The 134,191-nt window shown below is 40.4% G+C and overlaps 1 protein-coding gene across 6 annotated transcripts; it reads right to left on the bottom strand.

Annotated features, from left to right (window-relative positions):
* Positions 1–59,387: 59,387 nt before the first annotated feature.
* ENC1 (ectodermal-neural cortex 1) lies at positions 59,388–113,241 on the bottom strand. Of its 6 annotated transcripts, none has more exons than XR_009961175.1 (4): positions 113,125–113,241; positions 106,441–108,253; positions 104,422–104,669; positions 99,423–102,657 (listed from the first exon to the last, which is right to left on the bottom strand). XR_009961175.1 is itself a non-coding variant. In XM_062599881.1 (3 exons), the coding sequence occupies exon 2, from the start codon at positions 108,239–108,241 to the stop codon at positions 106,472–106,474; it is 1,770 nt and encodes a 589-aa protein (XP_062455865.1). In that variant the 5' UTR covers positions 108,242–108,253; positions 113,125–113,241; the 3' UTR covers positions 59,388–59,445; positions 106,441–106,471. The 6 variants fall into 6 exon arrangements, 4 of the variants coding, with proteins under 4 accessions (XP_062455865.1, XP_062455864.1, XP_062455862.1 ...); XR_009961174.1 differs by having other exon boundaries at positions 103,683–104,669; XM_062599881.1 differs by lacking the exons at positions 99,423–102,657; positions 104,422–104,669 and adding an exon at positions 59,388–59,445.
* Positions 113,242–134,191: the final 20,950 nt, after the last annotated feature.

The raw sequence follows: 134,191 nt of genomic DNA on the forward strand, positions 1-134,191 counted from the left end.
GGCATGCTACACTACTCCCAAGGAGAGCTTGTTGTTCTTGAGCTGCAGTCAAGAAAGGTGAAAAGAAGAGTGGGAAAACCAGGGTGCCCAGTTCATCCTTGGCCCCACAGAGTCACTGGCGAGTGTAAACATGGAAACTGTATTCTTTTCACTGGTTGGGTGATTCTCCCTGTGCTTCTGATAATATACATTAGAAATAAATCAGTGATTTCAAACGAGTTATACCAATGGGAGAGGGGAGTCAGAGTCAGGCCTTCTGCTTTGTCTTTATATTCTTTAGATTATTCATGCACTGAAGAAATAAGGAAAGCATACAATCTATTTCTAACCCCCTTTAAATTAGACCCACTAAGTCAACCACAGCTGGAAGATAAGTATCAGATCCTCAACAGGCCGGTATTACTCAGTGATAAATTAAAACACAAAGAACTGTGACACAAATCTTTTCTTAAGAGCCTGGAAACTTAAGTCTATAATGGTTGTGGACTATGGCTTTTAATAAACTCCTGTGGTATTCAGAGTGCCACTGATATCCAGATAAAGAATTAGCTGTCTTCAGCAAGCTCTGTAAGTGCCTATTGCTATGCAGATTTGCAATCACTTGTAGAATTAGTACCTATTTTGCCTGCTGAAGTGGTAGTCAAGTTTGGTTTGCATGCATAAAAAGACTGATTCTCAAAGCCAGCCTTTGTTCCCTGCAGCTTTGCTATGGCCAGGGATGCCAGGCTCGTCACCAAGAGACCAGGTCCCCGCCACAGCAGCCTCTCAGGGACAGGACCTCTTTGTGCTCATGCCTCCAGTGCCACATCCATTGAGATGTGATTGCCCAACGTAGATTGTGAACTCTTCTTGTCATTGCCAGGGGGCACTCAACATCTGCAGCACCCTGCAAGGAGTGACAATGTACTTAGTTACTCTATCAGGAAAGTATGGTGCAGGTGTCTAATTTCCCATCATTGCAATAGTTCGGCACGATCTAACAACCTGAAGAAAATTGACAAAATCTGAGCTTTGGGCTCTACTGACCTTCCAAGCGGAACAAATGACAAAAACAGAAACTCTCTCTGAGAACATCCTGTCATCAATCTACAGGAATTCAGATTTGGGGATGGACATTGTGAGTCTCTTATTGTTGTTCAAGTATCTGACAGCAAGGGGATATAAGCTTAAATCCTGTCTCTTAACAGTGGGATCTTAGTCATCTGAACATTTTATCGCCTTACAGCTTATCTGGTAATTGCTAGTGCAGGCATATGCTCTTCAGAGATACAATGATTTTGGTGCTTTTACCTGCAAGTTAGTATTTTGAAAAAACTGAACGAAGGCAATGCTTTTAAAGCATATGGACTGAACAAAGCTTGCAACAGCCACAAGAAAGCAGAGGCACTAGTTTCATCAGTGTTCAGGTAAGTCGTGCGGATAAGCACGTTCCAGGAGCCTGACTCTCTGCAATACAACAAGCTGCTCTGGAAAGCAAAGAGGAAGTCCGTATAGAAATCTGGATTAAGGTACAAAATGCACCCAGTAGCCCCTCAGAAGGCTGGCAGCACGTTGTGCTGGAGCTGCTCAGGGGACTTTTCTAGAGAAGGCAGCAGCACTGCTGCTACTGGCAAAGTGACAAGACCTTGAAAAACTACAGAAGTGATGCCCTAAAGAGAAATGACTGCAACCTCTGGGCCAGGTGCATACACTAAGTAAGAGTCTGGCAGCAGCTGTGGATGCAGCAAGATCCCAGGGGTGTAACCCATTCTGGCAACTGGCAATGTATAGTGGTGTAAAAAGAGTTATGCCAAATAAAGACCTGTGAATACACATACATAAGGCTGCTTGGATTGAAGGAAATGGGTTAACTTCACTCCTTGGAGGAGGGGAGAATGGCAGGAAAAGGTAGCCAACTTATAGCAGGGAAAATCATTAGCATGCAAATAGATTTTAGTGCAACACAGACATCTTCTGAGAGGTATTAAATAATGTTGAACACAGCAGAGCTATGCATAGCTTCCATTTACTGGGCTGAACAGACTCATCTGAACTACTGCCTATCAGTTGAAATGGAATGAAAAATCAAGAAAAGCTGAACTTTGTTAAATGGGTAAAATGGCAAATTATACAGGAAGTGACACTGACTGAGAAACTTATTGCACGATGGTATGGGTGGTTATTTTATATTATCAGAGACTGGTGCAAATAAGCAGACACAGAGACTAATGTCTCAGTTCCATACAGGCATAAATCAAGAGTGGCCTAAATTAACAGCTGAGATTTTAGTTTGGCAATCAAATTACAAAAAGAATTTACAGATCAGTCTGGGTGAAAATTAAATGTTTCAAGTTTTATCTCAACACAACAACAGAACTAGAACAACAAAAGAAAGAGATCCTATTCAAGGCATTCAACAAAAAGCAGTGAAAAAGAAGGGCTAGTCTTAGGCCCCATTTACTAAAGCAGTGAGGTAGAACAAGTCTCTCTAATTAATCAATAACTGAGAAGGCAGGGAATTCACTCCTGACTTCCATCTCCCTGAATAACGTTTCAAGTGGTATTCAGTGGGGGGGGGGGGGGCGGGAGAATGACATATATAGGGTTGCTCCCAATTTATCCTACTGATGTTCCTTTTTGCTACAAAATACTTAAATCCTCAGAAACCAAGGAGAAAGAAAATGAGTTCTATAATTTCACGATAAGTTGGATGCCCCCTGAGAAGCAGGATATACTCTTCCATCTTAATTTCAAGGAACATTTTCTATAGAGTGAAAAAACATGCACAGTGGAGACTTAGAGTGAAACAAGAAGATAAAGAGCAAGCCTGTGGCTCCAGGGGAGAGGACATCCTCCTAAGGGCAAGATAATGTCTGGGTTTGAATTCCAAGTTCCCTTATGACAGAGAAACACTCTGAATAGTATCTGTTGAATAAAAAAAGAGGTTCCAACACCTATCCTAGCTCACGAATGCATTCGAAAAAAAAAATAAAAAAAAAGAATTAACTTGAATCCATCAATAGAGGTTCTAGTGAAGCAACGGCACAAAATTGATTAGTCACACTGGAAAATGAGGCCTTCCATCCACTAAAGAGATTTTACAGCGGAGGTCGACACGCTCTTGGAGCCATACTGTTTCTCTATTCTCTCCTGACTGCGTTTCCTGGGTTATACATGGAGACGATTTGCCCTTCTACTATTCTTTCTGATGTTCCCTGACTCTCTGGTTCAATAGTATTTGGTCACTTTTGAGGCCTGGAATACCAGTCTGGAAACACAATTTTAGGAACTCTCATACTTCACTGTGGAAGAGAATCCAGCCACAAGATGCAAGTTAGTGATGTGAATCTTGGGGCAGGCATCAATGTGGAATTAAATAACCAGTAGTAGGAAGATGAGTGTCACGGGTAACATCTTAAAGACTAACAAATAGGCATATTAAATGCATCCTTTTCCCTCACATTAAAACAAAAAAATAATAGGAGGTCTGCAATGATTCCTTTCCATGTTATATATCTTGGTTAGTAGGAGGACTAGTACCTATTAACTCCACTTTTAGCATGTAATATCTGGATTCCATTTGGTAACCAGGTGTCAGCTGAACTCCTTGGAAAATTGGGACCCTCACTGATTTTATTTGGTTTTTAGAACTGTGTTCAAACTCTGAGAGCATCAGACTAGGTTTGGACATGGGGTTAATATAATAAGATTTTGAACAGCATCATTCTGAGTTAACTGGTGAATTAGTAAGATGCTCCAGGGTGTATCTGAAGGGAGCTCTGCCAAGAGGGTAACCTTATCCCGCCTCCAGGGTACTTCAGAACTGATCAGTCTCTGATCAGTTAAATCACCAGTCTGGGGCTCCAACCTGGAACAGTTTCCTCATTCTTTTCATTGTAGTCAGTTCCTGTTCTCTGTAAGGTCAGTGAGATCTGGGACCTAAGAGCATCAGGATACCCAGAAGCAACCACGAGACTATTTAGCACCATGTATTATCTCTGACAAAAGCCACTGTTTTATAGAATTAGCAAGACAAATACAGTTCACATTATGCCCTGTATTAACCCAGCATACCATCAGCATATGCTTGGGACTTCCTAAGCCAGATGCTCTCATTTCAAACCCTTCTTCCTTTAATTTGTCCAGTCACTATTTTAACCTATTTACACCTTTGGCATCCACAGAAGCTGTTAGCAACAAATTCCATAATTGTTTATGCATGATGTGAGGAAAAAAAAAACAAAACAACAACAACAACAAAAAAACTTTAGTTTGTTTTAAACCAGCTGCCTGGGAGTTGTTTTCCATATTGGCTGTACTTCATATTTTTGGACACTGGATTCCTTCTGTCACTTCACTGTCCACTCTTTCACCTCAGACCCTCAGGACCACATAATAATTTTGTATCATCTGCTATTTTGTCACCTCACCATTCACCCTCCTTTCAGATCATGATGAACAGCACAGATCTCATCACAGACCACAGGTGACCTCCATTTCCACTGGGAAAGCAGCCTTTTATTCCTCCTGCATTTTAATCAACCATTTATTCCTGAAAGGACCATATCTTTTCTGCCATGTCAGCTCAGTAACCTTGAACTGTTGAAAATCCAGTTTTCTTGAAAATCCACATGAACCATCTTATATGCTCACTGACTCCTTCAAAGAACCCTAGTGGCTCACAAGGCAAGACTTTCCCTTTTAAAAGTGATACTGACTTCTCAGGCACATCCATATTCTCTAACTGTATTCTCTATTACAGGATCTGCTTTGTTCAGAATGGAAGACAGAGTTATGGGTTTATAGCTGCCTAGATTCCCCCCAGAAGCCCTGTTTAAAAGCTTGTATCGTACTCAGTTAACCTCTAATCATCTGGTAGAAAGCTAGCGTAAGGCTAAAAGCTCCAAGTAGACGTTCATTAATTTCATATCCAAACGCTTACAAAACTCTTTGGTCAATACACTCTAATCTTGGTGGCTTGTCAATATTCATCACATATGTTTTTCATTCTAATTTCTATTATCACTTCTAACATGAGAATTTTGATCAAGGTAAAGGGACCCAGGCTTTCCAACATAGAGGTCCACAAATTCAGTACTGGGGTTGACAAGTGGCAGAAACACACGCTTCTAATCTAACTATAGGCAACTCACTCTATGCACAAGTCTCTTATTTATTAAAAATAATAACAACAGTCCCTTGTTCCCACTTCTTGTCATCTTAGATTGTTCAGAGTAAACGTGCCTGCAAAAATGTTTTGTACACAATGAGGTTCTACCCTCAGTGAGGGTATCTAAGCTGTTCAGTAATACCAGCCATAAATAATTCCAGTAATGCAACACCGTTACATTAGTCAAAGGTGAACTGACATCCCTTTTTGGCTGGAACAGGCCAGGACTATTGGGACTGTCCTAGTCTCCTGTCAAAAATCTATTTGGATGTTATTTTGTCCTGGATTTTTGCCTGACGGGGGAATTTTTCCTGTCTCCATCCCAAGCCAGAGCTTTGGAAAAAAGCCTGAAGTAATTAAACTGAAATCTTTTCATCCTGTTCACAACCTAGTCTGCAGTTAGCAAAAAGCTTGTATCTATTTAGAAAGTTTGGCTTTACCATGGAACATAGGAACCTGCTACCTTTGGCTCAGGAAGGAGCCTCTGAATGACGCAGATGATATCTCACAAGATCCACTATAGTCCACATTCCCCTGCACCCCAGTTTTCTCTTAACACAAAGTTGGTGACTAAAGAATCCCAGATGACTTCCTTGAGTGCGTTTCCTGAGCACCGTAGATACCCACACAGAGCTCACTGCCCAGATGCTCACGACGGCAAAGAAAAGGAAGAAGAGGAAATCCAGATGGCAGCTAAAACAGAAAATAATCAAATATATGCCAGCCTGAACTCTGTGTCTTTCTTGTATCTAATGGGTCAGCAGGGTCTTCCCCAGCACACCGGTGCTTTTCCTGCTAGGAGGAATGCAGCAAAAAGAATAACTGTTTTGTTTGTTGAGGAAACCCAGAGGCCAAGAATACTCATGCAATTAGAGGTGTGCTGGGACCACTGTTTACTAGAGATGGTAGGAAAGCAATTTAAGGAATTTTCAAGCGACATAAACAGGCAGGGTCAGTTCCAGGCCTCTTTCAGGGTGAGATCCAACACCAGTGACAAAGGCTTGAAGGAGCTGCATAGGAAATAAGCCCATTTTCCTCCACTGACTAAATCAGGAGCAATTCCACCAAATTCTGTCACGCCTCCTAGGGTGATGGGTAAATTAGAGAACAAGATGAGAGACCATTTGTGTTTGAAATTTCTAAATAAATCTATGTTTCTTTGTGGCAAGGGAAAACTAGTAAGAGGTGGTCCCCCTTCCCACAATGTAAATTAAGCAAGAAGTGCAACTATGTCTATTTTCTTACACCTGAGAATCATTCTGGAGGCACCAATTTGTGCTTCCACTCGGCATAGTGCTACAGTTATCTTTATATGTCTAAAAGACATCAGTTCTGCTCATATGCTAAGCCAACATTCATAGGAACAATTTTCTGCTGAGCAACACTGAATTTTTATGGCCCAGAAATAAGTGCAAGTTGCTAAAGCAGGGGCACATGATTAGTGCTGTAACTATGGTTATTTATTAACAGTCTTGAGAGCTGAAACATGCCATTTTTAAAGTACTTTCATGCTTAGAGGAATAAAGGTCTCCACACAGCAATTCTCTTTTCACTAATGCTTTTCTTGCTTTAATTTATGTACTTCCTTACTGAAAGCTCATTTCTTTATCTAGCCTCTCCTGTGCTCTCCCTGCTCTCTGTGCACTCCTTAACCCTGACGTTTCACGTTCTCCTCTTGGTAGACCCTCTCAGTGTTCTACAAAAGCAGCAAAATGTGAGCATCCTCCAGAGCAGATGTCAGCACAGACACCAGAGGAGGAGGATACCTACTCTGCCGTGCCCTGAAGGACAGTCTCAGTGGTAGAACAGCCCCTAACAGCATTTTATGCTTTGATGGCCTTGTGAAGTTGCCCTTGGGCAGACCACAGAGCTCAGAGCACAGCCCCTGCTGCCGCCACATGTGGCGAGTGGTGCTCGCAAGCCAACTCAGTGGCAGGGCCGTGCCGCGCAGGCAGCTCTTTTGGTGGTGCAGGGATCCGAGCACGAGTACGGGGAGGGCAGCGCCAGACTCTGTTAGAGAACATGCTATTCCCTCCTTGGGGGGAGTGGGAAGAGAGGGAGAACTATGTGCTGATCACAAGGCTCAGGAATTTCTTCAGGCTTTTATGAAATATCTGGAATTTTTCAAAAACCTCCTCAGGATCTCCCTTTCCTACTGCCTGCCCACACGGATGCTCTCGTGCGACTGTGTTTACTGTCAAGTGCCAACCCGCAGGGTACTGGAAGCACGGCATCGTGGCAGAGCGCCCGAGGAGGCGGCTGGCAGCACTGCGCCCGTCCTCAGCTCCCCAGCCCTGAGCTCGGCTGGGAAAAACACCCTGCGGGGGAACAGGCCCCCTCTCGCGTCACCCTACCCAACGGTGAGTTTATTCTGCACTCAGAGGACTAGGCACAAAGAGGAAGGTGGGCGAAAAGAAATTTTGAGCCTAGCTCTCTTCTCAACTTTCCTCATCGGAAATAGATAACAGCAGAAGCCGAGGTGCTAATAGCTAGGACTCCCACTGCTCGCACAGCGGCATAGCTCCTTCCAGGGCTGCCTCTCCTACGGTACTTAGTTACATATCAAGCTCTTGCAGCTCATCAAGGTCTTTCTCCTTCTCTTTATAGCCCCATAGCTGCTAAAGTTATAAATGATAACAAACTGCAATTTTGCATGCTGTATCAGCAACTCTACTCTGTGCTTTGCAAAGCCTTCTCTTACTCTGTCGAACACACTGTACTACATTTCTCCCCCTCAGGAAAGGTGTTTTTCTCTTCTGCAACAAGAGGAGCCTCATTTTAAAACCTCAGCTTTTAAAGGAACTGTCTACACTATACCCGCACCTATTTAATTAAAACAGTGCAAATAGGGGGATTTTTCTTCTCTGTTAGGATATGTGACAAAAGAGAATATATTGTCAGGAAAAGCAGTGACTTTTTTTTCTTTTTTCTTTTTTTAAAAAAAAGTAAGCACCGTTTTCCATGTTCAGGTAAAAGTCAAAAAGTGTGGGTGGTTCTTCAACAACTACACACTCTTCCACAATAAAGGATACTTTTAGCGAAATCTCTTTTCAGTGGAGAACCAATTTGGATAAAAAGCTTTCTTCTTTTCTTTCTCTCTCTCTCTTAAAAAAAAATATATATTTTTCAGCCCTGAGCAGAATCCCTGATAAATTTAATAATATCTAAATTTTCGTATGCATAGGTCCTCAAAAACATGGAATGATACTAACCACATTTGCAAACGCAAATACTTACATATAGAAATGAACATTTAAAGTCCTATACTGCCTGCAAAGAGGTTTCTTACCCCAGGAGGTGAATTGGTTTGGGTAACAATGAATTCCTGTACCAAAGCTGTTTCTGCTGGAAGAGAGCAATTTTAAGATTCTGAGATGATACTGGACCAGATAGATAAAATTGTTGAGACGAAGGTTTTGAAACCTTTGTTTATATTCAAGCTGTTTCCTCCCACGACCTACAAGAAAGCTTCGTATTGACCTGTATTGAATCTGGGGACAAAGTTAGCCTGTTTTCCGGCAGTGCGATTTGTGCAATTCCATTGTCCGTGTGCTCTGTCCTGCGTGAGCCGCTTTTGACCAACTTCAACTAAGTTTGACAAATCAGCAGAGTTCTCAAAAAATACCGAGTCTCCAAGTTTCGTGAAAATTGGTGGCTTACTCTCCACACAGTAGAGCTGTCGCAGGACGCCAGTTTGCTTCTGCTCCTGTTACATTTGCTCACTCACCTGCCGCTGCTCTTTTGGGAAGGGCTGGAAAGGGAGGAGGGGAGCGCAAGCAAACCGGAGGCAGGGCACCAGAAAGGACAGACTACGGCTCGCAATGGGACGCCCGCCCGCGCGCTGCTCGGTCCGCGGTTTCCACCCGCGCTCCAACCGCGATCGCCCACAGCAGAGCTGCCGTTGCGCTCGGGGCAACCACCGGCACCGGAGGCCGACAGACAGATGCAGCAGCGTGTTAACAAAGCGACTGCTGGAGGAACAACAGATGAAAAAACACGTACTTGATGCCACAAAAACATATTTCTCCCAGGAAATTCAGCGGCTTTATGTATTATAAGTTTGGCTAGATGCGCACAGCTCACTTAACAGTTGAACTAGACTTAAACACTTTTGCCTTATACCACTCAGAACTAGCCATTTACTGCAGTCTTCCAGCTGTATAATGAAACCATATTTTATTATTCTGTGTGACATTTTGGCTTCCCTGAATTGGGATTCCACACAAATACCCACTGTGCAAACATAGATGCTTTTTCATTGCTGAAGTAAGAGATCATCTAGCTTTGTAGCTTCTGGAAAAGAGGGGTAATTCATACACATATTTTAAAATACTAGACTCCATCACACTTGTGCCAGCCAAAACCACAGCCATACATCGGGGTACTGCCACACTCACGCAGAACAAATGGTAGATTTTACAAGAGTCACTTTCGTCTCGTTGCATCATCAAATTTTCTTTCCTTTAAATACAGGCATCAAAGTTGCACTTGGAAAATGATGATCCTAGATGACTGCATTAACATAAGTAAATGATACTGTCCAGACTTACATTGCTCTTTTTCACTGTATTGAAATGCTGGTTCTGAGGTTGATACAATACTAACAGCCTTGTGTAAGCAGCCATGACTTAGATGTGAAAAAAACCATTGCACCACAATTTCTGAGGCAAGGTGCAGAAAGGCAGATCAAGAAATAATAATCTGTCTATCCTGCAAGGAAAACTGTGATGGCTTGGACTGCATTTAAATAGACACTGTCACGGTTCTTGCATGTCTTCTAACCCTGTATTCCCAAAGAAATTGTCTGGGTCACTATTATCCCAAGTGTCTGGAGGGAAATAAATGTACATAAAAACACACTACACAGCTCACACTACAATGTCAGGACCAAATATTTCTAGATTGTAATCTTTTTAATTGGAGTTGCAAATCATACTTGCTGTGGCACAACTGACAGTACCTAAATTTTAGATATTTAGTTGTTAATATGCTTATTAAGAATAGACATGCATGCAGAGGGCAATTGGAATGTGACTTTTAGATGCCAAATATAAGGCAGAATAGATACTCTACTGCAGCTCTCTGAACATCCTGCTTCTGATAAAGCAGTAAACATTTTGTAAAATGCCCAGTGTGCTCAATTTCCATTTACCTCAAGGGGTGCTCAGCACCTGGCAGGATGTAACCCCCAAGCTCATTTCTGTCAGCCCGGGAAAGCTTGCATCTAAGCTCTGCAACCAGTGCCTAGATACATATGAAACAAATGTTCCTTCTTGCTTGGGATAAGCTTCAAGTAAAACTCAAGTTGAGAAAGTCCTTACAGCAGAACGAATTTCGATCAGTTTATGCTTAAAAGAACAGAGAAGCACATTTTGAAATTACTGCTTATGTAATGAGAGCCTGAGAACTGCACTAATATTTAATTGAGGGAAATGTAACTGAAGGGGAATTGCTTGGAGAGCTGCCAGAAGGATTTTAACAGCTGGAAGTTGAAAAGTGATTAATTTTGACAGCAATAAACGCTCTGTGTTCATAAGTAATTATGTTTAGATTTCTGAGCTGTTAGAATTCTTTTCTATGTACTATTAACATTTTATTATCCAGATAGAAATGATCCAAATTCTTATTTAGAGTATTTATGAAAACCCACCTTTTTTCCGAACAGGTTCCCACTTATCCTGGGAAGAGTAATGTGAATGCAGCTTGGAAGGAATAACTAGTCTCGTGGTGAAAAGCAACCACATTTTCCCCCATTTCTCAAGGGAAGACAAGAGACATCAAGAGAGAGGGCAAAGGCGGGAAGTGTAACTAAAAGCCACTGCTCTGGAGTACTACAGAGTCAAACACTAGCGTTTCAAGGGTCAAAGGCAAGTACAGCGGCTGGGCTTCATGGCATTAGGCGGGATCTTGAAGATGTAATAGGAGCAGGTTATGGAGAAGGAAAGCTCTAAAGAGATAGTCTTGGGAGTTACTATACAAGTGCAACTGAGGGCAGGTGTCCTCAAAAATGAAAGTCGTATACAGACGCCAGTGTGGGGGAGATCTGATATGGTCCAGGTCACTTAACCAGAAAGCAAAGCCTCCCTGGACACTCTCTGCCTTATACAGTCCTCAGGCCAGAAGGGCAGGATGATCTGTCTCCTTTATTTGTGCCTATGGATATGCAAGCATTCAGTTCTCCAGCTGCTGGTGACCTTTTGGACAAAAATTCTCTGAAGCCCAGCCTTGACAAACGTCAAGGAGCCATTGACACACAGCAGGAAATCATAACCAAAGGCAACTCCTGACACTCTCAGTATGTCTGAAAGAACTTGTCCAGGTGGCTGAAGAGCCCAGAGGAAACACATGAAACAATCTCCCTTAGGAAAGGGTATGGCTGGGAACATTTCTCTCGTAAGGGTTATGCTTACCATCTTAAGAAAACTGATTCATTAACAGAGAGGGCGTTTTGCTGTGATGGTCAGCTCTGAGGGACTGGCAGTTCTGGCACAGAAACCTCAGAGAAGCTTGTGATGAAATACTAGCTTTTGAACATGCACATACGGTCTTGGCAGAACAAAAGCAGCGAGCTCAGTTTGCAGCGATTTTATGAGGCACACCCTGTGCTGATAAGGAGAACGGCAACCTGCACATCTGCTTTCAGGGGAGATCCACCTCCCCTCCTGCACGAGAGCGAGGAGCAAGCAGCAGGGCAGCTGTGGTGCCGCACAGCGCCTCCAGCAGCCGGGGCAGCACCCATGCGGGGCGTGGGAGGTGCAGGGTGCACCGCCGCCGTAGCAAAACCACTGCTCAGCTCATACCAACCTGCAGGTAAACACACACATGTTTTCACTGCGGACAGAGAGAATGTCCCTCCTCTGTCTGCCACAGATCACCCAGCGTGTACAGGGCTGAATAGAGGTTGGTTTGTTGTTAGTGCATTAGACCTAGTATGGGAGATTCCCCAGGCTCGTATCTAATCTCTTGGCTTTCTTACTCATTATAAGAAGTATTTGAAATGTTTGCTTAGCCCTTGGCATAGCTGTTAAAACAAAGAACTGGTAAAACAATGAAAAATATGTCAGTGCAGGAGGGCCGCTATATAAGGAACGTGACACGTGGGAATTCTCCTGTCCTCCTTTGATCTATACATTTGATTTTTATGTAAACAGGTCAGGTTTTTAAGCCAGCAATTAACTTAGGCTAGATACTCAGCTTCTAAATGGCTTCAGTTCAGGCAGTTAGATCACAGGCTCTTTCGTAGACTGGGGAGTAACCGAGTATTTCCTACTCCAGTGATGTGAGAGAAAGGTCATACCCATGCTTCTCCTCTTACCAAATCCCAGACTCGGAGATAACCATACCAAAAAAGGAGGACAGAGTGAAGCAAAGGAGGAAAGGGCAGGTAAAGCATAGGATTTGTTGAGCTATACTTTATATTCCATGCAGGCCTGTTGAAATTAGGCAGAAAGCTAACACTGCCCTGTCCATTAGATTTTCCCTTCCTAGGAAAACTATAATGCCCCTGCCAGCTGTTAGAGACTTTTCACAGCATCAGGAAGTGAAAACAAGAGTATCAGGCCCATACACGGGTAGCCCAGCTCTCCAATGACCTCTGTGCTGACCCAGAAGAGTTGTGGGTGAACTTCCAGCCTGCTCTACTGTCAAAATCAAACTTTGCTCAAATGAGGCACTTGAGAAGCTGCCAAGAGGAAATGGACAATTCCTCCTCTCTGTAACCTCCTAGGGGGTTATTTCAGGAAGGGCTGAGCATTTATCCCCAGGAAGCATCATACTTACGCAGTCCATTCTTACTCACCACATCCCTGATGGTAAGCAGCTTCACTGCAAAATAAAGCAGTATGACTGCTAGTATTTGTGTCACTTCCGCTCATCCATGCACTTAGCTGCTTGCTTTATATGCATGTGGCATCTCATTTAAAGTTGCTCTAAGATATTTCAAACTTAAAAAAAGAGAGAGCAGGATGGAGCATTATGTTGTTTTTGATGTTTAACATTGTGGCATGTATAATAGCACCGTGCAAATTGGATTAGTTTCAAAACCATTCTTCTTTAGATTGAACTAGTGCATACTTATAAAGCCTCCAACTAGCTGGTGTAAAACGGAAAGCTCCTTCAAAGACTTTCCTTACCCTTGTTTTGCTCCCTTTTCCCCATCAGATGAAAGAGTGGAGGGAGGGTAGTTAAGGAAAGAAAGATTTGTAGGAAGAATGAACAACTGTTAAACTAGTTGATACTCTGGAAAAATCTGGCAAACTTTTTGGGCGAGGACCCAAAAAAAACTTTTAAAAACCTTGCTTTCCCTGTATCTTCAGGTGATCACAGCCACAACAAGAGTCTTACTTTGCAAAGGGGGAAGATTGTGGGTCTCCTTCTGAAGCAAAATGGATTGGGGAATGATTTGGGTACATTCCAGCCTGCTCAGAGAAGTGCTATAAACCAGCAACAGTTTACCATGGCTCCAGGAACAAAATTAAACGATTCCTAAAGAAGGAAGAGCAAGAAAAGAGGATCACGGTCCTGCCATTTTTGTTGTGCATTGATAAAGTGTGTAGAATGTGCACCCCTTCTCCAGCAGCATTTCCTCTCTTCCTCCTTATCACACCAAGCTTCATTATTGCAATCTGCCCCTCCACAGTCATCTGTCAGACTACTTCCTACAGCCACTCCAAAATGCAGCTGCACATTTGCTCTGCAGAGAGTACTGAGGGGTGGGATTTGTTAGCACATTGCATAGAATTGCACTGTTTTCATCTCTGGCTGTTAGTAGGCTAAAATGCTAGTTAGGCTTGTTGAAATCAGTGGGAATTTTGACACAAACTTCAAAACAGACCCAAAATCTCATCCCAGGACAATTGTAAACATAGATCCAGCTACGTATTAAATATCTTCTCTTCTCACTTGAAGTCTGAGAACATTTCATACCTTATCGGAGCAAAACACCTCTCATGCATCCTACTAACAGGACCCATGTATCTGAAAAACCTGCGGTCAGTTTGGTGCTCATTCTTGTCCCATCTCCACAAAGGAAACTTCAGTTCACATTAGCTTAACACCTGTTGGCATCTGTAGTGCACCCCAAAAACACATGTAGCAGGCTACCGCTGGAGAGCCCCTCTCCTTCTTTCTAATGTTGTCTTTCAGGATGCAGCAGAGTCTCCAGTACCACTCTTGGGCTCTGCAACTCCATTTTGTCTTTATTACTTTGGAGCTATTTTGTTTTTCTCCGTGGAGGCAGTTAATAAAATGTATTGTAGCTACAACCTCTCTGCAAATCCAGTCTCTGGAATATAAGCCAATGCAATATGCTGGTTTCAAAGCTGGCAAGATCAAACTGAGCAGGATCATTTGGTGGGATTTCTGCCCAAAAGGGAGCTGAATGCCAGGTCATGTAAGGCTACCAAAGGCAAGATATTTGTTTTGTATTGCAGAGTAAATGCAAATTTGACTAAAATCCCCTTTAGCCTTTGGATCCCCCAAAGTGAGGATGGGGTTAAAAGAAAGGATTTTCTAAATCCATCTCTGTTCCAAAAAGGTTAGGGGTAAAACTAGCAGCAATTATGTACTGTTATTAAAATAGCACCTAGAGATGCATGCCAAGAACTTCACTAAACACACAGAGATGATTCTCGCACCAAAGAATTTTCAATATGAGCAGACAAGACAAAGACAGTACTGTTATTCTCATTTTGCAAATGTTGAACCAAGACACAGAGACAAAGTCACCAAGGCACAGAGATTAGGTCATTTGCCAAGGTCATATGAGGGATCCGTGTAAGAGCCAGGACCTGAGTCTATTTGTATGACTGAATCACTGTTGTGTGATTCATACTCATCCTGACTTTCCAGAACTGTGTGAATCCAGTTTTGATTATCAGAACCAAAAGTTAGAGATACTTCATCTTGGAAACCTGCTTTACCTAACTCTGCCAGGAGGAGGGAAAAAAAAAAAAAAAAGTTTGAAGGAAAGAAGACCCTTCTTCTTTTGAGAAGAACGTGTTCCCATAAACCAAGGCACATTCTTCATAGGCCCACACGCTGAAGGGTCATTTGGTCAGTCTGATGTTGCCACCCTGCCCACTCACATGTGAGCACAATCTCAGCAACTGCCCACCTAACTGCTTGCTTGCTGCGTGATAGTGCCAATTGGTTCCCACTTGCAAAATAGTGGGAATCCTCCCTAATCCCAGCTTTGAACATCTGGCCTGGCTAAAATTTTTTGAAGTGATTTATTCCACCCACTTTCTACGGATCGTTTTCATAAGTGTCTTTGGAGAGAGAGAAAAAAAAAAAAAAAGCAGTCCTTTGTACTCAACACTTCTACTCCAACATCCAAAGAAAGGAAGGAGAGATTTCAAAGGCCAAAATGATAGGTGTCCAGTTCCCCTCCCCTCCCCCCTTTTTTTTTAAGGATAGTGGATGCCTGATTATTATTTGTGCCCCTGTAAAAATTAAGTTTGATAGGTTTTACATCTAGATTCTTTTACTTGGACTATCTGTAATTACTGAGAAGCCTTTCATTTCCTAAATTCAAAAAGTGGTTTTTGATGGGGATGCTGCATTAATAATTTGTGTTGTTCTGAAAGAGATGGCTTATCTCTTCTGCCGGATAGCCTTCTCCCCTAACCATTTCACAGTTAATAAATGGGGGAAGAAAGGTAATGTTGCTCTTTTTCCCCATCTACACTGCTTTTTTAAAAAGTAAAACAAGTCTAAGTTATTTTATCTGTAATAGGTTTGACAATTCACAAAAATAATTTCTTGTAAGAGTCATATGACTTGTTGGCATGTCATTTCCAACTATAAATAGGGAAAAACAATTCATTTCACATGAATTTTTGATCTCTCCCCACCTCCTTCACCAGCACTGCTTTATTTTGAGAATAAACTGATTGGTTTGGTTATTTCTCTTTAAACCTATTAAAAATGGCTAGTTCTTTTATTATTCAAGCTAGCTGGAGTAGCAGGATTCCTGCTTTTCTTCTGGCACTCACCCCTGCCTCTAGATAAAGTTGCACTACCCTTGTCAGGGAGAATATGCCTCTAGTTCACAAAAATATTCCCTGAAAAAACACTTAATTTTGCCAGAGGCTCTGCCTATTGAGTGCAAAGGTGAGACTTCCACTGACTCTAATGATGTAGGAGCTGAGTCCCTTTTGCCCCTACTTCTGGGTCTCAGCACTAAATTCACCTCTGAAATTCTGCAGAAAGACATGAAAATAAGAAAGAGGAAATTGTTTCTGGAAGTATCCTGTTGCTGTAACAGATATATATACACACACACACATATATATATATAACCCTATATATATAGATATAGATAGGTTTAGGTTCACATCTCACTTTTAAGAATAACAAAACTAAATAACCATATATTTCTCATTTTTCAACCTACAGGTCAGTAAGTACACCAGTGATTTCCACCACTGCCTGAGAAAGAGTCAGTGAGGAAGTCCAAGTTATAAGCAAGAACCCTTAAGCCCAGCTCACCAACATAGTAAGTATCTTTGAGGGTGCCAGAACCTCCTATCTCACACAAAACAGAGACCACTTGTTTTCTCACTAGGAAATTCTGACTTTACAGATACTAATGCATGGTTAATACTACTTTAAAAAATACGTATTTTCTTCAGTAATTCACAAAAGATTTCTATAAAAACAGAAGGCTTCTGTTCACTTTGAGGCATGCTAACAAAATATTCAGCTCTGAATCTATCTTATCTGAGAATCAGATAAGATATTCTTTACTGATAAATTAATTATTTCTATCATTCATTAGGCTTTTTTTAATCAAAAACTCATTAAGTCAGTGGGTGAGCTGTTCTAAGGAAGAATTATCAAAAGATAATCACAACAGATTTGAATAATTTTATCACAGCTCATCTGCTGTATGCTTCTACAGTGATCTAAATGATGAGATTTGAACTTCATTACAAACTGATTATAAATATAATTCAGATGGATGGGAAAATAATTTGAAGAATTTTTAGCCTGGCAATGAGCTCCCTTTTAAGACTGTGAGCTGAGCGTTGGACAAATTTGTAAACAGTTATTGCATGTCTATATGGAACTAGGATGCTGACGAAGTTCTTGGATTTTATTAAATAAATTTCTCAGCTGAGAACGAAGGACTTCTATGGCATACTGCCATATAACTTATGCACATGACTTGTGTCATATAACTTACAGCACCTTTCAAGAAGGTGAACTGATAGAACAAGAAGTGTAAACTTCACAGACTGGAGAGTCTCAGTACCAGCTCCTATACCACAAGTCAGAGGTATTTCATATGCTTGTTGGTTTTCCTTGATTTTTCTTTAGAGTACAGTTCCTGAGAGATCTGGCAGGTCAGACAAATTGTTTAGGCTTGGAATTGGAAACATACAGGGGACTCATTTCAGATCTTATTTATAAATTTAAATCCTACCTCAAAAGCAGCTTAGTTTTTTGCCTCTAGTTCACTTGAAAGGCCGTCAAAGGCCTTCACTTTCTTGCTAGCTAGAAAGCTAGCTCTTCATTTCTGGCCATAAGGCTTTTAAGCCAGGACAGCTGCACTTCAGCCAACATGAAATTTTGCATCCAGAGAAACTAATGACAAAATTCCCCCTGACTGCAGTAGAACATATATTCTCCTTCAGACTTGTAGCACATTAATATTAGTTTGACTATATACTAAGCCAGAAACATTTTATATCAGACTGTACAACACTGCTCCCAAAATGTACTTTAAATGTTAGTTGAACTTATATCATCAAGTTTTTGACGAAATGTATAGCAAAATCACATATTGTACAGATTTATTGCTCACTCATACTGGGAAGAATTATTATTCATTGTTACAAATTCCTCATTTTTAAAAGCACTATATTCATTGACTACATGTAAAATAATCTGTGCTTTCTAAAATATTTATTACCTCCCGAGACCAAAGAGAGCTATAAATAAAAAAAAAGTTAGAGGAAATTTCTAAAGACTGATGAAAAATGTTGAAAACATTTTTTTTTTTTGTTGCAATTTTTAAATGTTGAACAAAAGGGATATGCTTTGTATAAGATGTAGGCATTGCAAAGATGAAGGCAGATTTTTGTGCTCAGGTCTGAGTATGCTGTACAATTAACAAGATCACCAAATACAGACCAGATCTTGAGCCTATGAGATGCTGAGCACTTTCACCATTCCCTCCCCACTATTTGCCAAGATCACTAACCTTTTACACAATCATCTTTGTTTAAAAGAATTCCATAAATCTTTGCCTAGCCTCACGCCCGAGTTGTTCTATGTCCTTTCTGTGGAGCACTCTGTGCCTTGAGATTGCACATCGGTCATGCAAGGCAAAGCGAGTTGTTTCTCCTAATGGAATTGCCCAGATTTCTAGTGGCCTTTATAATACTGCTAACTTTAGTTCTTTGAATAGGCCTGTTCATTTTGTTGCTCTGAAAACATGCTGAAGAAACAGCCCTGACATCCAAAATCCCTTATTTATAGTAATACTTAATTTTCTGCAGTCACAGGAGCAACGCCATGTAACCAGGGCTGCAACAAGACCCCCATTACTTTACCAGGACTCTCCTGGCGTATGTCTGCAGAGTCCGGTAAACAGCTAGGTGCATGCTTCATGCTCTCCCCCACCCAGATCAGACAGGCAGGAGTCCAGCCAGCTCAAGGTATAATTTGAACAAGAACGGTGTTTACCTACCTACATGCAAGCGCACAGGCAAACCTTTCATCTTATCCTGGTGCCAACACTTGGTCGATAGTGCCCATTCCCAGGCAGGTCAGATTTTGATGAGACACCATGTGTCATACATTCAAATAAGAAAATTTCACACTGAATCATTGGGGAAAAACATACTTTTGCTCATTTGCAATATATACCTTTCCAGAGGAAAGCATGTAATGAAATGAAGATACAGAACAGAAGCATATGCTAGAAGCATATGCTAGTAACCATTAACATACACATTTCAACCCTTAAATTTTTAGTTGGGGTGTTCACATTAACTTTTCACTTTTATTCTTATCGCATATGTGTGGTTCACTTTATATCTAGCAACAATTTTACCCTCTGCTTCCTCTGTAGAGATTTAGAACATTTTAAAGAAGTCAATGTTTGCCCATTTCAGGTTCTCCAGAAACTGGTCCCACTTTCACTGCTCCTTGATTCTCTGAGGTGCCTCTAGTGCCTCTGGCAACAAGAGAATAAAAGTCTGGATCTTCAAAAATGTTTTGATGTAGACGGTGAGATTTTTAAAAGCCCCTGTGAAACTTTTCTGTTCGTACTTCATCCATCACTACCAAAATTCAGCTTAGACTGCAGTTCTTGGGCTCTGCCATCTAAATGCTAAATTTGTCAAGATTCATGTAGTTAAACTTTTAGAAGTAGCTTTGAAAACTGGGCCCAGTACGGTGCTGCTTTGAAGATTTGAGGTCAGAGCAGGGAGGCCCTAACAGCATGAACAGTACTGGCCACTTCCTAGCGACATCACTCAGAAAACCAGCCAGCGGCTGCACAATTAGCCTCCAATCCTGTAGCTACGGAAGTGCTGATGTGTGAGGAGCAGGATGTGAATCTCTTAATTAATCGGCCTTGGCACAGGTTCAGATGTTGTCATGCCTGTGACTTGATAGCTTTAGAGGAAATATATATCTGAAAGGAAGATCTGTCCAGAATGATTGAGTTATACTGCAGTTAAAAGCAGAACAGATGTATAAGCAGAAGTGATGGTGTCACTGAGAATCAGTTACATATCCTATGGGAAAACCCTTCATTTATTGGATAAGGACAATATGCTACACTGCACACATATCCTCCTATAAATGTAATCCATTTTTACTGCTCTGAAAGCATGTGTGACAGCTGTTCTGCCCAGAAGCAAAATGACATTTTATATCAAAAGCATTATTGTTTTTTCTCCTTAACTGATGCTGGTAAAGCATTAAAAGGAAAAGTTAATATAAAATACAGATCTACAGAAATTATCATTCTGCTTCAGAAGTCGGACTACCAAACTGTGGTACCTTTACTTCTGTAACTGAATTTGAATTAAAAACAGGTTAACAACATCAGCTCCACAAAAAAACTATGATCTGCTCCCTGCAGGAGAGTGTCCACTTCCTGATCCCTTGGCTCTTTGCCTACAATCAAAAAATGGCTCTGTTGCCTCCTCTGCAGACTTCTGTGCCGGCGTCCTTTCCTGCTCCCCAGGGGGTGGTAGTCCCAGGCCATCTGCCTGCAAGCAAAGGGCCATCGTGGCAAAGGGCAATCCGCTCCTCTTTGTGCCCTGCTCCCGAACTCTGGCAGCCCCTGCATCTCGTCAGCCCCAGCTTTGTGTCTCAGCGTTCCACCACACGGTTCCAGGACATGCTCTGTCCAGCTGGGAGGATACCCCACATCGTAGGCAGAGCACAGGTGATTTTTGCAAGCAAAAAGAGATGGTACCTCATTAGCTTCTCAGCAAAATCCTGCCTATGTGCTGTGGGTTCCTGCTAGGAACTGCTGAAAGGCATGTCATCAGGCTAGCTCAGCCACCAACTTAGTGCTCTATGGTTAGATTTTGAATGCCTGTGAAATGTTTCTCATGTCCTATGGAAGAGAGTCAGAGATTGAACTCTGGAAAAGTCCAAATTTTCTGTTCCATCTGGAATGAAGCCAAGCTCTTTGAAAACATTTTGTTTTTTAAAAATAAAAAAGGAGAAAGCATTTACTGGAGCAGGGAAAAATGACATAAGAGCAGTCATATGGATTGAGAGAGATCAAATCTCTGATCCAGAAGAATTGTATTTATACAAAATTGAACACCTCTAGAAGGGGCAATAGAAAGATCTGCAGCACCAAATACATTATAGCCAGGTAATAAAGCCCCTCACATATGGCACATGGGAGAATGAAGCTCATGTGCCTGATGGACATGGAAAAAAAAATCAACTTCTTTTACAGCAACTTTGCCTGTCAATAGAGGAATGCAACTTCACACAAAGTTTTGATCTCAACAGAACAACATTTTTTGATTAAAAAAAAACTTATAGGAATATTTCTATAGAAAGCTCAATTTCTAATTTTATCTTCTGGGAGTCCATTTACCAGGTGCACACAAAAGTTGGGAACATTTCCTTCTTGGCCAGCTCTCCTCACTTGTGCTGGCTGCAAGCCACGCAGGTGAGCCTCAGCTGCTGTTATCTAAGCAAGCTATGAAACACTTCAGAAAAAGAGAGAAAGATAAAGAATGATATCGCTACCACCAACGAACCAAAGTCAGAAATTTCAGCTGTCAGTATCAGCATGCAAAATATAAGGATTTTTTAAAAGACTTTTAAAATGTGTAAGTGTTGTTTATCACAGAGAAGTTTTCCTCATATACAGATGGAACTTGCTGTGTTTCAGTTTGTGCCCGTTGCCTCTTGTCCTGTCGCTGGGCACCACTGAAAAGACTCTGGCCCCAATTTTAGATAGTCTAGCCCCAAGTTTAGATACTAAAACCTTTGTTGAAGAGTAGTTTTGCAGTAGTAATTACATTTGTCATAATGACACTTCCCTTCTGCTGAGAAATACTTTTTTGTATTATATCACATACATTTTTTCTGTTTATTGATCAAAGAGAGATTCTTAATGCAAATAAGAACAAAGCGTTACATTTGCTGTTTAAAGTTACCATAAAGAATCCAATATTTTTCCTTATGAAAACAGTAAAATATGCTGCAAGATGTTCCTAAAACCACTAAATGGAGGTTTCTAAAATCATCAGAGTTCCTATCCTTCCTTGCTGATCTTCAGAGGAAAAGACTTCCCTTTATCACCAATATTTTGGTCAATATAAATTTGTACACATCTGAGAAGCGGAGCCCATTTCTCATGCATCTCAATTCAATAGATCTGGCAGAAGTGGGCAAAACTGCCCTTTGTAGAATCCAAGCTTTCACTGATCTGTTCAACTGAAGAGCAACTAAATTCTCCTTGGCAACAGTCATCCCGTAACAACTAGCAGGGCCCAGCACAGTAGGTTCACATTGCAAGGACTGTCGCTAAATTGTGGGGGAGTAGTTTGCACATGTTGCATACTGAAACAGAAAAATTTGCAGGATAAAAGTTTTTGAAATCATTTTGATCTTCTTACACAACAATAATACCAATAATGGATTTTATTCATCTGACTGCAGTTTTAGGGATAAAAAGATGTCATGTGAATTCCTGCAATTCCTAAAAAGAGCTAATAAAAGTGCCCCTGTATGTCACATCCTAAAAAAAGTTGTGGGTTAATCAATATTCTATATGCATTGAATGAAACAGAGCATGCCATGATATGTCAGCCCAATTTTCTGATACACTGGGAATGACAGGTAGATTTGTACCTATCATTTGAGATACAGTCTTCACAAAAACACCACCACATTAGCCTCTTTATAAAATTACTTGAGAAGTCTGATGTCCCCATTGCTGTCTTTGGTTAGCCTGAAGCAGAGGGACTTGTGCATGACAGAGGAAAGTCATGTAGTCAGTGTAGGTGCACGTGCACAGTAAGAGCCAGCTCCTTTCTGCAAGCTCTGCTAATATCTTGGTAGCACCATGCATTCTTGGGGCCAGACTCCTTTCACCAACAACAGAAACAGAAACTCTGGGAGGGCTGCTTTCAGCAGGGTTGACATCCTGCACTCTAAAGGCTTCTTCCTTGTTTGATTTTCACAGCAGTCTGTCCTGCGCGTCAGTATAGAAAATTTGAGTCTAGCAGTCATGCCAGTAGCTCTGCAACACCTAGATCTCTGCTCTGGACAACGATGAACTGTTTTGCTGCTTTCTGTTCTAACTCTAGGAGTAGACTTTCTATATGAAGTTTTCCCATCACCAAATTGGTTTTACGTGAGAAGCTTGCCCTCAGCATCATGAAAGATGCGTAATGGTCTCCAAAACTCAATTCCTATTTTACCACAGAGGCTCCTTGCTCAGAACTTATTGGGGACTTCTGTGCAATCTCACAAGTACTACCAGTCTTGTTTTGAAATTGGTCATCACTAACATCTTCAGATTAAACATGTTAAACCTGTTAAACCTAATGAAGATGAATGGTTCTTGGCATGCATTCATTTCTTAGCATGTTCAAATTCTGGATCATCACTCCCATAGCCTCTTTTACCTATTTTGTCACTTTTAGGTGAATTCAGTAAGAATTTTGGCCGTAAGGAGCTCTGGTAGCCTTAATATCTCCATTGATATTAGAGGGGATTCTGAATAATGATCTAAAATTAAATATAGTCTGTCCCATCAAAAATAATGAAATGGTGGGATGGCTACATTGAAAATATACGGAATTGAAGAAATATAATTTCAGGCAAAATTTATTCAGGCTTTATCCTCCTCTTCAGCCTGTTAAATCTGACATTTTTAGTGCTTAATATGGATTTCAGACCTATGTGCGTAAACACCTAAACAAAAACTAGACTGATTTTCAAAGAGCTTTAGCACTGAAATCTTTCACAAAAACTCTAAGGAATTGACACTTAATCTTTCCAATAGAGTTAAGTGTGGGTGCCTCTCATGTGCTAGCCAAGCCAAACATCCATATTTTGGGGTCTCCAGGGAAGCTCAGGGAGCTTCCAATCTTTAGATACAGTGAGCAGGATTGAGTTGCCTAAAGGCACCTAAAGCTGCTTGAGATATCTGAAAGATCTGCATGATCTTGGTGAAGATGATACAGGAAACCTAAGGGAAACCCAAGTAAAATTCACCTTCTTCTAGAGCAGTATTCAACAACTAGACAGGATACTCTTGTGTGTCTGTAATGGCATTGGGTACACAACACATGGCTGACTGCACCCTAGCACATCAACACTATTTCTGCTGTTGGATATGAACTGTTTCCATCATCTTACTCACCTGGAATCAAGGGAAGTCTCTCTCCTTCCACCTGCCCTTTTAGTCAGCATCGAGGAGATGTGCCAGGATTTTATAGAAATAACTCCGTGTCCAGAGGCATACCATCTCAGTATGCTGTGCCTACATGTTCCTACAGACGTGTGAGCATCAGATTCTCCATTATTTAGAGCCCTCTACAAGAGGGAGGAGAATATTGGCTAGAGAGGAGGGGCAGAGATGGCAGAAAATAAGCTCCGACTGCATTTCTTCCTCTTTCCTGTCCTTACATATAGACAGCTTTTCATCCAAAATAAAAGTAAATTGGTAGTGGCCACATTTGCTTTCAAGAGAAGCCAACTATTTTAGAAACAAGTCTATACGAGCAAATCCTTAACTGATTCCTTGAAATAAGCTTCGAGAAAACTCTGACATGACCAGGGACCAAAAGGGACCAGACAGCGCAGGAGTCTGGTAGTCAGTGGAAAATAGGTCCCTCCTTATAGAAGCAGACAGTAAACACTGGAGGTTTTGTTCCTGAGATGGTAGTTAAATCACATACTGAGGACACTGTTTCAGAAAAGAAACCCTACAGAGTCTTCACTTCCCCATGGTATAAGTGAGCTTTTGTCATGCCTCTCTCTGTATGAAATCTCTCAGTAATCCCACCTGATCATAAAGGCTTTCCCACCGCTTTAAAAAAAAAAAAAAAAAAAAAAAAAAAGGAAAAAAGAAAAGGTAATACTGAAGATTAGATTCACACAGCCAGTGACAGCCACTCTGTTGCTCTGATGCCTTTAGAAATTGCAAACAAATGTGTTTCCGGTGTTTAAAAAAGAAAAAAAAAAGCCCCTAAATAAGCAAAAAATCTCCCCACCAGAGCATCTGTCCTAGTCAGTGACTTGTATCTCTTCTCTGCAGTCAGTTTTTCTAAACAATAACCCAAGTGTCCTTGTTTTATAGGAAACTCTTGTCAGGAACTCCCTTCTGCAAATCCAGACATGTTCGAGGCTCAGCTCAGGAAGTCAGGCTGTCATAGCTCCAGGCATTGTTAATCATTTTAAAATGATCATTAAAGAGCAGCAGCAGCAAAAGGATGTAGCTCTGGTGAGGTCAGATAACAAAAATGCCTTTTTTGTGGTAAAACAAAAACACATTTTGCAGACTGAGTTTTAAAACACTCTATTCAACATATTGGAGCTTAGTACAAGAAAAGAGAAATACGGTACTAGGCTGACAGCTCCTGAGGCAATTTCCAGCCTGCTTCCTGTGGCCCCCTTTCCCAACACAGGTGTCCGTACTCCCCATTTCTCTCTGTGCACAGCCTCGTGGACAGTGCAGCACCCAGTGCTACCTGGCTAATATTCACCAGCACTAGGTTTCCCAACTCAAAGACCGTCAGTGCTCAAGATGGGATACGCTGTAATAAAATTGCTCTCTCCGTAGTTTCCAGGAGTTGTGTCCTGCCTTGAAAATGTCTTGCCCTTTAAAGCTCAAATCTGTTTTGAATCTTGTGCTGCAGCCCAATTTTTGCAGTCTGTGTGTGAACTGTACTCACAGTTTGTCTTCATTAATTATGCCAACTCATGACTTTGGTGTCATTTGTGCCATCAACTACTGCTGACATAAGTGTCATTGACCCTATTGTCATGAGAAACCAACAGCGCAATGTATCACTTCTCCCCTTCCAAACCTTTCCCATACACTACCATATGGAAGTGTCTGTACCAATGGCACTCTGCCATCTGGAGCGTGGAGGCAAACGCCCAGAGGAAGGCATCAACGTGAACTAATTGATATCAAGACTGGACCCTAGACACACACTGTAAGCGTGGTCTACAGCTGGCCCCAGCTGAAGAGGGTGGATTACCGAATCCCTGATACTTCTTCGCCTCTTCCTCTGTGCATCACAGGCTGCTGCAGACCTGGCAGATGCTGCCCAGGAGCCTCGCAATGCCCTGGAAGGTCCCTGTCCCCACTGTGCAACCAGGGACCAAGGCATCACCTCGTTCCCTTGCCATAGAGACCTGCCTGAAAAATCACCTCTAATTCTCTGAGAGCGAGTTAAGCGTATCTTAAGGAAAGCTGAAAGAAGCTAATGGTTGATGACTTACACAAAGAGCAAATATTTGCTTATTAGCTTGCACTTCACAATTCAGTCTGGCTGGGTTTTGTTTCACTCATTTTTTTTTCCCTCCTTGTTTCATTGCAAAGCATCCAACTAGGGTGCTTGGCAACTAATTCACAGTTGTTGCTAAGAAACAATCAAAGGAAGCAGATTAGTCTCCTATAAACCGTTTTATTGTTAGAGATGTTTATTTTGTGTAAAAGCAATAACTGTATACAAAGGAGTTTATTGAACTTGGATGAGCAAGCAAATTATGCAGCATTATTTTTCCTTCTAATAGCTTTCTCTACTGTCACAAAGCTTCACACAAAGATTTGCACTTTTCCTCGGGGAAAAGGATTTATTTATTCAAATTTGTGCGCTGTAACAAGGTCCAAAGCGGAGGATGTAGCTTCACAGGCTGCGCTGTAGTTTCCCTGAGGAAACACATGGGAGCGTGAGCTGTGTCCTCTGCCCTTCCTCCCCAGGCGTGCTCACCTGCAGCCACATCGCCAGCCCCCAGCCTGCCCCAGACCCGACATCCGGAGAGGTCACAGCATGCTGCTGACCTACACAAGCCCAAAATAGCTCAGCTGCCGGCAGCGTGGGTCATTTTGAGGAGCTTGTTATTTCCTATTCACCAGCTGACTGCCCCGTGCTGACAGCAAGGGAGCACAGGCTGCCCTCCGAGGCAGGCAGCCAAGCTGCCCCTATACCTCCCGCGTCCTGCCCTTAGTGCCCCCCTGCCATCGGGCTCGGTGGCACCACGGCCGACCTCCCCGCATCTCTGCCAGCCACTGCTGCCGGAGCAGCACTAGGACCTATTCCAAACACTCAGCCTTCAGGTGGGAACAAATCCCTTAAAAATATCATGCAATTGCCTCCAAACACAGGAGTGGGATGATCTCTATTTTTCCTTAAGACTCAGTTCCTCTAGTGGTCTTGTTCCAGCTTTCTCCCTACAGGCACATGGAGCAGCGTGAAAGAGAAGACACCAGAGCAGAAGTGCCTTGCCTGTTGGTGAAGCTTCTGACATTTGTTCAAGCACTATTTGGATATCAGTAGGTAAACAGGAAGGGATGTGGTGTTTGGGCATTACAGTAACTTGGGATTTGGAGAGAAAGAGAGCAAAAACAAATGCAATAGATAGTAAACCTGAGCGAATCACTGTGGTCTTCTGCAGAACTCCTAGGTAACACAGGCCACACAATCTAGTAACCCTGCTGCAGTGCCCTAACGCTCACTGCTGACATAGGCACAGACATGTAGCCTCTAGTGCACAGACCTCAGGAGGTCCATGAACCACTTCCAAGAGTCCTACAAAGCTAATTAATAAAAACAAAGCTATCATCAGTAAGTTTAACCTATGCACTGGAAAAACGTTCGGGGATCTGCAGATCAAAAAGGCTGAAAGCCAGAAACCTAAGGGCTGTATCTTTTACACAGGTACTCAGATCTTCAGTTAGATTTGAAGCGATGAATAACCAGCCCAGTTCCACTGATACGCCATCCTAGTAACTGCTGTCACTTTTCTTGTGTGTGTTTTTTTTTAAGGCAAGTCTTAAGATGTCAAAGGGAGAAGAGTTTCCAACCATGAAAGTTATTTGAGATTAACACCCTGACTAGTTCTAAAACAAAAATTGCAGAAACTTCCTACAGTGAGTGAATTTAAGTGCCAAAGGCAGTAACTGTATTGATGTTAGAAATGAAACATGAAATAAAAAGAGCACATTCTTTGGTGAACAGCAGAATAAATAAGTCAGATTTCCTACAGCGTCCCTTTATGTTCTCCCAACACAGGAACTTCGGTTACGCTCCTCCTTCACATCACCAATGTGCCATGACTAGTCTGCATCTCCATTCATGAAGATTGGCTGGCTGCTACCAAACAGATTGTCAAACAGCTGAATTATACCCTCCGAGGCAATAATTCATGTCTCTTTCCTCTATTCAGCTAATAATTTTTAAAAACCCCTTTGGGACATATTTCATGTTAAAAGTTTTATCATCTCCCTCAAATTCAGTTAAGCTTGCATAGCATGTTGTAGAGCTACCAGGGGAGAGAACGGATATGCAATTGGAGAGTCAGTGTTACCACAGAAACCTCAGTTCCTTAGGAAACCAGGCTAAAAGTTGATATACTAGCATTATAGCTATCAAAAACAACAACAAAAAATTTTTTAGGAAATTAAGCAATCCATAGTTAAAGCTTAAGAAAAAAAAAGATAAACCAAAGTTATTGCACAATTTTTATAGCGATTTTATGTAGGCATGCCTGCAGAAATTTCTAGGAAAGGGCTCCTAGACAATCTGTTTGAAATACTTATTGTAAGCAGGAAGGCAGTCATTGTAGTTTACAGGATAGAATCGTGAACTTTCATTTTTCAAAAACTGTTGAGAGAGATGTCATCTCACAGTGTCTTTTGTGGAGTTGGATTTTTATCACTCTAGTACACAAAGCTAGAGCCTTTCCACCAGTACAAGATGTCGTCGTCAACACAGTACAGCTTCTCGGGTGCCAGCATGGGAATTAAATTCACAGCCATCTAGCCATAAATTAGACTGTTACCATGCAAACTCCTTATGGACAACATTCAACTAAACAGAGTCATCAATCTCTTCTCCATTCCCTTTTGCTCCCCAGGAGATCCCTAATTGGAGATATCTGTGTTATACTACCTTATATTGTGGTGTCTGGAGGCTGATGTAACTTTTTCTATATACTGCAAAATCCCAATGATAACCAGTCATAGGTCATTTTCTTAATTTACCACTGGTTAATGAGCAATCCAGCTGTTGCTAAATTTTCCCAATAGAGTAGTTTGTTAGGTCAAGGAGAAAGAAAAGAACAAATCTTAAGCTAAAACTATTTTGTAGAAGCTTATACAAAACAAGCATTACAAACCCTAAATTCTGCAAGACCAAGTTGTGAAACAATGGCTTGTTTACGTTCCCGTAACCACTTTCTTTAACAAAGAGAGTATTGTAATTCTCTTTTCTGTTTTTAAAATTTGACCTTATTTTCTATGTCTTGTCGATAATAAACAGGACATCCCTACAGCACTCTTTTCAATATTCTCTGAAAGAATTTTCGTACCAGTCTACACAGTAACTTGATGTACTGATCCAAAGCAAATGTCTGACCACTGTCACGTAGAAATATGTGTAAGAAATTCTCAAAAAAAAAAAATGCAATAAAACGTATGGATTATGTAACCAAAATCCGTCACTGTCTTCCTCTGTCTGTTTGGAAAAAATCATACTCCATGAATCATACTCAATTTCATAGAACTATATAGAGCATTTGAATGAAACCATGGCATTCGTTGCCAGGGACATATTTATGTATGAAAAAAAAAGTTATTTCTGGTTTAAAAAACATGTAAAAGGGTTACTAGTTTCAGTTAACACTAGAAAAAATTCTAGAACTATAACCAATTATTTTAAAAATTGCCTTAAAAAAAAAAAAAGCCTGTTTGAAACATGCTGAATTTCAAATATGCCAAAGGTTTCAAAACAATCCTCTACAAATCAAAACACACATTTATGTATTTTAAAAGTTTCAGAGTTGTTCTCATGAGATTTCTAGTAGAATCATAGTAGTTTATTCTCAAGCCTTTCTGTAAAAATTTAGGAAATTAAGACAGTGACTTATTTGATTTCAGACCTAACTTTATGTTCCTTTCAGTATCATTTCTTGTATTTTCTTCCTCAGTCTGAGCATACAGCAAAGTACTGGCCAAATGCTAAATAAGTTCTTCATCACATGCTTACATATGTAAATTCTGAGGAGATGTACATCGTTTCAGCTTTTCACTCTGGAGAGCAAAGCTAGATTCTCTGCACCAGTACAAGACTATGAGGTCAACACGACATCAGTGACTTGCTTTACAAGTGGAGGCATCAGTGGTTTGCTAGAACAAGGCAACAAAATGGGGGATGAGTTTCTGGTCATCTATGGGAAACAGGCTGGAAAGGGAGGCAAGCTGAGGTCTGTAAGAGGGGTAGGGACAGGACAAGGGAATAGTGCATGAAATGATAAAGATTTCCCATTTTTTGCTCAGACAGGAAAGTAGAAGAGAGGATCCATTATGAAGCCTCAATCTTCTTTCCTTTCAGTATGCCTCTGAGGTGCTTTGGCCTCTGCCTCCAGATATGTCTGAATAACCTGTGATTCAGAAGACAATTCCAAACTTCTGCTTTGAAGAGCAGCTAATTCAGACACTGGGCCCCAAATGACTCTTCTGTAAATAGAGTAGCTTAGACTTCTTTACGTAAAATGATGAGTGCACAGATGAGCTCTACTGTAAAGCAAATCATTCATCAAAGCAGTGGCCCCTAAATTACATTTCAACCAAAGACCTGCTTTCTTTAGGAAAGAAAACAAAGCAGTTCATTGAGCTGTGTGTAAAAATAATTTAAAAATATAAACCATATGACATCAGTTTTGATCCTTGTCACACCCATTCTGCACAAGGGTGTAATTCTGTTGAACTCAGTAGAGGGACTTCACTGTGCGTACTCCAATGTGAAAAGAATGTGCAAACGAGCCTGAAACTTTAATGTTTGTCTGGATAAAGAATTAAGTCATTTGTGCTGCTAGCAGTGGACCAGAAGCAAAGCCTGACCGGAAACAGCTCATAACCAAATGAGCACTGGCAGAACAGAAAGCTATTACTGCTATTGGCATGGTCTTACAACACACAAGGATAGACATAGCTAGAATTTTGCATACTGTATGTCAAAATTAGGCAGCAAAGAAAGGACACAATTTCCTTTGAAGCATCCCAAGGATATCTTATTTTGTTCTAGTGCGTGAATAATTAAAATAATTGACTGTGAAGACAAAGCACCTGATTAGCATCACAGATTTTGAGAACTCCTGTAATCATCTAGCCTGACTTTGTGCATAACATACTGTAGACTGTCATTAAGCAACTCCTTTGTCAACTCAAGTATCTTGTGGCTGGGTCAGAATATTGTTCTGTGGAAAGATACCCAGTCTTGATTTGAAAATACCAAGTGATACAAAATCCACAGCATTCCTAAGCGCATTGTTCACTGGATAATTATTCTCATTTTCAGTACAACCTCAGTCTCTAGCCACTGACTGAATCCCTTATCTGCCAGATTAGGTAGTCCTCTTCAATCACAAATACTCCCTTCCATAACTAGATGTTTTTAGATCACACAGGCTGAATCTCCTGGCTATGGCAAGCTGCACTGACAACCTTCAGGTTGCCCTGCACCACTTGGCTGAATACAAAGGGCATACGATCAGCAGTGCAGAGTGAGTCCTGACTGTATTTATGTTGTTGAGCACTCAAAATTCACAAGTGTGCAGGAGATGTCCACCTTCTTCCCCCATCTGAGCAGCTGTGGCTGCTAAACAACCTGTCTGCCTGCATCTGGATGATACTGGATAAAGAGCATACCTGAGAATGGTCCACGGCTCAAATGAGTTGTCCTTACGGGCCACAGCACGAGGACTAAAATCAGGGTACCCAAACTAAGTTACCTCCTTACCCGTTCAGTAATGATGCAATAAGCAATGTACATAAATCTCACAGTCCAAAAGCTCTTCGAAAGAACTATTTTTCACGGAGTTACTTTCCAACTGTCTGCCTGATTTTTAAAAAGATTGGACAGAGTGCAATCCTAATGCTACACTAAGGCCATGTACAAGGCCTGCTCAGCCTCCCTATTTCTACACCCTGTCATTTGCACACATATTCAAGAAACAACCTTCCTTTCATGAACTCTCGCATTGTAAGCTCATGTTCTGGTGATTATCTACTATAACCCTCCAGCCTTGTCAGTGCTGTACAAAAAGCAGTCTCCGGGCTGTTTGCTACAAGTGGGATGTGCATTCTTTGTTCCTTGATGGATGATGCTGCATCTGGATGTTAAAAGGTTAACAAAAACAAGAAGATATATTTGTCAGCATTAGACTGCAGCCTTCAGTAAAGGGAATACTTTTATTTAATTTACTCAAGTATTGCCTCAAATTACACTTAAATGCATGCTGCAAAGCCTCATAGCAAATATTATTAGACAGTCATGCCTAAATATGTTACATGTCTTTATAAGATTAGAGCTCACCAGTGTCATCAGAGTGAAAAAAGCCATTCCAAATACTCTATTTAGAATTACCATCAAGACACCTCTAAACTCCTTAAGATAGAATATCAAAAGACATTTCTGATGTTCACCAGAACAGGACTCTGGCCTCCAGAAAAAAAGTGAGGATGAAGAAATATGAAAATTTGTCTTTTATTTTAGCATTGGGGGAAAAGGCAGGTAAGAAAAAAGATTTTTCCATAAAAACAGCATGTTTCAAAAGTGAAAATATAGTTACAAGTTGAAATCCAAAGGATTTTTAGATACCAAAACACTTCAACGGTTTGTGGGAGCAATGGTGCATGTGCCTCACAGGGAGAGCCCCCTGCCAGGGTTTCCGGCTATGATGTCCCATCCTAAGCAGCTGCCAGGATGTTCTGCCTCCCTCCCTTGTGCCCTCACACACACAGCAGACCTTTGAGCTCAGCTGCCTGACTACATTCACAGGATAGAAATACTATCCTGCTTTGTAACATATGCCATTTTGTATTCTCTGAATCAAATTCAAAATAAATTGGCAGTCATTTCAGAACTAGCCTTTAAGGTCATGACAAAAAAAAAAAAAAAAAAAGAAAAAAAAAAAAACACCCTTCCTGGGTCAAACAAGGAGTCTGTCTCGGCTATTGTCCCATTTTCAGCATTGCCCAGTAGCAGATGCTTAAAAAGACGCTTCTCTCCAAATTTTCCTCAGGCCATCTTCCTCCTGAGAAAGGTCTTCTCTTTAGTCCCTCCATGTATTTGAGACCATTTTCTCAGCATTGATTTTCTTCTGTGACATTTCTAGTTCAACTTGTTCTTCTAGGGAGGGGTGCAAAACTGCCTACAGTATTCAAGAAGTGGATTCAAAAGCAGAGAGTTGTGTCACACATTAATAATACTTTCTGGTTTGTTCTTTACGAGTTGCATAAGAATTCCCAGTGCTCTATTTGTCCCTTTGACCACAACCAGTTGCTGAGCTGACTTTTTCAGAATTTCTCACCATACATGTGTATACACGCGTGTACAAATACACACGTGTGTGTATATATACACACACACACATATCCCTAATTTCTTCTTTCTCCTTCTAGCCTGCCTACACGTCTTAGCTCTTGTTACACGGAATGGCATCTGCCAGTTCATCACTCAGTATCATAAGATGACCCCGCAATTCTTCAGAGTCATTCCAAGGTTGCACCCTTTAGAACCTGCTAATAGAGACTCATTATCAAAATATGAGTATAAAGGGGACTTTACTGAGAAGTTGAGACTTTTCTCAGCTGGATCTGTCTTGGGGAACAAAGACAATTTTCAAGTAGGTACTCTATGAACTATAAAACATCCTGCGTTCTTATGATCTCCGACTTGGAGAAACCTCTTTTTCCAGCTCCCTGTTTCTTAAAGGTTATTCTCTTTCAGTTCAACCCCCGCTCCCAGTCTTTTTTCAGACTGGTCAGTTTATTTTCCCCCAACCTTATGAAAGCAAAGTGTCAAACCAAATTTGAGGAGCGCAAAGATTTTCTAGAGTGAGATAGTCAGCTCCAAAAAGAAAAACTATCTTTCATTTGTTATCAGAATAATCTTAACATGATACCACAGACCCACAGCAAAAGCTCATCTCAAAGATGCTAGGGACTGTGGAAACTACTTCAGAACAGTGTTTAGCATAGTAGTGGCAAATTCGGCTTGGAACACTGCATCATCTCCTCAGCAATGATAATGGGAAAACACAATGAGCAAAAACACAAGTCAGAAGAGAAAAATACAGCAAGTGGAAGCCACTCACAAAGTGATTCCTTTAAGACTGCAATTTTTGGCCTGACAGAGCCAGGCTGATAGCACACGTGTGCTACAGCAGCCCATTTCTTTCACAGGGATGAGTTACCAGCTGTAGCTGGAAACAGATACAGAACATATAAATAAATGGGAGGAGGGTTTAGTATATTCTCTTCTCATGTGGTTGCAACAGGTTTTGAAACAGCCTAGGTAGACAATTCTAATCAAAATTTACAATAACTGGAGACAAATCATTCACAGATTATATTTAAGAGCTGCATGAAAATAATAGAGAAAAGAAAAACATTCTGTTGCAAAGACGAGCCATAATTTCTCTTCTTTATGTCTCACTGTATTTCATAATCAAAATAACGCCCAACTTTGCATTACCTGTTCCTGCATCATCAGTTCAGTGTAAGATAGTGGAGTTATGCTAATTTATAAACCCTGGGGATTCCTCATCCACATTTTTAAGCACTGGAGTTCACCACCAATAGCATTTATTCAAGTGCCTCTGATATCATCCTGATGTCCACAAAATGAAGCAAAAAGGTCCAGTGAAAAAGAAACAATGGAAGGAAAGGTAACAGATCTAAGCAGATCTTAGATGATCTAAGAACATTGTGCCAGAAGGTGTTTTATATTGTTTTTAATTAAATGAAGAGAAATGGGAGATGAGTTTTCTACATTACAGCCCCATAACAAGAAAAACATGATCAGCTGGGAAGAAGGTAAGGTGTAATGGGAAGAATATGAAGTCACAGAGATGAAACAAATACACACATCTTTTAGAAGGGAGCTTAGAAATATTTGAAACATCACCGTGAATTGTAGCCTGCAGCTTGTTTGAGGTGTAGTGAGGCATTTATCAGTAAAATCTTGTCCCCAGTGAAATCAGTGAAGAAATGTCCCACTAACCTGAATGCAGCCAAATTCTAAACTACTCCAAACTTAAAATCCCTGCACAAGAAGCACAATAACTTGCAATATTATATATGCAAGGTATTGCATATGCCATGCCATGCCTAACCATGAAAGGCATTTCTAGCTCCCCACACTAAAAATAACCACATATTGAATAAATAATGGTCTGTATAGCTCAATACAAGTGTTGTGTCCCCAGAAATCACTGTATTTACCTCTGACCTTCCCACCAAGACAGATTTCCTCCAAACTCAGATAGAAAACCCATGGGCTCAGACAACAGGATAAACCTACCACTAGTAAGGAGGTGCTACAGGCACAGTCTAGCATAGCAGGAAACAGGACAGCAGTGGTTTCTTCCCTAAGATTTTGCAAAGAGTTCCAAAAACTTTCCCAGGAGTCTGCAAGGCTTAAATATGGCTTGCTTTTTTTTTCTTTTTTTTTTTTCTTTTTTTTCCCTCTGAGAATAAAACAGATAGAAATTCTATTTTTTTGCCAAAAAATCCCATTTAAAAGGCTCAGACTAATTTGGCAAAAAGATTTGGAGGCTCAGAAATATGGAAATTATATTCTGATACTAAGCATATACATAGAAGTGCATTCAATTCTGCAGTATTTAACTTTCTTTTATTTAAGTATTAAATATTCTAGATTTTCTGTGGAAGCTCAAGAAATTGCTGCCATATCAAATATCTTTCTAAATGGATTTAGCTTTGGGTAATAAAACAGAACTGCTGATGCACCATAATTTCCAGAAAGACTGAGGACACAGATGGCAGGAGAAAATGGAGCTGTCAGAAAGTATGAGCATTCATATAGACTGTCACACTATCTATCTACTGATGCTTTTCCCTGAGTACTCTTTGCTGCAATGTGCAGTGCCTGAGAGGTACTGGCCTCCAAAAAGGAATAATGTGCTTGGGCTTCCAAATAAGAAAGTGATTTGGAAGCCATGGAAGAAATTGTGAAGGGTTTTATTTAAAGTATTATTCAAGATAAGGATGACAGGTTTATAAAAAAATTGTCTCCTACAATCAAGTGCAATCACAAGAAATGCCCTGTCCGCTCTATAACACTTCCAGAAGTGAAATGTCTTTAAAAGGAGTGCAGGTCCTTAGCCAAGAGCAGTATTTGGCAATAGATGCACGTCTACTCCTTTTTTCCCCCCTTTATTAAGTTCAATACTGTATTTATAGATACCAAGCTATTTTACAGAGTGAGAAATTTAACTCACTTTATGATTTTCTTCACTGTGATTAAATGTCTGAGAAACTAAAGAAAAGAATGAGGTCTTTAAATTATTCCCTCAAGGCACCAGAGCAGATCTGTTACAGCACCACTGTGAGAAGCCAGATTTTGGTCCCAGTCCCGCTCCTTAGCCAGAAGGACATCTTTTAACATAAGATAGCTTTTAGAACTTCATAAAGCATAAATAAATAAAGGAAAATACCAAAAAAAACCCAGTGAATAACCAGGTTATTTTTGTACTGTCTGAAACAAACCAACTAGTAGATACAAACATTTAGCCTCATATATGTCAGTGACTTTCCCTGATTCAAATGGAATTTGAATGTCAATAACTCATTGCATCAGTCCATTACCTGCTAAAGCAGGAGTCAACCAAACTCAGTGACTTGCCAGAGAGTTAAAGGCATGCAGGGATGGGAGAGCCTTTCCAGGCTGCGCGAATGAGCAAGGCAGAGACGTCCCGCTGCAGAGCTAATGAAGCAAAGCAGCAAACTGAAGGACAGAAGGCTCCAAAATAGTGAAGAGCATGTTTGATGAAGACTTTATAATAGATCTCATGAGTGTCCTTTCTATATTTGTTCTCATTTAACTGGGAAAATTGAAGAGAGCCAGACAAAAGTAGTATGATTCTCATATAGATCTGTGATAGGCAGTTAGGTCAATAACTACTTTTTTCAAGTCAGACGGAAGTGTTTTAATATTTTTCGAAAATTCTGGTAAGATGGACAAAGTTACAGGTTAAAACATTTCTTTTAATACCAAATGAAACACTGTTTTCCTTAAGGGTCTTAATTTTTAAAAAAATTAAAAAGACATTTTAATTCCAAAATATCTATAGTTTAAAGTGCCAAAGCAAACCATTTCAATTTTTCCTCCAGAATACTTTAAAATTTTTCTTCCTTAACAATGAAGAAATTATCAAAAACATATTTTGTTCAAAGCAAATCCAGAATTTTTGCTATTGTTCAAACAATTCAGAGGAGGAGGACAGCAATACATTACCTCGCTCGCAGTAGTACGGCCAAAATAAAGTGAAATCTGTTGCAGAATTTGGAGTCCATACGTGCCCAAGAAGTTCAATCATCATATCTTATCTTGACTAACCAAATATGCTCCCCTTCCTGAATGCATATTTCACTCTTCTTTAGGTGCTAGGCAGAGGATTTGGCAGAGGTCTCTCCCTGCTTGATAGAATCCTCTTTTGTCCAGCTGAGCAGACTATTAATTTGTGGACATTAGTTTCCTAATATTAGATATTTCTAGACAATAATAATTTCCTTATGTTCCTATGATGAATTTCAGTCTTAATTTGTTTCTTTTGCAGCACAAAAATATATATATATTTCAGCTTAATAAAATAACTTTTAAGGACAGAAAGAAGAAACATTTGTAATGTATAATCGCATTTGTGGGCATCTCCTGTTAACTGGATCCACCCTTCTTTGCAAAAACAGAGCAGTTCCCAAGGGTAGTAAATCTTCTGAGATGCTGTTAATTATTTCCTCTCATTAAGCTTATTTCTATCTAACAGATCTTTACTGAGGGAACTACGCAGACAAATAAGCATTTGGCTGGACCTAGATGTCTCACCACATTTAAAAAAGATCTTTAGAAGTGTTGATAACGGTGTGATTTCAGACTTGCTCCCACCTGTTTTAAAACCAGAGCAATTCCAAATTATTTTTTAAATCTAGACAGAATGAAAAGAAGGAAAACAAAAAAAGCCGATTAGCTTTCCTCTAGGCATAGCAGTTTACTCTCCAGCCTTTACAGCCTTGATCTCCCATCTGTACCTGTATCCTCCTCCCTTGGAAGTCATCAGTAAACTCGAAGTTCATCCCTACTTTAACAAGCAGCTGACCAACACCAGTATAACTATCCCATAGGCCAGATCCTAGAAGCATTCTGGAGATAAAGGCTGCATTTCCAGATGAAAAATACAGCATATATCTGCCCTTCCGATTTATACAGTAGGGTGAGACTGTGTATGTGAGAATATCTCTGAAGGGCAGAAAAAGAACAGCTCATTGCTTCCCTTCCTTTCCGCACAAGCCACCTGCGTTACATCCCATCATCTCAGTCGCAGCCAGGTCAACCTGCAAGATGAAAACAGGCGCATGTGCCTGGGTACTGCTGCCTGAGCTGGCAGGAGATGTTTTTCTGCTGACACCCCTACAAGCACAGACCTCATCTCTCTCAGCAGAGCGAGGTCATTGGGCATACGCAGCACATCCAGCCTGCTTTGGTCACTGTTCTCCTTTTACTTCACTGCTGTTCAGGCTGTTTCCCCTCTTTTCCTCTCCACTTGGTCACACACGCTTCAAGTTAGCGATGGTTCTGATAATGAGAGGCTAGCACTAGGTCCAGACCAGCCTTGCTTGTTGTGTTTTAAGCAGTTTGGTTTCAGGATTGTTGAAAATACAATTCCTTGAGGTCACTGTTGGTTCTGGTAATCCAGTAACCTATGCTTAGCATGAGAGTGTGACTCTGGGTTTCTGTACTACACTACCTCTAGTCTCAGTATGCTTTTCTTGAAAAAAAAAGATACATGGCTCCTAAAATGTCTTTGCAAAATTAAGATATATTCACATATGGAGATAAATGTTTTCCAAGGGATAATTCCCAGTATATTTCATGTTCATTGATTGAAATATCCTCACTGTTAGATCACAAGCAGAAGCAGAAAACAGATTATGACACAGTTTTTTCTACAAAGCTTACAAGAGTGTGCTAAAGGGAAAGTTTTTAAAAAATACATGTGCTTTTACATGTTTGTAACAAATACAACAATGTTGCTCTTAGAAATATGATGCTTACTTGAAACTTGTACAGAAAAAAACTCAGCACACACTCTTCCCACAGGTAATATGCCTCTGTGTAATATGCCCTGCCTGTGTTTAACTGGATCACAATCATAGTTTTGTTAGAGTAAATGCTAGTTTTAATAAATGCTCTGGGACTGCCTGGAGACATCTGTGAAACACCATCTCCTTCCACACAAGAATTTCCAGATTGGGTGGGGAAGGTATTGTAGGAATTTGCATAGTCTGCCCTCAGCAGGTAAGATGACTTCAGATTCAAAGACTTGAGCCCCAAGGTCTTCCAGAGGTTCCTTATGTATGAGATTTTAAAGTTCCCTCAGGAAAGGGATGTCACCAACAACACAAAAGAACTATGAAAATGGTGAAGCAAATCTCCTAAGTTTTTCACCTATGTATTGACTCCTAGACTGTGCCACTCTTTCTACGCTCAGGACTTGTGTGTGCATGTCTAGCACATGGACAAAGAAAGGAATATGCTTAGGATCTACTTGAGGTGGAGGCATAAGCAGCACTGACCAGAGCAACCAAGGCATCCTAGTCACTAGCACACAGGATCCCACTGAATATTTGCTCCTGCCAGACCTCTGGAGAGCCTGACGTATGAGGCTGATGTGGCTGGGATAGAGATCATTGCTGTGGGGCAGTGGGCGAAGCAGTGAGTCATTCCTGAGGGCACTTGCTGCCCTTCCACACAAGTTATAGAAAAAACAGTCTGGCAGTCTAGATGTCCCAGACACCTAGATGTCCCACTCTGCATTCACTCACAGAGCCCAGAAGGGTGAACTGATTGCCATTTTTGGGGCAAGGTGGAGGAAGTAGAAGCTGCATTTGAAGCAAGGGAGCTGGAAAGAGCCTGGAAGTTACAGCTGTTAAGATTAGTTCAGATGACGGAATGCTTTGTGAGAGAAACAGAGATCACTGCTGCTCTCCTCTCAGCTCCTCACTGACTCTTCCTCACTCTTCTTCAGCTGTAGTCCCTGGTACTTCATACCCCCCCCCACCCCCCACCGCAGCCAGCTCCGTCCCACAGAGACCCAGTCACTGCCACCATGAAAGGTGGTGCTCCAAGGACTGGGACAATATGACGTGCTCACTCCGTTACTGGAAGCTCATGGTATTCTGAGTCTGGCTGAAAGACACAGACAGTCTCTGGCTGAGGCCATGAACAGCTGGGATAAATCCAAAAGCTGCCTTGGAGTGGCTCTTATTTATATCAAGGTCTAATCTGTCTCTGGCCAGCAGCACCAAAGAGCAAGTATGATTTACAACCACCTTTTCTAGTGTAGCCAAAGACTACTCTTTCTTCTAGGCCAGAGATACTTTTTTCTGTCCCCAAACAATCCCTTTTTGTTTGTTTTTCAATATATTTTTGCCTCTGGTCTTTGATGTCAGTGCCAAAATTCCTATTAATTTCACCAAGTGTAGGCTTTGTCAGTGTGTGATACAGGGAAAACCAGCAGGCTCTGAGTTTAACATGCACAGGCAGGACATTCGCTACGTGATTAAACCAGTCTGCATTTCCCCCTCACTGAACCTAGCCACACACGTGTACCATAACCACAACGGACAAATCAGCCCCACACCATGTGCAATTTAATAGGCACTGTAGCGTGCGGTAGTCAGGGAGCAGCCCGTGGTGGGAAGTACCACAGCACCAGCAAAGCTGGAGGCACATCAGCAGCTGTGGTGGATTTGGTTGTCACATCCACTCAGCTAAGCAGCCTCACTGGACAAGAAAGGAGTTACACAGCTGACTTTGTGGTAGGCTTTGCCACACGTCATGAAGCACTGTGTTTCCCCATCACATTTTTGTAAGCTATTTCTTTTGTATTCTCTCTTAGAGCAGAGAGGCATTCATACAGCGTGAACCAGCTCCTAGAAAGACAAAGAGCATCAGCTTTTGACACTAGCTGATCTCTGCCTTCATATTACACTGCATTTAAATACCTCCAGCAGGCTGAGCTTCCCAGCACAGCTACCTGGTACTGGGAGCCCCCTCTGTCCTGTGATTTAGGCTGCTGCCCTTTCAAAGCCTGACTACCATAACCCCAAGGAGAACACAAGAGAAATTCAGATACCAGCTTTCACCCAAGCTAGTATAAGCATCTACTGCTAGAGCACCTCACAGTCACTCCAGGTATATCTTCTTCCCACGCTGCAGCTACGAGCATGAGGAGACACAGAGGACAGGAGCCCAGGGACTACAGAGGAAGCCTAGGCTCCTTATCTGAATTTAGGAAGGTGTTTACAGAGACTAAATCAACAGCAGAGAATTCCTCTCACCCTTTTGAATTCTCATAATTAACAATGTCTTTTCAGACCAAGACAGGAGAGGTAGAAAAGCTATCCAAGAAGTTATCTAAGCAATCCCTGGTTTTCCATATCAAGCTAGTCAAGAGCATACTCTAAGTAACCAGGCCATTTTAATAATAACAAGCCATGGACTTGTATTGACCCTAGCTGCTCAGACATGGCTTTCACACTTTGACAGAAATCAAAGCTTTCCCCAATATTTTTCCCCAAAGCAACCTGTACTAGGTGCTGAACAACAAATGCCTTGGTCACATAAAAGAAAGTTATTCCATAACCTTTCTTTATGACTAATGGCATTCATTTTGTATTTTAAGGAAGACATCATTATAACCCAGAACACTGCACTTCACCAAATCAGCTTCTTCCTTGGGCTACAAGCTGGAAAACAAGACAAGACAGAGCTTTGCTTGCTTCTAACCCAGATTTATTTTTCATTTGAGTATGCTTTGGAATGTGAAGCTCTAAGTAGATGCAACAGGTTTATACCACATTAAATGTATCATGTCAGGTAACACTGAAGAGATGGCAGAAGGGATCTATCAACAGCCCAGAGAACTACAAAAAACCAAAAGCTTCTGCACTAAAAAGAGCCCTTTTTGAGTCCTGTATTGTTGGCATGGCAATTTGCATGTTATTTCAGGTGTGAACTTTCCACTACAAGTACCTAAAATCAGCTCTGTAAACAGTTGCCTCCCCTGGTTGCTGCAGTAACAGGATGAATATGAAGTTGAGCAGAATGAGTCTTCCAGGGGTCACAACAATGGAACATAATGACAGGCATGGAAAAAATAATCATTAAAAGACAGACAAAGCAAGCATAAACAAGCTCTTTTCAGCTACATTTGTATCAACATTTTGAATAAAAACATGCTCCCATGAAACCAGGACACATTTACAGGTAACTGAACCCCAGCCTTCTGGTAGCTAGCATATCTTCCCTGACTGACAGAGAGCAATAGAATTGAAATAAGGCAGAGTCCGTGTCTTGCCAGAGACCATCTTTATTTCACACAGAGTTCAAGAATGTCAAGTTCTGATTGACAATATAGAAATGTTTAATTTTTGTGATATCTTTGGCCCAAATACCTGTCCTTGCTCAGCTAGCAGTACTGTTTCCTTTAACAAGAGTTTGACATGAGTAAGAGAGCAAAATTTGGTTGTTGATATTTAAGTGAAATTATGATAGGTTTTTTCACAATAGATTTGCACAGAAATAAATGTCTGCAAACCTTCCTCCACTTATGCTGTTGGCCTTGCAGCATATTACCAAGTGCTGCTTTCTAACCTACAATGCACCCAGTAGAACACCAGTAGCTCTCAGAAAAGAATAGAAGGGGAGAGACGGCGATGAGAACAGCTCCCCGCCAGCCTCCTTCACCGGTGCCAATGCTCATCACATTTCATATCTACGAGCTGTATGTTGCTGAAACATAGTTACTTGCAGGACAAAGGCACATTGTAAGACTTCGCAGTGCTTCACATCAGCACAAGAAATGACTAAAATAAGATAAAGTCACAAAAGAGAAGCTGCATTTTCTCTTGGAACACTCATAAGTTAGTAAGAGCTTGGCAGGCTCTCCAGCTTCTGTAGGCTTGCTAATGGCAGTCTCTCACCATTGTGTAACCTGACCACGTATCTCTGCTTCTCCACAAACAAAAACAGATTCCAACTTCAGTGATACAACTTATGTTTGGGGATAAGGAAAGAGGCTCAGGAGCAGGAACCGCACCTTTTGAGCTCAGTAAGCAACTGCACTGCAAAATCTTTCAGATATTCGGTTTAAATCTATTGTGTCTCTTAAAGAGCCTAGCATCAGTTGCCACATTGAACTCAAAGAAACCCTGGCCTCCAGAGAAGACTACGACAGGGCTCAGACAGGAAAGGCTCTCTCCACCCGAGCAGGGACTAGACCTCTATCAGAGAGAGAGGTGGGATTTCCATAACACTGGCTTAACTCTGCTGGTTTTGCAATCAACGGGCATAATTCTCAGTGGCAGAGTTAGGCAGGTGAGATTCAAGTGGAACAGAAAAGTAACAATCCTTGTGCATGCAAGATGGTCCTTTGGAGATGAAACAGACCCTGCTGAGCTTTTGTCACTGTTTTGCATTGACAAGTTCACATATTTGCTTTGAGCAAGAGACAGTTTCTCAGCGTTTATGCAAGGTGCCAGAGGCCAGTTGTTTGTTATTACTTACATAGTTTGTTGGTTCTGTGTAGGTTTACTGAAAAGGTCATCCTGCAGGAAGATCTTTTCTAATGAAAGACAAAATATTTTAACTCTTTAGGAAATTTCTTCCAAGTGGAAGCTCTAGTTGGCAAAGATGCAACTGCTAGAACATAGTGAATGTTGTAAGCACTGAAGCACACAATGAGAAGGAGAGCTGGGAGCTGTTCGGTACTGCTTTGCAATACACAAACATGCTTTTTTATGGTGAGTGAGAATTAGAGTTACTATTAATGTATGGTTCTACTCTGCAAAAACCATTTTACATGTTCCACTTTTATTACACTTAAGTGACCCCATATCAAATATACTCCCTCCTAACTGCCAGCCAAGCACATCTGAGGTTCAGAGTTAATATCTTGTGAAAGGGAAGAAAAGATTTTTGTTTTGTTGCATCAGCAGCAACACAAGCTCTGGGACTCCATAACAGGAATGAGCCCCTGCCAAAACTACAACGACCCAGTGGAGAAGTTTCTTCTCTCATGCCAATATACACCTCAAGAGCAACTCCTGACCAATGAAACTCTACCACTGTAAAATTATCATTTACAGAAGTAATCCGCTCCATCATTTGAAACAGTTCTCCATATACACAGGCAGCCCAGACCTCAGGTAATTTTGCATTGGAAGCCTAGCAGCAGCCTGGGACTGGAGCATGCCTGCAGAGAACTTGCAAGAAGGCAATTAATTCAGCTCACTCTTGTGTGCTGTGCCTCAGAAGAAAAGCAGCAAAGACTTCTTGCAGAAATTGCTAGCTATAACTCCAGGCAAACAAAGTCAACAGAATTAAAAAAAAAAAAAAAAAAGGCATTTTTCAGAACTATAACTTCTACCACATTTCAAATATTTTCTGACTTTGGATATTTGCCCATCTTTTCTGCAACTCTAATTTGCAAAGAGCTAGCAGTTTTGTTGGCTTTTTTTCTGCAAATATAGGTATCAAACTACACATTACACTGTGATCAGGGAAAAATGTCTTGTCTCTCAGCAGACATAATATGGCTCCAGTAGAGATTGCCACTGCTGACTATAGCTCCTAGTATTCATATAAAACACACTGCTGCCACTGATCATTATTCTTAATAGCAGTAATCCTCCCTAAATGGTTCTTTTAAATGGGTAAGTGTCCTCAGCATCACTGTGGGCTGTTAATGATCTGCTAGTAACAGCCCATTTTGCTGAGACTACTGCTTAACCTACATCCATTTCTGTTGGGCTTTCCTCCCCTCACAACACTGCTCATTTGCTGAAAGCTTTCTTATTATTCTCTTCTGCAGCTCAGCTACAGGAAGCCTGCTGACAGAAATTCTGAATCCGTTTATTCTTGAGCTTCTGAATAAATATGCCTACAAAAATGAGCAGCTTCATATACCCTTTCCCTCCCTGCCCTATCCCAGAAACAATTTCAGTGATCTCTTCCAGTTTTTTTTAAGCAGAGACCAAATCTTGCCTTCCTGCTCAGATATTCAATCTGTACCTACACTCCCTCCCTAAACACACTGCAGCACATTGTAGCAGCCTGTTTCCATAGCTGCCCAGACACAATCCCCTTTGGAGCATACTGGGATCTTGTTGGAGGCACCTCCACATACTCCTATGGAAACTACATAGAGGTGGTGAGGGCCTAATGCATGCCAGGTCTCATCTGACACAGTGTCGGGAAAAAGCCTTAGCACAGAGATGGATCCAGACACCTGGAAATAATCTCATCTCCTCAAGTCCACATAAAACCCCAGCGTCCCACCCACATTGTATAACTTAAGGAAAGTTCAGTGTATATTTCCCTTCATTTCATTTTTTTCTGAATTTTCTCCCTTGTAAAAAGTATAGATGACACCACTCAGCTTTGCAAAATGCTTCATCACCTTTGAATGGCAAAAAAAAAAAAAAAAAAAAAAAAAAAAGAAGAAGAAGAAGAAGAAGAGAAAAGAGTCCTCAGTTTGTTATCCTTCACTTTTAGCTTTCTTCCCTTGCAGGACAACAAAAATAAAAGATCTATGCAGGAAAATTCCAATTAGTAATGCAATTAATCCTGCTGTTAAAATTTTGCCGTCTTAGTTCTAGTGATCAACTGATGCTTTTCAGAATTACAGCAGGAAAAGCCGTAGCATTGATTTTCTTACTAAAGTTGCTACTGATTTGATGTTGAATATTTACTGAGTATCTGGAAAAAAGAAAAGATGTAAACCAATTATGCAAAGAAAATGTACATGACATACTATATACCTTCTCTATAGTTGTTTTGCTCAGTTAACTTTTGGATTGTTATGGGTGTAGCCAATTGATTGAAGTCCACTTCTAAAGAGTATGAGGATTAAGGTATACTCCAGAACTCCAGAATAACTGATGTTGGCTGCTACCTCATAGGAAAAACAATTTTTTTTTTTAATATTCTGATTAATTACCCCTTAAACAGCACTAGAAGACTCTTTTGCCTTGCTAGTTTATTACAAACAGTACTAGATTTCTACAGGTTGCTCTTCTTATTCTTGAACTTTCTGACACTACTTTGCAACTTGCCTTTGAATCTTACTTCAAAGGCCATGACAAAAGTAAACGCATCCTTTTTACTCACCTACATCTATCATACAATTCATTAGAAAGACAAAGTGTGGAAGTTTGGTAGTTAGCACACATGCTTTAACTGGTAAAGAAAAACAGTTCACCTAAAACCAACTCAGATTACACCCTTCAGCATTCACCTTTAAAGGGGATACTAAGTGGTTTAGATATCTGATGTTAAGAAGAGATATAAGTTAATCTAGCCTGGCTGCCAACTGGATAGGCTGCTTCGAATGTTCAGTGTGTGCACACTACTTTCATCCTAAAGTACATTTCTTGTTCATAGACTTGGAAATCAGACTAAGCTAACACTAGAGGAAGTTTGGGGAAGTAAATGGACTATGAAATCCCCAAATACACATGTTGCATGTGCATTGTCTATCTGTCTCTCTTCCTTCAGTTATGGACTTGTGCCACTGTCTTAGTACCTTTTCAAGGTCAAAAGTAATGAAAATATGGAGATTTCAAAATGTGCCTGGAAGCCATCAAATTCTCTTTTCATCTATCAAATTCCAGTATAATTGGATACATCATGTTTCACAGGTAACTGACTGCCCAGGAGTATAGCTTTGCTTCCAATAACAAAACATACAAAGATTTGATTGAAAAAAACATCAAATCCTATAAAAAATTCTAAAAGAAAGAAGGGTATTCTTATTTCATGCACACAGAAGAGAAGACCCAGAACCAAGACCTATGGCTCTGAACACCCCTTCAATCAGGAGTTGAATCAGAATCCAAATATTTCAGCTGTCATGTTCCATTAAATACAGTTCAATTGCAATTAACTCTTTATATTCCAATGAATTTTAGAGTTATTTTTTGTTAAACTGACATCACAAAAATAGGTTGAAACTTCAGTTTCATCTCTCTGCCCCACCATCTTCATTTAAGCTGGGAATTGGTTGTCGGTTCAAAGCAGGTATTATTTTAAAATTTTCAACAACAACAAAAATCACAGCGTAGTTCAGTGTTGAAGTAGAAAAATGGTATTTGTAACTGTTTAGAGAAGGTTCTGTTGTACTCAGCTCAAGGGACTGGCTTTTGCCTTTCACATCTTCAATGATTTTTGGTCGTAAATAAACTTGAACTAAGCAAAGCAGTGATTCTTAATTGCAGCTTCAAAATATGACGCCTGCATTAAGAAGCTAGATCTCCTTAAGTCTGTGAATATTCAGGATTTTGTATGGGTCATCATAAGAAATAGCAAACAATGCTTTGTGCTACCTCACACTCACTCTCCGTTATTACGGAGCAAGAGCAGCAAAATGCCATAAAATAAGCAACGGTTTCATTTATGGGCTTCTCGCTCTATACCCCAAGCTTGCTTCATTAGGACCAGATCTTGAGGCTGCAGAAAAAGCCACTTACCCAACAAAGTAAAGTTAGAATCAGCATTCAAAAAAGAAGAAAAAATACTTTTGACTAGTTGTGGTAAATCCCCAAATCGCATGGGACTTTGGTAAGCATTTTATCAAAAGGCGTTAATTTCCTGCGGAATTAGGAGTGCCAATTTTCCTTTTTCTGGAGAGAGGAATGGGCATTAGAGAGACGGCGATCCTTTCCCAGGCTCTTACAGAAGCCCTGCCTGTGATATTTTAGAAAGACTCGTCATCTGTGGTTTCACACGGTGCTCTGAAAGGCTCCATTTACATGCATTTTCAGAGTACAGTGACGTTACTCTAGCTACTTGTCCTTTTTATTGCTATTTCCATAAGCGGTTTTTCAGTTGTACCTCTCACTATGAAGGGAAGCCTGTTTTTAACTAGAAACTCTCAGTTACGCTGGTGATAAGTCATTGAGGCGTAGAAGGAAAGTTATGCATTGATGAGAGTCTCTCCCCAGACCACCCTCAGCAGTTCAAAGCTGCGCTGTGCTGCACACACCCTCAGCCCTGTTTTCCATAACCACACAACCACCTGGCCTCTTTTAAGACTACGACTTGAGACTTCCTTTAATTCTCTACTTCACTTTTATGATCTTCAGCAAGTCAGAAGCATATGCCCAAAGAAAAATCTCTTTCCCCTCATGAAGATTTTTAGCAATTTGAGGATGCCATTTTACAATGACAGCACTGTGTGCGATAGTCAATGACTTTACATACCAAGGCGGGTGGGGGGGAAGAAAAAATAGGAAGCAGAGCAGCTAACACCTCCATATTTTGGAAGGTGTCATTTAGCTATTACACAGGCTTATGACCAGCCTTCACAAGGCTAAGAGTTCTCACAACTATTAACAATAATTTAGCCAAGGTTTGTACATGAAACAATAGTTGAACTAGCTGAATGATATTTCTTGGATGAAACAGAATTATAATCAATGCTTATAATTTCTACTTTATATTGATGCCAGTAGCAAAGCCAAAATTATTCTGAAGTTAGATACTAAAAATACTGCTTCAGGCTACAGCTAAAAGAAGCTGATACAGTAGGGTCAGGTAGCTATTTAATGCAATAACTTAGATTGTTTAGAGAACTGAAATACGAACAGTTCCGTCTATTAATTAAACCCAAAGTGTTCTGGGAGGGATGTTCACATTGCATTGTGAACATCTATTAGGAATTAAACTCAAATGAAGCTGGACAAATCTTCACAAAATTGAACTATACAAATGTTTTAAAAGATCACATCTGAATCTTTCTGGGCAAGGGACAAAGCAGGAAAAACTGTCACAGCTTTTGGCTTTGCTTTCTTTTGCATAATATCTTGCATCATGTTTATCACCCAAAATTTCCACAACCAGTATAGCCAAACTATTAGCCTAGGACCTAGTGTCCGAGTTTGGAGTTATCCACCATCACAGGCTCCTTGTGTGGCCTTGGGTTGCTCTTTGCTAGCATCCAACTGCCCACATACAAGTTGGGGGCAGCAGGACCCCTTTACTTCTGTAAGGATAGAAAAATACTATGAAACATTGGGATGTTTTGAAAAGAACAGAAAAAAGAATAGATAGAAGTAGATTTTGTGTGTCACTACAAAATAATCTGGGACCCTAAGGCCCATGTGCAGATTTATTGTTTAACTGTCCAGTTTAAAACTGCACAAGTGACATATGCAGTATATCCACTAGTACGGCCAAGGGGTCATAACATTTGTAGTGAAGCAGCTGCATAGTTTTTAGTATTTGGAAGTCTTATCAGTCTATGAGCAGGCATTCAGCAAAATGAAAGTTTTAAAATAGAAAAACTAAGTGACTAAAACTGCTTTAGACAACTGCTATATGAGGTAGCGGGTGGTAAACCTGCTCAGTGGCCGAGCAGTATTAATATTTAAAAGGTCTTGCATTTCACTAGCTTCAGATGAGTGTGTGGCACTGTCTGTCACCTTAAGGGAGAAGAAGCCATAGAAATCATAATGAATGAGCTAGAAAAGGGTTTTCACTTTGTCTGAAGTAGTTCTCTCATGGCACTTCCTCAGAACTGTTCTCTGCTGTCATCAGCTCACAGCACACAGCACGGACACCCCATCAGGCTCCCAGCCACCCGCGCTAGCCCAGGCCCAGCAAGGCAAGTAACTTTAAGTACTGTGCCATATATGTATATATGTGTGTGTGTGTGTGTGTATACACACACACACACACGAGAGATATAAAGCTCAAATCTTTCATGTCTGCTTCTGCTGCTTCTTCTGCCCATCAATGGGCTCACGTTTATTTGAGCAGTAACATGCCACTATTCTAACCAAGCCAGGTAGCAATAGCCACCACCTTTTTTCTTTTTTTTCTTTCCTTTTTTTTTTTTTTTTTTTTTTTTTTTTTGCTTGAGGACCTATCATTCAGGATTCTTTGTCCTGTTCCAGGCATTTCTTATCTCTAACGAGCATTAAACTAATCTGTGAAATCCATAGAACCTCTACTACTGCGCCAAGGTTTGGCAATTCAAAACAAAAATTTTATTTTTTACTAGGTAATGTTCCATTGCTATCTTTAGAATTAAATACACATCCCCACCCAATTCAGGTAACCGCTCATACAATGGTATCTTATTATCAGATCTCCCAGTCTTCTAGGTTTACAAGCTGGTCTTTTTTGGCAGGAAAAGAGATACATTGTGGTTGTTTTTTCACCTTTGGAGCTAGTCAGGTGCTGCCATTGATGGAAATGACATTTATTAACCTGTCACTCAAAAAAAATGTTGAAAGATTAATTATAAAGTTTTATTCATCCTGCTATAAATCACCACATTTAAAAACCACACTTACTGGGCACATACATTATTCTAGGGAGACATTTAGTGCTTTATTTTCTTTTCTGAAAAACTCTTTAATCTAAGCATCTTCCTTGGAAAAAGTACTAGTAAGTTTCAGTTATTCCAAATTAAAATGCTCCAAATCTTGTAGGCTGTGAAAGATCGAATTTTACCTTTATTCGGTAGTAGAAAACAGCATTTTTATCATATGGGAAAATCGCAACCAGTTCTAATTATACTCACACAAATATCTTAAATATACAGATACAATATAGCATACAATTTATAGTGTGTATGCTATAAAAGCACGCCATGAAGAAAGATTTATGGCATGAGTTTGAGATGTAATTTGCAATAATGATGCCATTGATGAGCTAGGTAGTGTTTTATAACTACATTGGTATTAGGTTTTACATTGTTTTTACCTGCGAAGCAACTCTTAAAGAATGCAAGAAAACACTGTCTGCAACAGTCTCAGACATTTCTCTTGCAAGCAGATTCCTGGAGTCTTGTAATTAATTAATTATCTAATTTTTAAAGGTGATCTCAATTGGAGCAGAATGGATTTGCAATGCTAAGACTTGACAATACTGGTGTATTTCTCTTAAAAGGTATTTTTAAAGTAACTGCAAAATAGACCTGACATATGGTCTATACATAAAATCTATCTTTTAACAAATTTAAAGTCTAGTATTTTGGTATAGTCTAAAGGTAGAGGGAGGATGCATTTGTCTCCATGAGAATATCCCTGCAGTTTCTATTGTTGCAGATAACTAAATAAGTAGATTGAAATACTACCCACCATCCTGACGATGCAACTTAGCAGGTGGTCAAAATAATCAAAAAAAAAAAAAAAAAAAAAAACAAAACAAAACAAGATGTTGAGAATAGATTTAGTGTGCTTTTGCTGTGAGAAGCTGTTAAAGGTCTGGAAGGTGGCCAAGGTCATCAGGAACCCTTCAGGTGTGGGCACAGGTGGTCTCTTATGACCAAAATTTCTCTTAAACCAGCTACAGCTGTATTCTGCACATGCAGGTGGGACTCAGTTGCCTAGGTTGAATGTGAAACTGTCTTCAGCTGATATTCACTTGATTTCAAGTTTGAGTTGCTGGAGTGCAGCCCACTAGACATAGGCTGGGCAAGGCTTCAATATGCCGTACAAAATTATCACCTTGGGGAAAGGCTAGGAGAGGAATGAGCCAGAAACTCCAAAGAGCAGATGCAGAAGCCAGAGGTCTTTCTGCTTCAGGACTCTTTCTGTTATATTTTGGCTTCTCAGTCAAGCCTAATGTTCAAGCACCTTCAGGATTAGGCAGTATCTTTTACTTAGGCAAATGGCAGTTGCTGTACCAGGGATAACTGAGTCTTCAGCTTCCATCAGGACTTGGGCTCACCCAGTCCAGAGCACACCATGGAGCTGCTCTGAAGAGCACTTCTTGCTGTCAGAGCAATATTTGACACAGCCAGAGTCCACCCTTCACTGGCCCACCTCCCTCCCATATACTACTTCAACGACTTTCAGTAATCATGGTTCAAGGAACACGTACACAAGAATGTTTTAGCTTCTGGACAATGTAGATGAGATGCTAAATAAAATTTTAGGTTACTATTAATAGTTTGCGTGATTTTTTTTGACAGTGGTATACACTCCCAAAATAAACATCTTGAAAAGGAAAAATGTAAAATGCTTCTTGGATAAGGTGCTTAAAGGAGGCAGGGAAAAAATGCTATTGTAAATCTTGGGGAATGTCTGAAAGTTTGGTGGTGTTGGACAGAATCACAGAATGGTTGAGGTTGGAAGGGACCTCTGGAGATCATGTAGTCCAACCCCCCCCCCCCCCCCCCACACACACACACACACTCAAGCAGGGTCACCTAGAACATGTTAGACAGAGTTGCATCCAGGAGGGCCTTGAAGATCTCCAGAGAAGGAGACTCCACAACCTCTCTGGGCAACCTGTGTCAGTGCTCTGTCACTCTCACAGTGAATAAATTCCTCCTCACATTCAGGCGGAACTTCCTGTGGTTCAGCTTTTGCCCTTTGCTTCCAACCTCAGTCTGTAGACAAAAGTCATTATCTAGACCAGGTATTCCCAAGAATGTTTTAGCCTGATAATTCGTTATTTTAAACAAAGCAGATGTACCAATTTGCTGTTAAAGAATACCCATTCCTACCAACATTAAGTTGAAGCCTAAATTATAATCAGAAATACCATCTAACTGTACCCTGACATTTTGGAAATACTGCTAAAAAGCTAAGTGGTCTTTAGTTAAAGAAAATCTTGGTAACTCCATATTCTGGAATTAGCTTTTCTGTTGTCATTGTGGGCAAGGGTTTTCCAGGATATTTTTGACTCAGATAAGACATTTAAAAAGATCCTCAGCTACTCACTACACACAATAACATCACAAATAATAGAAGTGAAGTTATAGTACAGTCCGCATAGAGTCCACAGAGCCAAGATACAACCTAAAACACACAGGTAAGAAAAATGACTGAGCTGTATACCTGGCTTCTACACTGAACAACATAATACAAGTACCAAGGCCAGTGAGAGGAGGGGAAACACTCTCCCAGGGTTCACAATGACCATTTCCGATTTCAGTGCTGCACAGAATGGGCCCCTCTTCCCATAGGAAGGTTTATGCCTTCCTTGGCCATTGGGTCTAATTTTAATAGGTTTAGCAGATGAAAAGGACTGGTTTGGAAGATTAAAAGAAGCAGGTATTCTCTTGTTTATATTATAATTCAACGTTGCCAGTTCTAGCAGAGCTGAACTACCGTTAAAAAGCAGTAGGAAACACAAAGGCAGTCTGGCGATTCAGACACCTGCCCAAGACTTGGAAGACCCAGATCCACCACCTCATATCAACACAGATAACCTCAGGAAAGTCACTTACTCTTTGGTCTTTTATTATTACCTGCTACGGTGAAGTAAGGATCTCCCTGCTCTACAGAAATACAAAAATTGAGAAAGGTGATGAGAATGTCATGTATGCTTAAGATATTTTTCCTCATGAAAAACTATGTTTTCATTATTATTATTTTTTTTTACTAGTTAGGGAGCAGCCAATAGAGCATTCAGAAGAGCAAGACAGAAATATATCCCTTTATAGTACAAAAGTATTTCAGTTAGAAGTGAAAGCTAACAGCTCAGTGCAGCCAAGAAAACCTGCCATGTACAAAGCCCATTTAAGTTCTGAGAAATTATTCTGGTCTCTTACAGAGATGCTTGCAAACATTAATACAAACTGATAGTCTGATTGCTGTGGTCTACAAAGTTTTACATCCACATAATTCAGAGATGACTATCCTTTTTTTTTCTTTTTTTTTTCTTTTTTTTTTCTCCCCTCTCCCCCAAAAGTCATAAATGAAGCAAAATCCTTTCCAGGGGAGGTGTCATTTTCCATGTCTTCAGTCAGCACCAAATTGAGTTGGGTTCTAGAAAAGTATGTGAACAGCTTAGGGAAATTAAAAGCTGGCTTGCTATTTCTGTGTGTCATTTGCATAAACACATTTTTAAACAATAAACCCCGCTCTCCCATCATGTCCAAGGACACTGTATTTATTTGTCCTGACCAGCAGCTTCAGGCATACCACATTTTTGGCCCTGAGACAGACTAACCCTCTGCTGCCTGTGTCTGACCTGTGCATTGTGGGGAGACATGCCAGTCACAACAATCCTCAGTGCCAGGCTGTCAAACAGAAAACTTCCTCATAAACAAAAGAGTGGTTTTACTCAGTTGAATATAGTTGTACTGATGAATTACAGATTTTAAACTTGAAAATAAATACATGCAGGAATTAGTGCAGAAATACATATATGCAGTATTTGGAGGGTATTCCTGGTATTCACCGACTTGCAAATCACGAAGATCTCAAATGGTTCAAACTATACACAAACACATCTAGACTGCAGTTCAACTAAGCCCCTGAATTAAGAAATAATATAACCCATCTTTTTGTGCCCTTCTTACACAGTGAGCAAAATACAGCATAGCATGGTGACCCCAAGAAAAGCACTTTTCCTAGAGCAACTGGATGGGTCTTAAAGTTCAAAGCCTTGGGATGATGCTCTGCTCCTTGAAAACAACTAGTTTCTTCGATGGGCAAAGTTTGCTTTGTGGCAGATCTGTTCCCTCCTAGTTCAAATAAACAAAACCACTAAACCTCAGTATATTGCCCCAAAACAATACTTCAAAACCTGATTCTTTTATACTCTGTTATAATTTTACATTCCTAAAGCAGATCATTTACAAAGAAATCCAGCGAGTTTTGTAAGAAGCAGCAATAACTTAATATATTAACTGCTACTGTTTGGTGAAATATGAACAAGCTTTCACACAAAAATCATTTCCGAGATCTGAAACAGAAGCAGAAAGATGTCAATATTATACTGGTAAAGAATCATTGCCCGATTTCATCTTAATGTAAATGAAGTATAGACTGGCCAGGTTTTATTAATTCAAAATAAGAGCATTAACCCTAGAGCAAGTCTGGTCTCTGATGTAGCACCAACTGACTGCACAAACAGTAGACATTTCATTTGCAAAAGATGCATCATTTTTATTGCTGAAACATCCTTGTATATCTATTTTCATAAAGAAATCAATAAAAAGGACCAACCCTAGTTGCATATTCCACGATCTATCACTTTGTAACTATTTGGCCATAACAAATAACTTCCTAAACTATCTTACATTTTAGTTTAGACCAAAACAAGATCACAATCTGCCTCAGTCAAGAGTTATTTTATGTGGAGGGCTTTTGGTCTTTTTCCCCTCTCCACCCCCAGATAGTTGAGTGTTTTCTTGACATTTCTTTTTAAAATTATAACTTTAAAAATCTAGTAAGTCTGAGTTCATACAAGGGATACATCTCATCAAAACATTTAAAACTACTTCACTAGTTTTCTTCAGACCTGGCTTTTCCCCTTTAAAACCTCAATGAAATACTGTCAGCCAGATGCCTGCTTTGCAAGATCATGAACCAATTGCACAGAGATTGCTTTACAAAGTGAAGAAAGCTTTTAATAAAACTCTGCAATACACAGCTCTTTCAGCATCAGTAGGCTAGTAATCCCTCAGCTGGCCCAGCTGAGAGCAAGATTTGAAAACTGTATGCCCAGAGGTGTTGATTGTTTGTATTGCAGTAACACTTAAAGGTACCATCCAGGGAATAGTACCTGTTTTTCTAAATGCTGCATTTTCTCATGCATGGGAGAAAACAGTCTTAAGAATGACTTGGAATCTATAGCCACGCATCTTACTGTAGAAGAAAGCAGAAGCAGGAATCTATTTAAATATTAAGATTCTCTCACCTCCCCCCCCCCTTTTTTTTAAAGTTGCCTATATAGTTCCCAGTGTCAATATAATTGCAGAATTAAAACTGAAACAGAATGACAGTACACTGCTAATTACACATTTCCTTATCCCAAATAAAGCAGGAAAAAGATTTTTCTGTTTGGAAAAAATTCTAAAAGACTATTTAAGTTTCCTCCTCATCTCTTTAGCATATTGTACTATCAGTAGCACATGTTTTACAGGTCCCACTTGTTTACTGACTAGCATCAGAGTACTAAACCATACCTTGCAACAGATGTTGACAACCTGCATTAAAGTCTACAACAGAGAAGCTAAATAAGCAATGTGATGGTCAGGTTTATCTTGCTTTTTGGTTAATGTTCATCTCAATTAACAGTTTATACATTAGCAAAAAAAAAAAAAAAAAAAAACACTGAATACTAATTGCACAACTGGTGAAGTGCTATATTACAAGTTGAGGATGGAACACCACAGAGAATGTGTACAGTAAAATAAGTTAAATCTGATAATAAGGTACAAGAGGTGTGAAACACCCCAGGGACACCTATGACCACATCTTGATTTATGGTTGCCTTAATAAGATAGCCTGATTATCTAAACATCTTTCAAAATAAGATTCCAGTGAGCAAATCTGCCAGATCTGGACCTCTGTTAATATGAAAGTCAGAAGTCCACCATACTCATCCTTGCCACAGATCTCAGACTGAGGTTGTATTTGGAAAGTACACTACACAGCTGATTTTGTCTTACATTTGTATTTTATTATTTTCACCCATATTGCTGCCAATTCTGCAATGAATATTTCCTACTATTCCTACTGATACTCAAACATGCATTAGACTCTAGACTGAAAATAAAGGCCGGAACAAGCCAGATCATTTTATAGATAAGTTAAAACATAAATGGAGCTGCACAGTACTGTGGTAATGTTTCTCAGACAGGAGTTGCTTTGCAGCCCAAAGGCTCACAAACATCCTAAACTGCTGCCCACCAATGCATTTCCCATAACCCACCACATTATTTTTCCACATTCACCAAGCTTTAAAAATTTTGGCCCACTTAATCAATCCCATTTAAAAACTGGTCTAGGTAAGATTAATGAAACTGGGCTTCATGGGAACATCTCAGACCAAGGCAGGATTATACCCCTGAGTTCCCCACTCCTCTAGGTTGGCTCACACAACAGCCATTCCACCCGCTCCCAGTAAGGTTCCCATTGGGCAAGAACAGGAAATCCAGAAATGAGTCAGGTATTTGCCAGCGAGTACATTTAATGTAAAAGTGAATTTAAAAAAAATAAAAAGAAAAAAGCACACACATGCAGAGGTTGCTTATATAAATGAAAACCAGAGCTTTAGGTGCCTGATTTGGGAACTCCTTAAAGAAGGAATCATCTTCCCAGAGTCTGAGCCTTTAAATAGCTTCAAGTTTTGGGAGCCCAAATCATTACCAGCTTCGAAGAAAACAGGACCCTGAAGGAAATTCATAGATTTTGACATGTCCGGTTAACAAAGGGTGTATTTTTTTTAGTTCTTTCATGATCTGTTTTCTGTTTCATTTTTTCCTTGAATCTTGCTAGTTTTGTCTGAATTCAAGCCCCCCCTCCTTTTTTAAAGGCGTCTATTCCCCTCCACTTGGATTTCATAACTGAAAACTGAGTTTGGTCCTAGTATTATTTTGGTATGTAGAACTGTAGACTGTCACATAAGTCACATAATAATGCATCATTTTTATTATTTGATGTGTAAACTGGATGATACAAGTCAAACAGGATAACATAATTACATAGGATTTCCTCTCCAGGCAAGAAAAGTAAGAGTTCAGCAGCATGTTTCATTTAATTATTTCTTTTCACTTTTTTAGTCTGGATATTTGTTCTGTCTGATTTCTAAGCTGTATAGAAATGATGTATTAAAAAGAAAGAAAAATCTTGACAGTTTGTTACCCAATATTCAAGATGAATGAAATCTCTTTTCACAAAGTACTTTCAGCACTAAGCTTATCAGATCACTACTGGCTGAACACTTGCAAGACTGAGGGCCTCCGGCTACAAAGCAAAGTGTTTCCTGAAGTGATTAATGTCAGCCTGAGAGGAGAGAAAACATGTTCCACTTAAAATTAGAACAGAAAGTGACAAAATGAAACTGAGTTAGTTGCACTAATGCCAGTGATGATGAATTTATGAGATACCCTGAAGATACCAGAAGTACTACCAAAAAAAAAAATAATTAAAAAAAAAAAAAAAAAAACAAAAAAAAACACAACCACTCAGAAAGCTAAAGAAAGCTAACCATTTATGTCAAGATGGTAAATAGATTATGTGATTGTATTCTTACAGTGGTGTTCTGGATTAAAAACACATTCAGGATTGTATTGAAATAGCTGATCCAAATGTGTCTCCTGCACGAGCAGCAAGGTCAGTAGCACTACAACCAAAAATAAGCAGAGTACACATCGATTTCCCATAAATCCCATCCCGATCCCATAAATTCCTGCGTGATCTCATCGTTTCCTTCCTTGAGGACTTTAAAAAGAAAAACAGGATTTGCTTGTAAAGATAATAAATAGAGTTTTTACAGAAACTGCTTTAGCATGAGGTCCCTCTTTGCTCCCAGCTCTGGGCTAGTTCATGAGCCCTTAGTGCGATTCGAGTCACAGCAAACTACCCACTGCATTCTGTCGGGGATTACATAGTTTTATCAATATACAACATTGCACAGGTAAGAGGATGATTGTTCTGGGTTCTTAGGACAATTCACCTACTTTGCAGTTTTCCCAGCTGACTTTAGAGAAGCTCACTGAAGTCTGTACTTCAGTTCCATATATTCAAAGCAACAATCAAACTCCATTCTGCCCAGCTTTAAGTCTAGTTTATCTGTCAGTCAAGCTTTGAGACCTTCTCTCTTATAAATTGTTGGTTACCATGTACAAATCCCAAATATTGCCTGAAGTTTGCAGGAACAAACGTTAATCCTCCAGAGTCAATATTTAAACACTTTGCTAAACAGAGTTAGAGCTCCTGTCAGTCTCCAGAAACAAAACATTGTAATATATTAAGGCAAGAATACAATTTCATTTTAGCTATGTATTCTGATGCTCATCTTCAAAGCTACATTGTCATCAAGAAAAGAAGAGCATGCCTACATTACCATTTTAGTCTGGATCAGAAATACACTTCTGAAGCAACTATCCCAAAGACTGTATTCCAAACATCACCGCTTAACAGTGCTTTCATTTACATCACAGGTTGTCTCAGAGAATACAAATTGGATTCCTTTTGGATGAAACTAAATCGAAAGATACGTTCTAAGAGCACATTTAGCGCACTTCAAGCGCCAATGGGCTTTCAGCTCACAGGAGCAGATTGAAACTGAAATAAAAATAAATAAATAAAATGCACTTAGTACGGATGCAAAGTCTTCAATACCAACATTTTGGTACACTTTCTACTTCATTACACCACTTTCCACCACAGACATCAGGAGAGATCCTAGATTATATGTTATTTGAAAATTACTCAGCCATATTCATTTCTTGAATAAGAGGAGCAGTAGCATTTTAGCAAGGTTAAAGACCTAAAGGCTAGACAGAAAGTTTCAGCCACATACAAAGTCCTCAGCAGGACCTGTCCAATTCAACTTCCCTAATGCTCCAGGAGACAAGACTTCCGTCAATCATCTGGTGACAGAGCTCAGAAACTCACATACAGCAAGCTTAGCCTCTGCAAATTCCCGTTGTGATTCCATGGCTTTAGTCACTTACCTTAGTTTTCCTTCTGAAATAAGCAGCCACCAGCAACTGTGCCCACAGATGTAGGTGCCTGGTTGACTCCTGCCTCAGTTCCTCACCTTTCAGGGTACTAACTTCTGAAAAAAAACATAATCAAGATCAGGGCTGGACCCCATCCTTTTCCTCAGTACATATGTTTCCCAGAGACCACTTACCATAGATCTCAAGTTTAAGGCAGTTATGCCAGCTGAACAAATCTCAGAGCCCTCTGCCACCCACTTGCTTTCTTCCCTCTCTTCTCACTCCTGTGTGCATCTACCTTTCCCCACCACCACTCCTTCATTACTTGTCAGAGTCTTTCCTGAGCTGGTTCACCTTGCTAATCCAGGAGAAACACATTTACTTTTCTTCTTTCTGGGGCATGAGGGATGACCAAGTTAATACTGCACAGGCTGAGTCACAAACCACCCCACAGGGAATCCAGGGGGTCAAAGCAAAGTGAAGGCAGAAAATAAATACACAGCCATGAGAGAGGTAAAGAGAAAGAAGCAAGTCCTCTTCTTGCCACAGACAGTTAGTTTTCACATTGGCTAACCTGTAACACTCAGCTTCACCCCCAGCTAAACAACCACCATACCCTTCAGAGACTTCCATGACTGGCAGCAACATCTCACAGCACTTACCAGCACACTGTTACAAACAAGATTCCCTCACATCAGGACTGCACTGTCTCAAGAAGAATCTGATAAGCCATAATCTACCTCAGCTTCCTCCCATTTCTATCAGCACTCAGCTGAGCTATATTCTCACCTTGTTTACTGGCTTTGGCTAACCCTTCCCTAACCAGCACAGGGTTTATACACACCATACCTTTAGATGCTACAACACTTGCTATCTATGCAGTGTAATCATTCACTTCCTGACACTACAGGGATCAAAACATACTCATTTCAATTAATGGACCAGTTAACATGCCAAAATATAAGAGCTTAAGCATTTCATTATCAGCTAGGATATTTCTACTGCTAAGATTTTATACACAGTCCACTTATACAACCTCTGTCAAGACTCCATTGATAGTATTCCTTCTATGTTACTTCAGACACTTCGGCATTTCCTCCAATTCCAAAATGAGTATTTTGCTGAATTTCTCAATATTTGAAATATTAAGAAATTAGAGTGAAGAATTGATCCTCGTGTCAGATGATTGTTTTCCAGCACCTTTTGTACCACAGAACTTGTCTACACTGCAAATTTGTATCAAAATAAGCTGGACCTGAATACAGACTGATGCAGGAGCTGGAGAACCCTATTCTCATAAGCACATCTTGTCTTTTTTTAGTCTTAGTTTATATTATTTTGGAAAGAAACTCAGTTGGAGAAACTAGGGAGAAGCATTCTTTATGCCTGTGTGACTACAGCAATTTAACCACCACAGTGTAATTGGTAAGGCTCCCCAGTGCACACAACGCCTAAGCTGCCCTGACTGGTTTCTCTTCTGGTGCCATTCTGGAGCAGGACCCATGTCCTCACCTCAAACCCCCTCTGACGCACTTGGCCCTGCGCATCCCAAATCTGATGATCCTGTGAGCAGCCCAAATGCCAGAGGGAGCCCATGTTCTCCTCCCACATCACCACTATAGGTGGACACAGAGTGTCTAGCAGGCCCTGTGTACAGGTTTTTCTTGAAATGACAGGACAAGACAAACAAATGATGCAAGAGGAAAACAAGGCAGAGACCCAGAGAGATGAAGCAGCAAACAGCCATTATCATGCCAGGTCTAGAAGGTGCTGGATGAATGCCCATCCATGAGAGTTACTCTTGATCACTTTAAAGCTTTTCCATCACTTTTATCTAGGTGTGGACACAATTTTCACAGTACATACACATTTTTGAAGTGAAAATCCCTAGTTGGAGGTGCATGAACCCTGAGAAAATTAGAGTAATAAGGATGCCAAAATTTTTGGCCTTCTCAAAACTAGCAGCACTTTGCAATCACGCAAGCCTTTTGTGCAGGGGTATCTAAAGTACCCAGGTTATTTCCATACTATGATAATTTCTGAATATCCAAAACCAGTTTCTTGCTCTGTGGAACTAGAGAAAAAAAAAAAAAAACAAAAAAAAAAAACACACAAACTTATTTTGGCCTTGTTTAGCTCACCAGCCTCTGACCCCTGCCAGTCCCAGGCTCTGAAGACACTGCTCTGGATAGGAAGGTAGGAGAGAGGGACACTTGTTCAAACCCTCAGCTCTCAGCACTAAAGCAATCCCAAGTGCCTAACATACAGGCCTTCAGAAGCAGGATTTTACTTCACCCTAGCAGCAAACACTGTTAGTGCAATCCTATAAACAGAGGCTAGTAAATAGAAAAAATAAAGTTTTCATTGAGTGTGAAGCACTGCTGAGAGCCATGTACTACAACATTGCACAGTGCTCTACTACCTTTCTTTTTAAAGGGACATTGAAAAAATGGAGGAGCTGCAGCAAAGAATCACAAAATTAATTTGAAAAAAAAAAGGTGCAGTTAAGAGAGACTATTAGAGTAAGTAGTGCTGGATGCTGAAACACCCTGTAATCTAATGGGAAAAGGCACAGCAAGAAATAGTAGCTAAAAGATGGAGCCAGATATACTCAAAATAGTATCCAACAACATGGGTTGTTAACCTCTGGAACAAGCTACCAAAGCAAGGGTAGAGTCTCCAGCCCTTTTAAATCAAGACTGAATGCCTTTCTGATAGAAAATCTGAAAGATATAGACCTCAGCCAAACACCCATCTGCAAGTAAAATGTAGTGGCCTGTAACACTCAGGATTAGCTCAGAAGTCCAGTGATCTCTTCTGCCTCAAACTCCACAGAACTGTGACTGGCACCAACAAAATTAGAAGCAGGATCAGGCTGCATAAGTTCATTAACTTTGTGAAAAGAGATCTAATGAATAAGTAACTCCACAAACACCCAGCACAATGATTTCTATTTGCACACGCAAAAGCTCCTCACTCCAGCTGCTTGTCAGGCAGCCGAGGCCTGTCATTCACTTCTTTGTAACTCTACCCATTGTTAGAAAACCCTTTTCTTCTTATTATTTTGTTCTTATGGAGAAACCTTTAAGACCTCAGAGAGGGAAAGGGAGCCTTTAGCTCAAAACAAAGGGAAACAGAGCTTCTGCCAGCAGGAGGCTAACAAGCAAATGACAATTTCTATCTCTAGGATCTGAGCACAATCTTTGTAGGCGATGTCAAGCCCTGTGTCAGCTCGCTGCCCTGCCAGCCTTCCACAATGGGCCAGGATATCTGCTTGGGAGAACACAGCCTTCCTCTTTAGGGAAAGCAGCTCACCCAGCTCCCAGGCACAATGTTTTCTAGCATGAGCCCTTCAGCTGGCTGATGGCCTAAATACCAGCAAATTATAGCTGCATTGAAACAATCAAGCACCAATAATGTCAATATCAGAGCACTAGGGCATGCCATGTTGACTTTGTTCATCATTTAATGTTCTACATTAAAAGTCATTATATTGTAATGTAAGGCTTGTGCCAGATAAAAGCATGAGTTGAATTTGTGCAGCACGTAACAAGCCCAGAGAAGGTCAGGGAACTTGGTTGGCTGCACTAGGGCAAGTCATTTAGCATCAGTAAGTAAGCAAGCTGCAGGGGGCTATTGCTCTAAGCTTTCTAAGCAACTCCTCTTGATTGACTGGGAGGGGAGGCAGAAGTCATTTTTCTGCAAAGCAGCTCTATTAAATCCATCTTAGCAAAGGCAAGAAGGAATCTTCTCCCACCAAAAACATATTAAAAAAAAAAGAGCTAATCTAATGAAAAAGTGAATGAATCACACAGGAAGCACCTCCAGCACATGGGCCATCCTGTATCTTAGGAATGCATCACATGAGAGCAAAGGCCATAAGGAAGTGAATGCACAGCACTTGCTAAAATATGCCAAGAACTGGTTCAGAGGCACAGAGGAAGCTCTCAGTGTGTGTGATTCAGCAGCCATGGAATTCAGTACTCTTTCTGAGAAACCATAATTCAAAGCTGTTCTGAGTTGTCCTGTTTCAGTATTTTTTTAATGACACATATCTGGTTTTTTTCCTGCCTCTTCCCTTTAATTTTTCTAATTCCTGGACAACCACATATGTAACAAAAGACAGTGGGATGAGCCATCAAGTAAGTCAGTACTCTTTACTGTGTAAAAAAATCATGTACTATGTGCAGGTTGAGTTATTCACTGCTGGGAATTCATCTCCTGTGAGTAACTCTATTGATTTCAAGAGAAGGATGAATTTTGCCCAGTTCATGTAGGAATGAACCTCCCATTAACATCCAAGGGCACTGCAAGCTTTTATACTTGGACCTCAAATAGAGGGAAAAAGAGCCATCAAGAGAAGCTGCAGTTAAATTCATCAAAGTGAACCAAGCAAGAGTCCCTCCTTTAAGGGTTTCGACAAACGCACTCTGTATTTTTAAACGGTCTTTTAAGGCCATAATCAGTTTCTTTGATACAAACAATTCCCCTTCTGCCTCTGCAAGGCAGCAAGTAAAATAATAGCCTTTTTTGTGATAAGAGCATCTAAAAGAGTAAGAAATGTTCCTTTTTTATGGAACTGACCTCTTAATGAGTAAAAACAAAAAGATCATTTATTATAAGTGATCCATTGCCAGCAGCCTCTATGCCTGTTACCAATTTCAAACACTTTATGTTACCCCTCTAGAAATGCTTTGTACTCTTTCCCACTCATTAGAAGATGGCTATTGTAAATAGCACTTCCAGCATTAATATTAAATGCAGAAAGAAATATGTTCAAACCAGGTTATGGCTGTAAGGCAAACTGACAAAAGCCAGGAAATTCATAAGTTAAATTCAGTCCTTAACTCACACTGTTGTGAAAACAAACATTTGGGAGTTAGTGAGTTGCCCAGGGTCAGCGCAAAGTGCTAGTTTCCTGGCTTTTGTCAGCTGATGTCAAAACATCAACCTTACCTAAACACAAGTTTTGCCAGCTTTAAAAATGACCTTGCGTACAAGGAAGAGGGGAAGGTACAAGTGCCTTTCCTTTGCTGCCTGCTCCAACAATCCTGCAGAAAGCACTTTGCTCCCCCCCCCCCCCAAACCCAGCACTGGGGCACAAGCCCGTCCGCTGGGAAACGTGGTGGGCCGGTTCCCGCGGCCTCACTCCTCCCGGTCCAGGGCTTGTGCCAGCCCAGTGGGGCCAGGGTCAGTGCCAGGGCCAGCAGGACCTGCTAGGTTGAGTAGGGGGGATGTCCCCGGGGGGCAGGTGGGTGAGCAGGACACTGCCGCCGCTGCCAGGCCAGGCCAGCAGGCCCAGGCGGGAGCCACGGCGTGTTTGCGCTGGGCAAACACCGCGCCGGCACACAGCCACGCACTTTCCTTTTCCTTCTGTTTGTATACGGCGGAGAGAAGACATGGTGGGTTAGCGCTACTTCGTTGACTGACAGCTGCTCCGTGCTGCACACTGATCAGAAATAGAGAGCTTTGGGGGAAAAAAAGGAAGATTTTTAAAATAACTCCGGTGGGAAATTCAGAACCTACTCAAAACAGTCAGCCTACATCAGCGTGACACGAATTTACACACGCCTTCAGATCTCCCAGCACCACACAAGATCCCTGGAGCTCTGAGACCCATTTTTCCCAAGAGGGAGGGAGGAGGCCACCGTCAGGTCCTCAGGCCCCCAGGGAGGTACCCAGCTCCAGGGCAGACCCCAGGGCATCGCCGTTCGGTCACGGTGCCCAGACCCCCAGCACACAGCCCCGCAGCCAACCCAGCAGCCACTCCAGGATGCTCCTGGCACCTCCAAGAGACCAGACCAAAGGGCAATAGCTTGGAAAGCGTTCGTTTGGCTCTAAAAATAAAATTATTTTGATGAATGTTGACTTGCCAGACAATGTTGTCATTAGATTTTCCAGCTGGGGAAAAATGGAGAATTTGGGAGGGGGAAATAAAACTTGCCTAGAAAATTGTTTGCTTTTGTAGGAACAACTTTCCTTGTTCCAGTCTCGATGTTTTATATGTATATGTGTATATATACATATACATACACACATACACACACACATATATATGTATATATATAAAATCAGTGAGCTCCACTACTGCATTGCCCATGATAGGGAAGGAGAGATATCTAGGCCTAAATCCTTTTCTCTTACAAGATAGAGATTTGAAGCTGTTTAACTAACCTAGGTTAATTAATATACCAACTAAAACCTAGTTTAATATACCAATTAAGATGTTGCAACATTTTTTTTTAGTATAACAGCTTCAAATCTCTATCACTAAAAATTTACCTTATTTAGTTGCATTTAAACTAATTCCTGCCAGTGTAAGCTAAATTGAAACAAACGTGAATAAAACCACATAGTTTTTTGAGCCAGTTCAGCTAACACACAATTTTTCCTAACCCAGTGCAGGTATCACCCAGAACACCCTTAGGACACAATAAATTTTTAAATGTATGACAGATATTTTATCTACCTCAGGAGGCCCACAGGAGCACAAGTGATCAACTTCGTGCAAGCGGAGAGAAAACATGTGAGTCAACTCCATGCTCAAGTGTTAACTTACTATTCCATGACGCCTGCTCTTTGAAGGAATACATCTTTTATAACCTAAGAGAATAAGGAGGAGGCTGCTCACAAAATTAAATGTTCCCAGCCTCTAATTAGAAGGAGAGAAATTGCAGGGTCTTTTATAGAGGTCTTAATAATTTATTTCATTTTCAGGACAGGTACATCTGTGCTATATAATTTTCATTCATATGCTAGCCAAAGCAAGACTATTTTTTTGTTTGCACTGTACATTTTCTGTCAGTTTAATTTTTTATTTAAAGATATGTTTTGGCATCTGTCAAACTAGGGAAAAACAAATAACAAAGAAATACTAAGCTTTGAAATTGTCAGAATGGAAAATCTGATTTTTCTTTTTTTTTTTCTCCTCACGTAGGTCGTTGCTCTTTAAAGCAGTGCAAATTTATGAACTCTTTGACTTTCATTTTCCCAATTCATTGGCACTTTTCAGGAAAAAAAAAAGGAAAAAAAAAAGGATTAACTCAGAAAACCACTAAGACACCACAACTGTCGCTCAGGGCCTGGAGCTCATTTGGTGTTTTAGGTGAAAAAAGAAAGTCCCTTCTACTTTAGGCTCAGAGACTAAATTAGGGACAATATGGTCTAAGCACACACTACATCAAAGCAGAGACTTCAATTAATTCCAGAGTTACTTATTTAAATATAAGTTTCTCATTGGCAAACTACCACTGAAAGGCCTCAAGAGGAACATGGAGGCAGTAAGGGGAATTCCACTATTCCCGCCCTCCAACCTCCTCTCCTGGGCATAGAACCAACATCAAGAAAATAAAACAGTCACCAAGTATAGCACAATGGGCTTCTTCCTCCTTAATTACCTTTAAAATTCCCAGACGAATAAAGAGACCCCACGCAGACTTGTTATGCTACGTATTAGCACTGGTTCATCTGAGTGATGAAGCTCAGAAAATAAAGCTGCATAATGGAGCTGCTGACACAGCAAAGAGCAGCCCCGTATAACTAAATGGTTTTTAGACCAGCCGATTCCCTCGATCGTTTGAGGAGAGGCGTTTTCCCTTTGAAAGCCCGTCTTTTGTATTGCTCACCCTCCCACACGCCACTCTGCGCCAAACTATTTGCTATTCTTTGGAGGCTTCTGCAGCTTCCTACATCAGATGGAATTTACCTTCATGTAATTATTTGTTCTGGAAGCTTTGATCTCTACTTCCCTTGTAACTGCAATGTAGTCACACTTTGAACTACAAGAGAGTAACAATTTCAGGCTCTTGCTGCAAACAGCATAATAGTTAATCCTAACAAAAAGGTGTTAATTGGTCTCCTGGTGATTCTAAGCCGCAGTCACAATAGTTTCTTACATTTGTTTACCACTGCTGTGTTTCCTCCTCATCCCACTAAAAGTGCACTAGATCTGATAACCTTTTAGGCAGGCTTCTATTTTTTTTCCCCCAGATTACATTACAATTTAATACAACTCATACTCATATTGGAGGAAGAGGTCTGTCCCGACCAGTCGTGATTAAGGATTCCGAGCTTCACAACAAGCTGTTTGAGGCTGGGTACTCAGGGCAAAGAAAAAGTAAAAATTCAGACGGTTCCAAAACTCTTTCTGGAGGACAATAAAGCCTCTGTACGAGATGAAAGCTCTTTCTTCATATAATACATTCACGCAAGCCTTTGGCCCTGACAGGGGTTTCATGGAACTGGGCAGGAGTATTGTTCTGTTTCATTTCTGGAGCCCTGTCCTGCTCAGCAGTCCAAGAAATGTAAACTGCTTTAAAACTCTTTTAAAAATATTTGAAGACTGTAGCTCAAGCTCAAAAAAAAAATTGCTCATCATTTTGGATGGCACTGTTAGATTTTCAAGAGCTTTTTTATTGTTAAATAGGGTGCATTTTATAACAAAGCCAGGATAGAAAACACCTTTCCAGAAGAAAAACAAGTTACAGTCATGATGCCTCAAGGCAGGGCCACATATTTTATTTAGCTATAGTATAAAAGGCATAGGATGCCTTTAAGCCCTCGGTGTGCAAACAAGTCTACGGCATTACCCAATGGAAAATTAGACTTGTTTGGGTTTTTTTTGCCTTAAATAGATAGCATCCTTATTTTAACATAACCACTGGATCCTTGTCACAAGCAAATATCTGGACCTGGGGAAAAAAATAGTGTATTTGCTTATTTAAGTAAAGACGCCGGGAGATGATTATGCCAGGCCCTCAGGCTGTTCCTCAGAGGAAGGACAGAAGGACCAGAAAGAACTGTAATTGTGGGGCTCAGCTTACACATTGCTTGAGTGCAGAGTATTCAGCTGCTCAGCAAAAGATTACACCTTCTCTTAACCCAAAAGTTAAGCATAAAAATGGCACAGGATGCCAAAACCCAGCTATGCTATTCTGACCTCTTTGGGACTTCAGCAGCCGCAATGGCCACCAAACCACCCAAATCTGCCTCCCACTTGCGTGTTTGGTATTCTCACAGGTAATTAAAATAGTCTTGTTTGCTTTTGCTAGGCCAGGCCTTCCTACTTAGCAGTTCTCCTGGGGTAATGTTTCCCGTTGCCCTTTTCCTGCGATTAGAGCACTTCAGAGTTGAACGCTCTTCGAAAAGCCTGTTAAAAAAGCCGAGGGAGCCCTGGCTGACTCTCCATGTTCAAGAGGACATCTCTTGAACCCTGGTTGAACTCTTCATTCCTCCCAGTGAACAGGGCTGTAAATTTACTGCAGCACGGTCACTGTCAAGGTACATCCCCACCAGAGTGCTCTTGCAGGAGCCAAGGAGACGGCACAGCCTCCCCCATCATCTCCTTCTGGCCCCACACAGTCCGTGGTCCAACGACCGCCTTCCTCTCTCTCCCCTAGAGAAATAAGCTAAAATTTTATTCCCGGTACAATGTCTGTAGAGGACCCATACTACAAAATGCCACTCTGTTGCTCTCCTACTCACAAAATATCTGAAAACCTGTTGAAGAGCAGACAAAATCCTGTTCTTACAACCCCATTTCAAACCGCCTCGTAAGCACGAGCATTCAAAAAGGGAGTATCAGGTATGAGAGAGGAAGGTGCATGTGAACGAGGTGCCCTGTGCCCGGGCTGGGAGAGGCGCACCACCTCCTCTTCCTCAGCTGCAAGCCAGGCATCCCCGGTGCTCTGCTTGCTCAGCTAACTGGTAGTTTTCTCTCAGTACAGCAAGCTGCTCCACACAGGCACACACACTCCGTTACAAGCCACTACCCCAAGGGTTATAGCAAGATGGCAGCCCTGAAATGAAACCAGCACTACAAAGGTTTATGTTGGAAAAACAGTTGTTTTTCTTTTTCACGTTCGTTTTGCATGACTTCCTACAATCTCCTGAATATGACCCAGACCTTTGGCAGCTGCAAACCACAGTCTGAGGCTGAGGCGTTGAAAAATTTATTTTGTAAAATATCTGTGGCAATCTCACTTTATCACAACACCCTCTGTAAGTGAGGGGAAGGAGTGAAAGATCCATTCAGTTTCCCAGCGTATCTAACATTTACAGACTAAGCATTTCTCATCTGGGGAAGCTGACAGTCACTCTGAAACCTTTTTTGTTCTCACAGTTAAAACTTGAATTTGTGCCTTCTTTTTCTGGCTCCTACAAGCTCTTTTTTTGCTCAGCTTTCTTCCTTTTATTATCTACTGCTATCAGATAACTAAACATTAAATGGGATTTGGTTATGGTGTAGGAATTTTTTCTGTATTATTTCTTTTAATTGGCTTTGAAATGAAAAAGCTTTTAGAAGAAACTCTGCAATATTATTTCAGTTCTCCCCTTCCCAGGATATTTACAGCCCCACCTTCTTAGGAAAACAAAGGGTTTTACAACAGCAACTTGATACAATAAATCTAATTGTAATCATAAATCACAATTAAAGATTATGTTTCAGGATTATGTATGTTTAGCAACGAGTCTGGCTGTTAAAAAAGTATAAAATCTTGCTATGACAGATGACAAGCCAAATTTAATGCCTTTAATTTCAAAGTGCAACTCTTACCTGGGAGAACAGGTTCCTACTGTATTTTACATAGACATCCCCTTGCAAGGCAAGTGTCTATAAAAAATCAGCCATAGCTTTTTTTTCACCTGGGTACTTCAAGGTTAATAGCTGAAGTCCACAGTTCATATTAAAGCATGAACATGAAGAAGGGGAAATAAAATTGTGTGATTATCTGGAGTAGAGCGGAAGGGACTGAGACAAGTTCTCCACTCTTGTCACTCTGTCAAAGTCAGCAAAGAATTTCAGTTGTGTCTTGGGCTCAGTACCAGTACCAGTGGGTTTTCTATGCTGAAGAACAGGGCTTCTGGTAGCAATGCTCCATCTTCATTTTTTTTTTGTTTGTTTTACTCTAATTGACAGAAAATAGTCCAAGGAAATGGTAAGTTTTATGGCTGCCTGTAACATAATAACCTCACAATCTTTGAGGATATGCTTTGAGGATATGCTCATCCTCCCAGGTCATGTTACTAAATATTAAAAAATAACCATCAAGTATTCATATTTTCAGGGAGATAGGCACAGAAATCTGTTATAATCAGCTGAAAATCTGTAAGGACAGGCTCTCTCCTTTCAATTGTTCTGGTACTTCCAGCTGCCAGCTAGGCTGGAGTCAAAACAGATTGTCTTATGGAAACTTAGCATTTCTCATAAAGTACAAATGAAAAGGATGGAGCTGGGAGTCAGGGGATAGGAATATACCATTTTTGATAAATTGAAACAAACCTTTAAGTGATAATTCGATTAGTTCTGGTTGGCATGTGTTATCCATTCCCTTAAAGCCCATGGCTTGTGCCATGGCTATTAGTCTGCAGAGCATTATTTTGAAATGAGGAAAGAAACCCTACTTTATTTTAGAGGCAGCATCCAAACTAAGATTGAATAGAATCTCTGCGGACAGTGCTCAAAGAAACCCCAATTAAAGATACAGAGTAGGCCATTAAGTGCCTTGATTTGCCAACATACAATCCTTTGCATAATACACACTTTTTCCTCCCTGGCTCCTACACTCCACAATATCTCATATCCTTCATAATCACTTCTCATCTTTTTATACATGTCATGCCATCTTAAATATATCTCACCCCTTTCCCCTGTGTTGCAATGCCCTTGGCATGCCGCTGTCCTTTTACTGATTTTTTTCTCCACACAATATTATAGGTCTCCCATATAGGTCACCCTCATCCCGCACCAGACCAACCTCACCTATATTCTCACTGCAGAATCCCAGGGTCTCCCAGTTTTCCTACCATACCATAATGCCCCAGTACAGTCCCATATCCCCCTGCCTCCCATGGCAGCAGCCTCAGCTACCCCCCTCCCTCCTGCAGTCCCTGTAATATCTTCAAGATTCTTCCCCACCATCCTCCTAAAGCCCTAATGCCTTTCCCAATGCCACAGCTACTTTTGCCAAGGAACAGCATGTATGCACTATAGCTGGTGTGGAGCCACCCAGGCTCTACTAGCTGGTTTGCATGTGGCAATAGACCCGACCACCCAGGAATTCAGGAATGGGAATGAGATGTGCCCCAATAAGCCTGCCAGCTGCTGCTTGCCAGACAAGAGGCCTTGACACACTGCCTACTAGATGTCTGGAAGGTCCACCAAATGACTTCATGGATGGTATCGGATCCCTAGGCCTCAGCTCTTCCAGCCTGGTACCATTCAGTTCAGAGAGAGTTTTGCCATGCATTTGAATGAAAAGGGAATCAGATCCTAAAAAGCAGAACTAATGCCAACTTCCTTTTCCCATGGTGCTACCATCCTGTGCTCTTACTGCAGTCTTATAACCACCACTTTCCTGTCCTCCCTTGCAGCCCTTCACGCTTGGAAGATATCCCATGCACAGCTGCAGAGCTGCTGCTTTGTCCTCTTTAAAACCTCTTCCTTGTCAAGATTCATACAAAAATCTTGGTCCTGGTATGTGGAGGGGCTTAGTCCCCTGTCTCTCGTTTTGAGGTTGCTTCCACAAAGTCTCCATTATGCTCATTTATCTGTCTATATGCATCTGTTGTCTGTCTAATATTCAGCGTGCACACTTCCGGGGGACAGGGTTGTGTTTTCAACCTATTCTTGTCCTGTATCAAACACAGTGAGGTCCTAGTCTCTTGACTGTGGCTCATAGTCACCAAAATAGCAAACAATCCAATAAAGCCTTGCCAGACATTCATTTTGCAGACATACAAGTGCTTGAAATCAGAAAGGAGAACTCACTCAACTTGAAATCTGTGGATTTACGCTTCCTTTCCTTGGACTGCTTACATAGAAGAAAGGCCATTCAGTGAGAACAGGGAATGAGACCTTTTTTCGAGTTGTTGATAGCAAGTTTTGATTCAAAACTTTCTGCAAAGCATGTGGGAAAGAAAAAAAAAATTTCCCTAGAGGTGAATGCATGCTGCCCTTGCCAGAACGCAATGGCTTTTTTATTTCCTGTTATCATCTTCTAAACTTCAAAATCCCAAGGAATGGTCAGACTGCAGGCACATTCCAAAGGGGATACCGAATATTTTATTGACAGGCGAGTACTAAGGAACTGGTTCCCATAGTCACTATCTGTAAAAGTCTTCCCCTCAGGGCTTTCACAAGGGAGGAGCGTGTCCCTTCCTACACTCTCCCTGCTGAGAACAATGCCGGGAAAACCCACCACTTCCAGGGAGGCTCATAAATCTTTCTGTTGATTCCTGACAGTTTTGCTTGCCTTGAAAAGGGAACAAATACACATTCTTGAGATGAGGATTCCTAACTCATTAATGAGCCTTTAGAAACATGCCAGCTGCATAATCTAAAAATAGCTCAGGTACCCATGAGAAAAAGTTACCTGCCAAACTCTGAGTAAGCTAGAAAGACTATTGCCCAATACACGTCTAACAACTACTCTGAGAGCAAGCACTTTCATACCTCAAAGGTTTGCAAATGAATTCTCTGGAGACATTTAAAGTGAATTCATTAAATTGTTTGTATTTCTTGCTGGGATAGCCATCAGTGCACAGTTCTCTTTAAACTTCTCATCACTAAGGCCCTGCTTGACCCATCTGCATCTACACTGGATTTTGCATGGATCTTACCATGCAAATATTCAAGGATCATGGTGGTCTGCTGTACAATACTTGTCATAAAGCAAGTCTCATTTGGGTCGGTCAGTATTGCCTGATTGACCGCAACAGCTCTCCTATCTCTCCTATCATGCCAACTCATTGATTCCTTTCAGTCCTCTTGCTATGACTCTCTACGTACAACAAAGCACCAGCCCTGGCTTTCTAATGAATCAGATTAATCTCAAGTACTCCTTTTTCATATAAATCCCAAGCTCTACCCCATGTCAGCCAAACTAGTCGATGTTCCGCCTTGACATCTTCTCTGAGTCTATATGTAACTTGCTTCACCTCTCTTGGCCCCTGAAAATGTCTCTTGTACACTGTGTGCTCCTTGGACAAAAGCTTTCTTCATGACTTATGCAGCCGTGTGCACATGGGAATGTTTATACTAGCAATGCTTAAAGCTGTAGCTCACAACACATTTTCTTCTTGGCAAAGCTGGTTCAGAAGTTCTCATTTGCCATTCTCCAGAGCTGTTGATTTCTCTGCCACACCACAGCTCTGCATGCCCTCAACTGTGCCATTTCAGCAAGCTGGTTTGCAGCAAACCCACAAGCAGTTCTGTCAGGCCCACTAAAAGTGTGGTAGCTGCAGAGCACAATGGGAATGACTGACTAGGGGAGGAGGAAGAGATTTCTTCAGCTAACTTTGTTGTTGAAGAACACATATCATGGAACAATATGCTCAGATAGGAAAGCACTTCTGCTTTTTTTTTTCCTTATCTACTCTCCTGCCAATTATCACCCCTCCCACATCCATAACAGGAGCCAGCACAGCTACGCAAACATGTAGGAGATCGCAGAATGATCAGTTTAACTACTGCTAGAGGCCTCAGATCAGATCAGTTCTTAGGAAACCTGTTTGATAAGAGAAGAGATTCTTTCCAGACTACCATTGCCAGGCATCTAGTTTGAACACTGTCTGACTTCTCAAGACAAAAGGCTTTTATATCTACCTTCAAGCTGTACCACAGCCACAAGGACTCAGATGATATATCAGCCCTATTCTGTGCAAAGGAATTGCACCAACACAGCAAAACCCAATCAGATGGTATCATCAGAACTGACTAATGGCAGCTTAAAACTGACTGAAAAACAAGTACAGTGCCTTTGTCCAGAACCACTGCATGTCCCTCAGCCCCATTAGAACAGCAAGTCTTAGTCAGGTAAAGTCCTAAAGTCCCAGACAAAACACACAGGTGGATACAGTGTGCTCAAGTACACCCCGAAGGCCCTAAGCCTCTAGCAGATGTGTGATGCATTTGGGAATGCATATAAATCCAACATCTCCCAAACTCATCAAACTTACTACACTTGCATTAACCAACTGCACAGAGCATGCGCAACACCAACTGCAGTCTCAGGTGGCACAGTGCCCCTGCTTGTGTTTGTGTTGGAGGATTACAGCACAGAAATACTGCAGTCCCATGAGTAACATGGTTACACCATAACCAGATCAATGGACCACAGTCACAGTATGGAGAAAGCAAAATACACAGAAAGAGAATGAAATATTCTATACTCTTCTTGATACAGAAATGGCGTAAAAGGAGAGCTATATTTTGGTCAGCCACGTTATCTCTTTAGGTAGATAGTTCAGCTCAGCATACCAAATGAAAGCTTAATTCCTGGGAATCAGTGGTAAAGCTTCTATTGATTTCAGTGGAGTCGGGGTATAACCCAATCATTAAAAACAACTTGCTCTTCCCCAGACTTTGGTTTGACCTAAAGCTACATAAACCAGGCTACGTGGGACAGACAAGTTAAGGACAGAACAGTAATAAACTGAAAAAAATTCTAGATAGACTGATTCTCAAAGTAATGATATCTTTCTGTGCATGAAACCCATATATTACAAAATGTACACCATTAAAAAATTAAATAGACTTATACTTCAGAAAAACAGAACAAAATTAACAGTAAACTTCTCTTTATGTTACCTGCATAACTTTTACTGCTGCTGAGTCACATGTTTACTAGCAGATAATCTATGATTTATAAGCATGAAAATGCTGCATTGCAAGAAAAACCCTGTACTATGTAAAAAATACCCAGTCAAAACCGTCTATTGTGAAAGGAATTAACAGGGACATGACAAAAGATTTATTTGACATCAGAAGGAGCTGAGATAGGACAGTGATATAAAAGCCAGAACAGAACTGTTACAAGCCTTTGGCTCTTGACTGGCTCTTTGTAGAACTACCTAGATTACTAGGGATTAATACATGAGTCTTCTGAGAGCTGGCTGCTCAGATACAGAACTCCACAAAGAAAGAAAAGGAGAGTATTTCAAGATATTAGACAATTATTAATCAATGCAAGAAAGGAAAGTACTCACATTTAAATGATGAAACACTGTGGGAGGCAATAGAGACAGAACGAGTTTTTCCAGGAAAGTTTCAGAGGAAGCAATCATTGGATAAAGCAAATAATAGGGAAATAATCTTCCTCAATGGACAATGAAGTGACAAGCCCAGAAGGGGAACAAAGGACCTGTGGAACATAACATAACAGCTCTGAATACAGGATAACCAGGGTCGTTTCCAAAGTAAGCAATTTTTATACTAACACTGAAGGGGTGAGATACAGTAAAATAAAAATACATGGTAATGGAAAGAGAGTATAGAAAAAGAAACATGGCTGAAAGTAATGACTGCTGAGCAGATAAGCCACTTGCAGGAAACATTTTAAAAGATCCCAGATCACCCAGTGGCAGCTTTAGAATACTCCACGGGTAAAAAATTCCAAAGTCTGTGATAAGCGAAGAGTGAGAAAAAAAAGGGGGCAAAATGCCTATAAAACAAATCCCAGACTCTTTTGTTCTACCTTGGCTATTTCAAGACATTTTGAAACCATAAAATAAGTGTTCTACTATAAAAAAAATTAAAAAAATAAAAAAATAAAAAAAATCACTTCAATGTTTGTTGCAAAATGCCAAGAGAGGCTTAATCATCTTCTCTCTAAGCTTTTGGCTAATTTTGACAGAATAAATACTGTTAAATGAAACTTTCAAGTACACTCCGTCTAGTCCAACTGCAACAATACTCTCTCTGCATCTACAGAAATCCCTTTGTTCAATGCCCTTTTCTACATTCCTATACCCATATTAAGAGAGATTTCCCTCTCTCAGGAAAGCATTGAGGGAAGCCAGACCTCCACTAAAATGAGCAAGAGCCTTTTGCAGTATTTCTTGTGCAGTCAAGGAGAGGGAAGAAAACCCATTCTGGGTGCATGACGGTTCGCTAGAAGTCAGAAGGCAAATGGAAACCACTCAGGTGGACATGTGGAATATTCCTCTTCAGGATTATCCTGATGAGCTGCAGTGATCAGAGTCCATCCGAGCTTAGCGAAATACCATCCCCTTAGCTCTGTGCTTCTGACTGACCCTTTCCCATTGTGGCTGCTGCTGACTACTGCTTTACATGCCTCACTCAGGTTTTGTTCCTGTCATGCATTATGGAAATCTGCATGGACGACTCCACTACACGACTCCACTACACCCGTGTCACACATCTCCTCTCTCCATTCCCAAGCGAGAATGAAGCCAGACAGCAGTCAAGACAATCTGTGCCTTGTACGACCACTCACTTTTGTATCTCCAAAGTCATGACAAGACAAGCCTTTTCAGCTGTCGCCAGTCTGACCTCTCCAAAATGCAGCAGTTTTCCTGCCGCTTTTTAATACTAAAGAGTTATCTGAGCTTTCTCCAAAACAGTGCACAAACAAATCTGAACAAACCAAACAAAAAGTCTGGCAATCTACAAGACAAGTTCCTCCAGGCAGTAGGCTTCTATTTTGAAGACAGGATGATTTCAATTTCAATGAGGTAAATGTGATCAGATGCCTAATAAGGTAATTCACTGGGAGCAAGCCGGGTATGTCTGCGACAAACAACAAAATTGCGTTCCCATGGTGAAACTGCTTTTACCAACGTTCTTTGATTTTTTCTTGTTAGTGATCACGAAGGGCAGAAGGTTACCTGTCCAGAGTTTGGCCGGTAAGGGATTGAAATATGTGCTCTGGATACATATAATTTTTAAGCATCTAGCTGAAAAAAAGATTTGTGATTGTTATGAGGATAGTGCTGGAGAAAATCATACTACAACTTAAAGCATTACATATCACTTGGCACTGTTCAGTGGGAAACTGAAATCAAATACAGTACTAGAGCAGTATGTCAAAGAAAACTTGTATCACTCAGCAGCAAAACTCACTGAAAAAAAGTAAGTCACCAGCAAAAAAAAAAGACATTTTCATTTCTTTCATTCTTCATGTCCTAAGAATATGGGATCTAATGTATAAGATCCATTATTATAAATCAGAGAAACTATGAATAAGAGGCAACATTTATAGATTACTCTGTGCATTTAATGGTGTTCATTTTGCAACTTTATCTTCTTCCCCAAGGCTTATCTCTCATTCACATCTGTCTTAGTATGAATGACATAATGGGAAATTGTTACATGTTTGAAGAATTTGTAACAAAGAATCACTGGCTAAAGGATTAAGCACTGTGTTTCCCACATTCCACAGATAATGACAAAGTACTATCGCTGTCACTAAAAATACATTTTTCAGGGTGACATATTAAACTATATCAGGTGATTTGGAAGAAAGGGCAGACTATGGAATATGCTGGATGTTTACAAGAACAACAATAGTTTGTCATTTCAAGTCACTTCTGGTGAATCTACAATGTGATTTTTGCAGGATAAGTAAATCTGTGAGTAAGAGATTTGGGTTGGAAATTCTCAGATTTACCTGAGGAGAATAAGACAATTATGGAATTCTGTAAAGATCCATTTTGCCAATTTTGATGAGTAAAATTTTCCTGAGGAAAATGATAGCATTTTAATTACTCTTTTGCTGAGAAAAGGGGTAGCTCTGTTAGCTTTGTTTTGGCAGCCTGAAGATGTAGAGCTTTTACTTGCATTCCCTGCTGTTTTTAGTGGCAGTGGCTGAGGGAGTTTAAAACACCCACTGTCTGCAGCTCTCATTCAAAAGTCACCATTTCAGAAGAGGCAGGAGAGCACACAGACTGGCTGTCAATAAAAATCCAAGTGGACAGTGCTTTAACTTAGCAGGCATGTCTGTGAAATGTGGAGCCAGAGAGTGGGACCTGTCAGCAAGCAGGCAGCTGGAGAGGTGGGGTCAGTAATCTCTTTAGCCACCACAACCAAATGGACAGGAACAAAGACTCAGAGAACTAAACAAGTAATTTCCTTTTTGCCTACTCCACATCACCCCTTTTCATGTGTATTTTATTCCAACTCTCATTTGGACCCAGTTTCGCAAATATAATTTGTGGGACTTAACTTGAGGTTAAATTCCTAACCTGGTCATATTAAACTGCCAAAGTGCCAGGCCCAGGCATCAGCTCTCCTGATTCTGTTTCAAATCCTCCTGCTCCCTCCAGCCCTGCAATGCTTTGGCAGGTCATCCATACAGTGCGAACATGTATATCACAAATAAGATCTCTCATGCAAGAGCATGCATTTCTCATGGCTTTCTTTGTATTGGTGAGCCTGTGTTTTCCTCATTACACTTTGCTTGTCACTTTAAGTTAAACCTGAGTATTCCATTTCTGGAGTAAAGGAGAAGTCTCCTGGGTAAATGAAGTATTTTATCAAGAGGAGAAACACGTGCAGAAACATGTCAAGGATACCTTTGACTGTAACCTTTCCCTTTACAATTTTTTTACTGTAGTATTTGACACTAGACAAAAAATATGCATTTGGGAACTACAAATCATTAACTATAGGCCTATTGATACTGTGTGTCAAGGTGCCATTCTAAAGCCAGCTAGAAACCAAAGACATATTGATCCATACTGTTGTATGATTAGCTACACATCACTTTTCAGTTTTGCACTCCAAACTGATACACATCAGATTTTAGTGCATGTTAGAAAAACAAAAAAGGGAGTATGGTGGAACAAGAGATAATGGCTTTCTTGTTGTGTCCTTGAGTTACACAAAATGGAGCACAGAAGTGTTAATGAAGGTTGTACATAGCCAATTATCAGATAATTAGCCCACCACAATAAAATGACATAGCTATTATTTCACATAAATCCTATGTTGCAAAATCTTCCATTTCTTGTCATGTTCAGTAAATGTCATGAGGCCGATGTCTTCTCTGACCTTGTGGGGAATGGACCGAAGTCTGAGACGGAAAATGGACAGCTTGGTGGACCAGTGCCTAATTGGGGAGATAGCCAGAGAATTATACTCACCACAGAACTTGGAAGAGAATTCCAAATTTCCCAGCCTTAATATGTTCGCATTTATCAAACAACCATGAAACTGATTTGCCAAGACTGTAAGAGATGTTGGTTTTAGCACTTGCTCACTATTACAAGATACTATTTTCCTAACCAGGTAGATCACACTGCTGCACCACCCTTGTATCAAAGACTCTAATAGTCTTTTTTGATATGGCACCACCACACTCAAGAGCAATGAGGAAGTAACTTATCTGATGATCTGATGAGAAGAGTAAAGGGAGAGATGGTAGAGACAGCACTGCTATACAAAGCACCCTGCCACCGGAGTGGGAAGGATAACACCGACTGCAAGACAGCATGTGACATCAGTGGTGCAGCAAGATTCAGACTGGCCACAACACGCAAATTCTACTTCCTGGCAAACTTCACGGTTTTAGAAAGTTTTCTTCTAAAATCAGAATAAAAGTTTGAAAAAAGGCCAAAGCTGCACAAATATACCACTAGTGACATTCTTCAGGGCATGCACCCAGGGTGTCCAGACTGCAATTTTTGTTAAACCTGATCAGAGCCCAGTCTCCAGCTCTCCAAGTGCAAGCCCTTACCACTGAGCTACTGGCTGGCTTTAGTGTGCTTTCTTTCTTAGCTGCTCAACTTCCCTCTCTTCCTGTCACCTTTCAATACAGAGTATGTAAAGAAAAGCATCACCATATGCATATTCTTAAATTATTTCCATGGGCATCTGGTCCCAGCCATTGGTACAAAATAAGATCTTTGGTCTGATCTAGCAGAATCAGATTTATGTTCTACCTCATTTAATTGTTCCCACTTTCCCTTGTCCTCAAAGTCCTACTCATCATGTGAGAAGCCTTTCCTAGTCATAACTTCAAAGAAGCCGACAGATTTCCCAAGAAAGTTTTCTTTTCAACAAATCAGCATTTTACAACTAAAACATTTGCATGACAGGAAGATGTTCCAACCCACCCTTAGCAAGAACTTTCTCTGAGAAAGTTTATCCTTACACTCTGCCAATACCCATTTAGCTTGTCATGTATATAAAGTCTCATTGACTGGATGTGTAAGTCTTGATGTTAAATCTTGGTTTTATAGCAACAGTCTGTCTCAGGCAGCAATGTTTCTGGCATCTCACCAAAACCCACGAAAAGATTGCTAGAGATTTCAGCAGGCTTTAGTTTAGACTTTCTCTGCATAACCATCAGACTTGGCCATAAGATATACCTATCTGCATTAAAAAAATCATTTCAAAATCATACTGTATTAAAGTTCAAAAACAAATGATATTTAGTTATTATCCTACTTAGATACCTATGTGTCTCCCTTGAAGGGATCCACCTTGCTTCAAGAGTGTTCCCAAGATCCAACCCTTGAGATTACACTGAAAACAAAACAGACTTGTTCCTCATGGGAATTAAATGTGATGCTCTGTGCACCCATACAGAGAGGATGGATAAAGATGGTAACTCTCCTTTCGTCCTCCAGTCCTGGAGCTGGCTCAAGAACTGCAACCCTAACTGGTCAGAAATAGAGAGACTGCTGCCCAGGCCAAGCTTCCAACCTTTCCTCTCTTGTCCTTGGTTCAGAATAGGAAGGAAAGACAGTGCAAAGCTGCCATATCTGAGACTTCTCCAGCCTTTGTGACAGGCTTTATGGATTGTCATAAAAGGGCCATAGATGCGTTGGGATCCCATGGCCCTGAAACAGTCCTTAGAAACTAACTGATTTTCAGTGACCTAAATGGCCAAACCTGAAAAGATCAATTAATTCCTCTACTACATTCTCCAGTGACCCAGAACCCAAAACTGTGACCCTAGAAATTGTTCTGCTTGAAACTCATGACCAGAAAATCCTTGAATAACCACAACAGGCAATGTCACAGAATGTAAAATCATCATTCTGATCCAAGGCTCTTTACAGCTCCAGGAAAGTTGTCTTCCTTTTCATTTATAAGCCATCAGGAACAACTGCACTGAAGACAGTAGTCACACTGAATGATCCTTGTGGTAGAGCAGTATTGGGAACAGAGTTTCATAGTGCATCAAAACACATACAGCTGTCAGGTGCTCATGGAACTCAGGCTTTTCTGCCATGCTGAATACACGAACTGCTCTGCACAGACTGGAGATTGCCTGCATTCCCATAGAGAATTAGAGAATTGAACAAAATAGGGCTGAAAGGGACTGCAAGGGGTCATCTCATCCACCCCCCTGCCCCAAGGCAGGCTCAACTCTACCTAAACCGTTCCTGGCAGATGTTCGTCTAACCTGTTCTTGAAAACAGTGACAGAGATTCCACAGCCTGCCTAGGCAATGAAAATAATAACTTTCTCTGATTTCCCACAGCTCAGATCAACAGATGTATCCACTTACTTAAAGTACAAAAATGAGGCGGGTGTCAACTTTTAAATGTATGAATTTCACTTGAATTCACGGAAAGTCCTCATGGATACAAGGCTGACAACACAGTACCTTTCACATGCTTGCTTGTACTGAAAGAGAAAGAGGACTTTCAGACCAGCCAGCAAAAGAGTGTAGGCCAAGGCCGATCTACTCTGAAATAACAGTCATAACACTGTATTACTCCATTTCCTCTTCATCAACACTACTGCTTTGCAGGCTTCTTAAAAAGTACTTGTGGGTCCACCTGAGCATACTCAAGCGTATAGTGGAGGAGATCTTAAAGCACTGCTCCTATGTGATTTCAAGACATTTTTCTTTAAAAAAGAGGGTTGTCCTTTGATATCCTTGGCCAGAAAAGGATAATGTTTATTCTTTCACGTAGGCTTTCTCTGCAGGGGTAAAGCAGCTACACAAAGGTGGAGTTGAAGCAATTAGAGTTTCAACCTGCTTCCCTCAAAGTTAGCATGAGTTTGTCATATAAAAATTTTGGAAGCCTGTAGGATAGAAATTGATGTAACAGGAGAATAGCCAGTTGATTTTAGTATAATTAGATAACACTTTCTTAGAAAGAAGGGGAAAGAGAGAAAGACTAAAAAGCAAGTAGTAGAGTTTATTATGGAGTACACAGCAGAGTGGGAGAGAAGCTCCTGTGTGACTGACGGATTCATTGGCCTCATGCAGATAAAACAAATGAGGAATCTGCCGCACTGTCTTCTCCCTGGAAAGCCGTAGTTAGGTGAGTCACAGCTGTGAGTTACTTCTGGGGAGAAGTGTAATTCCTGAGTTACATGACAGCCCTGAATTCATCATGTAGCACTAGCTGCATAACACTCAATGCCCCAAAGCTTTCCCCTCACACATGGCTGCGAGTTGCTTTTGCAATATCAGTGACCTGAATATATGAGAGCAAAACTCTCACAGAGAATTAGATTCAAGAGGCTTGAAGCTTCCCAGGAATCTGAAAGAGCTGGCATTTAGGTCTTCATGGCCCACTAGAGCCAGTTAAAAGGTCAGAAATAAAAGGTTATTGACCTGTAGATTTTCTTGAGACTCAGAGGGCACCATGACTTCAGCCCTAGAGTTCTTCTCACAACACAGGGATCATAAAGGAGTTTGCAGGTCACTGACCCCATAGCATATGAAATCAGGAAAATGACTGGTAAATTTACTCTGCATTTCATTTGATTGCTATTGAATTTAAATAAATTACTAGGTAACTATCACTAATCTGGAAAGCTCATGAAGGGCCAAAGTAATTCTCTTCACAGCAGGAATTACTGAATGACATTCTATGGCCTGAATTATATAGTCAGTCAAATAGAAGATCATAAAGGTCTTATCTGACCTTACAATCTATGAATCTATGTTGTTTCCCAGTAGCGAGGCTGTCTCTCTGGATCTGATTTGTTTTCCTTATATTCCTTAAACTGTATCTCTTGCAAGCTCCCTAAAATCTATGCAGTTACCCTCTCTTCAAACAAATACAGTCCATACAGCAAATCAGATTATTACATATTACACACAAGAAGGGGCTGTTCTTGACATGCTGCCAAGAAAGCTTGAGAACACAAGTCTCTGTATCACTTTGATCATGAAAGACAAGTGGCTCCAGTTATTTGAAACTGTATTTGACAGGATGGAAGTAAGATAGGAAATGAAATGTTAAACTTCACTATAAAGATCAATGCTTTCGGAACATGTGAGTAAAACAGAATAGAAGTGAATTTTCAAAAGGCAGTACGGTACAAGCAGGGAAAGAGGCAGGTATAAATTTTATCAAATATCCCTTGAAAAGCCTGGCCATGTTGCAAGCGAACTCTTGATTGTGCTGTGCTCAAAGCATCCTCACTAATTCCAGAAAGTCATTTGCTGGTAACAGCAGATTGCTAGCATTTAATAGTGCTAATCAGCACCAAAATGCTGCCACAGCTTTCTGAACACCTTTTCACTTTTCACAGACTCTTCCCTCCAGTGACTAAATCCTTCAAGTCAGCAGAATTAGTCATGATTCAGGCTGATGAAAATGAGAGAAGAAGCAGGGCCTTGTCTCTTCAAGTGATGATCCTTGTAATCTTCTTTTAGGAAAAGAAAAGAAAAAGCCACTGTCTGAAGAAGTTTCCCAGCTTTCAACTGGACTTTGAATATTTCACACACAAATGGAAGCCTTCAAGAAATGAGATCAGAAGTGGATGTTTGTTTTAGCGTGGTTCTCCTGACATCACTGTGCAACTCTTTTGCTTCAGGCCACAAGTGTATTATACACATGAAAGACTCATCGCTTATCTAGCCAGCCTGGTGACTACCAGGATAGGGCTGAGCAAGAGCAAATTTCTTAAATGGAAATAGCTGCAATTATTTAAAAGATTCAAAGAGCTGAGGAATTCTTTATATTTTTTGCCATAAGAAGTTTATGTTTAAAAGCTATTAGCAGCCAATACATTAATGAGACAGAAGCAGGCATAGGGGTAACTGTTTTTATGATATTCTCAAAATAAACTATATTAATAACCCTGGAAGCACTCATCTCCATCTGATCTTTTAACTATTTTCTTATACTCTGACATCTGACAACATTTGTCTTTTGTTTCTCATCCTAGACATTTTCCTTGCAGTTAGGAATCATCTTTTGTTCCACACTGGAACATTAGCACACAACAGAGATTTAGAAGATGTCATTCTATGGAATGGGACACCTAGACATATGGTATTACAAAAAATAAAGAAATGATATTGTACTTTTCTTACATTTAAGAATAGCTACAGATACTGTAACCATTAAACCCAGCTGTGACCTGAAGCCAGTAGGCCTGGATCTCTCCTGTTTTACCCTTACTTATTCACTTGTACCTGGGCAGAGAGAGAGCTACCTATAACCATTCTGACCTGGCTGCATTCTGCACCCTATTTACACAAGTGAAAGAGGAAAAGTAGTAGAGAATCAGCATGAATTAATCTATTATCATATTATAATGGAATCAAGAAGAAGCCAACATACAGCAAAAGATGGAAATACTGCTAATATTGTCTTTTGATGATGACAATTTCTAGCACGATAACAAAAGGAACTCCCGTCACACTAGTATTACTCATGTGGTTTGTTCTCTCTCTGACAGTGACCAGAGCCACTTGCTCAAGAGGAAGGTTAAGGAAATGATAAGGACTGCTACAGAATAAGTTACCTGAAGGAAACATTTCTACCTAATATCAAACATTAACAGTTGAAGCTATGACACAGAGAGAATGAATAAGATGGTTTGAATTTCACAGCACCCAACAATAACAAATAACCTATCACAATAGCAAAAGCCTGTATTGTTCTCTACCATATACTACTGAATGCACGTATCTTCTTCCCATTCCACAGTTTCTCTGGCCCCTCGTTCCTTTCCTGTCCCACAACATCCATTGATCCTCTTTTCCTTTCATAATTCGGCAGTTACCAAGGGCTGAAAGTCTTCTCCTCCATCACTCCTTATTTACTAGTTGTTTTCATAGCACATCTAAAAGCAGAGCTGGCTGAGATGTACCCTGAAGCACAGAGAGAGCGAGCATTCCCCTAAACAAAGGGCCACAAGCCCTCATCATGTTCTTCCACAGCTGTGTCAGTTAAACATTTGCCTCTTAGCTCTTCTCAATCTCATGCTTATAGGGTTGAGATCTGGGCAGTAATGTTGCTAACACAGTAATTGGATCAACCCCAGGCCTCAGTGCTGCTCAGTAACTCTTGAAACAGAGATACAGGTTCATCTTAGTGGATTGTGGTGGTAACTAGAGCAATGGGAGTATGTTCATATGGGTTCCTCCAGCAGTGTTAGTATATAACTATTTAAACTGTTGCCTGAATTGCAGTAACTGGTCAAACCTGTTCTAATAACAGCTTCTGACTTTGAGAGCAAGTAACTCAAACCAAGGTAGCTGCTATTAGAGAGGAACTGGTGTTTCAAATGGAAGTATTTTGCACCAATTTGGACCTTTTCTAGACAACTATAAATGATTTCTGGTACAGGCAAAGTCCTAGAGATATCTTCCCAATTTAATCATCATTCTTAGTTTGCTGCATTTGATATAATTTTCCCCACCTTAGGAAAACATATCAGTGTAGGCAGACTGCATATTCCCACTAGGTATTTTAACATAAGCTGTTAATGACTTGTGACTTCCTTATGCAGTCAGGCAGAGAGGACTTGTTTTACACTAAGCAGGTAAGCAAAATTTAAACCAGATGGTTCCAAAAAGGAGGGGCATTGAGAGAAGTAGGATTAACATAATTTTACATACCGGGGGGGGGGGGGGGGGGCAAAACACGGGAGGAAAATAGCAATGCGAAGATATCCTTCAGTGCTAACTTGGAAGTCAAGACAAGCAACTCTCTATCTAGAGTCCTAGAAAAATGTTTAGTTACGAGGAAGTTTTTGGAACTATTTATAAACAATGACCCACAGCATCCATTTAATATAACAGTGTTCTTGGTCCAATTCTGGTTTATATAGTTGAACTCTAAAGACAAACTGCAAAGTATTAATCACAAAACAAGGAGAAATCAGCCATGAAAAGAAGACTTCTTTAAATTTCATGAGCTCTCATATGACTCCAATTTCACCTATCTGTCCAGTTCAAGCAGTAGAGCTAATAGCATATATGGATTTAAAGAAGTCCTCCCTTTACATAACACTAATTTCAGCTGAGATGGAAGGAGGAGGCAAATGAAAGCTTTTTGTAACACTTTACCAGCACCTCACTTCACTGAATAAAATCATACCTTAAACAAGAAGCAAACTAGTATTTGGAATCAAACTTAGATTTCGTTCCAGTAATTAGAGGGATCTTTTAAGTCTCCCTCTCAATGGCAAGAGAATTTGTTTATTAGTTAATTAAAGATTGATTCCTAAGCTGTTTCAGAACCGATATTAAAATAAAAGAACTGAGAATGCAGGGCTGAAATTATTAGTTAGGCTCTAATCAAAAGCAAAGATTTATATTTACCTGCTACCTCATGTATTTCTGTGTTTTGAGATGTATTGTTTCTTTGATACAGCTGAGGGTGAGAAAGAAACTGCATGTTTCTTAATGGCTTCACAAGAACAACTGACTACCAGAGACCTGTGCACCACACCTGGTGTTGATGATGGGCTGAGGTGCCAATGTGCCTGTGTTCTCTCATGAGCAGGCTGTGTGGAAGATCACTCTGTTACGGATGTGGTAGGAGAGTTCAAATATCTAGGAATGTACTGGATGAAAGAAGGGGGAAGAGGGAGAGGAGAGATTACCACGATAGTAATAGTACCCCAACTTTGTAACTATCAGACCAATCAAGGAAAAAAAAAAGTATAGTATCTTTTGATGTCAAAATTATTTCACCTTAAACAGATTTTCCTATGTTTCATTCTAGCCACTGAAGTCATTAATTTTCAGAGTAAGGATGGTCTGGCAGTCTAGGTGCTATTTAGGGCTTTGGTTCCACCCTATGCTGCAAGCTTCCTTTGTGACCCCTAGTTATTTGCACCTTGTCTTAAAATAATAAGACAAGGTGCAAATTTCAGCTGATGTAGTTATAGTACTTCTTGTACCGAAGTAATTGCAGAATAAAATTGTCTTGCATATGCAAGACTCTGTCTCTCTTTGTCAAACCATAGCATAGAGCCTCCCCTCATGGACCTGCTGTCAGAATGAACACTGACAGCACTTCAAAGGATACCATATAGATATGTCAGAGAAACGTATTTGCGCCACTTATAGATCCTAACATTAAGCTACAAATCAGACTTTCCAGAGACAAGATCTTAAAAGAAACCTTTTGCTACTATATCTGATCAATTAATGCTAAGTTCTCGCAGATTCAGTGCTGGAGTATCAGCTGGATGTCCTTCAGTCAGACAGAAGTGAAGCTTCTTCCTGCCCCAAGCCAGCAAACAGCACCATGCAAAGGCTAGTACAGTCCAAGTGCAAGCTGCTAGCACTTCAGCTAATATACTCTGATCCTCTGCAAGGCTTAATTCCTCAGCATTAGTGCCATGTTATCTACTGCCATACAACTTTCAGTCAGCTCAGGCCACAGGCTGGAAAAGTTCAGGTCTAGCCACAATATATTGCAGCGACTTGCCCATTCTCTCCAGTTTATTGTTAAAAAGATTCCCCAGCATCCTTCCTCATAATGCAGGACTTTGGAGATTTGCAATAGTTTACTGCACAATAGAGTATTTAATTTGATAATATTTCCTTATCTCACAACAAGTCTCAGAAAGATTTACTCAGTTCCCATGCATGTCTGTTCTGTCTACATCTTTATCAGCATAAAGTGAAGTGAATTCTAGAAGTACACTAAGCGCTCATACTGTGTATGGGGGGGGGTTGTAGGTATACACCTGTATTTATATATCTACATACACACACAAGCTGCTATGTTTGCTTTAGAGAAGGCACAGTTAAAGAAACAAAAGTGTAAAAGCAGCTTAATGGCTCTTTGATTCACAGGAAGTTAATTTCATTATTTTCTGAAAAACCATTTCCTACTTATTTCCCCCGACTTCATTTCTCCTGTCCCACAAGAAGGCTGTCTCCTGCTCCAGCAATCTTAGTTTTCTTGTGGAGCATGCTGGAGAAGTAATGTAGGCTCCAATGCAGCCACTACAGTATTCAACAAGTTGACAAAATACCTTGCTACTACAAGAGTCAGATACTACAAAGCAGCTTTATTATGGCAGGCTTTGACTATCATAGCTTTGCAGATAGTCATGAATTCAGGATAAAATCTGATACAAAAGCATCTTAATCACTTGCAATGTGTATCTGAATCTCTCAGCTGCTTTTTGTTCATGCACTTTAATATTGCTGAGTGTTTTGTAATAGGGGCTGCATAAAAGCAACTCCACAAAATAAAGGCAGCTTGTATGGTGGTGGGCTATATGCTAGTTGCATTCAGACTCCTGTGAGTTCAGCACAAAACTATACTCCTGGTCTTCATAGGGCCCTCTGCCTTGCCAGAGCTCCTGCCACATCATAGTCATTCATTATTCCAGCAGACATCATCTCCTGTCTGTCTCCTCATGCCTGCAAGTCTCCCTGGCCTCTGCACGGTCCTGTCCGTTAGGAAGTCTCTATCTCCACCAGCAAGGTTAGCTTTTAGAAAGCCCTAATTCAGTCTCCTCAGCCCTCCCTATAGATCTCCTTTCAGTCATTAAGCTTATTTAATCCTCCCTTTGGACTCCCTTCTCATCCATAGCTGGGAAGTGTGACAGACAAGTAAATCTTCAGCTGTCGTCACTTCTCCCCAGTGGGAAGAAGGACTGACAGCAAGACCTTTTCCCACAACGAGAACCCATGGTCCACACATCTGCCAGTAAATCAAACCATTAATCTGTAGTGTTTAGCAGTTACAACACGTCTTGGCATACTGTTTGCCAGGACCAATTAGCATTCTCCCAAATATTCATGATTTATGTTTATTATTGATTGATTAGCAGGTTCTGTTCTTGTAATGTGATTGAGTTTTACCTCTCTGTTGCACACTTTCCTACAGTAATGATCTGTTGCAATCCACTGATGAAAAACTGCTCACATCCTGCAAAAGGCAAACCCTGCAGTGGTTAAATTTGGCCAAGTACTATGCCACGCAGCTCCCTTACAGGAGGCAGTTTCTTCTGTGTAAATTATTCCATGCTCAACATCAGGTGAAAGACAGTGAGAAGGCCACCTTTCATAACCTTTCCTCATTCCATTACTTCTTGTCCCTTTTCTTCTGCTCTGGTAAACAAGCACCCTTTTTGCTTTTCCCCTAAATTCTTCCAAAAGGTGCATTTTCCCGTGGTGCTTAACAAAGTCCTGCCTTCCTTTCTGAGCACATCACTGTTCCCTGTCAACTTCTGGTGGCCAAAACAATCAAAAATTAATGTAACTTCACCCTTCCGCCACTCACAGGGAAGGGCATGAAGAGGCTGCAGAGCATCCCTTGTACACTCGTGGGGGATGTTTTGCAGCAGCAGTCATATATTACCAAATTTCTCCTAGACAACAGCAGGTACAGTCAGGCAGTACTAACTAGTCAATACTTTGTCATGAACCACACATAAAACATGAGCTTATTCAAGCATGTCTTGAGCATTTAGAGAAAGCAGATATGAGGCATTACCTAAAGAAAAATAGTCTCTCTTGACAAGAGGTGGATATTCATGAAAGCTACTCCAGAAAACTGCCTCTTCAACATAGAGAAACAGATGAAAGGAGAAGGCTTCTTTGGGCTGTTATTTGTTTGTGCATGTTTTACTATAACCTTTTATGTCAGCTGCCCACTAACTACTTATATATCCTTGGGGTGGGTCTCTTAAAGTCTACTTCAGTTTTCAGACATACTCAGCCATTGTTTGGTGTTTCCCAGGTGACTCCACCTCCCTAGAAATATAGGGCAAAAATAGCTGGGATGTGTTTTCTGTAACATTATCAACAACTACAGTATAAAGGCAGTAGTACAATACAAACAAGATAATTTGATTAAATTAAATTATTTATGGTTGCCTCCAGATGGGAAAGAGCTACCTCTTGTCCTTTAGAGATTACATGATAGGAACAATCAGTTGCTCCCACTCTTTCAGTCTTCACAATCACAATGAAAAGTTCCACTTGATTTTGCCAGATTTATATTATAAGATTTTTAACATTACAGTTAGAGCTTGAATCTCACTGGCTATGCAGTCAGTAGCCAGTCCTGGCCACAGAACATGGGTTTGTGTAATGTTAGACTCTCGTAGAACATGTACTGATACTCCTGTTGATTTTAATTCAACAATATTATGAGGAGGAATAGCAGAATGAGAGCTTTTAAAGTTTCTCAAGTGAATATAGATCAATTTAAAAATTAACTTAAATATTAAATTCAACATCTCCAGCAAGTTGGAGGTTACTCCATTACAAGTATTGAGATTCCACTTCTTCAAAACCTCACGCAAGCATTTGAACAAAATACACGCTGTGGGAAATATGCACAGAAACTGTGTATGATCAGAGCAAAGTGGGATGGATGTTCACTCATCAGACACTCCTAGCAGCTGTCTACAGTTGATTAAATATTTTGTAGCTACTGTCTATATCACTATGAACGTGTTTTTTAACTGAAAGAGAAAAAAGTGTATATCTAAGATTATTGTTAAGCATGTTTGTGAAATGGTGAATATCTGGAAGAAACAGCATTCAACTCTTTAAAGGAAAACAATTATTTTTGAAAACCGAGGAAAAATCCCCAAAGTGGAAAGCTGTGGCTACAGTTTATGGAAGAGGAGAACAAATACATAGATCCGAGACTTGAATCTGCAAAGGCTATTCCCTAGAAAATTTTCCTGTTCCGAGTATCTCCTTACCCCCTTCAGATCTGCTTGAGAGAATATTTGTGGAAAATGGCCACAGTTAAAGCAAATCCCAATCCCACTTTTTTTTTCCTCAATGATTTTTTTGCAAGAGTATTATTGGAAGTATTCACTCAGTGCTAGTAATATGATCAAGCTAGTAATACGGTCAAGACCACACGGTCAAGCACAAGTAATATGGTCAAGCGCTAGTAATACAGTCAAGATCATACACAAACAACAATTTCTCTCTGTAATACGGTTCTCTCTATAATATGGATTAACTAACTTACTTTCAAATTTACCAGTATGCCAGCGATTACCCATCTTACTGTCCTGCCTTCATATCAAATTGTTTTTGTAGCTTTGGTTTGATGATTTAGCTAAGAATATATAGAAGCTGAACAGCACTTCTAGATCCTCAATGAAACATAAGGTATTTGATCTTGATTTGATTACAATTATCCAGTTAAATAAAACCAAGCTTCCAAGTCTTAAAAATCCCAACAGCACCATCATTGTAGTTTCCCCAGAAGAAGGCTCCTACTTAGTCCAGGTATCTGCTTTCCCACACTTCAGTGAACATCTATTTTTTTTGCAAGAGACTCCAAATAGGAGCTATGGAGGCCTGAAACACAAGAGGAAGGTTTAGGTCTGAAAGCGTTATTTGCATAAGGGCTGATGCCTTCCTTGGTGATTTGCATTTTATCTCCATACACTGGGTTGTTGAATAAGCCACATCTTCTACTCTCTATGTCAACCACAATACAATATTTACTTACCTGCTGGTATCCTTCTGCTCCCTAACAGAGTCTCTCATATCATCATTTTATAAACTGTTAACGACTGCATTCTTGCTGCCTGCAATATATCAGTGCCACAACAACACAGCATTAGCAAGTTTTATACTTTATTGACTATAAGTCTATGCACACTAAGTCTGGTTCACACACTAACTTCCTACCAATTTCTTTGGGAGTACTATATTACCAAAAAGATACAGAATCAAGATCTTAGCTAATGGCAGAAGAGGACTGTCATTTTTGTTCTAAAGCTCTTCACGTGTCAATGTATTTGCCAGCCCAACTTAAGAAAAAAAGATATTGCATTATCTGCCTTGTTGATAGAAAGATATAGCCCATCCATAAAATAACATTGATTTTTAGGTTTACGCCTGGTCATAAAACAATTGATCTTTATTTTATTACATTCTGAAAACACATTTTAATTGGAGGAGAATCAGACTATATCTCTGAAGTCCATATACTTAGTTAATACATTCAGAACCCGAATTCAGGACCCATTTCACCCAATTTTGGTGGGTGACAATACATGACAAGATACATTACACAGAGCTTGTAATTCAATAAAATCTGCATGTCCCAAAAAAGAGAGTCTAATGTGAGCAGCTATTTTAGCATACATCATTCTCATTTCAAATTAGTGCCAAATCTTGGCTACTTAGATCAATTTTTAAATAAAGATGAATGGGAAAGATATAGTCAATAACCTGATGGAAGGCGTAGAGAAGACAGAGACAAACACTTTTCAGTGGTATTCAGCGACAGGACAAGAGGCAATGGGCACAATACAAGAAATACCACTTAAAAATCAGATTCTTTTTTTCTTTTTTACTGTAAGGGTGATCTAACACTGAAACAGGTTGCCCAGAGACATCATAGCATCTCTGACCTTGGAGATATGATCAATGAAGTAACCTGCTCTAGGTGACCCTGCTTGAACAGGGAGGTTGGACTAGATGATCTCCACAGGTCCCTTCCAACCTCAACCATTCTGTCATTCCATGATGCTATGACACTTTCTTATAAAAATGCTGGATATCCACTCATTTTCAGCCTATCTTCATATGTAGAAAAACTCTTTGTTGTAGAACTAACGAGATGTTAATAAAAGAAGGATTATATCAAAAAATCTTCAGTTTGTTGATGCAGGTTTAGATGGTAAATGACCTGCATGTAGAGTGTTTCCCTGAGTTGTGGTAGACTGGATAACTCTGAGAGTGTTCACAGTCTGCTCTTGGAGAGGCAGTATTCAATTTAGATGATTTCAAGGGAACTCTTTCATATCCAGGAAAGCTTTCAAAGAAAAATTTCTCAGGCAAGTTAGTTATGCCACAGCTTCCAGTTGCAGGGTTTCTTGCAGCTGCTTAGACATATTTCATAATATAATAAATCCATGTAGCATGCAGAACTAGAGGAAAAATTGTCTGCCCAAACCTGACCATAGCCCTAGACCGTAAACCTGATCTCAAGACAAACTCAGTTCTGACAGTGCACACTACTTATGAGAGATGTGTTCTCTCTGAGCACATCTACAGCAGAAGCATCTGCTAGTATTCAACAGCATCACAGAATCACTAATACTAATGAGAGATTACTAACTAATCATCAGAATAGACTGAAATAAATTTAAGACTTTTGGATCTAATTCTTTGTAAGTATTATGAACTCTCAGACTGAGCTCTCTGAATCAGTAAGTAGCTGGCATCAGGGACTCAGGGAAGGAAAAGTAAAGGCATTCCCTTTCTGCCACTATATTTTGGCAACCTTCTGGAAAATATTTTGTATGTTTATTTTTAATGCACACATCACTGTTTAGACAGGGGAAATTTTAGTGAATGCATATTTACATTTTTGCATTGTATACATCATAAAAACTAGTACCGCATAACTAGTAGAGAATTCTAAATAAATTCTAAAGATAACAATCTAAAACTATTAAAATTATGTTATCTATATTCTTGACATTATTATTAAATTGGGATTTTCCAAGCTGTCATATTTGTTCTCTATCTATTGCAATTCATGTGCCCTCAGGAGAAGGTAATCTCTATTTTTCACAGGAGCAATCTTTTTGATGCCCTCAGTAGAATTAAACAGTTTCGGCATCTTAACTCTTAATATCAGCACCCTGTGTTGCTACATCATGAAATTACTTCACATTAATATGAGCCTCAATCAGGCAACTCACAAATGCTAACATTATGTACTCTGAATTAATCCACTGAATTCAATAGGAGTACTAAGGCTGTGTAAAGTTAAACACACAGAGACATGCTTGTAGGGAATAGGCTACATCTGAGATGGAAGGAAGAAACTAAATGTGTTTTATAGGCTACGACTTCAAGAATTATTAACTAGAAAAGCTCAAAAAAAATAGAAAAAAATCTTTATTTTAGATATTAAAAAGGAATCTTTTTTGCTATTTCAACTAAGTTAGAAATTGTTCTTATGTCTTTTTATTTAAATATTCTTATATAGAGTAAATTAAGTAAACCAAACATCCATCACAAGGAGATATGCAAAAAGATATCTGAAAAATTCACCATGTAAGGAAAGATACATGGGAAAAAACAATTAAGTGAGTGGTAAGAGGTATCAGTGAGTAGAACAATAATTTGCCATAACCATTTTGGTGCCAAAAAGACTTACTTACTCTGTTACTAAAACAGTGACAATTTCATTTGTGTTGGGGGACAGGGAGAAGGGAGCTGTTTCTATCAACTCTAGCCTATGTGCTGAAAATACAAGATAGAAAATAAATTCCAATATTTATCCTCCAAACACAGAGTATGTTTCAAGGCTGAAAGTACAGTGAGGTGTTTGTTGAAACGTTTAGCACGAGCATATGCATCAAACCGTTCTAGAACTTTGTATTCAGGAGCAAAGATGAAAGGCATGTTTCAGCTAAATAGAAGTATATCAGCACTGATGACTAACCTTTTTAAAGCCAACAAAACACTATGCATCAGATCTTACCTTATGACATGGGTATTTTCAGGGTTTGCAAGTTAACCAGAAACAGCTAGATACATGTCTGTGCCAAATATAAACAGCTAATAGCTGTGAGGCATAAGAAAATGGGGCTAATGCTCTTCCAAATGGGTAGAGTGACACAAAAGGCTGATCCTCTGCAGGGTTATCAGGCCATGGGATATATAACCTCTGGACCAAATTCAATGGAAATATGCAAGTGAACACATCAAAAGCAATTTACCTGTGAACCCAAGTTGTGCTCAGCAGAGCAGCATGGAGGACACAGCTTCCCTCTCCCTTATTTTGTCCTGCCTGGATGAGATCACTGTCCTAGCTTTCACCACAGGCAACAGAGCTCTTAGGAAAGAGCTGGGGTATCACACTGTCCCAGCCTCACTTTTTATATATTTTGATCTACACACACCCTGCTGCTGGTCAAGGTGAATGGGCAGCACTGGCAATGAGGGGCTGCAGATAAGGCATGTCTCCCATGGGCAATATTAGGGCCACCTTGTACCACAAGCACTGATGACTTCAGCACAGTTTGCTTTTCATCTATGTTACTTTTCTTCTTCCCTGTTTTTTCTAGGTTTGCTGCTCTTCCCTACTCACTGGACAAGCTTGGGCAGAAGTCTATGCAGGAACAGGCTGGAAGCGCAAAGACAGAAATGAAAGAAAATAAAGACCAAGTCTGTGTGTAAATGGGAGCTGGAGCACTATTCTGTGTGCTCGGGGACACTTTTATCAATCCACTCACTAAACTTTTCTCCCCTCAGTCAGTTTGAGTACTTTGATCCAGGCCATTCCAGCCAACAATTCATCCTAGAAGAAAATTTGAGTTGCATGAGTCACTTTACAGTGATCCCAAGACTTTAAATTGCTCTAAAATATTTTTGAGATAGTTATATTTTTGAACTGAAAAGAAAATCTATCACTTTAAGAAAAAAAAATCAGACCTGCATCTTTCTTTCTTTTGCTCAGTATCTGCCAAAATTTTAAGGAATGCTATAGAGCATTGTAACATTTTGATTGTATGTAAAACTACCAATAGGTATCCAAATCTGTCTACTTCCTTCTTTAGCTAAACAGCAACCATTTCCCTGAAAAAACTGTTGTTTCCTACATGAGACCACTATACAAAATCCCAGCCTTTTTATGTTTACCTTGTGACAAGTCCCCTCTATTTCTGCTAATCCTGGTAGACATAAACTCTGTAAGCAGTTTAAGTGCTTCTCAAGTCAATTAACCATGCGAATAAAAAAGGGGGGTTTTCACAGTCTTACAGAAAAAAATGAAATATCATTCACTGGCATAATACATACTGTGGCTCTATGATAAGGCGCTGAAAATATCCAGGGAAGCTCTGCTACAATGACTCTCGTTGCATGCTTTGAAAAATCTAGCATGCATCAGCTTCCCTGCCTTGTTCTGGGACTAAATATTTGTTACTCCTTCATGAAACTGTTGTGATGAAATGTGTCAAGATGCATTGAAATCTAACAGAAGAAACTGGAGATACATTAAATCTTACAGGTTGTATTTGTGAGTTGGGCTTATTTCAATATCTGTTTCACTGAAATGAGTAACAGTCAATCACAAACTTCAGTTCTAAATCAAAGCACTGGATATGACCCGCAAATTGCACACAGTGATTAGAAAATACCTAATGAATTTCATCCATCACACATGTGAAATAATTTACTAAATATCTGATAACATAGAAGCAGGATTAGGAGGGGTCTTTGCAGAAATTCCAGTTGCTTTTCCTCCTTCACAGCTCCCCATTGCTTCAGAGATAAAGATTATGGTTTCTAGGGTAACTAGACACAAACACAAAAGGACACATTGTCCAACTTGTTTTCCTGAGACTGTCAGACCAATGTCAAGCCAGAACGTAGACTATTATGAAAAAGATCTGTAATTTATTTGACCACGCATTTTAATTCACAGTCACGTTTTACGTACATTTTCAGTCTTAAGATTGACTCTCATATTTAAACATACTATTTTTAACAAATACTGATACTTCAAAATTCACAGACTGTTATCAAAGACAAATACAGAACAGTTGGTCCTGTTGTGCATGTGCATATGTTAACCACTGAGGGAAATTTAGTTTTACTTCATGCCACACCTATACATAAATGTAAAGATCTGAATAAATTGCACATTTTTGTGTGATAGCTGTGCATGTTTCTGTATGCTTCATCTGCACACACAAATATGATAGGCCAGATTATGATTCCAGATCTCAGCCTTAAAATACTAAGCAGAGGAGTAAATTTTACAGGTTTTAGAAGTTTAAGTGCCAGAACGAATGCTAGGCCAGTTAAGCTGGGGACTAGTGATCCTTCACGATGAAAGAGCCTTAGCTTGCCTCATTCTGCTCCTCAGAATTTGCTGGTCAAAGATACATGTATTGATACTCACATGGACGCTTAACCTGTCTTTTCACGACAAAGTTTCTCTGCATTTTGTTTTTTATCTAAACCAGAAGATTAAAATACTACACCTGCTGTTGCAAAGCCCTAAGCATCCTTCCATCTCTTACCTTCAGGTGCACAAGCTATTCATATACACATGCGTAGTTGTCTTCTCTCAGTACTTTTAAAGGTTCATGTCATAGCACCGGAAGCAGTATCTCTCTACCCCTTCAGAACTCATCTTTTCCATTTATCAAGGTCCTGGTGACTCCAAGACAGCATTCTTTCCTCCACCTTCAGCAGCATTTGAAGTCACTAATGCTATGTCAGACAGCTTCTGCCCAGTTATCCAGGACTTAAATATGATGCTACTTGGACATCCTGGCTACAACTACAGCAACAAATTAAACTATGCTCAGGAACGTTCCCAGGCCAGTGAACACAATTTTCTGTTCTGCTAAATTGTTTGAACGGTCCCTGGCATGTTTTTGGCCGTGCAAACTTGCACTCCTCCAAAGAGTTCCTGTGCAGGAGTCAGAGCATTCCAGTGGCCACCCCAAACAGCTCACATGCAGCCACCCTGTCTTGCAGGGAGGAGGGATTGCTCAAAGAGATGTTGGCTGCTTCATGCCAGCTGGCCTCAGTACCAGAGAATGTTCCCAGGCATGTTCAAATTACTAGCATAGACAAAGCCTTTAGGACTTTCTCAGGTCAGGGCTGATCACTCAGGTATGCTGGATGGAGCCTTACTCAGCGCTAATGAACTGACTCCTTTCTACTCATTCAAAGCATTTAGTATTCATACTTAGCATTAATAGTGCCAATGCCTTGGAGGAGTCTATTTTACAGGTTATCAGCTATCTATTTTAAATTTATATGTAAATTATCTATTTTAAATTCTCACCATACATATCAGACCTCCAGTACAAGAAGCCTTCTGCATTCAAGGCCAGGAAAGGGTAGTCTGAATCCATAGAAGTCCTCCAGTGGTACCCTAAAATGACACCAGCAAGTTAGGCTACAGCAGTCTATTCATGCTTGGTGCTGCTATAAGCATTCTAGGTCCTGGTAAAATGCAAATTCAGTAAGACCCAGGTTATTGTTAAGCAAAGTTTTCAGTGAGCACTGTAACTGACTTAACCTTTCCCTACTGTTAGAATGCTGATTTCTACCAATTTCTTTCATATTTCAAAACTCTCTAAAATAAGCATTCCACCCCAATCCAAGACTGATTGCAACTACCTCAAATATAAGGTAATTGAGCAGTGGTTAGTCAATTAAGTCACTTAATATTGTGACTCTTACTCTTTTGGGGAGATAATTATCCTGAAGAAGCCTGTAGCTTCTCAAGGGAAGCAACAGGAATTTTAAAACAGGTAGAAAGGAGATTTTAGAAAAGTTCATTCTTGCAGGAAGCAATACTCCCTCCTGCTATTACCTTACCTTTCTCTTATCTCTGCTAAATAAGCACTACAAATTCATTTCCAGGGCCAGGCTCAGAACGCTGTGCACTCAGCGCCAGAAGCTGTGCTGTACAAACTAGTGATGGCAACTGAAGCATGGATATCTTCACTGCACTGTGCTGTGACTTGCAGACCCCTCCTAAGACTTCTTGCTTTTACTTCCTTCTTCAGAACTGTATAGGCAAAGGGATGAGATGGTAGGCAGTGAGACAACCCAAGCAAAGAAATGCCTATTTCTTTGCTCCAAAGTGATGGGCTGACATCTGTGGAACAGTCTTTTCAAGGCAGGACAACAGGCCAATATTAAGCAGACTTGGGCAACTGGGCTACCAGGTTATACAAATTTTAAACAAATGCCACTGTGTAACTTGATTTTAGATGTGGATAGCAGTCAGGGACATCCTAAGGCCAGAGCCAATTAAAATATATATATATATATATATATATATATATATATATATTTCAAAACAAAATAAAAAAACATAAATGAGCTTAAAAGATCAAGGAGTTTGGCAATATGCATGTATTATATAAAACAACTGGAATGTTTAATACACAGCCAGCATTTTTTTTCCTTGAGAATAATTATGAAGGATTTGAGATACCTAATCCTGCTTCCAAGTCATATCAGGCACTAGACTGTCCTGCAAACACCAACAAACTTGCATTTCCTGTTCTTAAATGTTTTGAGGCTCTCAGTTTTAACTACTGAACTTTGAGATACAGATCATAGTAACAGCAGTAGAACAGAACAAAGGGAAGGGAAGTGCAACTGAAGCAGAAGCTTAAACTAAAGCAGTGAACTGCATATTGTTGATGTCTTTTAATAAAAAGAACAGGAAAATGACCTTATAAAGGATTTAAAACATTTCTGCGGGGGGAAGTGGAGTGGAGGAACAGAGACAACCTTTAAAAGAAATGATCCAAAGAGAAAATCTCTAATAATTTATTGACCTTCAGTTTCACATTGTGAAAAAAAAATTGCAAGTTTTACAAAACCTTAAGATGGAGTAGCAAACAAAAACACATAACACAGACATTTTACTTCTTCACTTGTACAGTTTCTTTTAGTACGTGAATCACATCTTCAACAGCCAGGAAAGAGAACATTATTCTGCTCTAATCACTCTTATTCAGACAGGTGTCAGACCTAGAGAAAAGGGGCTACACAATTATACCAGAAGAGGAAGGCTGTCCTTTGTTATATGTTTCTACAGCAACCAGCCTGCAAAATAAGAGGAACCTTCTCATCTTATGCCAAGGTTTTTGTGTGCACTCCGCTGTGAATTGCATTTGCTTCAAAGTGTGGGGTGTTTTGCAGGACTGGAATGGTCAAGTAGCTAGCCAGGATTCCCACATCAATTCAAAAAGCAAGAGCCCGGCATATTCCCCGCAGAGCCAGAGGCCTACCCTGACTTCAGCTTCCTTCAGCATACATATGGGAATTAACTGAGGACTTGAAAGCAGACCATAACTTTGGAAATAGATGCAGAAAATTCATCCCACTTTCAGAAGTTTCATGGTGCTACAAAACAGAATTGTGCAGTAAGCTAAATAGACACAGTGCAGCTTCATGTCAGGAGTCTAATCAATTTGATGGAGAAAACATGCCCTTATTCAAGCAAGGGGTCCCCTTGGGACCTGGTTCTTCACTTCCTTGTACCTCATGCAGTGACTTATGCCTGGGGAGAGAACATGCAAAACACAGGAAGTCTGACTTTATGGCTCACTTTGCATTCACAGGAGTGATCCACAAGATCAAAAGTAACAAGAATTCAATCCTGTTTATTTCAACAGGACAACCTGTGCAACTAAAGGGTTATAGAAAGAGATCTATTCTAAGGTATTTTTCTGTTGCTTAAAAGCCATATAAGAGAAAAGAGCCGATTCAGAGGAGAATGCTGTGAGTTTCAACACTTAAAAAAAAAAAAAAAAAAAAAAAAAAAAACCCAAAAACCACTATTCTTTCAGCAGACCAATTTAACCAGAAGAACTATAATTGTAACGGTTCACATCTAGCTGGGCCTTACCCTTAAAAAGCCATTGACTTTAATAATTAAGCAATGCTCTCTCAGATATTCTATTTCTGAAATGTAAGGGTCCATCTACTCCAAACAGCAAGTCGAACATAAGGCAGTATAAGAAAATTTTCATTGACCAGGGTTAATACTTTCAGATGATAAAGTCTTCACAAATACAGCTACATCACTGTCACATAGAGAAAGGCAAGCATCACCAATGTGACTATTTCTGTTTTGCATGCACCCATGCAAACGTTTTACTTATACTTTGGCATACACCAACATGGTACTGAATGCACCAGTTAAATTGGGCTCTATAAACACCGAGGAAAAAAAAACAAAAAAAAAAAACAATACAATACATGCTTCATAACAGAATCTGGCAAAGAAGGCATCTGTGAAACATAAGCTTCTGAAATCCAGAGGAAAAAAGAGTAGCTTCACACCTATCTCAAGACTAGACTGATAAAAATAAAGAAATTTGTTTATAAAATTAAGTCTGGCACTACTGAGCACCCAAATGTTTAAAGACATACCTGGCTATGGAAAATAAGAGGCAGCAGAGTTTGAGGACTATTTAAGGTTAAGAGTTCTGAAATTAATTTTCTATCCTCATTTTACTAGAGTGCTTGGATCTTTGACATCTCCCCACTCAGCTGCCCTTCTGAAAGAGTGATGAGCACTCAGTCAGTGCAAAATTGTTGTTCCACTTTTTTTCCCTTTTAAAACTTCATCACTAACCTGTCTTAAATGTTCTGGTTTTATTCTTGAATCAGCCATACTCTACTCATTTAGGTCAATGTGGCTATACTGTAAGTACCCTGCCCTTTAACCCAATAAATAAATAAATAACTTTGGACAATGACTTCATCTGGGCTTGGTATCCAGAAGCTATTCCACAGTATTTGTGTTGCAATCAGGAAGCTGCACAAAGAGAGAGTTGTAAGTGATTTGGGCTATTTCCAGACTAGGAATTCAAAGGCATGACCAGCAAATGAAATGTAGTGGGGACACCATCTACAAGATGCACAACATGCAACCTGGGGAGCTGGTGGCCTGAGAAAGTGACCTCCATGGCTTCTTCCTTTAGTTAGTATGTGTGTAATTTAAGATCCTGCCTTGTAATCCTTCCATTTCCGACTGGGAAGTCACCCCTCCCTCCCACCTCCAACTGTTACTCACTTTTCTTTCTTTGTGCAGCAGAGCAAGTCAGCGATCACAAAACGTGCAAAACGTACAACAATTCACACAAGCCCCAATCACATGAAGACAATTGCAGGCATTGTTTCAGCATGCAAGCACTGAACAATAAATAACTATATCTACAACAAGTAACATAACAAGAATGGGACAGTCTGAATTACTTATAAATACAGGGAGGAAAAGAAACAATAAGCATTTGGAGGACATCCGTTTTGTTCTCCACTGTTGCAAAAACATTTCACCACTGTGTTGTTCCTTATCAATCAGGTTACTCACTGCACACAGAACAATACAACACAGGCATCTAAAGGCTGCTGTAGGCATTGCCCACAGTCAAGCTCACTCGATTAAGCAGAGTTCTGCAGAAATACCGCTGCATCTTCATTCACAGCAACATCTCACTGCTCCAGACCTGGCCTGCTTCCCTTGCAGCTGGTACTGGCACTTCAAACCATCACAAAGAGAAGTGACAACCATTTCAAATTTCACACACAAACAGTGGAGTCCATGAAAATCAAGAGTTGTGTGCTGTACAGCTCAGAGAAGTTGTCTTTTCTCCTCTGAAAGACTGATTAATATTGGCATTAATACACAATTACTAGCACAAGGACCAGATCATAAGTTCATTCATTCATATTTAAACTATGTGCTGAAGCACTGAAGATAGCTTTTTCTTCCCGTTCCTTCATGTCTAGGTTAGATAATTTACAAGGTGCAGATGATTTTCTTCAAATGCAAAAGACACTGAACGATTTTTCTTCATTAAAACCGTTTCTCCAGATTTGAGGTTCCAATTTTCTTCTCCAAATAATGGAGTATAACTAAAAGGATGGTAGGAAAAAAAAAAGAAAAAAAATACTTCAAGAGTTTTGCTAGACAGTATTTCATAAGGTTTTTGTTAGATGTCAAAGAAAAGCTACAAGCTAGGCTTAGGACACAATCCAGTTTGCGGGTTTCCCTCCCTTCCCCCCACCCCAAGCTTAGTGTTCCTGTTTAATAGCCAACTTCTGATATATAGGCCAGCCAAGCACATAGTTACTTAGGGTCAGATTCTGCCTTTATTTTTCAACTAGCCTTCCCCTGTAAGCCATCCCACTGACCTCAGAAAGGCTATTTGATTTTTCTTTTTATTTAAAAAAAGTCATTTGGAAGATAAACTGCATTGGCCCAGTACAGCTCAGTCTGACAGACTCTGCATCCTACTACTCTACGCAACCCCAAAATGTTAAAGGTTTGTGGAACTGTTTAAGTGAAAATAATCTTGTATAATGTCTCTTCCACAAAAGCCTAGTTGAACATATAGTGCAAAGAGTTTTTTTTCTATCCTTGGACAAAGGCAAACCTGGTTGGAATAAAGCAGAATGGGGGGGGGGGGGAAGGTGTCTCACACCAATGCCTATGTTCACCATTAAGAATTATGGATTTAATTTATTCAACATACAAAAAGAGACATACCAATCCCCTTACTTAAAACTTCTCTGCTATTCGTTACAGCAAAAGTCTGCCTCATTTCTTTTCATACAGCAATGCACCATGCACCAAAAATTCCATCCTGAAGTCTCTTATAGAAATAGATTATTCAATGGGGGGGGGGGGGGGAAGGGAAAAAAAAAAAAAAAAAAAAAAAAAAAAAAAAGCCCTGGACACAGATTGTGCTTTCCTCCATCATTATGAAGCCATATTAAAATGTCAGCTTCCAAACCATCATCAGCCATCAGCTTATTAGCATCATTTCTCACAGTACTGCTAGATTTTTTTTTTTTGGGGGGGGGGGGGGAGGGACACAAATCCCACACTATTACAATGCAGAAGAGTTACAATGAATTCACAGTTCATTTCAACATACCACATATCTTTCAAGCTGTGATGTCTAAGAACAACAGGGAACATTCACAGGAAACACAGCAGCCTATGTAACAGTCTAAAGTATCAAGTCTCTGCAATTGTGGGTTTGAAAACAGACCATCTTCATTACTTCCAAAAAAGTTTTCTGTATTTAGTGTTGATTAGTCTTTTCTAGACATTCTTCAGGGTAGCACATCATTTTTCCCCACTAAAATGTACATATCAACACTGAAGCCAAAACAATGTTTCCTGTCACTGGATGAGCTTGAAAAAAAAAGTTATAACAGTTCCAAGGAGGAAGAAAAAAAATCCTCAATCTACTCAAAAGCCCCAAGTTTAAGGAAAATGACAAAGCAGACTAAAGTCTTCCTAAAAGCTGTCAGACTGGGGCCACACAACGCCATGAAAACAGACGGTAATCAGAAGTAATTTCCTTTTTGTCCCTCCCACCCACTGACAAAGCAGCAGGAGTCACAGAAAAAAAAAACATCCTACTTTCTGGATGAGCACACAGCACTGGAGAGACTTCACTTTACGGTTGCTTTCATCCAGTTATCTAGAGTGTTAATGAAGCTAAAATAATGATGTTTAACGAGATACAGCAAAGCAAATGAAAGTTTTTTGCACTGTTATACTCTGAGGACTATTTTTCAAAATAAAACACTGTCTCATGTACTGTAAACCCTAGAACAATTAAGCCAGTCTCAGAAGAATAAGTCAATATTTTTCTTGGCACAGACCTGAGTCTGAGCATTCAATACTACTGTTCTGATAACACTGAGAACTGCTGAAAGTGAGTAATAACAGAAATTGACTGAAGATTTAAAGATGTCGTTCCCAGCTAGTGAGGAAGTCATCTCAAAGAAATCAAGGCTTCTATTTGCTCTCTATCAGGGAGATGTGATTACTCCCCAGCACTCCGGATATGGTAAGTCTCAAGGGCTTAAGGTTGTATGAAAGCAGGGCTGTGGATTCCATAAGAGTAAATCTGGGAAAAACAAAACAAAAAGAAAAAGAGAGAGTAAAGTCTCACATGGTTATTCAACTCAAAGAGAAAGCTAAAGGCACAAGACAGCCCAATTTCACGTTAGCTTTCTACTCTGATCAATTACTGCACATGGGCCTAATTTTGTATTCCTTACTGAATCAAAACTCCTGATCAGCTGAAAGGCAGATTACAAGATGAATCCTTCGTTAACCACAGAGAGTAATTTCACAACTACTACTATATCTCTAGGTATATACTTACACCTATACCGCTTCAAATACATTTGGTTTCATATTTTCACTGCAATAGTTAGCATATGTCTCCAGCTGCTAAAGATACCCAGAATAAATATGATCTGTCCCAAAAAGACGAGCCTAAGGAGTCTTTAAACATAAGTTGCTCTTAGTTCTTCCAGAGAAGCTACATCAGTCTGAATTTCTAGATAGCTTAGATGCAAATGCAGAGCTCATTTAATTACTTCAACTGCATTTATCTGTCTTGTTCCTTTTAACCTGCCTGGATTCATGGTTACATTACACATTGTTCAAATTCAAAAAGAAGTTACCACTTGCAGGGTATAGGATTTAGGATTAAGCATGCCACTACATTCATTTGGTTGGCTAATTGTAACTATGATTCTGTACTGAAGTTTCAAGTGGATTGGGGTGGGGGAATAATACAACACTGAAGAAAGTCTGCCAGATTTGTTGCAGAGTAACTAGATTAATAGCTCTGGAAAATGTTAATGACTTATTTTAAGTGATGTAATTCTGGAAATAAGATGAAAAATTATGAAAAAATAGAAAGAGCTAAAATAATGGTTAGTAGTCTAGCATGACAAAACAGATTTGAAAAATACTGACAATACTTGAAGAAGCACTAAAAAAGCTGAGCATCTACATTAACCTTTTTTCCTCTACTCCTAAAAATCAGGAATGCACAACAACAAAACAAGCAAGGCCAAATTCAGACTTGCTTATGAGGAGATTCAATGCTGAATTTGCATCTAGTGAGAGCTTGGCCTATTATATATAATTAAATTGTTTTGGAACAGTGCGTGCTACAGACCGGGTAATTACGTCAGCCAGCAATATTAATTGTATGTCTTCCTGATGCTATATCTAGTCTGACATATATGACCATAACTATTTTGAAGCACGTTAGTGGGCCAAATTCAACCTTAGTCAAGGCAGGTGTAACTCTTGCAGTCTGGGTGAGATGGGAAATGATGCCTGAGGTGCTTGCAAACACCTTTCATGATGGAAGACAGCAACTTCCCCTAAGGCTGTCTACCTAGAAATCGAAGTAAAATCACTAACAGGCTTCAAGCTGGAATTTACAATATCAATTCTGGGCACTGTTATTGCATATACAGCGTGACATATCCTGCATAATCAGGAAAACAGCACCAATCCTTGTTTAGGACACACATAGTATTTAAATGCAGATCAGGATTCAGTTTCCTGTAGTCTAACTATATTTCCCCATAAGTAGGCCCCCACAAGGGCTTAGCAAAAAAGAACACTTTCAACATCCAAATCATGTAGTAAAAGGGCCTATAATGAGATCACGCAGGCAGTGTGGCAAACTAGCTTCAGCTTCTGGTACTGCCATAGATTTGATGTCTGACTTGCAACAATCCTTGAATATATGTGCCTCAGTTGTTCCACCTATACAACTGAATTGAATATACTTACTCTCTCTGAGAAATGCTGCTGGAAAGCATCGTGAAAAGCATTATTACAGTGGAATTCAAAAGTGCTGTTCTTACCTGATAATTCGTAATTGCAATATACACACTATTATGAGGGGAGGTGCTTCCATGTGCTGACAAATGCCGTCGGAATTAATGAATAGGGCACAGTTGTTATACTGTTCCACACATCTAACGTGGGATCATAACAGTCTAATGTTTTGCATCTCTGAATGCCAAAGTAGCCTCCAACAACATACAATTTGTTTCCAGATGCCACTGCATGGCAGCTCATTCGCTTAGCTGTCACATCTCCCACCTTAGTCCACTGGTATGTCTCACTGTTGAATTTATAAGCAGAGCATGCAGAGAATTCAGTATCTCCACCCATAATAAAAATCTGGTTACCCAGAACAGCTGCAGCTGTGTAGCGCCAGGGCTGGGGGCAGGTAGCTGGTACTGTCCATCTGTTTTCACACTGATCATAACATTGAACTTTGGGCAGCTTGTCATGGCTAACGCTGGTACCCCCAAAAGCAAACAGCTTAAGCTTTGCACTGACTACTGCTGCATTGCTTACTCCCTCTCGGAGTGGAGCAACCATGGTCCATTTATTGGTCACAGGGTCATATTGTTCTACTTGCTTTAAGGATACTGAAGGGGAAGCAGGAAGGCAGCCAGTTGCTGCAGTGTGTCCTCCTACTACATACAAACAGTGCTTGAGTTCAGCAGACCCGTGCCCAAATCTAGCTACCAGCATGGGAGCAGCCTTTGACCACTCCTCATGAAGAGTGTCATACACCCATACATCTTTGGAGACTCCATTTTCTGATCCACGTCCTCCCGTGATATACACTTTGCAGCCTATGGCACAAGCGCTGAACTCTTTCCGTGGACTTGGAATGTCAGCCTTTGGAATGATTTCCTTTGCCTTTTGGTCCACCAAATATAGCTTGTCACACATAAAGGTTTGGCCACCTAAAAGAAAGAGCGAATGGCCAGTTTTACGGGGTCTGGCACACAAACTAGTGACAACTCCATCATTCTGTAAGATCTTTAACTTGCATCTTATGGATTCTTCTACAATTTCTTTGCTTTTCCTTTGCTTGGTGATAAGTTCTTCCATTGCTACATTCTCCATAAGGTATATGGCTGGCAAGAGAGCCAGTCTGACTGTCTGCAATAGCTCAGGCAGATAACAGTGACGCTTACTCAGGTCATAGCTGACCCAGTTGATAGCTGACTCATATACCAGCCTTTCATCTTCAGTTTCTAATTCTTCACTGGAAAGAAGCTGCACTACCATGTCTTTCGGCAGCTGGAGGAAGTCTTCACTTTTACTGATGCTCTGGAAGTTGCTAAGGCACATCCTCCAAGAGAGTTCATAAAGCTTGGTGCACTGGTGAGCATCTGACAGCAGCAGCATGCCGAGACAGTTAGTAGGATGAAGGTTTTTCTCTAGAAATTCTGCACAAGCATCCCGAATGTCTTGGAACTCTAGCATGTCGCCAGCCTCCAGCAGCGACTCTGCATTCTCCTCATTGATTATAACCCTGGAAGAATATGCATAGTCAAGAAGAAGCTCTAAGACTTCTGGGTGAATGGAATTATGGAAGTTGACTTCACTGTCCTGGCTCTCTTTCAATCCTCCACTGAACATTGCTTCAAAATAGCGGCTGCAAGCAGCCAGAACAGCTCTGTGGCAGGGGAATGACCTGTTCCCAGCATGAAGAAGCACATCTGTAAAAAGACGCTGTTGACGCAGAAGGTTCAGGTGAGTAAGGACACTATCAGCATAGGATGATTTATGGAATAAATATATGTTTATAGAGCCAGTACTAGCCCTAGATTTGCGATTCTCATGCATGCTGACTGACATTTTCTTCCACACCTATAAACAAAGAAAAAAAAATTAAGATTAATGAGACAGTTATACATTTTGTTCTCTAAAAGTCATAATGAACATAGCTGTTAGTCATTGGAAGAAGAAAATAAAAAAGCCTTAACTTAAAAGATGAGTGGACAAAGAATTGCATCTACCCTTGGCATGTGTTTATTTTTTGTAAGATGACTCTCGTAAGTGGCATAGTCTAAATTTGTTGCCCAAGAGCAGGTTTATCTTGGGAAACCTGATCTCCAACTTTCATAACAGTATAGTAAGCAAGTAAGTTGGAGGAGAAAGGAAAAGAACCAGAAATGATTTTCTCACCCTTCCCCAATCTAGTCCAGCTGATTCATTACATATGTACACATGCATATGCTTGAAACATTCTCCTGTACTGAATCATAGCAGGAAGAGCTACCAGACAGAATACCTAAGGAATGTCAAAAGCTGCATGGGGAACAAAAACCTACTAATCCCATTAGGAAGCTTCTCTTTGGTATAATGATTCCATATGCAACATCAGAGAATGAAAAAGGGAACCTTAAAATGAAAACTTAACAAGCATCATAATTTCAGTTGCCAGCTTTTTTAAAAATTCTGTAGCTAAATTGTAGAGATTATAAATTGATCTTTGCCAGCAGCTGCCTGCTATAAAGCGATACAGAATATACACAGACAGAGTCAGCAGGAAGATATGTTTTGAGTATTAGCTGAAGTCACCAAAGCATTACTATTTTCAAGCCACCTTACGGATCAGGACTCAAGAGTGCAAGCTATGAGCAGCTACTGGTTACTTTGGGGTTTTGGAGAAATAAAACACAAGACCTGCTGCACTGCTGCCCTATTCCTCTCAAAACACAATCCTGCTCAGCCTCCTTTTGGAGATGAATGTTACCATTTGCTGCCATGATAGGCAGATCCATGTACCATTACAGGAGAAAATTTTCAGGGATAATTAAGAGTCAAGCCAAGACAGCATGAAGCAGTTGGATAGGGAGGAATACTGGCAACCACATAAAGCTAATGGCCAAAAAGCCTCAGTGCAAGTAAGATCAGATGAAGCATACAGAGCTAGTGCAACCTATGGCTGTGACCACCGCTGTGATCTCTCCCCAGACTGCAGAGGGGACTCCGAGAAAAGAAAGAGCCAAGCTTCCCTAATTACTATGATATTCTCTTGCCCAGAGTCCCTTCTACAGTACCTTCAAAAAAGGAACAAGGTAAGAGCCTATTTGGGAAGCTCCTGATTCTCAAAGTTAGCACATGATCTAGGGCCACTTGTGCAGGTTTTTAATGCAGATATATTTTCCTCTCTGTCACAGAGTCAAGCATTTTCATATTCTTGAGCATATTTAAGCAGTATAGAACTGTACATATCTTCCCACATTTCACACCTTTCATAAGAAAACAGCATCACCTGTCCTCAAACAGGATGACCCAAGAGTACAAACAGCCTCCAAAAAGTGCATCGTTACTAGTTTTTTAAATAAATGCATTTACTTTCCTAGATTCACATGACCAGAAATCATAATATCAAAAATCTATACAAATTAGTTTGCACAACAGATCATTTTGCATATATATATATATATATATATATATATATATATATATATATATGGAATATACACATACTCCTCCAGCAACTGCAGACTGACTGCAGCACAGCCAATACTATCCTCCTGACTAGTTGCAATAATGTACAGAATAATTGGCTTGTAGCAGGCAACAGCAAGTTTTGTGATAAGCCTTTCACTTCAATCATAGGGAGGCAGGGGGACACACTTCACCGCACACCCTATCAGCCTGTCACAGAACTACTATAACCCATCTCCTTTACTGTGAAACATGACTTCCCTGGTGCTTCTTACTGGACTGAAAGGAAGGAACACCACAGTTCAGAATACAGTGCTCAATCCAAAGTTCTCTGAAACAGACAGGAAACCTTACCATCACAGCCACAAGGCAGCATATCTGGCTCACTCTACTATACAACACTTTGGAAAGTTATTTTAAACAATGTTCTCTAGATCATTATGCATTAACACTAACCTCTAATCACAGAATAACTGAAGGAGGCTAGTATGTCTTCATAATGCACATTACATGGAAAATACAGTTGCATTAAAGGCAATTTAATTATCTGTTAAATAGTAAAAGTTCAGATGGCATTCAAGGATCTCAAACACTAATCTCACACACTAAAATTACCCACTTAATCTATAGCCAAAAAGATTATACTGACCATAAACTCTCAGGTTCAAACCTGCCGGAACTGAAAGATTACAGAAAGGGTCGTGACTTCCAATATTAGTACATGAACAGTTGGGGACGCAGATGGGAAGATGAACCCTTCACTGGTAAAGCATCTCCTTACAAGTTTTTAAAACTTCTCTGGGCATTTTATCATTTTAAATGCTACTACAATACAATATGCAGCATTCACTGGATCTCCACAGACTGGCTTTCCTCAGGCTGAGGACCTAATTCTGCAGGGTTCCAACTACATTGCCACAGAGAGGGGTGGGTGCTCTGCACCCACTGACCAGAGGCAATGAAATTACCAGGATCTGAAGACGCTCATTGCCCCTCACTTCTCATCCCAGTCAGGTGAAGGTGTAGACCCTAATCTAGTCATGTCAGGATCTCTGTGGAAATGTATTTCCTCTCCTTACCCCGATCTCTTGCAGGAATTCAGAGTACACTGAAAACCTTTTTTTTTTTTTTTTTTTTTTAAATAATGCACAGAGGGTTCTGAAATAGGGCACATAGAGTTCATGTCAAAGACTGCAAACATAGTTCAGTTCTTTTGTGGGGCCGTGTACTCCTGTAAGCACTGCTTGCAAAGTACCTTTCTGAATGAGGCCATAACCACAACAGAATAGAAGCAAACTTAAAATCAAACAAACACTACCACACCACACACACCACCCTGCAATCATGCATCTATTGGAGGCTAGTGAGCTACAGAACATATGCAGAGGGGAAGGAACAGATCACTGCATGTTGCCTAAGCCCACCCACAGCCATAATAACAAACACTGCTGTAAAAATTGATAAGACCCACTCTCAAGCAGCCACTGAATAAAGCACTTGGTTTCACCTCACTTAAACAGAAGACTTGGTCTTTCAGTAAGCAATGTCATTTCTTATAAAATGCTTGCAGATTTCATATATGCTGGTCTTGAATTGTTCTAAGAACCGCGTCTGCATCATCACAATGTTCTCTATTGCAAAGTATTCAAGGCACGCCAATTCACATTTAAGATAAGCTAACGTATTTCCCCAAACAGAACAAAGATACGTATCTGTACATATCTTCTTCCTCTCCTCTGTGGTTGTTAAGATTACTTCACACATGGAATATAGTTAAACAACCTTAAAAGTAATTACCATAATTTACTAACAAGCAGTGTTCCTGTGAACATGCTCTTTTGCAGTTTCTGGCAATTCGCTCAGTCCAGAATCTTACAAGAATATTAAAACATAAGAATGACATCTATGATTTCTCTATTTGGTGTTGGAAAGTATGCAAGCCTCAAATACTTTAGCAGAGGTAATTCAGTCAGTGAGCAAATGTTCATCTCAAATAAAATGAGTCAACTCCCTTCAGGCATTTTTTCCTTAGAAATAACAATATTTGTATGTAAAAGACAAGAAGCGGTCAGTAAATTACAGATTCAGATTTTATCTAGGAACAGAGGTTGAACCAAGACTTTAATTTATAATTATACTTCAACAGGCTACTTGTCACAGCAGCCCAGTAGTAAACACTACTTAAGACTAAACAACAGCCTCCTGCCCTACTTCTTAACAGCTCTGCAGCATGTAGGTCTCTGCCTAAATCAAACCAAAAAAATAAGCGTTTTCAAATTACCAGCACATCCATGCTGTAGATTCATTTTAACAGGACTTGATAATTACATGAGACTTGTTCTTTTTTTTCCCCCTCCCATTTACAATCAGTGAAACTGCTGAATGAAAGGAAATCTGTTTTCTAAATATCCCGTTTATTTACCCGACATGGCTTTCTGTTGCTAAATCTGCAGCAAGACTGTAATTTTTGCAGAGTCAAACACGGATCCTACCCACACTCCTGCAGCACAGGCTCAGCTATTTCCTGGGACCTGCTGTGAGATGGAAAGCAAAGCAGGCAACTCCTGCATTATTGCTCACCACAAGCAGACAAAGAAACCGAACCCTAAATTCCCTCTAATTCAGTATATCATAATGCCCGAGCAGTTCCCAGTGTCTTGAAAAAAAACTTTCTGGGTCTCTTCCCAACCTGGTGAAGACACAGTATGGTCAATTAAAATACATTTGTTTTTCCGTGTAGAGCAATAACCACGTGCGAAACTTTCCGCGGCAGAGACGGGCGGGCAGCAGCGCAGGCAGAGCGGGAGCAGCGAGGCGCTCGGTCACGTCCACGCCCTGCCTCGGCCCCGCCGCGCCCGGCCGCCCCGCGCTCCCACGGAAGAGGCGAGCCGGTGCTTCCCGCGGGCAGCCGCATACCGGCGATACCGAGCAGCTAGTGCAGCTACCTACCCCCGCCGCTGCCCGGAGGGGCAGAGCGAGCGCCGTTCCGCGGAGGGACGGGCTGTAGCTGTGCCCGGGCCCGGCAGGGCACCTCGGCTCCAGCCGGAGGAGCCCTTCAGCAGCCGGCCGCGACGCCCCGCAGGCGTGGACTTAGCGACAGAGCAAGCAGCGCCGCCGCCAGCGCGCAGCAACCCTGCTGCCTCCGCAGCCCGGCTCCGGCCGTGCGCTCGGCGAGCGAGTGGGGCACCGCGCCCGACCGCGGCCTCCCCGCCGGGCTCCGCACCGCTCACCCGCCTCCCTGCCGCGCCCGCACTGCAACAGGTCGGCGGGCACCGACTTACAGCTGAAGCTCCCGGCTAAGCGCGGACGCCCCTGTGCCTCCGCGGGCGGCGCAGCGCCGCGCATGGGAAGGCAGCACGGCTGCCGGCTCGGCGCGGCGCGGCTAAGCGGCCCCGAGAGAGCCGCTCGGGCAGACTGCGCTGCCGAGAGCCGCGCGGCGCCGGGGCGGAGGTGGTGCCGCTGGCGGGAGGCGGGCCGCGCCGGGGAAGGGGAAGGAAGGGGCCGGCTGCCGCTGGGACCTCCTGGCCGCCGCTCTGTCCTGCCGCGGCGCGGGGAAGGGGTATATGGGCTGGGGGGCGGGGGGAGTTTATGCAAAGCAGTGAGTGACAGACGGGGGAGGGACGAGGAGGGAGCGCTGCGCTGCGCTGCGCTGCGCTGCGGGGAGCGCTGTCACTGGAGTACAAGCCAGCCGGGGCGAGGAAAGGTGCAAAGGCGCCTCCGCACCGCCCCGCCGCCGCTCCCGGCGCGGGCTGCAGAAAGCCCTCTCCCACAGCGCCGTGGGCCGAGCCGAGGCGGCACGCTCGCGCCGTGGCTCCGCGGGCCGCAGCGCGGCAGCATCGCGCGCAGAACCCCGCGGCGCGTTCGCCCGCTACGCAGCGCGGCCGTAAGGCAAGCACTGCCGCCGGCTCGCAGCCGCCCGAGGGGCCGAAAGGACGTGTCCTCTGCGGGACGAGGCGGTTGTTCTGCGCGTCACGGGCTGCAAGCACCCGGGGCGCTAGAAGTGAACGCGGGAGCGAAAGGTGCACTCAGCTGTGCAAGCACAGAAATAATTGCACAGCGGCGAGGGGTGTGGTGGGGTGTCAGGTTTTAACCTCGTGCAAACCGCTCCGCGGGGTGCGCGTCGCTCCGCGCGGGGTGCTGCAACGCCGGGGCTTGCCGGGCGGCTGCCGGTCCGGAAGGCTGCCTGCCCCTCGCCCGCTCGGCGAGCTCCTGCCGGCCCGGGGCAGCGAACACGGCCGCCGCTGCTGAGCCCGCTCAGCGCCCGCGGGGCGCAGCCAGCAGCGGCACGGAGCTCCACTGCGCTCTCGTGAGGCCTTCGCAGAGCTACCGCACCAGAGCTGCGTACTGGAGTACTGCAGCGGCACAACGTTAAGCCTGGCTTTAATTACTGCCCAATTAAAAAAGTATGAGAAAAGCGCACTTGTGCAAAAGGCCGATTTCAAAAACAAACATCTTCTAGATATAACAAGAGTATTTACATAATGGCATTATGCAGCTCTCTACAAGAATAGTACAGCATACCACACTATACATTGTGCATATTGTTAATTTTGAAAGCAATGGTATCAGTCTAAAAAAGCTCCAAGGAAGATAAGAATACTTATTTTACTTCCACTGACAGGAAACTTATAGCTGTCTATGAGAGTTCAGAGAATTCATTCATTTCTCCTAATGAAATACCACCTAACTTTCTCCTGTTAGAAAAAGCCCTGTACACAATTCACTAAAATGTAGATAGTTACTTGTATTCCTGTTGCTGGACTCTAGAGACTGCAGACAAGTACATGCCCCATGTATAGCAGGACACATCTGAAATTCCAAAGAGCTGGAGGAAATATGTAAGCATGGAGAGCATAGTTAAACATGGAGCAGATGAAAGAGTAATTTGTTACACAGATTTTTGCTTTTTACAATACTGTTTGATTATGACATTAAGTATTGCAGATTCCAAGGGCTAACATTGCACATCTGTATGTAATAAAGTATATTTCAAAGCTGTTTAGGTGTGAGAAGCTCTTGGAAATTGTAAACAGCCTTACGCAAAGGATATTCACAGACACCATAGGTCTAATCCAGTACTGACTTGAGTCAAGTAGCTCTAGTGGATTTTGCATTAGACTGTCCGTGTTTGACCTCTGTAGCACACAGGATTATCCATATTATGACTCTGAGTTTGTCATCATACTATTTCCCATAAAACCCTTCCACCCTGTCCTCTCCCACTTTTCCCAACAAAACCTGCAGATTCCACCAAAGCCCTACCCCTTAGAGTTCATTCCACTGTCATGAATTCTCCATAATTCTGTGTCAGAAAATCAGATTTTATAATCCTATGAGACTGACCAGAAACACAGGGACTCATCACTCCCTACACTGTCAGATTTGTTCCCCTCCCTTCAAACAGGCAGAATACTCACCATCACTGAAAAACAGAACTGACAGAATAATGTTACCTAACCCATTGCTCTGAGACAATATCTGAAGTGTAAGACTGATTTTGCTCACAGTCGTGAGGAACAGTCAGTAAAAAATGAGGTCTGAAGGGAGGACAACACACAAGGCTTACAAGGCTGCCCACAGCGCACTCAGATGTGGGCAGCATTCTACTTGAATAGAACAAGCTAATAATCCTATAGGAGTGACCAGATAAAGTACTGATCTTCCTTGTCCTCCATAAAATAAAGGACCTGTTAAAGTTAATCAGGGCAGAATGATTGGATGAAGCAACATATCATCTGTTAGGGAGACAACTATGCAGCCAGCCATCATCTGTTGGAGAGACAACTACACAGCCAGACAGACCCTTCCGCGTGCATGTGCACTTTGTGCATATGCACTGTGTGAGACAGTGCTATGGCTGGGAGGAAAAAGAAGAGAACAAAATATAACCCCATAGTCCTCTCTCTGTAAATCCACACCTGAGAATGTTTACAAAACACAACAGCGCTTCTCTGAAAATGATGAGGTGATGCACTAACACAAAGAGCATCAATAGTGCCTCTGCTTCTTTCTGCCCAGTGGTTAAAACTAGGTTCATCTGATGATAAGCATAGCTTAAAACAAGCTAATAATCCAAGATTTAAAGTAACAACGTTTGCTCAGCTAGCTCAGAAGGGACGCTTAATGAATTAACTGCATTATAACCCAGTCCAAAGCAAATCTTTGGCCTCATTTACGTTGGTCTAAGAACTCTGTCAGGTCACATTTAAACATAGTTCCGGTTAAGCCAGTTTTGTAGATGGGCTGATCTGTATTTTGACACTGCTGGAAACAAAATTGGCCTAGCCTGTCCCAGGACATAGTTTAACATGCCCACTGAACTAGTTTAAACATGTTTCTCCTACCATTTGTATACCAGGATAGATGGGATCTTTGAAGTGTTGCTAAATATCATGATTTTATCACAAATCACAAGATAATTGGCACTATTCTCAAAGGCCGAGCTTCTGGAATCACGTGAAGTTGATAATCTCTTAGTTTTTTTTATTGTTATTATTTTAATAAAGAAATGACTTGCAGAATGACTATATGGAATGGTAGTGTGGCCTTAAAAAAAGAAGACATATAAAACCCAAAATATTTTCTGTTTTAGTCTTAGGAATTTTTAGTGACACATTTGATTCTAAAACAATTGGAGTAGCAATAACTTCTTTGTTCAACTCAAATCCAGCTTCCTATGCATAGAAGCACTGCTGTTTTAACTAAATTAGTTTCACCTCACAATTTATTTAAATTGTTCTGGCTTCTGTGTTGAGACAAGTCCTTGGATCTTTGAGTGAGCAAATTTCGTAATATGGATTCATTGACACTTAAAAGTGGTACAGGTATATCTATGTAGTTAATACATCTTTCTAACTCCCCTAGTGACACCAGCAAGAGTTCTAATACAGACAGAACTGTTTCAGCAGAATAATCCATTTACCAGTATAGGCTATTTCCCTCAGGAGACTGAAATACATTTTTTGTTTTTTGTCAGTATCAGCTGCATCTACACTATCAGGGTTTGCCAGTACAGCTATCTTGGCAACCCTTTTAAATGCAAACAAGCCGTATGTGCCTGCAGCACAGGCTGAGATCTCATTTTTAATGCTATTAAACAGCTGTGTCTTGGGCTTTTGCCTTGTTAGACTCTTTTAACCACATTATTTTGTTCAACTGCTAAATAAACAGCGTGGGGTTAAAAGTATTAGTGCAATTTATCTTCATTCCTTCCTAATTTACACTTCGAATGAATTAATTAGAATGATCTAATTAACACTGTACAATAGCAGTACAAGAGCCAGAGATCTCCCAGGGGATGAGGTCAGAAACACCCCTCAGTGACCCACACCTGCTTTTCTTATCATTTTCCTGTGATGGGCTTCTCCAGTTTGCCCTAGAAATAGAGGTTTCGGTTGATACAGCACAATGTGATACAATGCTCGTTTAGTGCCAGAGAGATATGTAACTATTTGACAGGAGGTCAACATAAGACCTTAGCAACAATTACAATGCTTTGCCCGCTGAGTAAGGGAGAAAAATTGCTCTTTGCTCTGTTCTCCTTTTCTATATATGTTTATCTTTCTAAAGGATTATATTCAGTTAGCTTGGCCCTTAGATATCATTCCTGCATGGCTTTGCAACTCAGACCAAACCCAGAAAATCTGCTGCTGTCTAAAAATTGGCACGAGGCTCTAAGGGCCTAATTTTGTTGTCTACGACATGTAAATACTCCTCCCTGGAACATTTATATTGCATCAGTTTGACAGTGGTGTGACATATGATTTTCTTGTCACTTGTAAAGTGTATCATCATTAGCCCAATCTGAAGTCAGTTGAGTTATGCCATGTAACATGTAAGACAGAAGAAAGACTGGGTCTTGGTTTCTATCTAAGGCTGAACATATTTTGTACAAAAGATTTTAAAACGGGTCATTTTGCCTTTAGAATAATGTTATGGATGTGAATAATGTTCAGAGTGAGAAAGATTTTCACCTAAAGTTTCTTAATCCTTAGGGGAAACCCTTGGGAAAAACCTTACTATTGCATCCAGTCAATATTTCACAGTTTTGCACTATTCCAGTAGTATCTGTTTACACAAAAGAACAGTACTAAGAGAAAATTTATCTGCCTCAGACTATGAAGAAAAGTTCACCACTTTGCCTAGTATATAATCTTCCCCATCAATCTTAGCATTTTGCAGCTCCTCTTGCTTTCTAGTTACCCCCCACCCCGCCCCCCGAAGTCTCTGCTACCCGACTTTCTCTCTATTTTTTGCCTACTCTTTATTGCCTGGACCCTCTCCTAGCAAGAAACATCACACCTGATTAACTGAGACAACAGTGACAATGAACCATTTTTGACTGAGTATGATTAACCAATCATTGCTAGTATGCAAGCTACTTCTCAGAGATAGGTGGCCCAGCACAGGACTGAGAGCTACCACTGTGAGTGGCTGATGCTGCTTTTGCCATCACTTACAAGGAAACTCGGCAAAAGAGTCTCAGCATCTCTTTCACTTGTTAGTTCTCAAGAGACTTCTTTTCTAGCCCTTTTCTGAGCAGTGACTCACACAAGGGCAGCTACTTGTTTCTTTCTGGGTGGAGACTCCAGTCCTTGCAGCAGCTTCTCTTTGTCTTCTCTCTTCCTAAGTAGCAGTGGCCCCCAGTGGTGACAGCTGAGCTGGCTTCTCATTTCAAGTTATTCCACTCTGCACTGAAAAGCCTCCATGCTGTAACAAAAACCTAACATAGGGACTTGTGAGCTCCTCACATTTTCCAGTTCTGCAGGGACCATAGGCCAGTTCTCTGAGACCTCTTCCAGTGCCTACAGACCTAAGTATGGAACCCACCGACATTGATTAGCCTCCAAGAATGGGGCTGTACCTTATATTATTGGTCATGTTTTGGGGTCATGTTAAAGAAGGAACTAGATAATTCAAATAGAGGGCAGTGTGTCATCCAGGGAGAGCCCTGAAGAATGGAGATGTTTTACTTATCTCCACATTTGACAATGTTAGTACCAAAACCAAAAAGACAAAAAATACTTATGCAAACAAATAACTGTGGCTTTGCAAAGAGAGGAGTACACATCTAAGTAGTTATTCCTGCATTCATAAGTGGCAATACTTTAAGTACAAGAATGCACTTTTTATATGAAATGGGAATACACACACTTTTTTGGTGGTACAACTTTGAGTCACACGAGTCTGAAAACACATACATGTCTGTCTCAAAAAAAAATTACATTTTAGCTTGGGGACTTGTTACACGGTTCCCATCATTTACATGTTATTTTCCCCTTAAGTCAAAAGGGAACTAACTAGCTGTTCACCTCTTTAGGCATGGTGCAGAGTCAAGCATCACATGGAGAGGTACCATGAAAAAGAAGGCAATGCATAGGAGCTGAAATGCCCTGACCATGTCACATGCTTAGGAGAAAACTTCAAATTTGCTCAGGGACATAAAAGTAAGCATAAGAGAGAAAGAGAGAAAACAAAACAAAAAAAATTTTTTTTTGCTCTTTCTATTTTTCAGTATCTGAAGGACGTTCAGCTTATCTGTCCCTATGGGTATTCAGGTACAGGTCTATCAGGACCCTGGGTGTAAGTCCAGGTTGCTCACCCACACAAAAATCTTTTTCTCACTGCTACAATCATCCACTATAGACAGATTAAAGAGAGGGACAACATGTTTCCTGCAGTTGCAATTTCCATTATCATTCACACACATCTTAAGAGATTCAAAACTTAGAGTCACTGACTGTGAGGTCATGGGAAGTGATCCACAGAATCACAGTGAACTGTAAATTTTATATTGTTTCCAATTTTAAAAGTTTGATGAAAAGAGCAAGAGGAAGCTTAACATGTTTTGCTGGGGACCACTGCTTTAGGAAGACAGATTTTTATAGGTTTAGGACGGATCCAGACAAGTATTTTAAAGCAAGTTTGTCTGTTTAAGTATGACTTTATTAATTTTCCTGCTGAACAATTTGCCACAAACATCTGGAACAGCCTTATTAGTAGTTTTGAGGCCACATTAATTTTGGATGTTCTTAAATAGTATTTTTACAGATACTTAAGAACACTTAAGAAAGGAACACTTTTGAAGGCTCTTGGCAGAACATGAGAAGGTTAAAACAGAGTCTCAGTTACCTAGTCTTACTCCGTGAAGCCTGATGATTGCAAGGACTACGCAATCTGATTCTACACATTTTAACAGAGTGAAATGTGTCCTATGGAGTTGGTATTTCTGTGGTTTAGATCTAACTTTTGAACATGTTGCCTACAGCAGGGGTTGTTTCCCAGGCATTCTTATAGGCACAAGTAGCCTCAGTATCCTCATCAGCCCATGTCTGTTCAATGAGAAGGACTTAAAAGGACACATTTCCTTGTTTTTTAAAAGACTTGTTTATGTACTCTCTCAAAGCATTTATTTGAGGCTTTATTGTTCTTGAGCACAAAGGAAACCAGTGAATTGGATCCTGCCACAGAGCCTATGTATTATAACAGACATTTATAGGTTCTTTGTGAGGTTTAATCCTTCACAGTACCAGTTGGATTTTTTTTTCTTTTTTCTTTTTTCTTTCCTTTTTTTTTGAGCAAGCCTTTGTAGAAGATGAATTCACTGCACCTAAATTTCCAGCAAAACTTTTTTTCAAAAAAAGAAAACTAGTTTATGAATGAAGCAATTTCACATCATAATAGTCAAACTTCACAAGTTTCATGCTCAACAGTAAGGGGAAAACAGATTGCTTAAATTAATTTCATTTCAAAAAAGCATGTTACCTCTCTGCTCTAAGGATTAATTTGAATGACTTAGCTAAGCCCAAATTAAATCCAAGGACTCAAACTTGGAAGAATGTGTTGTGTGGGCAAGATCTCAAAACTTTCTTAATATAGTCAGTGTGGCATTTAGTCTGATTATTGATTGCATCTTCAAAACTCTGCTTTATTTTACGCTAATGAAGTTTAATTAGAGATCTGATTGCTGTTGAAAATAGCAAAAATGAAACTGTTGATGCTTTATTTGAGCTAAATATTTTCTGGCAATTTTCCCAACCCCCAGGACATGTCTGAACACGTTTCCTACCTGAAGAAGGAGCTCTTTGGCATGTAGTATGTATATTTTGGCTTAAAGAAAAGACAGTAGTTTGGAAATAAAGAAGACAGCTTCTGTCTTTTGTAATAGGTCATGTGTTAAGATGTAAAAGAGGTAATACTTTAAATTAGGAAGAATTTGAAGTGCATAGCTGGAAGATAGCTAACTGATCACTTGGGCTTTCTTAAAGAAATGTATGTACTGTTTTTCCTAACAGGCAATTTCCTTTTCAGATTCTGCTTTCATCTGTATGTAAACTTCAAATTTTGCTCAAATAGAATAACAAAGCTTGGTGACTCACCACATCTAAATAATTGATTGGAAGAAACACTGGATTTTCCTTAAAGGAATAATGCAAACTCAGTTGTGGAAGCAACCTTATCTTACAACGGCTAAATGATTAGAAGATGTTCACTGATAAATTCTCTAGATGTCTTTGAAATTCATTGTTAATAGCAATTAACTGTATAAATTGTGAGTATTCTGGACAAAAAAAGCATACTGGAGAGTTTTTCATATTGCAATAATCAGATGGGGTAGGCAAAATCAGAGTGAGCAGCACTCCTCAAGTAGCAGTTGTCAGGCTCACATAAATGGAGTTTGTAGTTCAAAAATATCAGTTCACCAAGATGTTCAGTTCATTAAGATAAGAAGATATCTCTAAGTGCTCAATAGTTTGTGTAAAATGCCAATACACCTACAATGGTACACATAAGTCCAGCCAGCACTTGTGTTTGTGCATGTGCAGTGTTTATTCTCATTTTCTCAGCTAGAAACATAAAAATGAAATTTATGGAAATACCTTAGATTATCAGTTATATGAAAACTTATCAGATCTGGACATCTGGCTTCAAAAATTTCTCAAGCATATTTTAAATATTCATTGTTCATTTGAACACTGCACATATGTGAAAGCCTCAAAAACTGTTAATACAACTGTCAGTTTTTCATGCAGATGAAAGCTACGTGCACATACAAACAGAATTCTATAATTTGACTACAGGATTACTTGAGCACCTATGACTAAGATACCTTGGACGGATCTTCTGTTTCTCTTCTACTTAAATATATTTCAAATAGCTTTTCTTCTGCTAGGGATCATTGAGATTTCAATATGGTAAATGGCAAGAAATCTTTGAGGTATGAAATATCTCACAAAAATCAAAAGTCGTTTCACCAGACACCACTGATTTGCCTGGAGCATGGTCAGACAAAAAGAAGAAAAGGAAAAAAAAAAAAAAAACACAGACAGAATTTGAATTCTTCCTTGCTATTGATGCATCAGTTTCTATATAGTTCTTATAAAACCAATAAAAACAATGTGAAAAATAAGATTTTATATTGCTTCTCAGAGCAGATCTAGTGAAGATGTGTTTCTGCAGGAGAGCTCTGTTGTCTGAGACTGAAACAGTTTTAAATTTTGCTAGAGTTCCTACTTCGTAATTCCCATCATATGACATCAATGTGTGAAGTTCTGAAACATGCATTAAGTAATAAGATGTGGTTTAGCTTTTTCATGCTAATACACCTCACCACAGAATTGAAAATACATTTAAAACACACTCCTTAAATCTGTGTTGAGTTTTGCAGCTATCTTTCCCTGCTCTTCTCCCTGCCCCTTGCAGTAAGGTGACAGATGCCTGCCTCAAGTCAGTGCTTCTGCATGCTGAGTGGGACACAAACACTCTCTCATGGCTATAGCTGGGAGACAAACACATGGCACCAGGCAAGGGAAAGCACTGCCTCCCGCAACATGACCATAAATCTCATTATTAAGGCAATCACTTGCCATGAACAAACATCAGACATCTCAAAAGGTATTGAGTGAATCCTGGCTCTGTTGAAGACAGTAGGTAGAAGACCAGAGATATACTTTTGCTTCACAGAACTTATTATGGAATTATGCAATCAGGCATGTTTAATAAACTAGGCATGCATTCATATTACCAAAGTTCACAGATGAAAAACTAACTATACTCCTTCTCTCCTTAGACGCAACCCTCCTCATTATAATTACTTATGACACAATTATTATTTATAAATAAACACATTCTTAAAGGACTCATGAAAATGGTGCTCTTTCCCTTCTCATTTCTTATTCTCTGCATATATTTATCTGTCTTTGCACATTCTTGTCTGCTTCGATCTTAGGATGATGCATTCAAACCATGTCTGAACTATTAATAACATGCATTTCTCTCAGCTGCCCTCCTAGCTTAGCAGTATTTGTCCAAAAAGGTAAAAAGAGCAGCAGAGAGGGGAGCGTGCCAAATGCATAGCCAAAATACACTCAGTCACACCCAGTTAATGGACTGACTTTTGGAAGGATTGCACAGATTCCACCCTGATAGGTTTTGGTACCACACCCCCTATCTGATCCACTCACTGCAGCTCCACTTATTTCACTAGAAGCCATGACCATTTGAAAAATAGGTCTGACCTGTTAATACCTGCAGGCATCGTTGTCCACCCTACCTTAATCTGAATGAACAGATTAACTCTAGGTTTTGGGAGTGCATTTTCTAAACATTATTCATTTAAAACTAAATCCCAGTTCCTGTGAAGTCAATGGGAGCTTTGCCAGTGAATGTCGACGCCTCTGCTATTTTATTCCTTGGCCTCCTAAGCGGGAACTGCCAATCACACTGTATTACACAGTAATTTTATTAGGCATCCAATCATGCTTTCAGCAAAGTAGAGACAAGTTATCCATTGCCTTTGCCGGCAACAGAATCAAATGCCTTCAGCAAACCACCAAATTTTTTACATGTTTCTTTTGTTGGAGACAATTCAAAGCAACTTGACTTCAAACCATGACTTCTGAACTGATACACTAAAACATTATGCCATCAAATATATGTAGCATCAAGACCCTGTTTGCAAGCCTATTTTCAGACATTTTCTCTGTTTCAGGAGCTAATTCTTCTCCTATTTCCTTCTGAATAGCAAAGCTTGTAAACCAGAACTCTATAAACTCCATTTTATATTATTCTGTACAACTATGACATGTCAAGAAAACATACAATAATAAAAAAATCCAGACCTATTTTTTCATAAAAATGAACTTAGGCTTTATAAAAATGTGTAATTATCACTTCAGACTCATTTCCCAGAGGTATTTTTTACTGTGTCTTTTTGTCTGATTATTTAAAAAAATTATTAAATCCACATAGAGCAAAATATATGGCTACTCATATTAGGCAATCTCTTGAAAATACTGGCACCTTGGCAGAAAAGCTCTTAGCAGAACTGAAAGCAATGGATAGCATGGCTTTAAACTAACTTTCTTCATCCCTTTATATCCCTTTCTCCAGTTCCAGCTACAGTCAAGGCAAACCCCCTCCCCCCCCCCCCACAATGGGGCTTCTTTCCACAGTGTCAAGAGCCCTTAGGAAGGGAAAGCAGAAAAATGGCAGTACACGTGTTGCTTCAGAAACATTAAAGGAGGCCAGCACAGGTCTCCATTCAGGGCATTGCTTCAAAGCTATTTTGTACTATTAAAACAGATAGAGATACAGCAGTTCTAAGCATTAGGTCCAATTTGTCTGCATATTCCCCATTTACACAATCGTGAACTGACATAAATGAAGCTGGCTTTGTAAGCATTCTTCAGCAGGCCAAGTATAGCATTGAAAATGAATAATAACAGGCATTATAGATGAGTACAGCCTATTTTTGACACTATTTATTCTTAGCTGTAATATGAAGTACATTTACACAGGTAATATGAGTAAATAATGATCAGAAAAAGCAGGCGTTATTAAATATCATGACCTGACCACTTCTGCTGACAAATTAAACTACAAATACAATACACAAGTTTTAGAGATCACTAAACAAAAGCGATTACCAACTGCCAAAACAGAAAGCAACATCTGTTCCTGGGGTCATACAAAGAAAATCTAACTGTTCAACTGCAATCAAAACCATCCCATAGCTCTTAAAACCCACAGTTCAATTTAAATGTATTGTATTTTATTTGAAACCTGATATTTTGTAAGGTTTTCTTTATCACTTAAAAAAAGCTTTTCTCCAAAATATTTCACAATAAATCTTGAAATTATTTTCAACAGGTCTCACTTTGTATAGTGAACAATACTGTTCACAAATGCCTTTTATTTCTACTGTGGTAGCTCAGTGTTTACTTAAATCTATTTCTGAGCCTCTTCATAGTCATAACTTTCAGATCATAACTCTCAGATTCCACATTATACTTTTAAATGAAACTAACATAATAAATGAAATATTGATAATAAATATCAGGGGGATTGGAGGGGGCAGAGTATTAAGAACCACACTGATTAAGCATTAATCATTTTATGAATACACAGAAAATTCAGATTTTTTTGAAGTTAAAGCCTTTCCTATATACATCACATTTTTAATAAGCTCCATAAATTGTATAGAATATACTCTGCACTTTACCATGGACTGATTAAGCTCACTTTGAGAGCTGAGATTTCTCATCTGAACAAAGCTTCTCTGACTTCTTCTTTGTTATGTCAAAATCATAGGATATAGACTGGAAGGGCTCTCTGGAGGTCTCCAGTTCAACCTCTTGCTCAAAGTAGAGTTAGCTTTGAAGTTAAATCAGGTTGTTCAGGGCCTTCTCCAGGCAAATATTGAAAATCTCCAAGAACAGAGAATAATCACTTCTGTCAATCCACAGATAACACTCTTGCTAATGCAGCCTAGAATGAGGTTGGCCCTCATCACTGCAAGAGCACACTGCTGTCTCAGGTTGAATCTGCTGTCCCCTGGCAACCCCGGCACCAGCCTGATTCAGCAGATGGTCCATATTTTGGTCTTCCTTTTGCTGTCAGCATACCTGTGGAAGCCCTTCTCATTGCCCTTCATATGCCTCACGTGCTTCAACACCAGTCAAACTTTGATCTTGCTTATTTCATCCTTGCATTCCCAGGTAATGTTCCTCCAATATTTCTCCTTTGTAGTGAGCCACTACTGATACACTTCCTTTTTGTATTTGAGCTCAGCCAAATGGTCCCTGTTCAACCACATGGGTTTCCTGCTATGCCTGCTCTATGCCTTGCACCCTGGTCAATAAAGATGCCAGGCACATGTAGGTTGAGTCTACTGGAAAACAGGGGGGCAACATTTCTCATTTATCCCCACAGAAAATGGTCAAGGTTTGGGCTTTCAGAGCGCTTTTTTGGCTTAGAATGAATTTTATTTTTCTCATGGACTGCTGGACCACTTTATGTTGTCCCACATATCCAGACAATACATTAATACTGAGACGTAACTAATGTCTGACCCCATCTCTCTCAGGGCTATGGATTATGTAAGCCATATGTGACTGTTCGCTTATTACTACAGTTAAGGGGTTAGCAGAGGTGCTGCTTGAATCTCAGACTTGAACCTCAGGCCTTTTTCTCTAAGTCACAGTTTTCTTTTGCCTTACTTGTCATTACAGAAGGAACCACTCTGATCATTACAACCTCAAAATCAGAAGAGAAGGATGAACATAAGATGACTATTTAAAGAGACACAAATCCAGGGAGAGTTCTGAAAAGCAGAAGCCTAGTGCTGAACCGTAATTCAGAGACCAAACCCGAATACAGAGATGCCCGGCTGGAGGGATGGATGGAGACTATAGAGGAAAAAGTAATCTAAACACAGTACTCTGAGCCTCCTGAAGTTAAGACTACAGGGATTTAGAAGAACTATAAAAGAAGGACCTGAAACAGTTGAGACAGGAAATGATTCAAGTATGAATGAAAATTTCAGCAGAGCCAGAGCTGAAGCAAGGGAAAAGGCTGGCATTTTCAAAGAGATTGTGAGAGACCAGTGACACACCAGGAAACTGCAGGGGAGGCAGGGGGGGTGGAGAAATCAATTCAGTCTCAAGAATGGCTTCAAGATTTCTGGCCTTCACTACCACAGAAGTTAATTGAGCAAATTTTTGCATTAATTGGGACCTTCTTGCAAAGTTTAAAAAAGATTTCATACCTGTCAAGCCAGCAACCCTGCAGGGTCTTCCCCCTCTTCAATGAAAGTTATTAAGAGAAAGCGGATGCACTGGAAGAACTGCAGTGGTATTCTGGTACCAACACCTGTCAAGCCTAGTCTCAACACACTTGCTTTGAAATAGCCTATAACATATATTTGGAAATACATAGGCAGAAGATTTGTTATTTATGGGGACACTGCAGAGTAAAAAACAACAACTAAAAAAGCTATAAGAGAGACTTGACATTGAGAGCTCCTTTACAGCTAATGATCAAGGAAGAGGACATGAAACAGAAGGATCACAGCAAATGCACAAGACGGCTGGAACATCCCATGTAGCCAGAACCTCATGGGCCCAACAGAAATGGGAATGCTAAACAGTAAACAAAGTCACATGTGCCTTTCCTACAAAAACAGCGATGATTCAGGCTGAAAATAGTAGAAACCTTAGATGAAGAAAAGGTGTAAACAGGCTTAACATTAGAATAGCTCAGCTGCATATTTTTGAAGTCTACTTGGTAAATAGCAATGGCAGAAACAAGGTAGACAACAGTTCAGTGGAATCTTTTCTTCACCCCATATATCTTAAATTCACATTACTTGAAAATGCCATGCAAGACTAAAAATGGAAACTGTGCAGGTGGCTTCTATGCCAAAGTCATTTCTTAATGAGAAAATGTGAAAGGCTGAAGAATAAACATAAAAGAATAATTATTTCATAGACCTGTAAATGTAACAGAACACAGTCCTAGAGAAGAAATAAACAACTCTTAGATCAAAGGATTCATAGATCACCTTCATTGGAGGAATAAGTAGAAATTTATTAGATGACTTTTTCCTCTCTTTTTTTGAAGCCAGCTCACAATAAGTATACAGCTTAATGTCAACTTAAATTATACCTACAATTTTCTGACAGATTCATTTGCTTTTTCAGGTTTATGTCTTACACACTGACAGTTTCTAATCAATAGTACACAATTCCCTTTGAGAGTTATTAAAATATACCTTGCATTTAAATGCAATAAAAAGCATGACTGAACATGCCTCTGTTCCTCATAACACATAAATACCACATCTGGTCCATAAAAAACATGCATTATACAGAGGTTGTATGAATGCCAGATACATATTATTACATGGAACTGTTTTATCCATCTAGTCTAATTTCCAGATGTTTTATTACTTGTAGACAAAAGTATTGTCAAAACTGCTGCTAGAAGTCCATTTATTTCAAAAGGGCAAGGGATAGGGAAAGCAAGTTAAGCTACAGGAAATGTCTGTGATACAACTGGTAAGTCATGTGACTGAATCATCAGTGCTATCATGTCGAAAGAGATGCACTTAAAAATTCAATTTCAGACTAAAATTTCATGAAACCGCATTTTAAATATGCACTTATTCTTCCAGCAGTAAATGACACATAATTGCAGGTAATATTTACGAAAAACAGATCAAGCAATTAATGGAAATGAAATGGAAACCATTAGTACAAAAGGTACTGGTAACTATAATCAGTTCCAAAAACTTACTGAGCAGCTGGCAAAAGATTCAGATATTGAAAACTAATCCCCTTTAATTCCCCCAATTTCAAATTGGGTTGTGCTTTTTTTCTCCCTTAATCTTTTCTCAATCTTTTCTCCTCAAGAAACAGAAATATGTTTCCAAACATTATTTGAATTGAAATTGACAGTTCTCAAGGAGCCACATACCATCTGAAGAGCTTGTCTGGGTCAGTCACAAGAGTGAGGTTTCTAATGTAATAGTAAGATCTGGGAATGTTGTGTAAAAATGCACAATATTAAGGAGAGGAGGAGATGAAAAGGCATGTAGTAGGTAAGTGCACAAAGGAAAGGAAAAGCTTCACGACGCCATAAAAATGGTACTTTGCCAAGATGTCAGAAGACAGGTCTAAGGTTTAGGTTGGGCATAACAATGTAAAAATGATGAAGCAATTTTAAGAATGTCATTAGAAAGTAGACACTAATATAAGTGTCAGACAGTATTCATTTGTTTTTTCCTAGTGATTAAAGTACATTTGATTAAACAAAGGATTTGGTTAAGTGAAGCATATGCTACGCAGAGATCTGAAGACTACCAAATGAAAGTACACTGAATTTAGTGCATTCTCATTAGAATATCAGTGTGACATTTCTGATTTTGTCACAGAAAAAAAAAAGACAACTATACTAAATTTACTTTGAGAGCCTATTCAAAATGGCATCACTACTTAATCTCATAACTTCAGTTTCTAAATTACAAAAACTTCTGACTCTTTTCTGTACTGCAGTATTTCCTATATAGTCACTGGAAATCAAAAAGCTCCTTTCCTCAATTCATTGTGGGTCCTTATTCAAATTACCTACTACCCCTCACGCCGTAGTTTTTTTTACTAAACTCTGAGCAGGAGTGCAGCCTTTTAAAAAGAAACCTCAATGGTAATATAGGAGGAGACATTCCTAACAGTGTCCTAGAGAAACCTGGAGGCTACAATCTGTAATTCTAATCCTCTCAATTACATGATTCATTTCACTATCTCTCTTCAGATTTACTAAACATCAATGTTAAAAACAGGTTTAGACTATGCCCACTAAAAGCTTAGCACACATTTCCAAATTGTTTATCGAAACAGATTATAGCTAGGATCTTAATTTTAATCTAGACCTATGAATACCATGACCTCATTGCTTGTATTTATCTAAAACATAACACGAACCTAACTCTGAACAGGATCTGAAATTAGATTCTATGACTAGAATCAAAAAGAGGAAAACACTTAGCATCTTGTCCATGAGAAATATGATTGTTAGTCCATGTAGTTCTCCAGAGATAAGTTTAAGACAATCAGCAATAACACACCCTGCTCCTCAGGTTAAGGCTCCTCCCACTGCAGCCACTAGCGCTCTTTTCTAAGGGAAGCCCTAGAGACTGCATTATTGACCAGCATTTCAGCTAGCCTTAGGTTTAGTGTAGAGTTGATTACAAGACCATGAGATCTAGAATTACAGAATGTAAGTTACATAGTATAGGCCCGATCACTCTTGCATGATTTTCTCCTCTATCTCTTTCCAACTCTTTTGTTCTTTAATAGTAAATGGAAAGCAATCTGGGCACAGAGCATGTCTGATTGGTTATACAATGGATTGCTCAATGGGGACAGGGCAGGCGGGACTATCTTGTGTACAAACAACACCAAGAAAGAGACATTGCATCTTGGTGTGTGTGTGTGTGTATGTGTGTGGATCATCCAAAAAAAGAACTAGTTAAATTCATGTGGAGACTCTTGTGGCTCCTGCGAAAAGTAAAAACAATAATTCAGCCCCTCTATGCTGCTGAACATTCTATCACCTCTAGGGATCAAATCTGTCACTTAAAATATATCTGTACAGTATCTAACAGAAAGAAATTAAACTTGACTGTGACTACAGCAATATGAACATATAATTTTAAGAATTCAGAACAAGCATCTTGTTACAAACATTGCAAGACTTGCACCTTTATGTTCAAAATGGATTTTCTGAGCAAAAACCACGTGGACTATAAACACTAACAATAGTGTTTTTGTAAAGAAGTCTCTAAATACTTTGCAAAGGAGACATAGCTCTCCAGTTAATGATGTGCTAGCCAAAAATATACGGATAAAGTCACAAAGATGGAACAACCACAAGCTAAGTGGAACAGCTGTAAATTATATAGCAGGTGAAATTGGCCTCATCCTCACAATCTTTACAGTAATGCATTCACCTGTGTCCTCCTATCAATTTTTATTGCAAGCATCTGCAAGCTCTCACTGCAAAACTATCATTTTTAATAACACTTTTCATTCTCTTGGACAAAATAGTATCCTCAAAGTTTGCCTCTCTGGGGATTTTTCAATATACTGTTACCCATATTATTGTCTAAAACATAGGTTATTCCTTTTGCAGTTCTCACGAAAACCCACAAAAAAAAAAAAAAGATATCCATTCATCTTTGATTTTTTTCTGGACTAGAAAAAATGTCTGCTTTGAATGTACTCTGAGTCCTGTTTGCATACATATGCTGTAATCCTAACACAGGTTCTGATTTCATTTTATAAGGAGCAGTGGAAAAGTTTGTATCCACTGGTTTCTTTACTGCTCCATAAAGCATGTCTCTTCTGTAATCAAAGTTTCTGATAAAAATGAAATGAGCCTAAGGAGCCTAATTCACACCTCCTTCCTCCATATCCCCCCCCCACCATCCACTCCATTCTATATTAAGGAGTCTGTATTTGACATTGCTAAACAAGGGTTTAGATTACTTTCTTCATAACAGACTATGCTGTATGCAGTCATTTCTGCTTTTCTGGAGCATAGAGTGACACAAGACTATCTTTTCATCTCCTCTCCCTACAACATCTACTTCCCTTCCAGGACCACATAAACATAACTACAGCTCTGCTCCATCGCCAGGTCAGCCCTTCTCACATCTACCTACCCCAGCGCACTGAGGTCAAAACAGAGCTGCAAGGTCTCTCTCTCTCCAGCTGTAAGAGCATAGTTAGGTGCAGGGCAGAAGGAAGAGACACAGCACGGCAAGGTGGTACAGAGCAGCTAGACCTAGTGAAAGGTATCAGAGGAGGATAGAAGGTAATATCATTAAAGTACTGGGCCTAATGACTTTGATATCACATACACTTACCTCTTTCATCAGTACATATATTCAATTTAACTGTAGTGTATAACATAGATCTATTACAGCTGGTTCTCAGTTACAGCAGCATTTGTCATAGAGCATTGACAGGAAGGCACTTCTGGAGATCTCCAGTCCTTTCCTCTGCTCAAAGCATACTAACACTACCACTACATCAGGTCTGCCGCAGTTTCGTCTAGCCAAGCCTTGAAACCTCCATGGACAGAGATACTAAGGCCTTTCTAGATAACTTGTTCCAATACTGCACAAAAAGAGTTACCAACCTGCACGGATGCACAGTTATTCCATCCCAGGCATATTTCTCATCGAAGTTCATGAGACTTCTGTTAGTACAGTCCTCAAGTTTCTCAAAGTCCCTCTGAAATTAAGCTCTATCTTTATGCTGGTCAGCCACTCCCCTAATTTAGTATTGTCCACAAACTGGACATTTCATCACAGGAGACCATATCTGCTGCACATGCCTGCATAACCCTCCCTAAAGAACTGGCACTCTACTAGAAACCAGTGTATATCCATGTGTGTGTTTTCACTGGGACAAAATATACAGTAATTTAGGAGAAAGATCAGAACTTTTCCAAGGCCCTGGCAATTGAATTCAAGTTAATGTTTAACATCTTCAGCAATACTGCAAAGGGCGACAGGAACAAAGATCCATCCAAAGCCTAAGAAATAATTTTGTTTCTTTCCTCTGTAAATGTAGCTGTTTTATCTTTTTTTTATGAGAAAATTCTTTTAATTTTAAATGTTAGAGTATGAGCTTACTCTAACATGTTGAATTTTGCTCATTTCAGAAGCTGCAACAATTACACAATTAACTAGTACCCAACCATCAGTAATTACTAAGTCTGAGTGTTACTTCTAATAATACAAGTAATCACGAACTAGGCATCTGATTTGCACGGATCTGCACACTGACAAAATGCAGTAGTATTTATTTTGTCATATACGTGTTTTTATTTTGCCGTATACACACAGAGCATAGAGGAACTCCACAAGGAAACCATGTGCATGGAATCCAGGAGCAGTTCCTAGTCAACTAGCAAAAGATGCAGATGAGACTAATTGCTATTTCCATCATGCTGTAGTGCCACTTTCAGGGTATGGTTCTCAGGAATGAGTGCCCAATGCTGATTTAATGAGAGCACAGCACCACCTGCTGCTGAAGACAAAGCTTCAGTAGGGAAGAAAAACTTTTGCCATCTTCCCCAGTAACAGTGTTAATTCTAATAAAAAAAAATTCCATACTCTGATTATTAAAGCAGTCTTCCAACATATATAACTTGCAAGAGCTCTATGCCCTGGATGCCATGTGGAACCTGCTAAGTGTGCTTCTCAGCCATTTCAGTTATTCTATCACATTCATATTCACTGTTGACAAGGCACTTCCCCAGAAAACATCTTAGAGTTTGCATGCACAGGCATTTTAGTATAGTACATACCAAGTGATGTAGAAGGATCTGTGTCTACAAAATGCAATTTCTTACAGTGATGTAACAGATAAGCGAATGACATGCTCTAATCAAGAGTAATTTATCTTCAAAGCAATTAAACAGTGGTTTGTGTGGTTGTGCCTTTGCTTCATAATACATTAGCAGTTGACCAAGTGCCTTTCTATAGTGCATCTTTGCCTGATTCACCACTCTGCTTACGTGGATGTGCTCTGCTATCTTGGAATCTTGGAAGCCAGATGTCACCTTTTTGACTAACTGCTGTTGTGCACCCAGGTTTTGTCCATTTCCACACTCACAGTCTAGGAGACAGCTCATCTCAGCAGCAAACTCAACACCTGGCCTACGTGCTGTGCTGCTTGTTATGCTGTCAGCCAGAACTATGCTGGGACCCTGGATTTCATCTTCCCCAAAAAGCAGCAAAGAGGCAGGATGTCCTGAATGAGAAACATCAGACCACTTTTGAGGAAATTATTGTCTTGCACGGTTACCAAAGACATCTTGCAGGGACAAACTAGTAATTTTCTCTGAGTCCCCTCTTCCCATCTGAGCTGCACCCCTCTACACATACAAATAGGCTCTAACATGGTTAGAAGCCTTGCACTAGATGATCTTCTAAGATCTCAGAGCTTCATGATTGAGGGAATGTATATGTAGGAAGTCAGGAGTTATAGAAAGAGGTATGAGGCTGGAGACTGTACTACAATTACAGAATTGTGAAGGAGCCTGCACAGAAAACAGTCACAGAATCACAGAACTACAGAACGGCTGAGATTGGAAGGGACCTCTGGAGATCATCTAGTCCAACTTCCCTGCTCAAGCAGGGTCACCTAGAGCACACTGCACATGATCATGTCCAGCCGGGTTTTGAATATCTCCAGAGAAGGAGACTCTACAACCTCTCAGGGCAACGTATTCCAGTGCTCTGTTACCCTCACAGGAAAGAAGTTTTTCCTCATATTCAGACAGAACTTCCTGTGTTTCAGTTTGTGCCCACTGCCTCTTTCACTGTCAGTGGGTACCACTGAGAAGAGTCTGGCACCCTCTTGTACCCTCCAAGTCCTCCAGGACTCCCACATCCTTCTCTGCAAAGCTGCTTTCCAGCAGGTCAACCATCAACTTGTGCATAGGGTTATTCCTCCCTAGGTGCAGGACCCTGCACTTGCCTTTGTTGAACTTCAT

The sequence above is a fragment of the Rhea pennata genome, chromosome Z (genome assembly GCF_028389875.1).
Source record: "Rhea pennata isolate bPtePen1 chromosome Z, bPtePen1.pri, whole genome shotgun sequence".
In the NCBI taxonomy this organism is placed as follows: Eukaryota; Metazoa; Chordata; class Aves; order Rheiformes; family Rheidae; genus Rhea; species Rhea pennata.

Excerpts from the sequence above, each read along its gene's own strand:
- ENC1 (XM_062599881.1), bottom strand. The coding sequence starts at position 108,241 with ATGTCAGTCAGCATGCATGAGAATCGCAAATCTAGGGCTAGTACTGGC.